General features: G+C 37.6%; 1 protein-coding gene and 1 pseudogene across 6 annotated transcripts; both read left to right on the plus strand.

Annotated features, from left to right (window-relative positions):
* The first annotated feature begins 24,290 nt into the window (after window positions 1-24,290).
* On the plus strand, window positions 24,291-111,329 carry GABRG2 (gamma-aminobutyric acid type A receptor subunit gamma2). 6 transcript variants are annotated; one of them, XM_054717039.1, is made up of 11 exons: window positions 24,291-24,397; window positions 55,335-55,486; window positions 57,033-57,100; window positions 60,691-60,911; window positions 64,024-64,106; window positions 67,161-67,298; window positions 80,283-80,287; window positions 104,293-104,479; window positions 107,200-107,405; window positions 109,641-109,664; window positions 111,054-111,329. In XM_054717039.1, the coding sequence occupies exons 1-11, from the start codon at window positions 24,291-24,293 to the stop codon at window positions 111,327-111,329; spliced, it is 1,467 nt and encodes a 488-aa protein (XP_054573014.1). The 6 variants fall into 6 exon arrangements, with proteins under 6 accessions (XP_054573014.1, XP_008145866.1, XP_054573015.1 ...); XM_008147644.3 differs by lacking the exon at window positions 80,283-80,287 and having other exon boundaries at window positions 104,327-104,479; XM_054717040.1 differs by lacking the exon at window positions 80,283-80,287 and having other exon boundaries at window positions 104,330-104,479.
* LOC103291579 (60S ribosomal protein L23a-like) lies at window positions 34,996-35,477 on the plus strand (annotated as a pseudogene).
* Window positions 111,330-144,179: the final 32,850 nt, after the last annotated feature.

Here is a 144,179-nt window from a genome sequence, read left to right on the forward strand (position 1 = left end):
TTATAGAGAATTGGTAATATTTATATTCCCTAAATTTTAGTAAAATTCACCAGTGAAACCATCTGAGCCTGATACTTTGTTTATTGGAATATTATAGGTATTAACTCAATTTCTTTAATAAATCTGTGGCCATGAATTTGTTTGTAGTATTCCTTTAGTATACTTTTAATGTTCGTGGGATCTGTAATGAGACCCCCCCCTTCACTTGGTTTCATTTATTCTCTCTATTGTTTTCTTGTTTTCATTTATTTTAGCACTATTTTTTAATACCCACTTTCTTCTACTTGCTTTAGGGTTAAATTGATCCTTTCTCTTGATTTCATAAGTAAAGATTATTAATGTCAGATCTTTCTCTTTTCTAATATATGTACTTAAAGCTATAAATTCCCCTCTAAGAATTGTTTTCACTGCATTCTACAAATTGTGATTATTTATATATTTTTCATTTAGTACAAAACATTTTTTAAAATTTACCTTTGAAATTCTTCTTCGATCCATGGGTTATTTAATAGTGTGTTTCTTAATTTCCAAATATTTGGGGATTTTTCCAACTCTTTTTGATAATTTCTAGGTTAATTCCATTTGGGTCTGAGAACATACTTTGTACGATTTCTGCCTTTTAAATGTGTCAATGTGTGTTGTATGGCCTAATGTGTGATATTTGGTGAATATTCCATGTGAGCTAGAGAAAAATGTTACAAAATGTTGTATTCCCTAAATGTCAATTATATCAGCCTGATTGGTAGTGTTGTTCACTTCGTTTATATCTTTACTGATTTTCTGTCTGCTTGATCTATCAATTACTGACAGAGTGGAGGTTGAAGTTTTCAATTATAATAGTGGATTTGTCTATTTCTCTTTTTATTTCTGTCAGTTTTACCTCACGCCGTTTGACATCTGTTGCTAGGTACATACACACTTAGGAATGTTACATATTCTTAGAGAATTTACTCCTTTATCACAATGCCCCTCTTGATTACTTGTTAATTTTTTCCCTCATATACTTTTTTTTAATGTTCACTAGTACAGGAACCCTAATGAAAGTACACCGGATGTTCAATGCCGAGTGTGGGGGCCTGGTCCAGAGTATGCTAGATGCTCAGGGCCAAGTTGCCATACACAGGTGCAAAAGCAAGGACACAGTGATTGTACCGTACGCACTGCACAGGCCTACTTTTCTATAACCCAAATACTGACGTCACCATTTGGCAAGAAGCCTCTTTTTGTCTAAGTTGGTAGAAAGTGTCTTGCTGACCAGCTGGTACAAGGCTGCTTTTATGGGCTGCTGTGTGTGCAATGGCTCCTATGTTTGCTGAAGCTGCTTTGTGTGGCTCCTGCTTTGTAAGCTACTTCGAAGAACTGCTTTGTCTGATGGCTCCTTGTTAGCAATGGCTACTTGGCCTGCAATAAGACCTCCTATAGGCCTATAACTTCTCCTATCTTCTCTTTTTAATGAAGGTCCATGAAGGTCCAGTTCCTGGCAGGGGAACTAAGGCCCCCACAGTTGGCATAGTTGAGCAGGATCAAGGAGGGACTTACTTCAACAATTGGGCATTATGAAAGACACATGGTTAATATATATTAATTATGTTCAAAGAGTATTATAATCTGTCAGGCAGTTAAATTATAAGCATCACGTTGATCACGTCAAACTTTGGTTTTAGCCTTTTTTGGTGCATCTATTTCATGTTTGTTTGTTTGTTTTCCTCAAAACTATAACATGATCCTTATTCCTAGGCTGTGCCTTTATTAGATGTCTCTGGAGCTGGGTTCTGTTTTTAAGTTCTATCACCCAACAATGAGCAAGCAATGACACATCTGCCCAGCTCTCCAGCCTGCAGTCACCTTTCCCTGTGTGTATATCGCTTAGGAGTTGGTACAGAAGCCAAAGTGACCTTTGAAGCTCTCTCCCCAATTCCTTCCCTTTGTGGCCAGGTTTCCCAAATCCCAGCTTTCTGGGCAGTCCACAACTCCAACTCTTCCTGCTCTGCCTGATGTGACCACTACTTCCTACTTGAAATCTATTTCCTGCACCACATTTTAGAATAGGGGTTGAGGAAAATTCTGAATGGAGATGGTGGCTATAGTTTGCTGACTCCTTTTTTACAACATGCTCTCAGATTAGAAATCAAAGTAAAAATGGAGTTCAATTCTGACACATCCCTTCTATCAAAATATTTATATGCCATCCAGAATATGGAAAAGAACAAACAACTGGTATTTTAAAATATCCATTTAGCTTTTAAAGTCTTATTTTGTTTTTACATTGAGATGGTCTGGACAGATCCTCATCTTAGTCAGGACCAGTAATCTTTTCTTCTTATTCTTATTTCCACATGAAGTTTATATTTTAATTATAACAAAAATAAATATCAATTATACTGTAGTGATAAATTTCTGCTTTGATTTCAAAGGCAGATTTGAAGCATAAAGTTTGGAGAAAGAGGTGGAAATGAAGGCAAATGAAAAAAGAAGTGGGGCAATCCCTATAAAAAATTGGTTTTGCTTCAACCACAGAAGTTACATTGTCACTCTGTCCCAAACTGAACATTTATGTGAATAGCAAGTATGTTTGCTTAGAGCTTTCTAATTTGACTTGAGTAATTTCTTATTCAATTCACAACAAATCATAGATATACTCTGATTTGAGAAATATATAAATATCTCAGAGAAATATATAAATAATTTGAAGCTTGCTTGAAGTTTGAAATTCTCCGAAGTATTTCCCATTTCCATTAACATGTATTATTAAGAGGTATTCAATTATTAGAGGCTGGTATAGTCTCTTAATCTTTTTTTCTGCAAGAGTATCTGTATCTAGGAATACATTGAAAAGATGTATTCTGAGAGTGTTCTGTTCTAGGATTTAAATAATAACATTTGAGAATAAAAGTTACTTAATGCAGTTGATTTATTTTATTTTATTAATCCTCACCTGAGCTTATTTTTCCATTTATTTTTAAAGAGAGTGGAAGAGACAGGGAAAGACAGAGAGAAATATCAATATGAGAGAAACACATTGATTGGTTGCCTCCTGCATTCCCCAACCAGGGCCCAGGCCTAGGAGGAGCCTGCAACTGAGGCATGTGACCTTGATTGGAATCAAACCCAGGACCCTTCAGTCCGCAGGCCAACACTCTATCCACTGAGCTAAATCTGCTAGGGCAATTCAGTTAATTTAAAGGTCAAATATTTTAACATAGAACTTATTTTTTCCGAAGAATATTTTCTAACCCCAAAGAAAATAAAATAAGTGATAGTATTTCCTAAGTAGCTCTATAGAAAGTATTGGGGACATAACTCACAAAACTTATAGACAATATTTATGTCTCAAGGTCATGCAGCATTCTGATTCTGACTTAATTCAACTCACATCCTTCTCTCCACTCTAAAGCAGTGTTTGTGAATGTTAAAATAAAGCCAAGTGTTTTGTATTTGCCAGAACTACATTTGTAAAATCACAAACCTATTGCAAGGAAATGTCCTTGATTTATAATTTACTTTCAGTGAGCTCAATCCAATATGAAATAAAGGGTACTCAATTGGCATATACAGACATTCCTTGCTGCAACTGCCTGCAATATATTTATAGAGAAGAAAGCTTTGAAATATTTCCAAAATATAGGTGGATAAATTGCCTCTGAGAAGGAAGTATATAGAATCTCTCTGAGTATAGTGTCAACTCCTTACTTGTCATATAACTGATGTTCCCATTCTAAATATAAACTCTGACATGTAGAATTAAAGATTAAAGGATATAAAGGAATATCCTATTTGACATTTGTTGCAAGTGATAATCTATGGACAGATGAATTCACTGTGTACAGGAGGAGGAGCCCCACAGATTTCCTATTATAAATCCCAAGAGTTACCACTTACTGAATCTTCATACACTGTCAAAAATGTATTATGTCAAACACATAGGTGACTGTTTTAACTTTCCCACTATGTTGTTATAAAGAATTATCTCCATTTTGTAGCAAATTAAACTGATATCCAAGATGGTTAAGTGATTTGTTACAATTCTGGGAGCTAGTCATTGTGCAAGCAATGTTCATCCCAGATCTCTCAGAATCCAAAGCTAAGCATTTCAATGCCTCTGCCATTTTGCCTCTGAGCTAATATAAGAGAAGAGATAGAGGAAGACATAAACAGATGGAAGAACATACCGTGTTCATGGATTGCAGAATCAACATTATCAAAATGTCCATACTACCCAAAGCAATCTATAGATTCAATGCACTCCCCATTAAAATACCAACGACATATTTCACAGACTAGAACGAACTTTCTAAAACTTCATCTGGAATAAAAAAAGACCCCAAATAGCTGCAGCAATCCTGAGAAAGAAGAACAAAGTAGGTGGGATCTCAATACCAGATTTCAAGCTGTATTGCAAAGCCACTATTCTCAAAACAGCCTGGTACTGGCACAAGAACAGACATATAGATCAATGGAATAGAATAGAGGACCCAGAAATCGACCCAAACCACTATGCCCAATTAATATTCGACAAAGAAGGGCATAAATATACAATGGAGTCAAGACAGTCTCTTCAATAAATGGTGTTGGGAAAATTGGAAAGGTACATGCAAAAAAATGAAACTAGACCACCAACTTACACCATACACAAAATAAAATCAAAATGGATACAGGACTTAAACCTAAGACGGGAAACCATAAAATACTAGAGGAATCCACAGGCAGCGAAATCTCAGACATATGCCAAAGCAATTTCTTCACTGATACTGCTCCTAGGGCAAGAGAGACTAAGGAGAAAATAAACAAATGGGACTACATCAAAATAAAAAGCTTTTTCACAACAAAAGAAACCATTAACAAAACAAGAAAGCCCACTGCATGGGAGAACGTATTTGCCAATGTTATCACCGATAAGGGTTTAATCTCCAACATTTACAGGGAACTCAACAACTTAACAAAAGGAAGATAAACAACCCAATGAAAAAACGGGCAATGGACCTAAATAGATACTTTTCAAAAGAAGACAGAAGGAAGGCCAAGAGACATATGAAAACATGCTCAAAGTCACTAATCATCTGAGAGATGCAAATCAAAATGACAATGAGGTACCATCTAACACCTGTCAGAATGGCTATCATCAACAAAGGACAAGTGCTGGCAAGGATGGGGAGAAAAAGGAACCCTTCTTCACTGCTGGTGGGAATGCAGACTGGTACAGCAACTATGGGGAACAGTATGGAGTTTCCTCAAAAAACTAAAAATGGAACTCCCATTTGACCCAGTGATCCCACTTCTAGGACTATATCCCAAGAAACTAGAAACACCAATCAGAAAGGATATATGAACCCCTATGTTCATAGCAGCACAATTCACCATAGCTAAGATTTGGAAACAGCCTAAGTGCCCATCAGCAGATGAGTGGATTAAAAAACTGTGGTACATCTACACAATGGAATACTATGATGTAGTAAAAAAGGAGTTCTTACCATTTGCAGTAGCATGGATGGAACTGGAGAGCATTATGCTAAGTGAAATAAGCCAGTCAGAGAAAGATAAATATCACATGACTTCACTCATTTGTGGAATATAATGAACAACATAAACTGATGAACAAAAACAGATCCAGAGACAGAGAAGCATCGATCAGACTGTCAAACCTCAGAGGGAAGGTAGGGGAGGGTTGGGAGAAGGGGGAGAGCTCAACCAAAGGACTTGTATGCATGTATATAAGCATAACCAATGGACACAGTCAACAAGGGAGTGAGGGCATGAGTGGGGCGTTGGAGGGGTAATGGGGGGATAAGAACACATATGTAATACCTTAATCAGTAAATAAATTTAAAATAGAATAAAAATATGTAACAGCAGGATTATTTAAAATAAAGTACAGTTAGCATACAATATTAAAAAAAAGTTATGCAAACTCAGTTAAACAATTTTTTGACTAGCAATTAAACTGTAAGCTCAGAGAGAGTGAGACTAATTCTAATCTACCTCAAAGTGGTGTTCACTTTTATTATTTTATTCAGTCATTTGTTAATTCATTTAATAAATATTTATTGAGTGCAGATTCCTTGGACATTAGGCATTTAAAACAAGACAGATAAAGTACCTGTTTTCTGGAAATCACATTCTAGTGAGGATGACTGACAATCATAATAAAAGGGTAATATGTAAATTACCATCACTCTGCTACTCCCACGATTGGGCCAGCGGGAGGCGCAGGGGGCGGGACTTGGGGTGGCCGGAGTGGCTGATTGGGCCGGTGGGACGCTGAGCTTGCGTCGCCAGCGGCGGCAAGAGCTCAGCGTCTGCGCCATGGCTGTGCTGCGGCACAGAAGGGGCCTCTGGGGCAGCGAGCCCACGTCCTGCTGCGGACCATCAAAAGCGGAGAGCGAAAGCGGGGAAGCTGGCTGTCTGTCCACTCCGGCACCAGGCCTTTCGAAAGCCTCTGCTGCACAGGAGGCTTTCGAAAGGCCTGGTGCACCAGCAGACAGACAGCTCCCCTGCGATAGGAAGGATGTGTGTCCTCTCCAGCACCAGCGGACCCCCTGCCATCAAAAGTGGAGAGCAGGCTGCTAGCAGTGTCCGCGGAGCATGCTAGGCTTTGCGGGGCAGTGGATATGGCCTGGATGGCAGGTTAGGCCTAGGGGACCCTACACGTGCATGATTTAATCATGCACTGGGCCTCTAGTAAGCATAATAAAGAAAAATAAACTAATAAGATAATTTCCAATAGTGATAAATTTTATGGAAATAATTAAATATAGGGTGTCCCAAAAAATGTATACACACACTTTGAATAGGTAGTGTTTATTAAAAGACATTTCATTTTCAAAATTGAGCTATCAGCTGTTAAAGTGTATATACATTTTTGGGACACTCTTTACAACAGAAATGAAATCTAATTTAATTCTGCAGAAAAGGAGACACGTCTCCTTTTCTGCAAAATTAACATTGGAATTGATAAAATGTGTAACACACTGAACATTTTGAAGCCTGGATTCCATATCTGTCAAGCCTTGAGATTGGTTCATTCAAATTCAAATTTGCTACCTATTTCTCTAATATTGATTCAGAGGGAGTGTCATTGAACTCTTCAGATAGAGATGCATCCTTCTATTGCTAATATTCTTTTTAATCATGGCTATTGCTTTATAGTAAGAACATGTTTTGCAAAGAATAATTGGCTCCTATGATAGTGTAACTTCAAAGAGAATGATACTTGTTCCTTACTTGTTCCTTACCATTTCAAAGGCTCCCTTCTCCCATCATTCATCTCTTTGAACATGGTTCAAACAGTGAGAGTGATCTGCTTAGTGGAAGAGGTGTGTCCATTCATGTCATGGTGGTGAGTTTCTTTTTTACTGATATATTAGGAAAAGTGATAATCAATCATGAAAATGGGGGAGATGTAGTCAGAACACCCAATAGTCATTTGGGCACTATTGTGTAGTTGGTTTTCCCAAATTGAGTAATTGTTCATAGCTTGTATGAACCAAACTCTTCCCTAATGTTTACCTGTAATGCAACAAAAAATAGTATAGGCTAAAATTACAAAAATTAAAGACATCACAAAATTCTTATCACCAAAACAATGCACTGCCAAATTTATTGTCTGCTTACTATATTAAGGTAACCTTTGAGTTCAATTTTTATTTGCAATGTTGCCTGATAGTATCAAATAAAAGCTGTCTGTAGAGGTAGTGAGAAACTTGCCTAACACTGGGGAGAATGGACCACTCATGAGAAAGGCTTTAAGAATATTATTTGTTTGGAGGACAAGATATCCTATTAAAACTCTGAAATAGCATTGCAAATTGTAATTACATATTGTTTTGCTATGGCAAACTATGATTAAAAGAATATTTATATTCTTATTATCAATAAGGTTCAGCACATTTTTCTTTTGCTTCCTATTAATTGAAGTGATGTAATCTCTAAAGGTGCGAGTAGAGCCATCTGCTTTCTTCACTTCATTTAATTATTTTCTGTTAGCTTAGACAAGGTGTTATTGGAGATTTATTGCAAACAATTTCACCTCACTACGGCTTAGGCCTAATTGTGTAAGCATGGCCAAACCTGAACTCTCTATGGTTTCTGTACATCAGTTTGAAATAGCTATATTTCCAAAACAAAGCTCAATATCTAGAAAAGAGACAAGACATGACAGGTGCCATATACAATGCATGATTGCTGAAGGCAGGATTTGCTAACCAAAATTACTTTTTTGTTAACTCCTTTATATCTTGCTTGAATAATCATTCTATCTCCCCAAGTTTTTGTTCCACATATGTTCAGTCCTCTGCTTCTGTTATACCTTCTATGTAAAGTCCATTAGGGATGATTATTTGAAGAATAAATGTTTCCTGTTCCCCCCACCCACACACTTGCTGTCTCTTTGTAATGGTGTTAGATAGTGATACTTTCTTGCCCTAGTCAGTGGGTAGAGTGTCAGCCTGCGGGTTCAATTCCAATCAAGGGTATGTACCTCCATTGCAGGCTCCACCCCAGCCCCAGCCCTGTTTGGGGCGTGTGCAGGAGGCAACCAATTGATGTGTTTCTCTCACATCAATATTTCTCTCTGTCTTTCCCTCTCTCTTCCACTCTCTCTAAAATAATTTAATGGAAAAATATCCTCAGATGAGAATTTAAAAAGAAAGTGAGACTTTCTTCTCCAAGACTCAACCACTGAGCAACACCTGCCAGGTAGAACATATTCTTAACATACATTAATTATAAGGTATACCAGCCATAATTGCATCATTAGTTCATTTAAGAACATATCTATGGCTAAAAGATGTAAGTAAACTTTAAAAATATCATTTTAACCATCATTTTTAATATATTTTAATACAGAAATCTTTAAAGCAGCTACAAAGGAATACTGATTAATTGTGATTTTTCCCATGCTAAATACACATGCTTGCTAACCTTGCATTTTCATTTCTCATTTTGTGTCTTGTGATTTTTTAGGGTATATTTAGTAATCAATAATTAAATATATCTCAATCATTATATATGATACATTCATTAGTTAAATGAACAAAGGTTATACATATACTGTAGGAAGTTAGCTCCATGCACTCACAGAAATTGCTATATGAATATTTTGTGAGGCACTATGTGATGAATGTAAAGGTTTTCTAAATGAGAGGACAAGGATTATGCACGTAATCACTGATTAGAAACGATAAAGATTATGTACTTAATCATGGCTTAGAGACTATAAATGGGTAATCTTAATACCTCTTTAAAATCATAAGTAGATATCAAATGTCAGTGACAGTGTCAAGCTACTAGAATATATATTGCTTGTGGGAGAGTAAATTGATGAAATAACTTTGAAAAATAGTTTAGTACATACCTCATAAAAAGAATATTTACATACTTTTTGAGGCTCAGCACTTCTATTCCTAAGTATATGCCATATACATTCTCAAGAAGACTTTAAAAATGTTTATAAAATAATGATTTGAATAGAAAAAAAAACAACAACAGAACTTTCCAAATAACCACCAATCTCAGAAGAGGTCGATGGTATAGAGTATACTATTTCAATGGACTAATCCACAGCAGAGACAATTGTGTAATAGCTACTTAAAATAACATGGATAAATCACAATATGTAAACTGAGTGAAAAGTAAAGAATATATAGTATTATCCTATTAAGATATATTTCAAATAAAACAGAAAAAATTTAGGGATATACATATAGAACTAAATAGAGAAATTCAACGTACTTTAGTGGCTACTCTGAGGATGTAGACAAGGAGGTGGAAAAGGGATTGGGTGCATAAAGAACTTCAGGCTGATGATAATAATCTTTTAATTAAATTGAATGGTGTGCCCACAGGGAATTACTGTATCTTTATTCTTTATCCTTTACAAATATTCCATAAATATTCTTTTGTATCTACTCAATCTTTAATTTAAAAATCATTTAATGAATAATGATAGAAAATGGTATAATAGTTGTGTTTAAAATAGGTATTTATTTTTAGTAAATAAAAATTCAGAACAAAATCTAAAAAAGAGAGAAAACAAAACAAGCAGTATGTATTGATATTCCTGGCTTTAGCTACTATCATGATTACCTCTTTGCTGCCTGTGATATGGTTGCAGTGAAGACACAACCTTTGCCTATCTCTAGATCTTATTTGTGGCATATATGAGATCTTTAAAAAAGAGAGAACTGTTAAGAATTATAAATGCTATCATTTTGACTCTCACAGAAGCTAGGATTTTAGCCAAGCTTAAGTCTGTATGTTTTTTGGGATAGATTGTGTGTGTGTGTGTATGCATGTACACGTGCACATACTATACACACATGCACACACACCCAAGCAAGCAAGGCACTGAAAACTATAACTGGTTTAACACTTTGATTCATTTGAGAAGCTATTTTTGTTTCAGGAGCTATGAAATATGCTTGACGAATTGAATGAAACCTGAACACTTGATGATCTATCACTGTTATTACATTGTGAATTGTCCCTCCAAAGGGGAGTCAACGATACCAGGCCCCCAGAAAGAGTTGTGGGAAGTAGAAAGTAGTAACATCAACTCACAGAGGTTTTTGTTCCCATATTATATGTGAAATGTGCATGGTCCACCTCACTACTTACTGAACACTCATAGCCAGCTAGTTCTTTACCAAAAAGTTGATTCCATCTAAAACAAGTTCTGCAAAATATGTTTCCATGGGCAAGTAAGGTTGGGAAATACATAGTCAAACAAAGATAGTAAGTTTACCTCAGCACATTTTAGAGGATGTGAAACACTAAACTGCATTTTGATTCTCCTCTAAGTGGGAGACATTGTACACATTGTTCTTCAAATTCATTTGATTTTGATGACTTTTTCCTCCTTGGAGAATCACACTATGGGACTAGTGATTTGTGTAATAGACTTTGAGAAATGCTGCTAAAATTTATTCTATTCTGTTCTCTACCTTTTCCTAAAAAGATATAGTAATTAGAGAACTTAGGCCATGTCAATAGATTTTTAGAACTTATTCAGGATGGCAGAATGAGAAGAGAAGCAAACTAAAATGAACCTGATAATACATATACTCTTATTAGAAAAATCATTTTATAAAAGCATATTTTATATTTTTATCACATAAGGTGCTATTAAAGGTTCTCTTTGTCTTTTTGTAATACTACCTGTTCATCCTATTTTATCTCTCCTCCTCTCCCCACCATCTAGATGCTAAATTAATTGATTAAATTTAATCTGGTCTCTAGAGCTAAAAAAGTAAAAACAGGAATCTTTGAAAAGATTCACCTTCTCTTTAATCAGGCCAAAGGATTTTCACTTTAAATATAGAAATGTGTCTCACTCGTGCTTCTGTACAAATATCATGAGACCCACATCCTACTTGGTTGTTTTTAGATTCTTAGTCCTCATAAAAGGATAAGATCAAGAGGTGAGAAAAGTCAGGTGCATGTTCTGAATGGAATGGAATAAAACATTATTTTACACTCCATGGAACTATGCTTTATTTAAGTGTGAAACTGGGATAAAAATAAGCTATCATGCTTTTATTATGACTTATGGGTTTTCAGAATTTTAAAGTTATTTCATGCCCACCAATTTCCTCCACAAGTTTATTGAGATTATGGATATATAGGATTATTATTTCTACGTAATAACTGGAAATGTGCAAGACAACTAATTTAGATAACCTGAATAAAGTTACAGGGGATAGTATGACATTCATAAAATGAGTGGGTTAAATTAAATTAACATTAAGAGATGAGTTTAGATTTAACACTATTGGATTCTATACTAAAATAATGTTCTTTCTGGTCACACTATATTCCAGTAATATCAAGAAGATACAGCAATAATGAATACAACCAAGACCATATCTCAGGAAGAGTCTTGATAATGGATACTAACCATTTACCACATTGATTAATTTCTAAATCAGCCACTAATCTTTAGACCAAATGTGATGGCATGTGTGGACTTACCTGAGGTTCATTTGTGCCCTACTTGCCTGGGAATGGGTAGGCAGAAATTATAAAGCCTATGTCTATAATAAGTGGAATCCTGCCTGCTACAAGTACACAAAACAAACTAAAATGACATTAAGATATTGGATGGATTAAATACATTAAACAAATATAAAAAATAAGGCAAATAATGGAATGCCTGATTCCATAATTCTTGTCTACTAATTGGATGAGATTTATAGTTTGTGCTATGAAGTCCCCAGAAAATGAAGATTGGTGGAAATGTCAGCTATTGGGTAAACAATTGGCAAGTATATTTGATAATGATTCTTGCAACTTCCACATAGATTGTACACATGAGCAAAATATAGTCAGGTGTTAAAATTATAAGTATTACCCGAAGTGTAGAAAAATAAAGGGGAAGACCTATCTTGTGCTGAGACTACTCTGCCAACTGAGAACTTGAAGCAAATCTCTGGTTGCAACCTGCACCTCTTAAAAAGATTAGGTGGACAGTGGCACTATAGAACTGTAGGAGGGTAAATTCCAATGTTTCCATGTTACTTAAGCCTTTGAAACAATTCTTACAGAATACTCTGATTGTTATTCCCATTATATACAACAGGAAAATATACCTCGGACAGGTTAAGAAAACTAACAGAGATTTCAAAACTGGAAATGGCCAATCCAGAAATCCAATTCAAATGTTTCTCATTCCAGCACTCAAAAGCTTAAGTACTAAGGCATGATGATTCTACAGAAACTAGAAGCACCTAATGTGGAAGAGGTGTTCTGGAACCCTGAAATAATATTGTGATCCCCCCTATGTGGAAAGTGTGGAAAGCCCATTTGTCCCACATTTCTCTCACCATCAGGGACAAATTTTGACATATGTCAATGTGAAATTCAGAATACTAAGATCTGAGGCAGGTCACATCCCTGTTTCAGCACTCAATTTCCCCATTCATATAATAGGAAGATTAGAGCAGATGATCTTTAAGATTCCCTTCAGATTAAACCCTGTTCAAAATTTCATCACAATTTTCCCTTTAAGTCTAAGATTTAAAAACTCTTCTAATGCATGATTCTATTTGAAAATGAGATCATACCATAAATAACTAAATAAATGTATTGACATTAAGACTTTTCAACCTAAACATTATAGTTCTTTCTACCTTATTCATTTTCATCTTTGTATAGTACCCCATAGAACTCGGTGGTATTCCATAATACACCCATCTTATTTAGTTATATATATATATCTCCTATCTAATAAAATAGTAATATGCAAATTGACCATCACTCCAACACACAAGATGGCTGTCCCCATGTGGTCAAACATGGCTGCCCCCATGTGGACACAAGATGGCCACCACAAGATGGCCAGCAGGGGAGGGAAATTGGGAGGGACCAGGTCTGCAAGGGAGGGCAGTTGTGGGCGATCAGGCCAGCAGGGGAGGGCAGTTGGGAAGGACCAGGCCTGCAAGGGAGGGCAGTTGGGGGTGACCAGGCCAGCAGAGGAGGGACGTTGGGGGTGACCGGGTCTGTAGGGAAGGGCAGTGGGGGGGGGCAGACCTGCAGTGGAGAGCAGTTGAGGGGGACCAGGCCTTCAGGGGAGGGCAGTTAAGGGTGACCAGGCCTGCAGGGGACGGCAGTTAGGGGCAAACAGGCTGGCAGGGGAGCAGTTAGGCATCAATCAGGCTGACAGGGGAGTGGTTAGGGGGTGATCAGGCTGGCAGGCAGAAGTGGTTAGGGACAATCAGGAAGGCAGGCAGGTGAGCAGTTGGGAGCCAGCAGTCCTGGGTTGTGAGAGGGATGTCCGACTGCCTGTTTAGGCCCAGTGGGATCGGGCCTAAATGGGCAGTCAGACATCCCTTAAGGGGTCCCAGATTGGACAGGGTGCAGGCTGGGCTGAGGGACACCCACCCCCTTCATGCACGAATTTCATGCACCAGGCATCTAGTATGATTATATAATGCATACCTCCTTCATCCTGTTTACTTATTTAGGAAAATATCACGGACATTTCCTTATCTCTTAATATTAGTGAATAGTCTTAGTGAAACATATATATATATATATATATATATATATATATATATATATTTCCCTGTTTTTAAGGTTATCTTATTTCTCTTATCAAAGTGGATTGTGCTGTTTTTATTTTCTTCTTACTTAAAACCTGTTTCAACAGAAATTAATATTTTAGCTTCTTAAAAATTAAACAGAAAAGCATGGCATTTTACTCAAGAATTATTCATAAAACAAGTCAAATATGGCCCTGAATTTAATTCTGTAATCATAAATTAAGTATAAATTTATAAATACATAATTCATTTAAAACAGTCCCTTTAATTTAATAGCTACATATCACATAGAGTTTGAATTTCCCAGGAATTTTTCATTCATTTAAAACTGAAGCTCAAAGTCTAAAATAAAATGATAAATGACTAAAATGGGTTCTCCTCAGGCAGATGGAGATGACAAAGTTAATATGATCTAAAGAAAAATGAAAAATGTTTGAAAGCATGAATTTTTATTTTTCATTTTTCTTTGCACATACTTTATGCCACCCCAGTTGAAATGAACACATTTTTCTCAAATAGAAATAAAACTTGAAATCACTGCTTACATTTCTGTAGATGTAAGGTACACAGAGTACTTTTTAAAAAGTATCCACAATAAAAGGTTTGGCTGTCAGTTCACTAATTACCTGGGTGGAATCAAGATTCCAAGAAAGAAATAAAATTCTCTGAAGGGAAGAGTAGGAGGTTGAGAATGTCACCAACTCAATGGTTCAAATCAAGTTCTCTCATTAAACTAGACTTTAACCCACCAACACCACCTAACTGAATCCCACCCCCATGCCTCACAATAAGTACTCCCTTCTTCTGCATCCCCAGTATCATAATTGATAACCATCATACTGCTATATCAAATAGTTAAATGTCAGGATTCAAATAAAGAAAATCATCCTTTGAAGACTGGATTAAATAAACAGGAAACAATCTCATATATTGCAGAGTACTGAATAAGAAGAACTGCTCTAGCCAGTATGACGCAGTTGGTTGGAGCATCGTCCTGTACCCAGTACACCAAAAGGTGGTGGGTCAGGGCACACACCCATGTTGTGGGTTCGACCCCTGGTCGGGGCACAAATAGGAGGTAACCAATTGGTGTTTCTCTCTCACACTGATGTTTCTCTCTCTCTCTCTCTCTCTATCTCTTTCTCTCTCTCTCCCTCTCTCTCTCCTTCCTCGCCCCTCATCTCTCTCTCTCAAATCAATAAAAACATATCTTTAGGTGAGGATTTAAAAAGATTAAAAGTAAGAACTAAAATATAAATACTTTACAAGGATAATCTTTATCTTTGTCTTAAACTACAAATTGAAGTTATTTTCATGGGGGTAAATAGTTGGGGCTGGCGGGTGGATATTTGAGGCCTAGCAAACAGAAAATCTGCATTTCTCTTCCTGGCTCTGTCATAAATCAACTCAGTAATTTGGTATCAGTCATTAAATTTCTCTGGACTTAAATTATTTTTTTTTTACAAAAAGAATCATTGGTTAAGTATTTTCTAAAGCCAGTATCAGGTCTAACATAACTCTCACTGAGTAATTAATTTGACATTGATTAATGAAAATGTGAGGGAGAGTAACAAAAGTATGAAAGTATCTAATTTGACCAATATAACATCAACGAACTATGGTGCTTTCAAAAAAGTTTCATTGACATTCTACTCAATATCAAATCCTACAACCAGCCATGAGTAATTTCTTAGAATGCCAACAAATATTTCACCATCTTAATTGTTTTCAAAATGTGTATACAGCGCCTTAAAAGTGAACACCAGACTGTGTGAGGCTTGAGGACAAAAAATCATGCCTTGCTCACTTTCATATCCCCAGTACCTGGCACAGCATATGAAACTGTAATAGAAGATCAGAAGTATTTGTTAAATGAGCGAATGAATGGAATGATAAATTGATTTGATCTGGTTTGCCTAGGTTTCTGAAGATTAAGTGCAAAATGCTATCTATTAGAAATAGGATTCCATCAAGTAGAAATAAACCTTATAAAAAAAGTGAAGTAAGTAGCTGCCTTATTAATATGAATTGAGTTAATGACAAAGGAATTATCTCTCCTATTTATTGTCAAAATGTTGTATAACCATCACCACCATCCAGCTTCAGAACTAATTTCATCTTGTAAAACTGAAAGTCTATACCCATTAATCTTCATTCCCCCGACACCCTGACAATTATGTCACTTCCTGTCTATAATTCTGACTGCTCTAAGTATCTCATGTTTTTGGAATCATGCAGTGTCTGTCTTTTGATGACTGGCTCATTTCACTTAGCATAACAACCTTGTGGTTTCATCCATGTTGTTGCATATGTCAGAACTGCATTCTTTTTAAGGTTGAATAATATTTCATTGTATGCATATACTACAATTTTCTTATCCATTTATTACTTGATGAACACTTGGCTTGCTTCAACTTTTTAGCTGTTGTGAATTCTTCCTCTCATTTTAAGCCACAGATTTGGAGTTCAAGAGAACCACTCAAAGAGAATGATATGTGCCCCTTGGCAAATGTGGAGGACTTGGGGATCTACACATGACTCAGAACTATAATAGTCTAAAGGCAAGAGGCTGTGACTAGAGCTTTCTGGTAACAGAGGAAGAGACTGGATGTATTGGAAACATTCTGCACTTGCAGAGCTTGGCAACAAAATTGTGTGTTCACCATGAGTCAGATGTAACTCCCAGGAAAGGGGGTTGGCTATGGGCCATCTTGATAGAGTCCACATAAAGGACAAAGGTACGGAGATCTACTTAGAGGTGCAGAAACTGAGGGAGATCATCGCTACCACTCAGATGCATTGTCAGCACCAGAAAACTGCTTTCGGTGGCCTTTAGTGGGTATCTCCTAGGAACTGTCAACAGAGCCTCACAAGAGAGAGACAGTAATTGTGTATCTCAGGCCCTGACACCAGATTATAATGTACCAGTCAAGTGGTATCTTTTCTCCTCCTCACCCTTGTTAAAAAGCAGCTATTCGATACGTACGTGTTTGGGTGTGAATGTGGTGGTGGGGCAGAGAGTTCTGAGCTAGCTACAGAATGAGGGAAAGTATGCCAAGAAAGGAATCATTTCTCCCTTCCCTTATCAGGTTTCTTATCCTGAAATAAATCTTTTCAGTGCCACAAGAATGTTTTAAATTGCACAGTGTTAGAGTCTTATGCAAAGTTGAATTGCACATGTTAATACTTGGTAAATAACCTATTTGTCTATTAGCTTGAATAGGAAGAGCTGTGAGATATGCCTGAGATTTCATGTGGGAGAAAGAAGAGCGTCCACAGAGAGACTTGAAACGAATTTTTTGTGAGAAAGATCTTGCAAGAATCTATGTCTTAGATACACTGCGTTAGTTGTTTTGGGAGACTGCTAAGTGAAGGGGTCTACTGGGCAGTTGGATATTTGTTTATGAAACCTGGAAGAGTGTTGGGAAAGGGCTTATTTTGTGTTCCAGTAAAATTGAGAATAATAGAAAATTAAGTCACTGAACTATTATCTATTCAAGGGCAAGAAATATGTTTAAAGAAACTTTAAATGATACTTCAATTAAGACCTGGTAGTAATTAGGTATTAATAAATGTTGCTGATTGTTGTTGAATAATAGAACAATAAGTAATAATAATAGATAATATTTTGAATATTTAATATGAGCCAGAAATTTTATAAGTTGTTTACATATATCAATTCATTTAATCCAGAGAGCTCTGTGAGTTCAGTATTATTAGGATTAGGCTATATGCAGATGAGAGAAATGTAAAAAATCTTTAACAGTTGTGACCTGGGAATGATATTAAAATTTCTGATAAGACTTAAAAAGTGAATCATGCCCTAACCGGTTTGGCTCAGTGGATAGAGCGTCAGCCTGTGGACTGAAGGGTCCCAGTTTCGATTCCGGTCAAGGGCATGTACCTTGGTTGCGGGCACATAGCCAGTAGGGAGTGTACAGGAGGCAGCTGATCAATGTTTCTCTCTCATCAATGTTTCTAACTCTCTATTCCTCTCCCTTCCTCCCTGTAAAAAAAACAATAAAATATACATTTTTAAAAAGTGAAGCAGTTTTCTTGCTTAAAGCTCTCACTTTTTGACAAAGAGAGTAGAATTTTAAAATATATTTTCTGTAAATTTAAAGAACACCTGTTTTCTTTAAAGTATTAATCTGAGATGCTAACATTAGTTTCCTCAATGAAATGGTCTTATGATTTTAAACTGAAAGTCTTCCTATAGTTTGGTAGATCCATATTGTATTTTCTGTTTTCACATTTTTTTTCTGCTTATGCAAACTGTATCAAATAAATGGTAATGGTTGCAATAATGATTTTATATATAGGTGTGTTTTTGTTACCACAATTAAACTTTTAAAAAAATGAAATCAATCATTTAAGAACTGATTCACCTTTCAATGGAACCACAAAAAATATGAAATTATTTTAAAAAACATTCCAGGAATATAATAAATTATTACTGCCATGTTCACATGTCCTTTACTCACAGTTTACAATCCTTCAATATTTGAAGGGATTCTAAAGCCAACAGAGAAGGAAATTCATGTTCCAGTTCCAGGCCGTCTGCTCTACCAGTCCCATCCACTAACAGTGTCACACTAAATGACACTCCTGTGACTCCAAAGTCTAAAAGAAAGTCCCTGGGAGGCATATTATTAGCAGTGAGAGACATTTGCCTGAGTAAAGTCGGTTTTACCATATCATGATTGCCAAGAAATCTAAGAATCATTACAAGATAATTCACAGCCTTGATCAAAGTTCTTACATCATGTATAAATGTTGAAAATGTTTACAATTTTCAAACCACAATTTGACATTTAAAAAATGTATACACACACACACACACACACACACAAACACACATACACATATAATGATTTCAAAAGATTGGTCAACTTAGGATCTTAATATCCATACATTGCTTTCACATGCACAATGATAAACATCTGGAAGATACCTTATAAGATTCAAATTTTAGATTTCAACAGATTTTCAATGAGCACCTACTATGTGCCAGGACCTCTTCTGGGTGCTGAGGAAAGTGCATTAGATATGGCAAGTAAATACCCTGCAGTCATGGAAAACTGATGTTCTTACATGGTGGTAGGATCATTATAAGAGGATGGAAACGGAAGTGGAGATGACTTTGGGCTCAGACTTCAGAACTCACATATCCATACATTCTATTGCACAAAATGAATCATAAGGCCAGCCCCAATTCAAGCTTGGGGAAACAGACCCAACCTCTACATCTGGTTCGTCTAGTATCCTGAGCAACGAAGTATTTTCACGCTCCCATGAGATTTGAGAAGATTAAGACTGAGATAACTAAGCCAAACTTTTCTTTTCAGTTATTTTAATACTGTATACAATAACATGAACATTAACCCTTGTAATATCATGCTGCATTTAAAGAAGCTAACATTTGAAAGAGCTATAGATATCTCTTCCCATGTCACTCACAAGAATATGCTATTCAAGTTATAGTCACTAACTGTTAAAACTGAAAAGTATCACCCATCATTTTATTGATGAGAAAATATGACAGAGAGAAATGAAGTAATTTTCCCAAAGTCACAGAGTTAATGACAAAGCCAAGATTTCTGATTCCGAACTGTATGCTCTTTGTATTATATCATGTTGCCTCTAAAGTTTTATTATAGCTGATGATTAAAGAAGTGAATTAATAGCTATGTTATTTATTACCAGAACCATGTTATTGAGAAATGGTTTACAACCATTCATAAGAGTTCAATTTCTTCCACCGGATTGCCTGGATTTAAAATCTGTTCTGCCATGAACTATATAATGAACTCTAGATTATATTAGGCAACTAACGTAGCCTTTCTAAACTTTAATCTTCCCAGGTGTAAAATGTTGATATTAACAGTACCCACCTTGTAGTTTATTAATGAAGATCCCATAAGGCCTGTCACACAGCACTGTGCCTGATTATGCTTACTGATAAGAATAATATTTATTTTATCAATAGAATTTTTATTAAGGTGAAATTAGCATGTTCAGATTTTAAGTATATCATTTCATAATTTTTATCAGTGTATAACATTGTGTAATTAAGCTATAGAATACTTAATTTACCTCCGAAATTTATCTTGTGCCTCAACTATTATAGGCGCACACTGTTCTTATTTTAATCACATAGAATTCTCTTGCTGCCCTTGAAGACAATATAAATGGCATCATCAGACAGTATGTACTGTTTTTCATCTGACTTCTTTTGCTTAACATAATACTTTTGAAATCTGACCATGTTGTTGAATGTATGTTTGTATGTATATGTATATTACATATTCATATGTGTGCATTTATTTATATGTGTTATTCATAACATTATTGGGGAATAATATGTGTTTTTGTAAAAATACCCTGAAATCTAATTATCTACTTTCCTGTTGATGATATTTGGATTGTTTCAATACTGAATAAATCTTCTACAGAATTCTTGTTCTGTGTTTTGTTTGGGGCACATATTTTTATTTTCTTTGATAAATATCTTGAGAAAGAATCAGTTGGTCATATGGAAAGAGAATGTTTAACATTGTAAGAAACTGCTAAAATATTTTGCAAGTAACTGTAACTGTTTTACATTCTCACCAGAAAATATATGAGTTTTGTTTACTCTGTATCCTCAAATATTTTTGTTAATTTTGTAACTTTTGTTAATTATCAGTTTTGTTAATTTTAGCCATTATAGTGCATATAAAAAGATAGCATTATCATTTTAATTTGCATTTCCTTAATGAAAGCTGATTATTAAAACCTTACCATGTACTTATTAGATACACACATGACTTTTTTTCATAGAGTCTGTTCAAGTATTTTGACCTTTTTATTGTTTTTTTACATGTTCATCATTGAGATTTAGAATTTCTTTATGTATACTAGATATATGTCCTTTGTTAGATATTTTTTTTTTTGAAATATATTTTTATTGATTTTAGAGAGGAAGGGAGAGGGAGAGAGAAATAGAAACATCAATGATGAGAGAAAATCATTGACCGGCTGTCTCCTGCACGCCCCCCACTGGAGAATGAGCCCGCAACCCGGACAGGTGCCCTTGGCTGGAATCGAACCCAGGACCCTTCAGTCCACAGGCCAATGCTCTATCCACTGAGCCAAATCAGCTAGGGCCTTCTGTTAGATATTTTCATTGTGAATATTTTTTCTCCGTATGTGACTTTGTAAGTTATGTAAATGTCTAATGACTATGCTGTACACTTGAAATTAATATAATATTGAATGTCAACTGTAATTTCAAAAATATTAAAAAATAAAAATAAAACCCATGCACAAACTTGTCCTTTTGGGCATTATAAATTTTTGTTCTAGAATTCTCTGTTTTGCTTTTAAAAAATAGTTTTCATATATTTGCTGAGATTCTCTACTGTATACTCATTGATCATATAAACATCGTGACCATTTTTCTTTTAAGTACTTGGACTATTAGAAATAGTTAATTGAATGTCTTTATTTGCTGGTTGCATTTCAGGTTTGGTTGGTTTATAATGACTGCTATTTTTTATATTTTTTATTGATTTCAGAGAGGAAGGGAGAGGGAAAAAGAGATAGCAACATCAATAATGAGTATCATTGATCAGCTGCCTCCTGCTGGCATGTGCCCTGACTGGGAATTGAACCATGATCTCCTGTTTCATAGGTCCACACTCAACTACTGAGCCACACTTACCAGGCTTGGCTGCTATTTTTTAATGTGTCTTTTTATGCTGTACTTTGTATATTTCTTTTTTTTTTACCATGTGTCAAACATGTTATATATTATCATCATTCTGATTTTTAGTACACCTCTGAAGAATGTCAGTATTTGTTCTAACAGGAGTTAAAATATTAACAAATCACCTTAATCTTGTGCAGGATTAGTTTATACTGCTTCCAGATTAATTCCAGTTTTGCCCTTAGGCTTCCAGCAAATTCTTAGTTCTAAAACAGAGAAGGGTTGTGGTACTTCCAGGGTTTTAAAGGAAAGTCTGAAATGCTATTGTTAAGACCCTCTCTCTGGTGGGATTCAAACTCCAATCTCATTATCTCCTGCAATGAGTGGCAGCTGAAATGTTGGCTCAGCTTTTTCAGTATTTTAGTTTTTGCTTTCTTCTGGGATTTTTTGGTGTCTTTTTTCCCTTTTTCCACACCAAAACAAACATTTAAGGACAGTTTGCATGTAATTTTGGAGTTTTATCTCTTGGTTGTTACTTTGTTTCTATGATTTGCCCTCAATTTGAGCCTCTCACTAAAAAAAATAAATATAGAGCCATAAGCCACCTAAGTTTTGTGGGGTTTTTCTGTAAAAAACAAACAAACAAAGCTTAAATATAAAGAGGGCTAAAGTTTCGCACAGTGCAGCAAGGAACAAGGAATGTACAAAGAAAGGGGCTTACATTTGTATTGCCTCCGATTAAATCATTATAGAAAGAAGTAAACTGACTGGGTAGCGAATGTTGTTGCTGCTTTAATTGGATTATTCGCTAATCCCATAAATAACTGTCTAAGGCAGAATTCTAAAGACATGCAGGTGTCCAGGTGTGTCTGTTAGGCCCTTTTTGCTTCCTAGTCAGAATGTGTCTCCTCAGCCTCTTGTCATGAGCAGAAGTCACCAGCAATCATCTCTGCTTTCCTTGGGTATATTTTAGGGTTGGAGATGGAGTGTGGACCTACTCATCTCAGGTTCTATTCCTAAACCTCCTGGACTCCTTATTCATGTCGCCTCCTGGGAAGACTTAGTTCATATTGAAAAGGCACTGGCTTTGATATAACTTCCTGCTATGCTCCAGAAAGGAGTCCAATTGGTTCTCTTCACCTGCATCTCTACATGAACATCTTTGCTCTGGACTGGACTCTACAGGAACCTTGAAACACACCTCTACTTTCTTCTCCGTGGTCAGTGAATGGAGTTCCCTCTGTGATGGATGAACTAGGTTGTCATAGAGGGGTGTCTCCCATGTATCAGTATCCATGGTAACATTCTAGGTAAGAAGGAAACATGCTTGCCACCACTCATTCAGCACAGAAATTTTCAGGATTGTCACAAAGCAGAATGAAGAAAGAAAGTCAATCCTGCACAGCAGAAATCTCTTTATATTGTTAAAATGCCCTCTTGACCTTCTCCCTTTATCCAACTTCCCTTCAAAAAGTCCCCTCCTGTTTTATGGTTTATATTCTTTACCCAGGCAGCTATCCCCATGCAATTACATTATTCAACCTTCAAGTAGTTTGTGTCTTTACATTTTCACTGGGGGGTGGAGAGCAGAAAAGGGAGGAGTGCGTCCTGGGGACACAGAATTTCTTCATGTCTTTCAAATCTTTCAATGTTTGCTTCCTTCAGTCAAACTGAAAATCCATCAAATCTGTTTTCAAACAGGATGGTTTTACAGTGAAACAGCCATTCCTCCCCCACACCCGGCTCTCCCTCCCCCCACAATGTAATCAGGATTTCTAAAACTGCTCGATTTTAAACAAGGATTCTGGGCAGATCCAAGGAGACAAACCTTCTGCCATTGGTGTATAGTTTACGGGTTTGCTAAAGCATCTCCAGGCTTTCATGGGAATGAAAGCCAGCCTTGCATACTTGTGCGTGCAGTGAAGGGTTAAAAAGCACTGGAGAGACGCAAGGCATGTGTTAATTCCTGCTGCAGCAGCAGTATGCATTGCTTCCACTTTGACCTCACAGTTAATCTGCGTGATAGTTGATCACGCAGAGATTCTCGTGATTTTTATGTCTTTTAAACACACACACACACACACACACACACACACACACACACACACACACACACACACACACAGAGCCCTGCCCCCTCTAAAAGAAAAATAAAAGCAAGTAAATAAATAAACCTACAAGGATGGAACTGGAGGAGTATGTGTGAGTGTGAGGGACATAAGAGGGTATGTCTATCAGGGTCCCTGCTTTCTCACCGCCCCCCTTATTTTTCTCTGAGTGTCTTTCCCTGTACCCTCCCCCTACCTCAATTATATTATTCCCCCAGACTTGGAAGCCGCTCCCTGAGCTGACGCTCTGATGGTATCTGCAAGCGTGTGTGCTGATCTTATTTCTGCCCTCTGAATATTAATTCCTGAAGCTGGTAGCAATATATCTCCCCAGTGACGGGACCTACTAGAGGCAGGTGGGGGGAGCCACCACCAGATCATAAGCATAATAATAATACAAAGGGGAGGGATTCTTCTGCAACCGAGAGGCGAGAAGCAGAGGGGGTGGGGGGGGAAGCGATGAGTTCGCCAAATATATGGAGCACAGGAAGCTCAGTCTACTGCACTCCTGTATTTTCACAGAAAATGACGGTGTGGATCCTGCTCCTGCTAACGCTCTACCCAGGGTAAGATGTGCCGTTTTCAGCTTCGTTTTGTTCCGGAGAGGTGGGGGAAGGGTGAGGATGTGGCACTACGGAGACCACCCAGATTTAAGACACTCTTCTAGGATTTGGGGCTTTGTAAATTAGGGGGATGTGAATGTGTGGGGAGGGGAAGGAAGGGGGGGAAGAGGAAGGTCACTTTCGTTTATTTATTAATTTATCGCATTGCTTTGTTTTGTCTTAGAGTGGGAAAGCTAATATATTAAAGACTTTGTGTTTGAGGAGTAGCATGTTGATATTACTGCAAAATGATCTCTAGGTGGGCTGTGCTGATACATGCTGGCATTTGAGGCCATGTTGGAGGAGGCGTTTGGGGTGGGGGTCTAGAGGAGAATACTGCAAATGAGGTACTGGCGTACACCTGGGAGATACACGTTTGGGGGAGGCGTTCTGTTCTTAAACATCAAAGTATTGCTTGCTCCTGCACTTTGGCATTCTTAAGATCAGTTTTCTATGCAGCCCCACTGACCTGGCAGCAGGCTCCGCGACACACAAGCACGGTTCAGCACCAGGGACAGCAGTTCCGCTTACAGCCAAATGGAAAGAGGCTTGTCTAACCCATAGGTCATCCCTAAATTCACACAGGACATCCATATAGTGCAGACAGAAGGCCAACAGAGCCATGGAGCACTAATGACATCCGAGGACCCTACTCTGATTATTACTACCTCCTCCTTGAGATGGGAGGGGTGCTCTGGGGCATGGGCTAAGGAACCTAGTTGATGGATGCATGGAGGAATATAAGTCTGGAAAGAGTTGGCCTCGCTGCAGTATTGAAAACTATGCGGAACCAAGGGAATGTGATGCCAACATTGTGAAGTATGCATTAATGCCCTAGAGCCTTGATTCACTGAACAGAAAAGATGGGAGGGGAATATGGATTCCCCAAAACCATGAGCAGGTGTGTGATCTGAAGTGCTTTCACCTACATTTTTTTTTAACTTCCTTGCACCACAAGTATCAGAGGAATATTCCTCCAACTACAGTTCACCACTGATCTACCCACCTACACATCCAAAACACCCCCCTCAACACATCTCAGGATTTCCAGCAAGGACCAAGTGCAGGTTAGAGATCCACTATTTACAGTACTTGAACTCTCCTGTATTGTCATTTTGAAATAAAACTCTATATTTAGGGTAGTTCTACACCCCTCTAAGAAAAGAAAAAAAAGTAGCTACAGAATATATCAAGCCATTGCCCTAAGATTTTTGTGGGAGTTGACACTCTTATGTAGTAGTTGTAACAAAGTGAGATAAGAAAGATGGAGGTGAAACTGTTATTTGATTTTATTAAAATTAATGAGTTAACTTCTCTGATGCTTCATTTTTTAGGGCAGGTAATGGAAGATGCAGATTTCTGATAAAGAAGAGACTCAGGCAAAACAAGGAGTGAAAGCCTCTCTTGGAGTTTCTAAGCAGAGAGAGGACCTACTTAATTTTTCCAGCATTTTTCTCACTTTCCTCCTGCACTACAAAAATAGAGTGCATTTTCATTAAGAATATAATATTAAGTATATTTCTTAGAAGAGGAGAGGTCCTTTTACTGGAAATAGTTTATGGGCAAATACATTTTAGTGGAATCCTGGAAAAACATTTTCCTATTCAAAATTTGCAGGCAGGTTTTTCTGTCTAATGTTGTGTGTAGCTCTTAATTTGTTTCAGAAATTAGACAGTTGATGGTGGTTTTAGGGTAGAAAATATCATTCTTATATCCCTACCTTTTATGAAACCTGTGGATTAAAATCTACACAAGACAGAGGGAAATAGGTCTTCCCTTCCTATTCACCTTCCATCCATCTTAATAAACATTTTGCAACTAAATAGATAAGGACATCCTTATGTATTTCATCCTAATGGTCTTACTTTAACAAAAATATCTTTAATTTTATAGTTACTCATAATAGTGGCTATTTCTCAGTTACAATTTCCTAGCCATTCCAAGACCGACTTTCCACAGTTTAACTACAAACAGCTATAGTGAAAGGGAGAATACCCAAGATGTCTTACTCTTTTGCAACAGTACCACTTTTTCTTTTCCAATATATAAAACTTAGAAATACATTTCACTTTTCAATTATTGGCAGAGTATTTTAAATAGCCCTAAATAATGGTAGCCACATGCCATGCAAGCTCTCCCATAGGGGGATTTCACATTTCCTCAGTGATGACAGAAACAAGGCATTGCAGGTCGGTGCAGAGAATGAGATCAGAGTTTCAGTTTGCTGCAATCCCATAAAAAAGCCAGTTGCATGGCTGAATCGGGATGGATGGAAATCGAGACTTTGCTCTGAAGCTGCTCCTAAAGAAGGACCATAAGTAACTGGAAAAATGTGGGATCCTAGGAGACAATCTAAAGAAGGCTGTGGGGGTAAATAGTGGCAGTAGAACCACCTGAAAAGTTTAAGGGACATTTTAAAAACATTTAATTGACTTTTTCATTTATATAATTCCAAAGAATGTTTTCCTCCTCATTAAATTGACTAAATTCATTAGTTTGTGTTCACCTAAGGAGGAATAGAAGCGTTGGAGTGAAGATATAAATAGCTAATATCTCTTCTTATGTGTGAAATTGTTAATTTCTAAAACTCAAAATTACCTAAACTGTCATCTTGTATATAGTGCTGTCATTAGCTTCACCTGAAGAACGTGCTAAAATGGAGATTCCTGGACCACATGCTGGAAGATTCTGAACCATTGTGTCCGGGGTGTAGCCTAGGAGTATTCATTTTCAACAAGTACCTTGGACCACCATTGAAGAAAAGTGGTATATGCCTCACTAATCTCCAAAGTTTATTCGCCACCATATTCAATGTTTATAAGGGCTTGGATTATTGCCACTTTTATCATCAGCTGAGCACAATGAGTCAATTTCACCTCAGAATTTTTTGTTTGTATATAAGTCATTGAGTATATTATACAAACTATAACAGGTCAGAAATAGCTATAAAATTTTTAGTAAACCCACCTCATGTATTAAAAAAACATTGGTTGAAAAATAGAGACTTCTCTCATTAAAGGTATGTATGCATGTGTATGTAATTTAATTTTCAAACTATATACACTCTGTTAGGTTCCTATAGTCCTAACACACTCCATATACAAATATTCATACACTTAGGTTTTAAGACAAATTTCCTACTTTTATAACTTTTTTGATGTAACTACATTTCATCTCAGAGTAGAAATACCTTAAGAAGAAGAAAGAAATGGAGATAAAACAGAAAATTATTTAGAGTAAACAGGAGTAAATGCTAGAAATAAAGATGGTTTATTTTTTTCTTAGAATAAAATTAGATTTTATAGTATACTTTGAGTGATAAAGAACTAATTTTAAAGGATAGATTGAGCAGAGGTGAAATTGTTTAAATTTGTGATAATCTAACCCTTACTTGAAGTGCTAGCACTTAATTTTAAAATACACTGAGTTACAATTTTGTAAATGTTTTCTATTGCTTGAACAGAAATACTTCAGGTGACTTTTCTTATGAGCTGCTAAAGCTTTTTATCCCCTAACTAGTTTTTCAATTTTTAACTTTTAACATGCATGTAGGGGAAGACTGTGACTCTTCACTCTAACCCTGTTCATTTACAGCATTAATCTCTGCAGACAAGCTTGTTATTTCCTATTTTTCCTAATGTTCCACTTTGTTTTATTTAGAAAAAAGAAATGTTTCCTCAGCAAATTTAATTGCTTAGTTGTAGACATAATATTGCAAATAATCTACACTGAGGCAAACATCTATGTGAAAAAAAAAAAAAAACACAAAAAAACAACACACACACACAAAAAAAGTGTCACCAATTACTTCCAAAATCCAGCAGCCCACTGCCCTGTAGACAAAACATCTGGATCATAGGCAGGAATTTAAAACTTGGCTTTTAATTTAAATAGTTAGTTACATAAATATCTGCTTGATATGCTAGACTCCATTTAGAAGAGCTAAGAGCTAATCAACTCAAAACATTGAATTATAGAATATTTAATGTTTGAAGCCTCTGTTTGTACATATCTTAAAAATGTGCTTCATGCAAGGATTTCTGCTCAAGTTCAAATGAAGTTAGGACTAACTTTATAGACTTTATCTTTGCTGTAAACATTACATTACTAAGGTTGTGGCTATTTCTCAGTTACAATTTCCTAGCCATTTCAAGACAGACTTTCCACAGTTTAACGACAAATAGCTATAGTGAAAGGGAGACTTTGCCATCCCATAATATGCCTCTTTAGCATAAAAATATTTTAGGCTGATTATTTTTAATAAATAGCAGACCCCGGAGAAGCTCTGAAAGCCAGTAGAAGTTACCCTTTTGGGAAGAGCCATTTATATTTATATGGGAAATCTCCATTTGTAAGAGTGTCTCCTTCCCCAGTACCTGGAAGAGAAGAATGACTAAATCTGTAGGAAATCTTATCAATTGAGAAGGTAGGAATTTAGATCTTCAAAATAACCATGCCTCCAGTTTACTGTGCTTCGCTAGGTAACCTCCTATATCTGCCTTCCCCCTAAAATAATCTTTTGTCTTTAGCTGGAGATGATATGTAAGGTGACAGATTGGGTATTCCAGGGACCTACTCATTTTTCCTGGATACCTCCCATCCATACAGGAGGTTATACATGTTACCAAAATTCTGTTTAACCCACCTTTTAATTACAGCCAAGAACCTATACAGTTAGAAAGAAAATTGTTTTTCCTCCCCTGCATGTTTCTCCGAAGTACTTCTGCTAAATTTACAGATCACAGAAAATTGGTTAAAAGTTATAATTAGCACAGTTCCAAAATTGTTTGACCACCGTGGGTGTCAGCACAATTTATGTGCTTAAATTTCAGTATTTCAATTGGGATGAGCATTCCAGATATGATAACTTATTCAGACAGATATAAAGAGAGGAATTCATCCTTCTACTACTAGGTTATATCTATGTGATATCTTCAAAGTTAGTGTGTTTAATGAAGAAATTTTCCTCTACTCTCCTAGGTTTTCAGCTGGTCTAATAATTAAATCTACATGAGACAAATGAAGAAGAGAAAATAACCAAATTTAATGACATATGTACCCATGACAACCCCACATACCTGAGAGGGTCAAAGACCCCACATACACGAGAGCTTCGGAGACAGAAAGGGAAAATGTGGTATATATGATATTCTGAACTAAGGATGAGATAAGGCCCCTTGGGACTTCAGAGGGTCATTGTCAGGCAACAAGAAGAGTAGATGTTCAGTAACTGATCGTTTGCCCTGCTCTATGATAGATCACAAAAGCTTATCTCTGGTAATTTCTTATTATGGGAAAGGCCTCTAATTCAAATTTTTCTAGGTATCTAGGGAAAGGGAAGGAGTAGAAATTTCTGTTGAGCCCAGAAGGTCTCAGTTTCCTTTAGCTCAAAGTAATCCACATACCACAGAAGCACATATTGGGGTGATTTGTTCTGAATACCTACATAAGAAAGTAAATAGTCACAACATAATATCAATTTCAGACATTCAAAGCTACTCATGTCATGCACACATACACACTGAACCAAAATTTTACATATAAATATTAATATAGAATGTATATTTTAATTAATGTATATATAAATAATATATTTAACATATGAAATATTTTAATGAATTAATATACGATTAATATCTATTATATATACTTAATTTTTACTAACATCTGTGAAGTAGTTATTGTCAACCACATTTAACAAATTAGGAAATCAAGATTACAGAGAGATTAAATGACCTGCTTAAAAGCAACAGATAATTAGAAGTATAAAACACTTATTTTATAAAGTAATAAAATGGTAAAGTAGTATATTTGTGGATAGAGATAGATGTAGATGCCTAATGATAAAGACATATACACGTATAAGTATATATGTGTGCCTGTGTGTGTGTGTGTGTGTGTGTGTGTGTGTGTGTGTGTATCCCATCCTAGGCATCCAGTTCCCTGTCCTTAGTGGGTGCCTTCCAGAAACCAGGGAGCTGCTCTCACTCCAGTCAGCAGCACTAATGGGGTCCCCTAAAAAATTACCAGCAAGGTCACTGTGAATCCCTCCCCTGACCTATCAACAGTGCTGATCAAACTGAAGTTTCTCCTTCCTGTGGGCCCTATCATTCACTCACTCACACAGAACTTCTCACCGTTTTATCCAGACCCCTTCATTCTCCAGCAGGGCCTCAGAAGGCCTACCACCTCTTTGTTTTATCTCTCGGGCCACAGCCACTCTTTCTCAGTGTATCCTTTTCTAAATATGCCTTTTTTTGTATAAGTAAAAGATGATTTGGAGTCACTATATATTTTTTTTTCCAAGTGATCATGAGAATGGGTTACATTTTAGATTTGTCACTAATTATTTTCTATACTTTTTGACCAGTTTTACCCTATCAATACTCTTTTCTCACAAGGGTATTTAACTAGTTTAGATTATCTATATTTATCAGCATTAATTTTTATAATTATTTGATTCTATCTTTAGACAATAGAATTCAGAACAGATACCTTACTTCCAATGAACCCACTGAAGAAATTAAAATAATCTATATAGTAGCATGTTTTGAGATCCTCAGTCTCCATCAAGTATACCATTCTTAAATTTATCTTATTTTTATTGAAAGCTCTAAGCAGAAATGCTTAGGAATAATCCACTATTTGTTTTTTAATATGTTTAAAAACATGTTAAATGGCATTATTTAGATCCCAAACCAATATTATACTTAGAAAGTACATTTTCTTAATGGTTAAGTCTGTGTATATAAAGCATAGTTTAATCTGCAATTCAGTCATTTAGCTTCTGCATGTCACCCCATTTTCAAAGAAGAGATCTTGCCCCTCCATTGAGTAAATTTAAGGATAATTTGTTTCAGTTTTCCTACAAAAAATCATTTGAAAAGTGAAAGACAAAATCAAGGCAACTATACTGAATATTAAAATAGAAATAATATTACTACTTTAACAACTGGATATTTGTACCTTCGATATGTAGATATTTTTTTTTAATGAATCTTTATTGTTCAGATTACAATTGTTTCTCCTTTTTCCCCACATGTCTCCCCACCACCCAGTTCCCACCCCCCCTCTGCCCTTACCTCCCCCCCCCCCGCTGTCCTTATCCATAGGTGTATGATTTTTGTCCAGTCTCTTCCCATACTCCCCACACAGACACCCCTTTCCCCCTGAGAATTATCAATCCACTCCCATTCTATGCCTCTGATTCTAATAAGTTTATCAGTTTATTCTGTTCCTCAGATTTTTAATTCACTTGACTTTTAGATTCACTTGTTGATAGATATGTATTTGTTGTTCATAATTTTTATCTTTCTTCTTCTTTTTCCTCTTTTTAAGGAATACCTTTCAGCATTTCATATAATGCTGGTTTGGTGGTGATGAACTCCTTTAGCTTTTTCTTATCTGTGAAGGTCTTTATCTGCCCTTCAATTCTGAATGATAACTTTGCTGGGTAGAGTAGTCTTGGTTGTAGGTTCCTGCTATTCATCACTTTGAATATTTCTTGCCACTCCCGTCTGGCCTGCATGGTTTCTGTTGAGAAATTAGCTGATAATCGTATGGGAGCTCCCTTGTAGGTAACTAACTGTTTTTCTCTTGCTGCTTGTAAGATTCTCTCTTTGTCTTTTGCTCTTGGCATTTTAATTATGATGTGTCTTGGTGTAGTCCTCTTTGGATTCCTTTTGTTTGGGGTTCTGTGCGCTTCCTGGACTTGTAAATCTATTTCTTTCATCAGGTGGGGGAAGTTTTCATTCATTATTTCTTCAAATATGTTTTCAGCATCTTACTCTCTCTCTTCTTCTGGTACCCCCATAATTCTGATGTTGGTTCGCTTGAAGTTGTCCCAGAGGCTTCTTACACTATCTTCAACTTTCTGAATTCTCTTCTCTTCATGCTTCTCTGGAGGAGTGTCCTTGGCCTCTTTGTATTCCAAATCTTTGAGTTGATTCTTGCAATCCTCTAGTCTGCTTTTGGGTCTCTGTATAATATTTTTTATCTCAGTCAGTGTATGTTTAATTTCTAGTAGGTCCTCATGGAATTTATTGGCCTTTTCCATGAAATTCTTGAAAAACCTTATAACTGTGGTTTTGAACTCTATGTCCAATCGCTTGTTTTCTTCCATTTCTTTGGTTTGTGATCTGTTTCCTTGCCTTCTCATATTCTCTGCTTCCCTGAGTTGGTAGGGTAGTTTTGTGTACTAGGTGTCCTATTGGTTCAACGGGTCAGCCTCCCAGTTACTTGAGGTGGACACTCTTGGTGTACCCTTGTGTACTGTGTGTTCCCCAGCAGGAGCTACAGCAAGGGCTAGTTTTCTCCTCCTTTGCTTGGGCGGTTTTGGAGCAGTCTGACTGGAGCTGCAGTTGGTTAAGCTGCCACAGAACAGGCCATTTATATGCAAAAGCCGCTGTGTGGAGCCTGGGCGGGTTTGTAGAATGTGCGGGGCGGGGCCTCAGGGCGGGGCCTCAGGGCGGGGCGGGGTCTCAGGGCGTCACTAGGCTGGGGCGTGGCCAACAGCGATGGCTGCCGTCAGCCGTCTCTGCCTTTCCCGTTTCCAAGTCCCTGCGCCCCACGCTCCAGCGCAGTAAACAATGATTGCTGGGCGCACCACTGCAAAAAAGTCACTCTCACTTTCCGACCCGATGGCCGAGAGTCCAGCTTCTCCCCGTAGGTGCCTGGGTCCCCCGAGTGTCCCCAGAAACTGGATTTCAGAGTGATCGGGAGCTTGTCTCCCTGCGGGTTGAAGAAAAGCCGCGCACCCAGCCGCCCGCCGCAGGCCCGATTCGCGTGCCTCCGTACCTCAGCTTTTCAGCGATTGTGCTCCTTTCTGTTCTTAGTTGTCAGTCTTCCACTCAGCCAGCTTTCCCGTGGTTCTGGGTGGTAGACATTTTTGTCTTTTAGTTGTGTTTTTGAAATTGTTGTCCGATATGTAGATATTTAAGGTTGATGTTTTTAATCACCTCAATTATACATGCAACTGCTTTGATAACTTGGCATGTGATAATTTAATATCAAGCTTAATTTCTAGAGGAATAAGAAGATATAATTTCTAGAAACTGGGACTTTATTTTTTCTGAGAATGTTTACATGCATGTTCTTATTCTCTCTATAGCTTATGAGTTAGATAAAGAAGATGATGGCTATAAAATATGAGACACAAAGAGCCTAAGGGACTGTCCACAGCTCCTTGAATATTATCTGTAAAGCAGATTTTAGCTTCCCCAGTTTCACTTTAGTCTATGTGCCATATCATACAAGTATAGTCAGCCCTTTTCTTTCTAAAAGTAAGGAAATAGTTGGATTGTCTTGAGATATAAAAGGCCTCTTCAGTTTGCATTAGTGGAATGTTATTTGCTATGCATGTTTTTATTATTATAGAGAATAAATATCCTTTAAGAGGAAATAAAAAGTTCTTTTAAGTTACACATTAGGGTAACATAAAATGTAACTTCAAATCATATTAATTTGTATACTTTTATGATATGGGTACAAAATATGGTAATAATCTATATCATTATGAAACTCATTGTATAACTCTTACAGATAAAGTGCTATGTAAATGCTAAATAAGTAGTGCTGATATTACACTCTCCACCCATTCATAAAGAAAACTGTATGAATCCCAAATAACATAGTAAGAAAAACAAGGAAGTCTTTTAAAGCAAAGATCTCTGTAATTACGGAAACCCTGCCACAAACTCAAGTTTAGTTGTACAACCAAAATGTGCTTAGTCAGACAAATACATACTGAGTTCTGTAATTTATTTGGAAGTATTTAAATAAAATGGCTGAAACAAACTGAATATAACTTGCCAATGTAGTCTTGATAGAAAACTAAGTGCATGACTCTTATTTATGTTATATTTGGAAGGTTATCAGTCCTTTTTTATAAGCTGCTTTTGAGGTACATTTGAAATACATTTGAGGAGAGCCACTCTAGATACAAAATGTAGTTAGGTTTAGTGTTTCAGCTAGGTCTGTGCTAGGAACTGGATGTATAATTATGAGGCAGCAGAAGCCATGATTTCTTCCATCATGGAGTTTGAATCTCAGGAGATAGCAATGATCAAAGAGGTGTACAAATAATTATTAAATTTTAACTCAGGTAAATACCACATGAGAAAGTCACATGGTGCTATAACAGCTCTCTAGCATAGTGAAAGCAAAGGACAGAGAAACGAAGATCCACAATCCTGCTGAAACTGACCTACAATCATCTAATTGGTTGATTTTTAATAGTCCATCACTTTTCTTGGTCATAATAGGTTTTGCATCATCTACATAATAAACAAAGACCATATTTAAAACATTTAAATAAAGCAATATGGTCATATATGACACTACTTTAACATAGGCTAAATTTACAAATCAATTCCAGGTGATGGATTTTTGCTCCATTTACTCCCTATCTTATAGGTATTCAAGTTACATGCATAAAAATGATCTATTCCCCATTACCTGCAACTGATTCACCTTCTCTGTGTCACTGTCAATCTAAGTAGTCAAATATAGTCAAACAGAGGGGTAAACAACACAGACATAACCACCTTGCGCTTTTTACAAAGATGGTACCAAAAGCTAAGAAGGAAGCCCCTTCCTCTCCTAAAGCTACAGCCAAAGCAAAGGCTTTGAAGACAAAGAAAGCAGTGCTGAAAGGCATCTGCAGCCACACAAAAAAGATCTGCACATCACCCACCTTCTGATGGCCAAAGACACTAAGCCTCCCAAGGCAGCCCAAATATCCTCAGAAGAGCGCACCGAGGAGAAACAAGCTTGACCACTATGCCATCATCAAGTTCCCCCTGAAGAAGATAGAAGAAAACAATACACTTGTGTTCATTGTGGATGTCAAGACCAACAAGCACGAGGTCAAATATGCTGTGAAGAAGGTCTATGACATTGATGGGGCCAAGGTCAACACCCTGATCAGGCCTGATAGAGAGAAGAAGGCATATGTTTGACTGGCTCCTGACTATGATGCTTTGGATGTTGCCAACAAAATTGAGATCATCTAAACTGAGTCCAGCTGCCTAATTCTAAATATAAAAATTTTTAACTATAAAACAAAACAAAAAAACAGAACCACATTAAATATACATACCAGTTGTGAGCTTCAATTAATTTCAGAAATATTAGGGCTTGAAAACTTAGATGTAATAGGATAAAGAAACACAGTGAACATTTTGAAGCTTTTTAAAATTAAGTGCAAAATACATTGCATATGGCTATTAAAATACATACAAAACAAGATTTTAGTGCCTCAGTAATTTTTCAGTATTGATACATTATAATCTTTGGTAGAAGTATAGATCAGAGTAATTATCTATATATATGAAAGCCTAAGCAACCCTTGACTGGTGACGCTCACTGACCACCAGGGACAGATGCTCAATGCACAGTCATGGAAACATGGAGCAGACTGATGAATCTTCGAGGGAAGGGAGAAGGAGGGAGGGCAGGAAGAGATTAACCAAAGATCTTGTATGCATACTAGAGGCCCGGTGTGCACTGGTGGGGTCCCTTGGCCTAGCCTGCAGGATCGGGCCAAAACCTGCAGTCCAACATACCTCAAGGGTCCTGGATTACGAGAGGGCACAGGCCAGGCCAAGGGACCCCACCAGTGCATGAATCCAGGCTCCGGGCCTATAGTATACTAATAAATTGCCAGCTAATTTTTTAAAATAGTTTTAACTTTTTTTTTTACTATCCCCCTTCATCATCTTATTCAATTAGAATAAGCAAGGGAGCATTTAGGTCCTTTCAAATAATCAGCATTCTAAAAGCAAGGTGTCCTGTCCTTATGCACACACATGCAAATCTGTCACCTTTTGATGTTTCATTAAAAGCTCTAGAGTCTTTTGCATTTTAGCCATTATTGTGGGGCTAAAGTTGTATCTATTAGGTTTTGGGTTTTATTTTATTATATTTTATTTTATTATGACTTGAAGAAGTACTTTAAGGATTTTACTTAAAAATCCATGGCAGATATCTCTAGTGAAAATATTTTTCCCATTTTGGGGTTGATTATTTATTTATTTATTTATTTACTTATTAGAAAGTAAAAATTTGTCGTTATTTTAATAATGGTGAGTTTTCTTTTTCTGTATTCTCTAAGAAATTTTCCCTCCCCTAAGTATGCAAAGATATTATCATATTTTTTTGGAAGCAATGTAGTTACAGGTTTTTCATGTAGCTCTATGGTCCATCTCAAATTATTATTTTTATATAATACATGTTAGAAGTTGATATTCATTCTTCCCCATGCTTTTATCCAATTGTTCCAGCCCTATTTTTTTAATGGTTTTATTTTTTCCATTGACATTCCACAGTAACTTTGCCAAAATGTTATTAGCATATATGTCTAGGTCTCCTTCTGGAATCCGTATTCCATTTTATTGATCTACTTGTCTATGCTTATGTCAGCACGGTATAACTTTGATCATTGTAGCTTTATAGTAAATCTTAAAATCAGGTAAGAAACATGCAACATATTCACGTGTTCTTTTTCAAGACCAATTTGTCTATTTTAAATCTTTTATATCCTTATATGTTTTAGAAAATTTGCCAATTTATACCAGAACAAAACATCTTTGTTGAAATGGTACTGAATAAACAGATCAGTTTAGAAAATATAAAAATTTTTGACAATTTTAAGTCTTTCAATCTATAAACATAATTTATCTCTCCATTTGTTTTTATATTTTTTTCATTTTTCTCACTAACTTACTGTATTTTTCAGTGTCAAAATTTTGCACATTTTTCTCAAGTTTATTCTTAAGTATCTTGTGTGTTTTATTCTATTTTAATATTTATTTTCCAAATGTTTATCATTATTATACAGAAAAGCAATTTATTTTGTATGTTAATGCATATCCTGTGGTATTAGTTCTAGTAATTAATTCTAATAGTTTTTGTAGAGTCTGTGATTTTTATATATAACTAGAGGCCTGGTGCACAGATTCATGCACAGGTTGGATCCCTCGGCCTGGCCGGTGATCTAGGCAATCAGGCGGGCTGCGGGGAGGGACTGCCTCAGGAGGTTGGCTGTGGGAGCACACTTACCACCAGGTGGCAGCTCCTGCATTGAGCGTCTTCCCCCTGGTGGTCAGTGGGCATCATAGCTACCAGCCAGTCATCCGGTCATCCAGTTGTCCAGTCTTAACTGTCACTTGGACTTTTATATATATAGATAGTGTCATCTGCAAATAAAGACAATTTCACTTCAGAATGACTTCTTAAAACATAAATATGGTCATGTTATATTGTTGTATTAGAGCTTTGCAATAACTCCCATTTCTTCCTAAGATCCAATTGTCTTATCTAGAGTTGTAGGCAATATGACCATATATTTATTGTGCAAAAATGGAGAACTTTTTTAGTGAAAGAGAACATCATTATGAATAATTATGTCAGAACCACAGGTGCCAACTGGAACTTTCCCAGGCAAACTGGGCATATGATCACTCAATATGGTCCTTCATGATCTGATCCCTGACAACCTCTCCAGCATCAGCTCCTGCCCTCTCTCAGACACAAGTCAACTGTCACCTCACTGTATTTCATTAGATTCCTATAAATATCAGCATTATTTTCCAAACTTCTTTCCAGCTACCCTAAGAGCTTCTAACCCTTCTTCCATTTTGTTTTAAACTTTTTAGTCTTTAATACAGAATTTTTATCTGAGAGATGCTTTAGGAACTGTGAGATTTTTATTATAAATATTTTCTGTTTGTGGTTAAAAAGGAGAGATCACAGTAAGTTAAACTAAGCTAATATTTTTGAGAGCATGAAAAATATTCAACAGGAAAAGTGACTCTGAATAGATTAAAATTTTTTTCCACTCATATCATATGTCACTTGACAAAAAATCCTTTATATATTAAGATAAACAGGAAATAAAGTCATCTCAGTGCCATAAAACCAAGGATATCTTGGCACTCAAATACTGCTAGAAATATCCATCACAATGACTAGGTTTTTCCAGGTACCCTTGTGGGCAATAGGCCCTGAACAGAATTTCCAAGGTCCATGCCAGGAGCATCTTTTTGTAGACCTGCTGCCATTTGGATTTTTGCAGATCAATTTCCCTGATGACTGAGAATCAAAGTAAACTCAGCAGAGAATCACAGGGGGAAGGAGAGATTTCCTCATTCAATTTTATTCTCCTTGACTTCAGACTTTAAGTATAATCTCTCAAACATATTCTTAATAGATGATTAAGTATCAATTCAATTGATCAGAAAATTGCAGATGAATATAAAGCAGAAAATTGGAGATAGAGAGGTTGCACACTCTGATTTAGGTGATCTAAATAGTGATCTGTTTAATTCCTATTTTGTGAATCACATTTGGTTTAATCCGCATCCACTGTGTTCCTGGAACTATACCTGATACAGAAAAGTGCATTGAACAAGGCAAAAATAGTCCTTGTTTCTGTGGAATTTGTAATCTAGAATAAAGACATGGTTTTAAAAAATATACACTATATTATATTAATAATAGAGGCCTGGTATATGAAATCATGCAAGAGTAGGCCTTCCTTCCCCTGCTGCCAGTACCGGCTTCCCTCCGGCACCCGGTTCCTGGGCTTCCCTCCAGCTGCCAGCAGGCACCTGGGACCTGGGCTTCCCTCACAGCCCCAGCTTCGTCCGGAGGGATGTCAGGTCTAATTAGCATAATATGCTTTTATTATTATAGATAGTTAAATATTTTATATATCGTAACCATACTTTTACTTATCAGCAGTGTTCTACCTTTATATCGATTTGTTTCACTTATTATCTCTGATTTAAGTAAGTTGTGTAATCAGATACACATTTTATATTCAACCATTTTTAACCCACAAATTTATGTGATTCTGTCCTTTTCCTCTATTAAATGGGCTAACATGGGATATCATTTGACTCTTGTTGAGTTATGTTAAATGTGAAATAAAAATCAATGCAAAGTGGACAAATTTCTTTCTTTATGCTTCTGGCCTTCTTGCCATAAATAGTTATTGAATTCCTAATACTTGTTTTGCACTGTACTGGAGATAAAACAGTGAGAAAAACAGACATCTTCTTAATCCCCTTAGACCTTGCAGTTTGAAGACAGGCAGACTGTAAACAAACTTCTAAATATGATCGATGCTGAAGAAATCACCAAAAAAGTGGGGTGTCATGGAGAAAAATTAATAAAAATGTACTTTAGATAGATGATCATGAAAGACTCTTGAATAATGGATAAGAAGTTGAGATTATAAGGAGATGAAAAAATCAGCCAGGAAAAAACTGAGGGGAAGAACTTTGTCATCATTGATAACAGTAGGTTGCAAGGACCCGGAAAGGAGTAAAAGCCTGGTTTGATTAAGGAACTAAAAGATGTCCCAGATGGCTGGAAGACAATGATTAAGAATGAAGACGTCAGGATATAGGCTTTGGGGGACAAAAAGCTGCTTCCTATTGCACAGCCTTGCGGCCATAGTGAAGAATTTGAATTATATTCCAGTAAGAGATTTGAATCATGAGAAATACTTCAGTTTCCTGTTTGAGGAAGAAGTGTGCCTTGATAATCAGGGAACTGGTGAGGGTTGCAATTTATCTGTCTATATTCAATTGCTTGGTAATTAACTTAATGGTTGACTTTTAGCTTCCTTAGAGTTATATATAGTATTACATATATATGGTTTTATATAGTTATATATGATTTTATACATATATATACATATATATACATAGTCACAAAATTTTATCAAGATCAAGAATTAGTTATTTGAAGCATAGTAATTATTTTATGCAATTGTTATGAAATTATTGCACTACATGTAAGTAATGTATTTAAACTGGTATATTTTTATGAACATAAATACTTTGCATCTATGAAATGGCAAAGAAGGTTCCTAAATTCCAAATTAATCAATATGATTTGGGAGCAATTGTTTGAATGACTAATTTTAAAATTTTAACAAATTCTCAGAGAATTAACAAAAGCACACTTATTTCTTGTCCACAGCATACATTGTTGGAGTTAATTTGTGTACAGCAGAACGAGGGAGGGTAATATCCTATATAAGTCTGAAAAAGACACAAAAATCTATGTACCAAATTGAAAAGAAACCCCAATACCATTTTCTTTCTCACCAGGATATTTTTAAATTTTTACTCAATTACCTCATACTTTAGTATCAGGGAATTTCATCAAAATCTCATGTCAAAGACTATTTTAAAATTCACTGATTCACTTTACAACATGATAGCTTTGTTTTTCTTATTTATTTATTAAATATACTTTTATTGATTTTAAAGAGGAAGGGAAAGAGATCAAACATCAATGTAGAGAGAATCATGGATTGGCTGCCTCCTGCACCCCCACAGTGGGGATCGAGCCCACAACCAGGCATGTATGTGCCCTGACTGAATCGAACCATGACCTCCTGGTTCATAGGTCAACACTCACCCACTGAGCCACACTGACTGGGCTTTTATTTTTCAGTTTGTATAGAGCAAGGTTGACCTTTATTGGTATACAGTTTTGTGAATTTTAACACACATATAAATTCTTGTAGTTCAGTATCCCAAGTCAAGATACTAAATAGTTCTAGCACCCCTCCCCACAAATAGTTCCCTCTGCCACCTGTTTGTAGTCACATTCTCTCCCACACTTCTGGCAACAACCGGCGTGTTATTTCTCACTGTAGTTGTTTTTCTTATCAAGAATGTTATATAAGTAGAATCATATAGTTCACTCAGAATAGTGCTTTTAAATTCATCTAAATTACTGAGGTGTTAATAAGCACATTAAAAGATGCTCAACATTAATAGCATTAGGTAAATGCAAATTAAAACCTTAGTATGATAACATTATATACCTATCAGAATGAGCAAAGTAAAAACAATTTTGGCAAGACCAAGTGTTGGTAAGGATGAAGGGCAACTGGAACTTTCATACATTGCGAGTGGAAATTTAAAAATGGAGAAAAAGCTTGCAATTTTGTTTAAGATTAAACACGTACCTATTATTCATTTTTAACATATGCTTAATATATTTGAATTTGATACAGGTAAATATACATCTAAATATATGTAGATACTTCATGCAATAGAATCAGCCTTCATTTTTATTCCACGGCTCTCAGTGACCTTTAAACTATTCTAAATCTGGGATAGTTTCACCTTTTGTTCATGGACCATGAGAAAGTGCAGAGATTCTGCTATCCACCTGTGACCTCCCTATAATTAAGTGAACTATTTTAAATGTTTATATGTATTATATTACCTTCTATTTTCTAGAAGAGGGAATAAGAACTTTTAGCAGTTCCCCAAAATGTTTTGTTGTTTGTTTGTTGCCAGGCTAAGGAGTTTTATTTATTTATTTATTTATTTATTTATTTATTTATTTTTTTAATTTAATAAATCTTTATTGTTCAGATTATTACAATTATTCCTCTTTTTTCCCCCCATAGCTCCCCTCCACCCAGTCCCCACTTCACCCTTTGCCCTTACCTCCCCCCCACTGTCCTCATCCATAGGTGTACGATTTTTGTCCAGTCTCTTCCCACACCCCTTTCCCCTGAGAATTGTCAGTTCACTCCCTTTCTATGCCCCTGATTCTATTATATTCACCAGTTTATTCTGTGCATAAGATTTTTTATTCACTTGATTTTTAGATTCACTTGTTGATAGACATATATTTGTTGTTCATAATTTTTATCTTTACCTTTTTCTTCTTCTTCCTCTTTTTAGAGAATACCTTTCAGCATTTCATATAATACTGGTTTGGTGGTGATGACTCCTTTAGCTTTTTCTTATCTGTGAAGCTCTTTATCTGACCTTTAATTCTGAATGATAGCTTTGCTGGGTAGAGTAATCTTGGTTATAGGTTCTTGCTATTCATCACTTTGAATATTTCTTGCCACTCCCGTCTGGCCTGCATAGTTCCTGTTGAGAAATCAGCTGACAGTCGTATGGGTGCTCCCTTGTAGGTAATTAACTGTTTTTCTCTTGCTGCTTGTAATATTCTCTCTTTGTCTTTTGCTCTTGGCATTTTAATTATGATGTGTCTTGGTGTGGTCCTCTTTGGATTCCTTTTGTTTGGGGTTCTGTGCACTTCCTGGACTTGTAAGTCTATTTCTTTCACCAGGTGGGGGAAGTTTTAGGTCATTATTTCTTCAAATAGATTTTCAGTATCTTGCTCTCTCTCTGCTTCTGGCACCCCATTAATTCAGATGTTGGTACACTTGAAGTTGTCCCAGAGTCTCCTTACACTATCTTCAAATTTTTGGATTCTTTTTTCTTTTTGCTTTTCTGGTTGAGTGTTTTTTGCTTCTTTGTATTTCAAATCTTTGACTTGATTCTTGCGGTCCTCTTTATCGATGAGAGTATGGGTTATTTTTAAAGATTCAGTGTTGGTGAAAATTAACTTGATAAAACTCACTCTTTTATCTGCTGTTAGATAAAACAGTCTGCTGTTAGATCTCTGTATAATATTTTTTATTTCAGTCAGTGTATGTTGAATTTCTAGTTGGTCCTTTTTCATATCCTCGAAGGTCTTGCTAAATTTATTGGCCTTTTCTAGGAAATTCTTGAAAAACCTTATAACCGTGGTTTTGAACTCTATATCCAGTCATTTGCTTTCCTCCATTTGTGATCTGTTTCTTTGTCTCCACATTTTTGCTGCTTCCCTGAGTTGGTAGAGTAGCTTTGTGTGCTAGGTGTCCTATATGGCCCAGTGGCTCAGCCTTCCCAGTTACCTGAGGTGGACACTCTTGGTGCACCCCTTTGTGGACTGTGTGCACAGCCTTGTTGTAGTTAAGTCTTGATTGGTGTTGGTATCACTGGGAGGAATTGACCTCCAGGCCAATTGGCTGTGAGGACCAGCTGTGTCTACACTGGGAGAACTTCTGTGCTGGAGACACCCTTATGAGACAAGACTTGCAAAATTGCAAAAGCCTCTGTGCTCAACTTGGATGGGGCAGAGTCTCAGGGTAGAGCAGAGAGCCTTGGCTTCCCGTCAGCCCTGCCCTATGAGGGCCCTGGGTCTCAGTGTCCCTCAGTAATCGCTGCAAGGACCTCTGAGAGAAAACTGCCCTCGAGTTTCGCCCGCTGCCAGACAGTCCAGTTTCTCCCGGAATGAGTCTGGGTTCCCAGAAACTCGCCCAGAACTGGAGTCCAGCGCAGTTGGGAGGTTCTGTCTCCCTCCCAATTGAGAAAGCCAGCCTCACACTCAGCCACCTGTGCACTCAGCAGTCAGTCCTCTCTACGCGCACGCACCTCTGGACCTCTGTTTTCCGCAGCTCCCCTGAGTTTCAGTGTGCTTTCTCTTTTCCTGACAGTCCAGATTCCCCCGAATGAGTTTGGGTTCCCAGAGTTTCGTCCAGGACTGGAGTTCAGCACAGTCGGTCTCCCTCCTGCTTTAGAAAGCCAGCCGCTCACTCAGCCGCCTGTGCATTCAGCCGACCGTCCTCTCCGTGCACGAGTGTCTCTGTACCTCAGCCTTTTGCAGCTCCTCTGAGTCTCAATGTGCTTTCCTCTTTCCTTCTAGCTGTAGAATTTCCACTCAGCCAGCTTTTCTGTGGTTCTGGATGGTGTCCGTTTTGTCTTTTAGTTGTAGTTTTGATATTGTTGTGCGAGGCAGCAGTTTAGGTGTTTACCTATGCCGCCATCTTGGTTTCTCCCCCTCAAAATGTTTTATGTTCTAGAAAAAAAATTCCTCTTACCTCATAAATTGAAATTTGGAAGTGAATACAGAGTCACACTGATAGAAATAACCTTAATAGCAAGTTGGAGATGCTGGTAGACAGAGATTAGTCATAGTCTCCCCTATGACAATGTTTTTTCTATTATTGCCTTATATATTATGTGTGTTGCATTTTTCTAGCTGTTAGGGTATTTGTCTCCTCAAATAGATGAGAGGTGTTTTGATACCAATATTGCAGTTTGCACTTCTTCCCATCTGTGACTTGCATCTTGCACAAAAGAGTCTAAAGTACACGCTGATTAATGGAAGGATGAAGACATCTAAATCTATAAGGGGTTGTTACCCAAGTTTGGCCACTTCCACAGTTTTACTTTTTATAACAGAAGACAACCACAAAGTAAATACAATGAAACCAGAATAATGTGATCATGTTGTAATTATATATTGTTTTCTATAAGAAGTGCTGAGCTTTATTTGGCTATCATTAGAAATTAGGTTAGCAAATTGGAAAATGTGGTTAAAGGCAAACTGCAAATATAATGAGACTCTGTCCTTAATATAATTAGAGGTGCTGAAAAAAACTAAAAAGGGAACATTTTTCTAATTATGTGTTTTCATGTCTTTTAATGCTATGCCTATGTGACATTTAAAATTGTCTTGGGAATCAGGGGCAGGTACATTCAACTTTGGAAAAGATTAATATGGGGTAAGCTTAATAGGACATAAATATTGATGGCAATCACATGATGGCATGTTATATAGGCAGCTCATTTCAATATTAGCTGCAACTCTTAAGATATGTATATTTGTAAAGAGTGAGTTTTATCAAGTTAATTTTCACCAACACTGAATCTTTAAAAATAACCCATACTCTCATCGATTCATTTAATACTCTGAAAATCATTCCGTTGCCGTCTTATCAAGTGCCAGGCACTTGCAAAGGTTTGGAAAAGATGTTGTTGAAGACAGAAACACTTCTTGCCCTCAGGGACCTAATAATGTTCTACTGTTAACTCTCACACCTAAACCTATTTTTAAATGCTTTTGTTGTTTTTAATGTGAGGTAACATGTGTAAAAATTCATAATACATAAATATGGCTTCATGAATTATCACAAATTGAAATAAAAACCCATATAATCACCAACCACATCTGAAAATAAAATATTGCCAATATCCCAGCAAACACCCTGAGGCCCATCTCAATTCCTTGCCTATTTCTCTTCCTTCAAAGGGATCTTTGTTCTGACTTTCAGCTCTATGGTTGAATTTTGCTCATTATTAAATTGTACAAAAACAGAAACATATTGTGTATGTGTTCATATGTATGTGTAGCATCTTTTGCTCAAATTTTTAGTTTTCAGATTCATTTTGCTGCATGTTGCAGTAGTTCATTAATTTGTATTGTCATATAATATTTCAGTGTGTGAATATACCATAATTTATTTGTCCATTCTTCTCTTGATTTGGATTCCAGTCATTTATATTACCAATAATGCAACTGTGAGCATTCTTATGCATGTTTTTGAGTAGACATATGCATGCATTTCTTTTAGAAACCTAGGGATGGCCTTTCTTGGTGATTACCTGCATGCTCATTATTAGAAAATAATGCCAAAAGGTTGTCCCTCCAATAGCGTTGGAGTCCTAGCTGCTCCACATTCTCCCACTTTTATTTAAGAAGGCTAAAACAAACAAGAAATAGTAACAAAGCTACAAAAAGGGGGCTAACCCAGAGAAAATGGACTTCAGTGATAATCCTAGAACATGACCTGATATTGATGGTCTTTTCTTGTTTATACCTCTTGCTCCCAGTGAATGTTGTATGCCTTCTCCACACTTTCCCTCCTTATCTTCTTAATTATCCCAATTTTCATTTGGTATTTGTGAAACCCATATGCTTTTTGAGAAGGTGATTCCATCTTTGATACCAGTGGTGGGAAACAAAATTAGGCTAAATAATTAATATAGTCCAAAACTGTAAACAAACATATTAGTTTCAAAGTATTCAGGCTAATGATACTCAAAATGAGATAGGCTTTGTAATTATATATGCCAGTGCCTCCCAATTTAGTTTGGATGTCCTAATTCTTGCAATAAAGTTCATCTTAGCTAATAAAATCATACACATTTATTTTATATGGGCCATTCGTGATTGCTAGTAAAATACACAGCTTGCACATATTGGAAATATACAGTTCTGATAATGGACTGAGTCAAATAAACACACTTGGCAACAGCTGTTATTCTACCATTAAAAAAAAATGACCTAGGCATGAGCTAAGGAAATAATTATAAGTAGGATAAGTCAGTATCAGAATTGATACTTAGGGATTTACTTCCCTGCCCTAACTCTACTGTATTTGCATAATGATCACCTGTGCATTGAGCACCTTCCCAAGAGGTTCTGTGCAGTATATGCATGTTCTTCCTGGGAGGTATAGAATCCCAAAGGCTACTAAAGGCCCTGTATGGAAGTGCCATGGGTGCCCCAATGCTCCTATTCATTGAACACCACCACAATGTCCCTCAAAAGCTCCCAGTCCTCCAGAGTCCAGAGCGTACTGACAGAGGCCCCTCCTCCCATGATCAGACTCTGAGACCTATGACCTCTGATGATATCTACTCACCTTACTAGTACATACCTGTTCCTATACTTTCTACTAAAATCCACCTTTTGCAGTGGCTGGAGGAACCCTATGAAATGACCTCACTTACATGTATGCTTTGCCCCTGCAGTGTTCATTGCTTTCTAAGCCCAGAAATTGTTTTAGTGAGGCATCTTATCACATCCATTAAGTGTAAATTGTGAGCTCTGCTTTTATTCCTCAGCGTGGGGAAATCAAATCATTGCTATCTGCAATGGCAAGCTTATGAAATTCGAATGTTATTAACTTTGTGCTGAGGGTGCCATACTTTTATTGAGCTCAGGCATAAACTAATTTATTACCCTAAGGGAAAATTAGCTTAAGCAACCATTCATTTTGGTTGATCCTATTTTTTTGATGAATGTCCAGTGGCAGATTCTCTGGCCCCAAATCCTGTTTCAAAGCCTTGAGGCATAATGGTATGACATTGTGGTTTTGGCAACCTAAAGTGACTATTGGCAAATATCATTGTTTTCCTTCAAATCTAATGGTGTTGGGCATCATGAAGACAGAATACATGTATTTCTCTGACACAGGTATGTAAATAGGGATAATAATAGAAATATCAGTGTTTTAAGGATTAAGTGGAAAAATGTATGTGAATCCACAACTTATTCTTAGAACACAGTGAATATTTACCAGTAGTTAGTGTTGGTTTTATTATTTACCTTAGGAAAACTAGTTAGTAAAGTAGCTCAGTTGGTTGGAGTGTCATCCAATATGCCAAGGCTGTGGGTTCGACCTCAGGCCAGGCACATACAAGAATCAACCAATGAATGCATAAATAAGTGGAACAACAAATTAATTTCTCTCTCTCTCTCTCTAAAAATCAATTTAAAATGATTCTTCCCACAAATCTTAATTAAGCATGTACTCATGGAATATATAATCTCGTAACAGAGACAGACAATAGGTAAGCCAATCAAAAATACACATTATGAGAGCATTATGCTAAGCGAAATAAGCCAGTCGGAGAAAGATAAATATCACATGATCTCACTCATATGTGGGATATAATGATCAACATAATTTGATGAACAAGAATAGATCCAGAAAAAAAAAAAAAAAAAAAAAAAAAAAAAAAAAAAAAAAAAAAAAAGAATAGATCCAGAGACAAATGACAGGGGAAGTGGGGGGATAGAGAGCAACCAAAGGACTTGTATGCATGCATATTAGCATAACCAATGGACACAGACACTGGGGCGGTGGGGGCTTGCCCAGGGTGGGAATGGCTTGGGGGGAAGGGGTGTCAATCAGGGAAAAAGGAGACATATGTAAAACTTCAGACAATAAAAAACACACATTATGACAAATGCTAAGAAGCAAATAAGAGATTGGATAGAACATACAAAGGTGGAACAGTTGACACGGGTCATTAAAGAGTAACAGATGGCCTCCATGAGAAGGTGATGCTTGTGTTGAAAATTGAAAGGGGAGAAGGAATAAGCCATGCCAAGTATTGTCTTAGAAGATGGAGAGAAGGAAAGATTATCAGTAGAAAGGACAATATATGCAAAGGTACAGGAGTTTGGCCAGGTTTCTGGAATTCCACAAACTCTCAGGTAACACTCTGATGTAAGGAACAACACATTCTCCTGTTACTGATGCTTTAGGACTGTGAGAATCACAACAGGATCTTATAGCCTGATGAGAATTTAGGGTAGCAGGGGATCCCTGTGGTTTTAGTAAAAGGAAAGAATGGATTTTATGTTATATAGTAGAGATACACAATACAGTAGGTCCTCAGGTTACATCGGAGATTCATTTCTACGGCGCAACGTAATGCGATTTTTGCCGTAAGTTGGAACCCACCTACCTAAGCAAGCATCTAAGTCACTCACATGGAGCACATGCACAGCAGTAATGAAGTGAAACAGTAAAAAAAAATTAAAAGACAGATAACAATTCCTGACCTTTACTTGTGGTAAATAAATAACAAAAAACATAAAGCACATATGTACACACGTCGAAATGACAGAACTTTTTTTTTTAATAAATACTGTAAATGGGAGATGGCGATGTAACCACGAAACGACCTATGTCGAGTCTGACATAACCCGAGGACTGCCTACAGGTAACATTGACAGAACAGAAAGTCCAGTGCACAGGAATTTTTAATATAAAATTTTCAAAAGGTTTCATTTTGCTGACATACTAGTATATGTATTGGGAGATTTATGTTGACATCTAAAATATTATGCTTTTGACTCATTGCACCAATAAAATGAAAGTAATCCAAAAATTGTACCAATAAATAATATTAATGGCTCAAAGGAATCAAATACTAATCATTTAAAAACATTTCAAGTATAAAAATAAATGAGTTTTTGTTTATTCAACTATTTACCTACTTGTGTCAGAGAATATCTATATCTATATATACAGGGTGTCTCAAAAATGTATACACACTTTAACAGCTGATAGCTCAATTCTGAAAGTGAAATGTATTTTAATAAACACTGCCTTTATAATTATTCACAAGATGTGTATAAATTTGGAGGAATATATATGTATTCTGTCTTTATGAAGCCAAACTATAGATTTAAAGGTACCTAAATGAAATGTTTTTATATTCATCCAACTGTTTGCTGTTGTACTGCCTCGGGAGAGTACAATGACTAGATTTTTCCCTCACAAAACTTAGGGCTTTTTTTAATCTACGGTAATCTGAAATACCTGAAATTGAAAATTTCATTAACTGCATTATTAATGTTCACAGTGGCAAATATCCAGAAAATGTAACAAAATTCAAATATTTAGAATTGTCTACATTAATGAGATCAATCTCTCATTATACTATGTCTATTCAGTATTTGGTTTATTTTTATAAGCCACTTGTCCTAAATAAAATCATTTTTTGTTTCTAATTATAAACATGAACTCATTACATGTCAGTATTCATGCATAAATTTAAATCATGCATAAAACTGTAAATGTTAAAATAAAAATTAATAATCTAACTTATAACATGGTGATCAAGAGTCATATCTAAGGTATGAACCTGGGAATCTATATTTTTAAAAGAGCTCACCCCAGCACATGCACACACACACACACACACACACACACACACACACACACACACACACACACCCCAGAGTGAAAACCACTTATTGAAACATTCTACTATTGGGATTCTCAAATTTTAATACTTGAAGATGTTGTTAAAACAAAGGTTCTGATTCAGGAATCTTTGTGGGGCTCGGGGTTCTGAATTCCTAGCAATTTTCCAGGAGATGCTCATTTTGCTGTCCAAAGTGCTGGGTCAGATGACTTTCTAACAATTTTTTGAAAGCTTTCATAAGTGAAAGCTTTACAACATTTTCTGTCACTGTCTTTCAGAAATTATCACTCAAGAGGACCTACGTGTAATCACTTCTAGAGGCTATTTAAATAGGTGCCTTCAGCTAGAAGTTTGAATTTGTGTTTGCTCTTAGCCCTCTCAAGTGTTAAGTGGATTTTCTTGAATCTTTATCATTCAACTAGAGGCCCAGTGCATGAAATTTGTGCAGGGAGGGGGGTGTCCCTCAACCTGGCCTGTACCCTCTCCAATCTGGGACCCCTCTCACAATCCTGTACTGCTGGCTCCTAACCACTTGCCTACCTGCCTGCCTGACTGTCCCTTACCACCTCTGCCTGCCTGCCTGACTGCCCCTCACCACCTCTGCCTGCCTACCTGACTGCCCCTAACCACCTCTGCCTGACTACCTGATTGCCCCTAAACACCTCTGCCTGCCTGCCTGATAACCCCTAACTGCCTCTGCCTGCTGGCCTGATTGCCCCCTAACTGCTTCTGCCTGTTGGCCTGATTGCTCCCAACTGCCCTCCCCTGCTGGCCTGATCACCCCCTAACTGCTCTCCCTTGCCGGCCTGATCGTACCCTTAACTGTTTGCTCCCCTTTGCCAGCCTGATTGCCCCCTAACTGCTCTCCCCTGCTGGCCTGATCATTCCTAACTGCTTGCTCCCCCACACTGGCCTGATCTCGCCCCTAACTGCTTGCTCCCCTGCCAACCTAACTGCCCCTAACTGCTTGCTTCCCTGCCAGCTGATCGCCCCTAACTGCCTCTGCCTCAGCCCCCACCACCGCGGCTTTGTCCGGAAGGAAGTCGAACATCCAGAAGATGTCTGGTCAACCCGGTCTAATTAGCATATTACCCTTTTATTAGAACAGATTCCTACCCTGAAATTCTCATGAGGTTCACAATTCTATAGAATGCCTTCTTGAATGGTCAGACTTCATTACCTGCTTAGACTGTTCACCTGTAAATGTAGACGTTTTTGACTCCAAAGAATGATAAAGAAACAGGCAACATTGAATGAGAGAGGTTCTTTTTTCTTTTTTAAAGACAAATCTGGACACAATCCCAGGTTATTTATCAGCCCTATTAATTTATAACTCAGCGGGGAAAACTCTAGAGAATAGTAACTCCATTTATTTATAATGGAGGGGCTCATTATTTTTCTTCCTGTAAAACATCTGTTTTTATAGTCCTTCTCAGGCCATATTAGTTAAAAGGCAGCATCTGTAGAATTAGGTTTTAGTTACATGGGTGGAGCTATTACTATAAACCTAGTAAGGGTCTCTTTATCCTATCTAATAAAAGAGCAATATGCAAATTGACCATCACTCCAACACACAAGATGGCTGCCCCAATGTGGTCAAAGATGGCTGCCCCAATGTGGTCAAAGATGGCTGCCCCCATGTGAACACAAGATGGCCACTACAATATGGCCAGCAGGGGAGGGACCAGGCCTGCAAGGGAGGGCAGTTGGGGGCGATCAAGCCTGCAGGGGAGGGCAGGTAGGGGTGACCAGGCCGGCAGAGGAAGGAAGTTGGGGATGACCGGGCCTGCAGGGAAGGGCATTTGTGGGGGGACCCAGGCCTGCAGGGCAGAGCAGTTGGGGGGGACCAGGCCTGCAGGGGAGGGCAGTTAGGGGTGACCAGGCCTGTAGGGAAGGGCAGTTAGGGGCAAACAGGCTGGCAGGGGAGCAGTTAGGCATCAATCAGGCTGACAGGGGAGTGGTTAGGGGGTGATCAGGCTGGCAGGCAGAAGTGGTTAGGGGAAATCAGGAAGACAGGCAGGCAAGCAGTTGGGAGCCAGCAGTCCTGGATTGTGAGAGGGATGTCCGACTGCCCGTTTAGGCCCGATCCTAGGATTGGGCCTAAACGGGCAGTCGGAGATCCCTCGAGGGGTCCCAGATTGGAGAGGGTGCAGGCTGGGCTGAGGGACACACCCCTCTCCATGCATGAATTTCGTGCACTGAGCCTCTAGTAATAATAATAATGATAATACACCTGTTTTCAAAACTATGTGTCAAGCATCATGCTAAGCATTAATAACCTTATACCAAAATTCAATATAAACTCTAGTATTAACGTTATTTTCAAATGAGAATGTTTCATCCTAGCTGGTTTGGCTCAGTGGATAGAATGTTGGCCTGCAGACCAAAGGGCCCTGGGTTCGATTCAGGTCAAAGACAGGTACCTTGGTTGCAGATTCCTCTCCAGCCCAGTTCCTGGTCAGGGCTCATGCGGAGGCAACCAATTGATGTGTTTCTCTCACATCAATGTTTCTCTCTGTCTTTCCCTCTCTCTTTTACTCTCCCTAAAAATCACTGGAAAAAATATCCTCAGTTGAAGATTAACAAAAAAATAAATTAAATTAAATAAAACGAGAAGGCTTGTTTAGCTAGGTTAAATAATTTGCCCAATGGCATAAAAATAGTGACAGAGGCAAGACATGAATCCTATAAACAGACCTGGTAATTTCTCAATCCCAAGTATATGTCCTTAGTTTCTCCACTCTGTTTAACCACTCTGTGGCTAAGTTGGTTTCCTGAAGTCTGAAAAAAAAATCCCATCACTGACACTTTTAAATGCAATCAATTTAAGTATTGTTCTGGCATCCAATAGGTGATAATATTAAGAGAATTACTGGTGCAATTCTGGAAAGTTGCATTCCTTCTAAGCAAGTATCCCTTATCTTTTCTTTTGATGTATTTTTCCTCCTAGTTGACCTGATAATAGCAATGTCAGTAAAACAGCACGTTGAGACTTAGATCATTTCTTAGTATGAAGCAGTGTTATAAACAAGCAAACCATACTATATATGTCACCTTCCCTTGGAGAAACTTTAATAGGGTGTATTTATCAGAGAGAGAGAGAGAGAGAGAGAGAGAGAGAGAGAGAGAGAGAGAGAGAGAGAGAGACAAAGAATGAGGGATAATTTATTAAAGGCCCTATTGCATGACCAAATCAAACAGGAGTAAAATTCCATTATAATGACATCTAATGGGACAAATATATTCTTTTCCCCGGTGATTTATTGAAAGGATTTAAAATTTTCTTAGACAGTTTTTTTCTTATTAAACTAGTAAGATTTAGGTCATAGGATTAGAGTTCCATTAGGCAGAGTTCACAGTCCTCTGGAGAAATGATGAATTGAGGCCCAAGAGGGATTTTCCTGGCAAGAGAACTGGTCTCTGCTAGTTGGAGCTTGTCCAGACCTTCATATCCTCTATAGGTATGCTATGAAATTCACATTTTGTTTAAAGTTCCTAAGCTACTAAAGTGCAAGATGTAAAATACAGGCTATGTTAGGTGTTATGCAGATGTGTGACTCAGATTGTTTCCTTTTCATAAAGCTTTAAAAGAATATAAAAAGAGATCACTTGCTTACTAGGTTGATTTATGCCAGTTATTACTCTTAAAACATCATCTCCCTGTCCTGGCTGGTGTGGCTCAGTTGGTTGAGCATCTTCCCATACATCAAACGGTCACGGGTTCAATTCCCAGTCAGGGCACATACCCAGGTTGTGGGTTTGATCCCTGGTCAGGAGGCAACCAATTGACGTTTCTCTCTCATATCAATGTTTCTCTCTTTTTCTCCCTCTCCCTTCTCTCTCTAAAATCAATAAAGATGTATTTAAAAATAATAAAAACTTCATCTCCCTTACTCATTCTCAAACCACATTAATTACTTATCAGCTTTCTTCTACCATATTCAATCATCTATCTATCCACCCATCTACTTATCTCCAAGCTACATATATAAAACACAGCCATATATATGACTATGACTTGAAGAAAGGTGATAAATATGGTTTGAAAAAATATATATATATATACACACACAAACTGAGTGGCCAGATTATGATGATCTCTGAACACATAATAATCTGGCCACTCAGTATATATATATTAGAGTCCCGTTGCATGAATTCATGCATGGGTGGGGTCCGGCCAGCCTGGCCAGGGGGAGGGGACATGGGTGGTTGGCCAGCCTGCCTGCTGGTCGAACTCCTGGTTAAGGGGACAATTTGCATATTAGCCTTTTATTATATAGGATATACACTGAGTGGCCAGATTATTATGCTTTCAGAGATCATAATAATCTGGCCACTCATATATATATATATATATCTTTTTCATTCATAGTAATGTGGCAGTGATTTATTTTCTAACAAGATCCAATCTATACCATAAATATTTGGGGGGGAAAAACTGATGATGGGGTGGGAAATTTTATATTTTACATTTGTAATTTTTTTCACAATAAATCATAGGAAGTACCTATATTCACTGAGTGCTGATAAAAATGAAAATGGCAGCTTTTGCAAGGTTTTGCATTGCCCCTAGATCTGGAAAATACAATTATCTTGTGTGTGTGGGGGGGGGGGGGCACGGTGAGGGGAAATGGAACTTGGAGCAGTGGAGAGACAAGCTTAGAAATTCCTCTCCAAAGTCAGCCTTAGCTTCTGGCCTAATCGTGGGGCATTTTGGGGGCATAGAAAACTGAGTCAGGATATTATGTGGCTTTCTGATCACTCAAAATAGGTAATTTCATATCTACAATTATAGTACAATAAGCAATAGTATGAGTTTCCAGCTAAGGAACTTTTGCTGTAGTAAAAGATGGTTTAAAGTCTGCGACTACATTTTCTTTCATAGTCCCAGGTTCTTAACAATCAAAGATAAATGAACCGCCCTTGCCTTCAGTGCAAGTGAGGAGAAAAAATGCACATACACACACCCTGGGGGAGGAAAAGGCAGCAAGCCTGAGCTCTCCTTGGTAGTTCAATTGAGGAGCGAGAGGCTCATCTGGCGGTTTGTGGGAGTGAATCTAATTATCAGTCTCTTACTTTCATTAATAGGTTGAAGCAAGTTAACTTCTCAAAGGAAAAAGAAGTAGACATTATGCCTGAATTCTTAGACTACATTATGATTGTTTAAGCATCACTTTCACAAAAATTGTGTGTGGGGTTTTATCCATCCTTCATAAGGCTGGGCAGGTGGGCTAAAAGAACCACTATGGAAAAGGCAAAAACTGGTAAACATAGTCTACTACTTAGAGATGGGAGGGCAGAGCATTCTGCAAAATGAAAGAGTTCACTTTTATAAATTATAATGTACATCTGTGCAGTTCAATTATCTAGGTGAATCCTCAGGTGAAAATTTTCACTCTAATCCATTTTAATGTATTCCTATAACCTAGCATCATTTCTCTTTTTCCACCAAAGGTAAAAGTTAATTTGGGTATAGTCTATATGTTTTTAACCAATATTTTTTGTTTTCTTAGCCTTACTAGCCAAAAATCTGATGATGACTATGAAGATTATGCTTCTAACAAAACATGGGTCTTGACACCAAAAGTTCCTGAGGGTGATGTCACTATTATCTTAAACAACCTCCTAGAAGGATATGACAATAAACTCCGACCTGATATAGGAGGTATGTTGAAGTCTTTTTTTACCGTGGTGTGGATAGAAACTCATAAATATGCCTACCACATTAGAAGACAACACCGGCATATTTCAATAACCAGAATTATTTAAATGAAACCTTCACATGTTATAAAAATAGATTATAGATAGATAGATAGATAGATAGATAGATAGATAGATAGATAGATAGATAGATAGCATTCTGGCTTGAGTATAGAATGGGCATTGATAAGTTCAAATGAGGAAAGATGATTTTCAAGTGAGACTTGAGAGCTAGAAATTCAATTTTTGCTAGATATCCTAGACAAAGGCTGTTGAAGAAAAGTGACAAGTTCTTTATGAAGAGACATCAGAAAAACAAAAACAACAAGAATATTGTGATAAAGGAAGGATATACTTGTTACCTATTGCTGTGTAACAAACAACCACAAATTCTCAATAGCAAATTACAATAGGCATTTTCTCAGCACCTGTTAGGGGTGGTGATTGAATGTAAGCCAACTGGGGCTGTTCATTAAGGAAATCTGTACTCTCTCTTATTTTACTCCTGGAACCAGCACACTAGCTAGGAGTATTCTTCTCATGATAATAGCAAGAGCAAGAGAGAAAGTAGAAGCTCATAGGGCTTAAATGCTTGTGGTTAGAACTAGCACACCCACTGTTGTCTATATATTGTTAGCCAAACCAAATCAGATAGTCAAGCCCAAAGTTTGGAGGAGAGAAGTAGCCTCAATGAGTTGACAGCAAGGTTGTAGATACAGGGACTAGCAAAGAATTCAATCCACCACTGAGAATTAGGGCACACTTTCAAGGAAAGTGGATAAAAATGAGACACATGTTGAATTGAGGCCAGGAATGATAATATGAATCCTTGTTCATTAAATGTGAAATGAAAATGGGGCATATGCATTTGCATTTAGTCATAAATGTAACACTTCATAATTTTTAATATCAGTCTTCTTTGACAAATAGGTGTGTATTGGGTTTCCATATGGTTTCCTCATATTATTTGATGAGTCACAGAATCCATGAAGTCACTGCAGAAGATTGATTTAGTGTTGGCTAGAGGCATATTTGGATAAAGCAGTCATAAATGGAACCAACAGGTTCAATTATTCCAAAACAATTCACAATACTTGTTGCTCTTTATATTTACTTCATGTTTCTCATGCATATTTTTCTAGGTCACTAAGTAGTTATTTTTATCTATATGGGGCAAATCAGGTAATAATGCCCAAAGAGAGCTTGAAGGGAAAATGGTAAAATTCAGGATATCTGAAGGGAAAAAAAAGAAAATCTGAGGAGTTTTCCTTATTTGTTCATCTTTACATAGACTTGAAAGGATAACCAGTTTTGAAACTCTACTATGCTTAGTTATAGCATTTACATGCTAAATGGAGATATTTAGTTGAAAACAGAGTCATTTAAAAGAAGAGAATTAGTCACTGGCACCAAATTAGTTGTAAATAAATCACTTCTAAAATGGCAAAGTAAATGTATTTCTAGAATAGCACAGATTAAAATACTGTACTTCTCTGTGGTTTTCTTTACAGTGAAGCCAACATTAATTCACACAGACATGTATGTGAATAGCATCGGTCCAGTGAATGCTATCAATATGGTAAGTTTCTAATAGTTTGTCTGTATTATTAGCATACTAAAGGGCCCATGTGGTATGATGAAAATAGCAATAAATATGCCAACAAAAAAATTCAGAAGGGGGAATCTTTCAATTTTTATCTTTTTCAACATAAGAATAATTTTAATAATTTGTTATGATAATTAAATGTAATCATAGGTATAAAATTAATTTGTGTAAAATCTTATATTTAAAATTCAGTAATTGTTTACTTGGTAAGTACTGCTTACTACAAAATACAATATAGGGCTCCACTATTTTTTAGAATAGTGTTGGTGTGGAGAAGGCATAGTTTGCTTCAAATAAGAACTATTTCTCAGAGGAAATAATTGATTAGATGTAACAATAAATGTAAGTTATTATTATATAACACTTTCTATCCATATCTGAAATGAGAAACTAAATTGGAGTCTATAGTATAACAACATTATATAATCCTATCTAATAAAAGAGTAATATGCAAATTGACTGTCACACCAAGACACAAGATGGCCATGCCCATGTGGACAAAGATGGCTGCCCCCATATGGACACAAGATGGCCGCCACAAGATGGCCGCCACAAGATGGCCTGCAGGGGAGGGCAGTTGTGAAAAGTTAGGGGAGACCAGGCCAGCAGAGGAGGGCAGTTGGGGGAGACCAGGTCAGCAAGGAAGGGCAGTTGGGGGGGACCCAGGCCTGCAGGGGAGGGCAGTTGGAGGGGACCCCGGCCTGAAGGGGAGGGCAGTTAGGGGGGACCAGACCTGCAGGGGAGGGGAGTTGGGGGGGACCAGACCTGCAGGGGAGGGGAGTTGGGGGGGACCATGCCTGCAGGGGAATGCAGTTGTGGGCGATCAGGCAAGCAGGGAGGGCAGTTAGGGGTGACGGGGCCAGCAGAAGAGGGCAGTTGGGAGAGACCAGGTCAGCATGGGAGGGCAGTTGGGTGGGACCAGGACTGCAGGAGAGGGCAATTGGGGGGGCAGGCCTGCAAGGGAGAACAGTTGGGGGGAACCAGGCCTGCAGGGGAGAGCAGTTGGGGGAGACCAGATCAGCATGGGAGGGAAGTTAGGTGGAACCAGGACTGCAGGAGAGGGAAATTGGGGGGGGGGGGCAAGCCTGCAGGGGAGAGCAGGGGAGGACAGTTGGGTGGGACCCAGGCCTGCAGGGGAGGGCAGTTCGGGTGGACCTGCCCTCCCCTGCAGGCCTGGGGGGGACCAAGACTACAGGAGAGGGAAATTGGGGGGGGGGTGCAAGCCTGCAGGGGAGAGCAGGGGAGGACAGTTGGGTGGGACCCAGGCCTGCAGGGGAGGGCAGTTGTGGGCAATCAGGCCAGCAGGGAGGGCAGTTGGGGGGGACCAGGCCTGCAGGGAAGGGCAGTTGGTGGAGACCAGGCCTGCAGGGGAGGGCAGTTCGGCGGGACCAGGCCAGCAGGGGAGGGCAGTTGTGGGCGATCAGGCCAGCAGGGAGGACAGTTGGGGGGGACCAGGCCTGCAGGGTAGGGCAGTTTGGGGGACCAGGCCTGCAGGGGAGGGCAGTTCGGCAGGACCAGGCCTGCAGGGAGGGCAGTTGTGGGCAATCATGCCAGCAGGGAGAGCAGTTGGGGGGGACCAGGCCTGCAGGGGAGGCCAGTTGGGGGGGACCAGGCCAGCCGGGGAGGGCAGTTCGGGGGGGACCAGGCCAGCTGGAGGGCAGTTGGGGGGGACCAGGCCTGCATGGGAGGGTAGTTGTGGGTGACCAGGCCAGCAGGGGAGGGCAGTTGGTGGAGACCAGGCCTGCAAGGGAGGGCAGTTCGGGTGGACCAGGCCAGCAGGGGAGGGCAGTTGGGGGGGACTAGGCCTGCTGGATAGGGCAGTTGGGGGGACCAGGCCTGCAGGGCAGGGCAGTTGGCAGCCAGCAGTCCTGGATTGTGGGATCGGGCCTAAATGGATGGTTGGACATCCCTCAAGGTGTCCCAGATTGGAGAGGGTGCAGGCAGGGCTGGGGGACACCCCTCACCCCGTGCACAAATTTCGTGCACCGGGCCTCTAGTATAACATAACATCATATACTAAGACCTTAAAATAGTGTTACCAAGCTAGCAATTAGTACACTCTATTGAGTCAGAGATATGAGAAACTTTCATTGCTCTCATAATTCACAAAAATAAGCTTACTTATTTAACCATTAGACAAATTCCAACATATTTCTTCTTTCCAACTAAAAATCATAGAATATTTAGCATTTTGATGCAAACTAAAAATCTAAGAAGAAGAAGAAGAAGGCATAGAACTTTTACTTTCCAGAATACTAGTCCCCAGAGCTACTGGTTTGAATAATCTTAAAGCTCTTATTTTTAATTTTCCTTATTTATTTTATATGTGTTTTGCCAAAGTGTACATCAGAAATTGTTTAATTACTCTACTTACTGGCACATCATTAATTCGTTGACAAAGAATTTTACTAGCAAGGTTCCCTTCTCATTATGTGTAGACTGCAAATATGGAATTAAGTGGAGAACCAAGTGGCATGTCTTAGCCCAGTGGAAATGTAGTCAAGTGCAATGAGGTGTGGCAGCAGGAGGTACTAGGAAATAATACAGAACAGTATGGATGAGGCAAAGTAATGATAGTCAAACTAGAATTTGGGTGTTCTGATGCTAGGCCTCATTCATGGTCTGAATTCACATCATATTTAATTCTCTTTGATTACAGTCAATCACTTGCCACTTTGGTGGTATGCCCTTGAGGGTAATCATTGTGGACTAATTAATCACCACAGCAATTTGGCATTTTGAGAATATGCTTTGTGATAGAGATTAGTAAAGTGTTAAAAATTATTTGGAATTGGTTCATTTCTTCTTGTTTGGGGGAAAAGACAACAACTATAATAGTTTTGTGTTTGGTTTTTTTAAAGGTTGCCTTGTACATTGTATTGGTGTTTGCTACCTGCCAGACACACTGTAAAGCACTCAATGTGTGCTCTCTTTTTCTGTCCTCACACTACCTAGCAAGATAGATTCTTTAGGGTCCCCATATTATGATGATGTGACCGAGGCTCCACAGCTCCAGTTTAGGACTGTTTTAAGTATTCTTCACTTTCACACTACAGCAGTGGTTCTCAACCCAGGCTATTGTCTTCACTGAGACATTTAGCAATGTCTAGAGGTTTGTGTTTTTTGTTTTGTTGTTACAAGTTGGTGGGTGAGGTTTGTGTTGGTGCTACTGGCATCTAGTGAGTAGAGGCGAGGTATGCTACTATCTTAAAATACACAAGACAGCCCCCACAACAAAAAAAATAGATAGCCTGAATAACATGAGAAACTCTGCTCTATCAACACCAAATGCAAACAAACGTACCAGAGCTCTGATCTTTTGCCAGAATTCATTTAGACCAGTCTTTATTTATTTATTTATTTATTTTTCATAAAAATATCAACTTTTCTACAAAAGATAGTGAGTCTCCTTAGCAAAGTCTTTGCTTTCTTTTGGACTATTCAAAGCCAAAGTGTAGCTCAAAATAGTAATGAGAACAAAGATGGCAAATAACAAAAAAATGCTCTACAATATAACCCTACTGTATTACAAATATTGTGTTTCATCTTTTTCTTTGTAACAGGAATATACAATTGATATATTTTTTGCCCAAACATGGTATGACAGACGTTTGAAATTTAACAGCACCATTAAAGTTCTCCGATTGAATAGCAACATGGTGGGGAAAATCTGGATTCCAGACACTTTCTTCAGAAATTCAAAAAAGGCTGATGCACATTGGATAACCACCCCCAACAGGATGCTGAGAATTTGGAATGATGGTCGAGTGCTCTACACCTTAAGGTATTCTTTAAAAAAGGAGTAATTGCTGAGAATAAAACAAAGATCAACCACACTCTCCTTGAGACCAAACACACACACACACACACACACACACACACACACACACACAAAACATCAAGCCAACATCAGAGTTGCCATGTTTGAACAAAATAGTATTTGGCAGTACAAAATTAGTTTTCTTTCTGTTGTCAGTAAGCTTTTTCAAAGGACTAGGAATGGGTGAAACTTATTTTCTCTGACTGATGTGAGAACTCTTTTTTTCCTCACAAGCACATGCAATTTTCCTTGCCTTTGTAAGATCACCTGATTTTTGCATCAATCTTGGCTTTTGTGTGTGTGTCCTGCTACTTTAAAATATGGAAACTAAAACATAGTCATCCTTGGGACTACCAGTTGTTATGCTTGGAAATGTCTCCGTTTCCAAGGAAACTGTTGCAAAAGAAGATTTATTTTTTTTTATGCAGAAGTCTCCTGTATGTCTTTCTCTTTTTAGCTACACAATGGCAAGTACCTAGAATGAATTCCATCTCCCAGCACCAACTCCCCACTACACTGGTAGGCTGTTTGAATTAATTTACTGGCTATTTTGAAAGACATCTTTAGGGAAAACTTGGAGCTTTTTTTATTTTCTGAAGTTAAACATTAAGTAAAATTTGGGAGGTTTTCTATGCCATTATCTTAGCATATTATACTTAGATGTATTTAAAATAATTCTATTCATATTTTTTTTCATTGGTGAGCATATATTACAAAACAATATAATTGAGAAGTACATAGGCTTAAAAATTAGAAAAACCTGGCTTCAGTTCCTAGCTCTATAGCATACTATCTATATGTACTAGGGCAACTCTTCAGAATTTCTATGTATAGGACTTGGTGGCAGCAATCTGTAGCATGTGTCTTAGTGCTAAATAGAAGATATGTCTCAAAGCCTTATTTGTACAGTAAGTTTGATGCTTTTAGTTGGTTACATTTTTATTTAGAGTATTTAGGTAGGAAATAATGGGGATTATTGGGAAAGAAGGCATAACCACCCTACAACACACTACCCATCCAACTGAGCAAACTCTTACATTTAATTTCTTTGATTTCTATAAAATAGAGCCAATGATTCTGATCTTATGGAGTTGTTAGAAGGACTAAATGGGGTGATAAGGAAAGTGCTTAGACTCTGATATATAGTAAGCACAGCAGATACTAAATTTATTCATAAATATTTTTAGTAAAAGATATAAATATGATTCTTCTAGGTCTTAGTATCCTAGAACTTTTAGCTTCCAAATGATTCATGTTAAATGCCCTTGTGACATATACGTAATGCCTTACATAATAGTCAACATACAAAATAAAATACTTTAAAATGGCCTCAAACCTTTTATATCAGTTATATCAGTTTAACAGAGTTGATCACTAGGAAAAAATGGCTACAAGTATAGAAGAAAGTCATCATATATATTTTGAATTCATCATGAGTTTTATTAAATTAGAGATACAACAATGACTGTAATTAGAATCTAGTGAAAATCAAAGTTTGATAAATAAGGGTTTGGTCTAGCTTTTGAAGTATTAAGTGACACTATCTCAACTTCCTTTATATTCTCATAACAGTAGAATCATTTTTCTTACTTCCCTTGATTTGCAAAATCAATATACAATTTTTAATTATGGAAACCATCACTCATAAAATTCAAAGTTTGAATGAGTTGCCAATCTATGCTGATATGATTTTATTCTTGTTCTTATCTATAATGTGTTATGAATGTGTGTGTGCATAGATATATGTGTATGTATTTATCTTTGTTTCTGCAAATGATCTATATTGTTTTCAATTTTAATAATTCTAGTTTAATTTGGAGACATTATACTAAATATATCAAATTTAATTAAAGTTTTACATATGACTAAAACTAATCTTTTCTTTGAAAGAGCATATAATTATTGAGTGACAATTATTAAAACCTCTAGCTTTGGAGACACATCATAATCTTGGGTTCAGATCTCAACTGCGCCACTAGCTTTGTGACTTCAGGCAAGTTCAAAGAAAATAAAGCTATAATAATGCTTATTAAATGATAGAACAATTCACCTTTACCCCATGCCATATAAACAATTAATGGCTCAATGATTATCAGTTATATTTCAAGATCAGTAATTGCTCTATTATACTATAGAAAAATAAAATCTCACAAATTAAAAAGCATGCTAAACTGCAAAATCTTTTAAATTAACAAATGATCATAAAATAACATTTTTATTACTTCAAGGTTGATATCATTTTAAGAAATATAGCTAACAAATGTGAAATTTAAAATATCAATCCATCACTAGTACAATTTTAGAATATGTTCATACTTTCTCCTAAAGTGATCAAAACATCTGAACACCTTTAAATTTTCTCCCTCCTAAAGTTCCAGCCCATTGAGATCTACTATATGTTTAATAAGTATTCCCAGATGTAAACTATTTGAAACTCATTGGCAGACATATTTCTTGTATGTCTGTGTATATTTATTCAACATTGCCTTTTTACCATTAGACATTTTTCTACTTTATAAAACCCTAGTTAATGGCGTCATGGTGTCCCATTGTAAAATGCGTAATACCCTACTGTGAAACAGGTATTTTAAAACTCACATGTAGTAATTTAATGCTAACAGCTAACAAGCACTTACAAACAGAAGGTTCTGCTTTAATTAGCAGATAAGATCTGAGAATTATCAGCATTCATTTATATGCAAACAGTAAATGAACTTAAGTTCTTAAAACATTTTGTTCTGTTAAATTAAATATAGTCACTGAACAATTTCATGTGTGCAATTAATTTGCCAAAAAAAAAATATTGTGATATTAGGGTTTGAAAAAAATGGAGGTGGGGTCAATGAGAACCTACTGTTCAGTTTGTGAAAATGAAGGGATCACATTAAGTCTTAAATGCTATTCAGCTGGACTCGGTGGATTTCTTCATTGAGAATCATCTTGTGTTATCCATAAGAATGTGAGATATACTCCCCAGGAATAAAGATGAAGAATGGTAATTAGAAACTGTGCTAAAGTACATTTTTAAAACTATGTCTAAAATATTTTTAGTTATCTTTCATGTATTTCTGTTTAGGTTGACGATTGATGCTGAGTGCCAATTACAGTTGCACAATTTTCCAATGGATGAACACTCCTGCCCCTTGGAGTTCTCCAGTTGTAAGTAACACTCATTCTGTAGTCTGTATCTCCTCTCACCAATAGTCTAATTGCATTGTCAATTAATTGGGAGATTTACAGAAAATACAAAATTGTGTCAAGCGATGTTGTTTTCTCTGAAGATTTTGACAGTTTCTTTCATCATAATACCAGCTTGGTCCTATTAGTGTGATTCTTGCAGAAAAGGGTCTAATTTATCAGGAGTTACAAATAAGTTTCATTGATTTATAAACTTTTAATAAGTTGGCAGTGGTTAATAGGATTTCTTAGTTGAGAAGAATTGTAAAACCAGGCCTATGCTGAATAGAAAGGGGTAATGGTGGATTATGCATCTCCCTCCCTCCATGGGCCCAGGAGAAGAGTAGCAGCACATTTGTTACTTATTTTCTCCCTTACCTGTCAGGATGCAGAGATCCAACAGTGTGGTTTGCACATTCCAATTCTGTATACCTGTTAAAGACAACAAAATTAATAATTACCTCCCCCTCCTGGAGTTGTAGTAATACCTAGAACTAGGTATCCACCAGTGAGTAAAAGACTGATTATGGTCATTCCATAGGTCCAGTTCAAATTCCAACTCTATCACCATAGACTTGAGCAAATTATTAAATCTCTCAGTCAGTGAGTCCACATTCCCAGGTACCCAACAGAGATTATAAGACCTGCCCAGCACAATACTCTTTTGTTTGTAAAATGCTTGGTATGCTATCTCAATACACAAGATTCAATAAAAAGCTCTATTATTTTTCTTAATTATTATTACCATAATCAGATAGTAGACTATAGTAAAAAGATCCACGATGATTCTAGCACAAATTACATTAAGCTTTAGTAACCTTCACATATTTCCTGCCTGAATTAAAAACAAATATTTGTCTCACCACTTGTTCAGCAAATGTGTTAGGTTGTTCACTTCCTCCTTTTATTGATCTGCCAACTGTACATATAAAGCAATGAAAACTGATTATGAATTTTAATTTTTTATTTTCATAAATATAATTTCCCAGCCAGGGATTGAAGGAGACTCCTAAGAGCCAATTAAATCATAATAACCATCATTTTAAAAAATCAGTGATGAGAGAACCCATCATTAGTTTATCATTACATCAATTCCAGATGGAAGTAAAGGAAAAATATCACTGTATCTTATATAATAAAAGCCTAATATGCTAAGTGTCCAGTCGTCCAGTTGTCCATTCAACCAATCAAAGAGTAATATGCTAATGAAATGCTAAGGCCGCTCAACCACTCGCTATGATGTGCACTGACCACCAGGGGGCAGACAGTCGACCAGTCGCTATAACGTGCACTGACCACCAGGAGGCAGACGCTCCGACTGGTAGGTTAGCTTGCTGCTGGGGTCCAGCAGATCAGGACTGAGCGAGATGGGCTGGACATGCACTGGAGCACTCCCGTGGTCCCTCCCGAGTTGGCCAACCTCCCACATCACTCCCCGGCCCCAATCGTGCACCTGTGGGGTCCCTCAGCCTGGCATGCATCCTCTCACAATCTGGGACCCCTCAGTGGATATCAGAGAGCCGGTTTTGGCCCAATCCCGCAGGCCAGGCCAAGAGTGCACGAATTCATGCACCGGGCCTCTAGTATCATATAAACAGGGTTGTGCAAAAATATATTTATAGTTGTTCATATAAAAATACAATAATTAATAAATAAGAATATAAGAATAACCTCTGCCTTTTGATACTCACAACTGTAAACCCACTTTTGTCCCACACTATATTTAGAAAAGGTTTCATTATAAAACTTATTTCATATATTTTACTTCATCCAAGAATGGAATATTTTTAAGTGAAAGCTTCCCCAAGCTTTAGGAGATTAGATTTATTTTCCTTTGATCTTTCAACTGGGATTACTCCTGAATCAGCTAAAGCTTAAGAACTGGTGATTTCTGTGCCATTACGTCACCAATTGTCAACCGTCTTCTGAACCCAAACACAACTTAATATTACTTATTGCTGTCAAAAATTAAATCATAATTACATTCTCCAGAGGAAGTTCCCTAATATCCTCATTATTTTCCTCAGTTTCCAGCACATCCTGCCTCCCACCCCTGCTCCATCAGGGGATACTGCTTTCTCTTTTCCTTCTTCTTAATTAATAAATACACAACAGTCACAGAGTTGGACCAAAAGAAAAGAAAATGAAGAAAAGGAAGACACAAAGAATTTTATGCTAAGTAGTGAATCAGCCTCCATAATCAAGACTCATCTTTCCATAGCATTATTAGTAGACAAATAGTTGAGGTGCTTTCTAATATTTTAAATCTCTCTCTATGTAACTAATTTTTACTTGAAAGAGTTTACTGTATCATTTACTTAATAGTAATGTTTATCCATTAAATATACATTGATAATCAATTTCATGAAATAAGTATTATCAAAACCACCATAAGGAAGCAAATGATTTGGAAAAAAAATTAAGAAACTTGTCTAGGGTATTGGGCAAGGAAATGGTACTGATAGTCATTGCATTATCATTATAGATTTCTGTGTATATTAAAATGAAATCCCCCCAAAAATGAGAGAGAGAATAATTAATGTAAATGTTGAGGTTATTTTTCCCCACCACCTTCTACTAAGGGTGCATGCTCTGGAGAGGAACTTAAGGCTGCTCTTCTCTCAATATTTTCTGTTTCTGCATGACTCTCAAAATTTTGCCCTGGTTGAGTCCCCTTCATGCTGAAACAATATCTTACATATGTACTATCTATTTGTACTGCTCACTTATTACATCTTACCCCAATGTAGACTGCACATATAGTATATATTAAACCATGTATAGTATATCTGCTATGCAATTTAAGTGACTTTCAGGGAAGATTTTAACCTCATAATTTTTAAATCTAACTTCCCATTAGGATAGGATGTCATTGTATTTATTTTCTCTACGGTGAGGCTCTTTAGTCCAGGGTTCTCATTAAGTCATAATTTTATCTCTCTCAGCACATTCCTTGGTGTCTTGTTCCTGGAAGGTGGTTGCTACATATGTTCATTTATAATCATTTTAAACATGTGCTTTCCCACCTCTTGGCAGACGGCTATCCACGGGAAGAAATTGTCTATCAATGGAAGCGTAACTCTGTTGAAGTGGGTGACACAAGATCTTGGAGGCTTTATCAATTTTCATTTGTTGGACTGAGAAATACCACAGACGTAGTGAAGACAACTTCTGGTAAGATGCATTTACACAGAATTCTAAATGACCCTTTAAGAGCTAAAATTCTTTTGTATATGATCCAGAAGGCTTTTCAGTAGCTGTCTACAGGTGATATTCAGAAAATTAAAATCTTTTAATTTACTAGAGAAAATTATAATTGGTATTCTTGTATAATAGAATATATACATATAAATGGATTATTTCAATCCAAAGCAAATTGAATTCAAATTGGATTAGTAAATTATTTGCTTACTTTATTTAAGCAAGAATAAGCAGCGATTATTTTAAAAATATATTTATTAGGTACAGATATAATGCTTCTTTTAAGAAATGTTTCATAACAGATTGAAATAGAAGCATCTAAAGTAATTGCACAGAAAGAAATCAATTGTGCAAAAATGTAGAAAAGTGACCATGGAGAATATGGACTAATTCTCCATTCAATAAGTTAATCTTTTGAACTGACTCCATCATTGGTGCATCAAATAGGTCTGTGTTCAAACCCCAACTCCATCATTTACCAGCTGTTGATATTGAGAAAATTATTGAAATTCTCAGGGCATCAGTTTTCCCAGATAACCAATGTGAACAAAAAGAGCTGTACCACAGGCTTACTATGTGTAGGAGGAAAATAGTAAAATGCTTCCAATTTCATATATAAACCTTGTGTTCCCAGATTAACATTTATTAAGACATGTCTTTCCATAAGTTGAGCTGTTTTCTGTTGATTTACTCACATATACCTGATTTCCCCCCCCCAACACCCAACCTGGAATTTGTAAGACACAGTGACACAGTTTTGTGCCGACTTATGGGGAATAAGGCCTTGGTCTTTTGTACAGAAGCAAATTTAAGGCCTATACAAAAATGGAAATTTAAGATTCTACCTTCATAAAAACCAACCTCAAATTCAAAGAGCTATCTGGCCCTCACATTGTTATTGGCATTTTCAGACTTTTCCTAAATACTCTTTTATTTTGAAAAAGAACCTGAATGAGGGTTAAAGAAATGCTCAAATACGTATTTTTAAAAGGGGCCTTCTACTCCATTATTCACTAAAAACCCTGACCATCAAGTACTAGAACAGTGTTTCATTTGGTGCCAAAAAAAGATTCAGGATTGCCTTGGAAGTAAAATATTCCATCTGTGGAAGGAAGAACATGTGTAAAAATAATCTCCAAGTCTGCACACTTCCAGAATGTGAAATTGAACATCAAGTTCTGTTGTATATTCATATCTATAGTTATTTCAGCACCCTAAAACAGAACCCGCAAAGTCATGACTAGCCAATCTTTTGTTCAGTCATTTGAGCTCAGGGTTGCATTAAAACCAGAAGGTGATGAGGAAGGGGTTGGCTTATATCACAGGGCCTAACATCATCTCCTTCCCACTGTCTCATATTGAGGACGATCTAGAGTATTTACTGTCTCTTAAGAGATGCTGCCAGAAGAAAGTGATCCACTTACTGAAAGCAGAGCAAGAAACATCATCCAGGTGTCACAAAGCTATTAATCTTCCTAGGAAAATCAAAGCAAAACTGCATTCATATCAGATTTGATACTGAGTAGCATCGTCTAATTGATCACTTCTACTCAATGCAAATTTTAATATGGTAGTTAGCCTTTGCATTGGTCTTCTTGTCCATTCCCTGCTCTTACTGGTTTGTATTTTGTGGGCAGTCCTATTACAGTTGCCTCTGTGAAGAGGGCTGAACTGAAACTGAACACCAATGTTGAGAGGCAGCCCGATTCTTGTGATGGTTGATTTTGTAATGACTGGAATTTTCCACATGCTCTTTTGATGCCTGATGTCATTCCTGTCTTCAAGCGTAGCTCCATAATTAGTTAACATCTACAAAGTTATGTTAACAACTTTCTTGGAATATCAGATTTCTAGTTCTAGTCCTTTTTCATCTTAGCCATTATTGCAATATGGTTTTCAACTAGACTTATATGAGATGTTTTCCTATAAGCGCCTCTGTGGAAATATTGCTTAAACTGGTACTTAGCTTACTGTAGGGGATTTCTAACCTTCAGTCATTCAAGCCTACCTTTCATGATTTTGTTAAGCCAAGTGACTCTACTGCTGGTTCCTTAGTATTTTTTTTTAAATGGATTCATTGTTTTTAGTTATAAGATTTTTAAAGAAAAGTTCATATTAGGGCCATAATTATAAACTAGAAGCATTTTATGTAAATAGAAATTTGTATCAAAATTTCATAAAAAACAAATGTTTTTATATTATTTAAAATGTTCTTAAATGTTAAGTGCATATATATTTGTGTTCCCCAGACTCTGAATATGTTGAAAAAGAAACAGAAAGAGAGGTATTAGAAAAAAACAGGAAAATGCAGCTACTATGAAAGTAAAAACATACTTGATGTAAACAGGACAGAGAGAGCATTTCATAGGAAATAACTTTCTCACCATGGAGACAACCCATGCACCCACCACCCAGATCATCTCCTACCACCAGCTGATCTGTATCACACTTGATTAAAACATTGCCTTGGTGACAGTATGATAAAACTTGAAGAATACCTTTAATCCACAGTCAATACATCAAAACAGATTCTGGGTCCATAATTTCTTCTCCAAATCATCATGTCTTCCTGGTTAGTCTATATCTGGAAATAGTGAGCCAGGCACGAACACTAAAAGAGTCATGTCTCTGCCTCCCACACCTAATGAATCATGAAGGCACTTATGAAATATCTTGTGTAACTGTCCTCTTTTTAGTTGCCATCGCCACTGTCTTAGTTCACGATGTCGTCTGTTATCATCTGGACTGCGTTGGTAGCCTATTAGGTCCGTCCCTGTTTTCAGTCTCTTCTACAAGCTATTGTTTACTCATTAACCATAAAAGCTAGCACGTACTGAGTACTAACGACATGCATCATAGCAAGCATTTTACATAAATGACTTACTTTAATTCTCATAATTACAGTCATAGTTACTATCAACACTGAGAGTAACACTGTGGGTGAGGAAACTGAGATGTCTAGGGGTTCAATGAGCAGGGATCATTATGAAAGATAGGATATAAATTCAAGAGGCTTATTGGCAGACTCAGGCTCTTAATCCCTACACTATGTTACCTCCCACCATGGCCCAGGTCGTCTGAAGCACAACTTGCATCTTGTCTCAAGAATTCAGTACATTCCATGAAGCACAAGCTATTGTTCATAATATGTGAGCACCTGATCTCAAGAACTTCCCAGCTTTGTTTTCTATAATTTGCCAGCATGTGATAAAACTAATCTGTTATGTTTTCTTGAATATAACTAGCCAATCTCACTGAATCTCAGCCTCCTTTCTCTTTCAAATGGTTTCTCCACTCATCCCCTTCTTCTTTGTGACTTTAAGGTTTAAATAAGCAGCACCTCCTCAGTGAGGCCTTCACTGACGCTATCACCAAAACAAAGTAAAACAATTTTTAAGAATGTGCACCCTTGAAGTCAGGCAGCTCACGTTTGAATAATGGCTTGTATACATGATTTAATATAATTTAGTTCAATAATATTGCTGGGTTGCTCTGAGGATTAAGTAAGGTACTCCATTAAAATGCTGAAAACTCTGTCTAGCACATACAACTGACTCAGTATATGAAAGGCATTATCATCATCATCATTATCCCATTAATTCCCCTCACAGCATTTTCACCCACCATATGAAATCACAATTTCTGCTTAATGTTGCTGGGCATTCATTTTTCTCCTTTTCTACCTCCTCACTCCAATAAATTGCAAACTTCAATACAGAAGCCTTTCAATAATTACCTTGGTATTTATGATGCTTTTAGCATGGTAGCTTGCCTAGAGTTGTTAATTAGTAGGTAAATAGAACTGATTGTTTATGATAACTATATGGATAAAACTACATTTTCCCTCAATTTAATAAACAAGGCAGGATCCTAGTCTGTATTTTTCTATCACTCAATGATTATTCTAAAGTAGAAGACTGTTCTTTTTGGTCATTCTCCCATTTCCAGTTCACTAAATTATCTAACCCAATTTTTAGTATCAAGCAGAACTTTGTTCCTTCATGTTTTCAATGTGAAATGTGGGCTAGAAAAGAGGGAAAATTAGTTTCATAGGAGAATCTATCTATGTTCTTGGGATCCAAATGCCATAACACTGATTTAAAAATAATATATCCCAGTCTTCCTATATTAAATAATATATCCCAGTCTCTCATCTTACCTAATAATCTTACCTAATAATAGACAAATGTGTAAACTGACCGTACCTCCGCTACCCCACCAGCCAATCAGGAGTGATATGCAAATTAAACCAACAAAGATGGTGGTTAATTTGCATATAGAGGCGGTGAGTGACTGGGGGCGGGCAGGATGCTTGCATCATTGCCATGGCGACGACGCAGGCATTCTGCCCCACCCCTGGTCTTTCAGGGCCTCTGGGCAGTGTGGGAAGGTGGGGTCAGAGCAGAAAGAGGCCTCCAGGACTGGGCCAGAGTGGAAAGGTGGTGCTGGCAGCCAGGGAAAGGAAGGTCCATTCTAGCACGAATCTTTGTGCATTGGGCTTCTAGTATTAAATAATATATCCCAGTCTTCCCATATAAAAATGCCATTAAAACTTCCATATTGTGGCCCTGGTCAGGTAGTTCAGTTGGTTAGAGCATCATCCTCATAAGCCAAGGTTGTGGGTTCAGTCTCCAGTCAGGGAACATACAAGAATCAACCAATGAATTCATAAATAAGTAGAATGACAAATCTCTCTCTCTCTCTCTCTCTCCCATCCTTCCTCTCTCTCTAAAAGTCAATGAATAAAATTTAAAACTCCCATACTGTCTTTAGCAATGCAAACATCAGTATTTCATGAAATATCTTCATAATTTTTTTTGACAAACCCATGTATATTAACTATTATTTACTTCCTTTTTGTCTTTAACATCTTTTTTACTTAGATTCCATGTCCTAGTTATATTTTCCTGGTTTCCAATGCAAGAAATGCATAAATGTTAAAAAGTTCACATACCACTAAGTTAATCTTACTTTCCAACAGTAACATGTTGGAAACCACAATTTTAGAAAAGTCAGCTCCATGGATAAGTACCTGTTCACTCCTTGATTCCTAACCTTTCCTACTATATTCCCACCTTCCTTCCCTTTTCTATGTAAGTTGTACTCCAGGGCTTTGTGCCCAGTTTGCCTTATTTAATACCAAGCTCAAGTCCAAACTTCTCTGTATACTGGTCAAATAATTCAAATAACTCTCCAAATAGGAAAAAATTAAAAAGCTCCCATCTTCCAGGCTGTATTTTTTTTTAAGAATTAAGAGGCTTATAGCCTCTTTTTAAAAATGTTTATTGGTTGTTGTTTTTTTTTAGAGAGAGAGGAAGAAAGATAGAAACATCAATAATGAGAGAGACTCACTGATTGGTTGCCTCCTGTACACCCCACACTAAGGATCGAGCCCGCAACATGGGATATGCCTGACCAGGAATTGAACGGTGACCTCCAAGTTCATAGGTCGACACTCAACCATTGAGCCATGCCAGCCAGGCCAGGCTGTATTTTAATTAAGATGATTTTTACTCATTATTGAAGTGAACTAGTTAGAGGCAAGAAAAATGAAATTTTTAAAAAAGATACACGTTAATGGTAATTTTTTCACTGAAGATGTTGAAAGAAAATTAATTAGGAAACTAAATGATAGAGATAAGTAAATAACTACAGCGTCAATCCTAGAGTCTCCAGCACTTCTGAGTCACAGTAAGTTGTGAGACCATTTTAGTCAATAGTAAACTTTTCAAACTACTTGAAGCAGCATACTATCTTAAAATAAATCAGTGGAAGACTGCATAATAATAGAGTTTTATTTTCTTTAATTTAGAAAAACGAGTATGGTTTCAGGAGAGGAAAATGTATAAATTATATAAAGAGAGTTGGGCCTCTAACAGCCATGGGAAGAAGCTTAGGATGAAAGTTTATTTTCTTAAAATATATTTTTATTTATTTCAGAGAGGAAGGGAGAGGGAGATAAAAATAGAAACATCAATGTTGAGAGAGAATCATTGATTGGCTGCTCCTTTATGCCCCCCACTGGGGAGGGAGCCTACAACCCAGGAATCAAGCTATGACCTCCTGGTTCATAGGTCAATGCTCAACCACTGAGCCATGCCAGCTGGGTGAAATTTTCTTATTTTTAAAATAAATGCATTTGACTAGATGCTCCTTTAAAGTCTTTGTCCTTAGAGCTATCCATAACCTCTGATGCAACCAAGGTCACACAATACATGTATAATGTAGGAGCGACTTTCTTTATAAATTAATGTTCTCCTGAAATGTTTTCCTTCATTAACTTTTCAACATGTTTTTAAAGCAAGTCTAATGCAAAACTCCATTAAGTTTTTAATTTAGGGGGAATGGCACCCTTTTCTCTCTCCCTCTCTCTCTCTCTCTCTCTCTCCATATATATAGCCAAACATTTTTGTTATTTTCTTTCAGTTGCAATATTCATATATGACATTTAAGAATCTCACAATAAAATTTTTAAGTTCCAAGGTTGCTCTGACATTACCCACTGGGGAGATAGGACTTGGAAGATAGAGAGAGGTTGCATAGAGAAGTCCTATTAAAATCGGGAAAATGTTTGGTGCAGAGGTGACCCATTTCATTTCTGCTTACATTCCATTGGCAAGAACTAGCTGCATGTTCCCATGAGATAAAATGGGGCTGGAACGTGTAGCTCATTTGTGTGCTAGGAAGGGACAATAGGTTTTATAACTTCCTAACATCTGTGAAACATGCATGATATCATTTTTATTTCTCTCAACAAATTTCTGAGAAAGATACTATTTTTCCATTTGACAGATGAAGCAATTTAAGTTGAGAGGGGCTAAGTAATTTGTTCAAGGATATTCAATAAAGCAGAGTTATTTATCCATATCCCAAATTAGGTAAAAAGATTAATTAATTAAAAGTTATGTCTAAGCTTTATAAGAGCTAATTTTACAGAGGCAAATGAAATGAAATAACAGCACTTAATATGACAAATGCATGCAGGCATCAACTAAATGTTAACCTATAGGAATAGCAATTATATTTACACATAGCAATAAGATCAAGTGAGAAATAATTAAGCAATGATATTCTTTCATTTTTCCAAAACATGTTTACTGCATATGAGATGTTATCATTCACTTGCTAAGTAGACCTATGGGTTACCACCCAAATCTGGACTTAATGAACTGTTGGATCCACCGTATTTGTATAAAAATTTTTCTTCAAAGAGAAATCTCATCAGAAATAAAACACAATAAAATGTTTGCATGACTGTATTTACATAGTAGTTTTGAGGGTTAATATCTTATTTTCACAGTCTATCAAAACCAACCAGATCAAAACAACATTAATTTTTATCCAAGTTTTTGGTGTTTCCTAACTCAATTAAAAATCCCATTTTGCAGTGTTCAAAAGACACATTCATCAGTGTGATTGATATAACTAATAGAGCCCTCCTGTCCAGCTGCTACCCCAAAATAAACGTAAAACAGTATTTTTTTAAAAATATAGAAATGTGAGTGAAATGATGGAGACCGAATCTACAGACACCATGCTGTGTATTCAACTCATTCCTTTTACTCTATTTGACACAATTGAATAATTTCTTCATCTTATTTTTGCATTTTCAGAAAATAATGCTCTCCAGCATTGAGATATGTAAATTTAAGCATGTCAGAGACTGCAATGGGCAGTGAATAGTAATAAGGAACATAATTTTCATTTTTTTTTAATTTAACTTCCTTCAAAGGGAAGCTATTATGAGGATCATAGCATACAGCAGTCTTTTACAGCCCAGGAAAGAATTTACTGGGCATACAAACTGGGACTGACCAGAATTTGTTTACCACTCTCATATGCCACTCCCATAATCTATTGCCTTTGGAAAATCAATTAGTACATTCAATAAGGCAGAAAAGTTCAAGGAAAAGAGATTGACAAATATGTTAAACATGACTTAGTATAATATTTTTTGTTTACTTTTATGTATGTGGGTGTTTTTGCTGTTCAAAAATTGACAATGCTTCACATTTAACATATAAATCACATCATAAATGCATAATTATTCACATTTATCTTCCTATTTATCCACCCCAAATTAACTGCTCCTGCTATAAACCATCTTTCAGAATTATGACAAAAAGAAATCCTAACAAGTAGTGTTTTTCTCCTATCCCCACCACAAACCTAATTGTTTTACCCATAAGTGCTTTTCTATCAGCAATATATCTTTATTTATGAATACTGAAGTACAATAAGTGACATTGCTGATAATATGAAAGCTGCAAATTAAAAAACTGAGTTCACTGGAATAATTTCTAAACACAATTTTTAATCTGCCTACACTCATATTACTTACAGTATCACACACCTTGTTTTCCATCATTCTATCTATTATTTATTGCTAAGTGGTGAAGAGCTATGTAATATAAAAGGAAATGTGTAATTCATGAGCTGTGTAAGAGCTACTTGTTAAAGAGATAAGAGATAATGCAATTATGGACAGAAATTGTAACAACCTAATAATTACTTTTTCTTAGTTGGTGGTTTCTTGTTACCAGGATTAGTGACAGAGACTAAAATTAGACTGATAGAAAAATAAAAATTAGGGCTAAATCTTTAAGATCAAGCCCAATTTTAATTTTACTTATAATGAAATTACTCCAAAGAGGCAAAGTTGATTGTAGTAAATTGTCTAACTCTAGCCTAGATCACCGATCATTAGACAAGGACAGAGTTAAATTTTATTTATTTTAGTCAACATTGAACAATTGAGAAATTTTACATGGGAATTTTAAACATCTTTCCATTGTCAACATTGGGGTCTTCACTGGCATTTGAAAAATGATTGGGCAGAGCTGAATTGTCACCTGTCCCAATAGGTAAGGCACAATCTCGGGTTTACCAGAGTCCCTACAACTTCCTGTTGTATTTTCAGGGCTATATGTCTTTCTTCTTAAATAACTATTTCCTTATTTTAGAAAATTATGTGCCTCTATATCTCCACCTAACAATAGGGAAAATGAAACATAATGAGATCAAATGGGAAAACATATGTGTCTGTGAAAATAAATATTTTTATCTTTGATAGGTAAAGGGAGTTTCTATCATGAAACAATTCTCTAAGAGATGAATGTGATATGTATTGCCCAACCAAGGCTTGCCTGAGAATATACTGTGAGTTACAGAGAAGTGCCAGAACTTGGCTGACCTAGGTCTCACTTGATTTTTACATTCCAAAACTGCATTTATTTATCATAACTGTATAGTATATAATATTCAAATTGATTTTAAGTTCATTCTCTTTAGCTATGCGATCCATTTTCATGGAAGATGGACTTAAAGTAAATATAAAATTCTGAAGTTTCCTATACAAACATCTGTGCATCTAGCCTTCTCTGTGTTTTGCTTCTTTAGCCCACATCCAAGCAACCAAAAGCTTTGTTGCAATTTTCCTGCACATTACTGATTAGCAGTTTTGCATAGCCAATTAACACTTTTTCCCATTGTACTTTTTTGAAGATGAATACTAGCACAGTTATCGTTCTGTAATAAAGCCCTTTTCTCCATTTTCTTTGATAAAATGAGATAGCTGGACATAAAGCAAAAGACTATGACTGCAATTTAAGAGTGGCCTTTGAGGTTGTGCTACCATATAGGTGAATGACCTTGAACTAGTGATTTTTCTCTCTTGCCCTTTAATTTCTTCATCTCAAAATAAAACACCGGACTAGATTTAAATTGAAGGTTCTTTTTGTCCCTGAAATGTTGTGTTGTATTTCCTTATATTTAGCAGCTCTGTGAAAAGCAAACTTCTGGTGGGTATTTAGGTTTTCTATATCCCCATGAGTTCCTAACAGAAATTTCCTCTGGTTTTCTGATTCTGTGAAACTCATAAATTAACAGATCGATTTTATCTATCATGTATAGAGAACTTTGGTGGCAACTGTGGGGGCAAGAGGCCCAGGGTGTTGCCATAGAGATGGTTGATAAGTTAGTTAAGATCTGAAAAATGAATTTGGCACAGGAAAAATAGGCCTACTGTGGGTGTGAGGAGCAAGAGTGGATGTCAAGTGAATTTACTGTGAATGAGAAATTGAGAGAGGGTCAGGATAGGACAATGATTATGACAATGCTTTCGAAAGGAGAAAGGACAGTAATTGACCTTAAATAGAGAGAATACTTGTAATCAGCAGTGATTAGCATAACCTTAATTTATTATTTTATTTTGAAAAGCTTAATTACATAAATTTGACTGAAGTATATATGCTGTGAATTGGCAGTCCACTAAAGTAGTACTGATGCTATCCTAGCTGGTTTGGCTCAATGGATAGAGCATCAGCCTTCAGACCAAAGGGACCCAGGTTGGATTCTGGTCAAGGGCAAGTACCTTGGCTGCAAGCTCCTTCCCGGCTGGGGATGGGCTCATGTAGGAGGCAACCAATGGCTGTGTCTCTCTCACATTGATATGTTTCTCTCTGTCTTTCCCTCTCTCTTCTACTCTCCCTAAAATTCAATGGAAAAGTATCCTGGGGTGAGGATTAACAAACAAAACAAAACAAAACAAAACAAAACAAACAAACAAAACAAAACAAAACAAAACAAAAACAGTACTGATGTAACCCTTCTACAATAATAAGACAGACATGATGTGACAGCATTGGTAAGCCCTTTGTATAAACACTAGAAGCCCAGCTCGTGAAATCGCATGGCCCCGCCCACCTGTGCACGCCTCACCCACACACTGCCTCCTGGTGACCAGTCTTTGGTTGTTATGGCATCACGACCACTGGGTTTTTATTATATAGATCACCTCATTAACTTTGCACAGTAATTCTATAATATGATGCAGGTGAGATTTTCCAGGTGAGATTATCATATACAACCAATCTTGCAGACATGTACCCATAGACAGTAAGGACCTTGTTCAAAACCAGAGAGCAAGTTACTAAACAGACACCCATTTTCCTGACTGACAGGTTGATTTTCCAATTCAGTGATGACATGAAAGCTAGAGCTGTTTCTGAATTTGTATTTGCAGAAAGGCTTGCCTTTGGCCATTTATCTTTATCTGGTATGTAATTTGTTTTCTTTGTATTGTTATGGCATCTATTTGTCCATCTGTCTGTCTGTATATCTTTCTTTCTATCATCCGTCTATCCAAAGCTGGTTGTATACAAATAAGGCAAAATTAGATAGTACTGGCCAGTTTAAGCAAATAGCCCTCAAATCTCAGTAGTTTAAAACTAATATGTAATGTATTGCTCTTCCCCATTTCTTTTCATTCTGTGGCTTGTCATTCTCATTGTCAAAGGGAGAAATAATTTTTAAAAATGATTCTTGAAATATCTGCTATGATAGGCATGTGTCACTTGACACGCATTCTATTTGCGAAAGCAAGTCACAGGGGCAAGCAAAGGGCCACCAGGAAAGGCCTCTGTAGGTATGAACGTGGTAGAAAAAGATAGCAAATAGTTTGAACTACAAAATTATAACCAAAATTTACCATTAGAATAATCCTTTATGCTACACATGGCCCACCTACCTGGCCACGTTAAGTAAGTGTAGCTCAAGATCAGATGTCAGGATGTCATCCCAGCCATTTAAAGGAATGACTACCTGTCAAAGAAAATAGAGCCCAGGCATAACATGTCTCTCACTCTGAGAATTATCCTCTTAAAAAAAGACTGTTTGGGGTTAAGCCTGCTTCACTTTGTCAATGACCTAGAGCCATGATTTCATATTTATGTAAAACTGGCTTCAGAAGAAGAGGTGAGAAGACACAATATTAACATGAAAATGACTGTGGGGTGATAGGAACTGTCAGGTTTTATAAACATGGGCAAGGTTTCCTCTGCTGTACTGCTGGGACAGCTTATTAATTACAACACAAAACAAGCCCATAAATATTGGTCCTGTACTAAATTCAATTTTACAGATATTAGGCAGTGGTGACTTCTAGGAAACAATAAACCAGAATCATCCTCATGTCAGTAGGAGAAAGTAATTGAACACGATTTAATAAAGAATGGCCATAAAGTAATGCAAGGTCAGTCTGTCCTGATTGCTATTACTTTTTGCATGGAAAAAAATCCTGAATGTCTCTAACAGCCCTAAGAAAGAGGAAAGAGTGCAGGTAGAGTAGCTGCAAGTAAAATTTATGTTTTATTTTATTTAATCATAACTATGAGCTAAAATTTTAACCCTACCTCTATGAAACATTCTTTAAATTAATTATTTCTCTATTGATAGAAGTATTTCATCTATCAATAATTTAAAACATTTTCTTTTGTCCAATTAGTAAAACTAGAATTAAACAATATCATCTAAGTCCCCAAGCCCCTGTCTCCTTGTCATTATGTAAGACTAATCCTATATAATAAAAGGGTAATATGCAAATCCACCAAACGGGGGAACGACCGTTCGCTATGATGTGCACTGACCACAAGGGGGCAGACACTCAATGCAGGAGCTGCCTCCTGGTGGTCAGTGTGCTCCCACAGGGGGAGCACTGCTCAGCCACAAGCTGGGCTGACAGCTGACAAGCGCAGAAGCGGTGGCAGGGAGCCTTTCCGGCCTCTGTGGCAGCACTAAGGATGTCCAATTGTGGCTTAGGCTCACTCCCTGCAGGGACATCCCCTGAGGATTCCTGGACTGCAAGAGGGTGCAGGCTGGGCTGAGGGAATCCCATCCTCCAGTGCACGAATTTTGTGCACCAAGCCTCTAGTCTAATTTAAAAAAAGGACTTCCATTTCACTGGCTGCCAATGGATAAGTAAGTAGTAGGAGATATTTTGGTCCTAAAAATCTGCTACTATTAATTATTAATCTATACACTGATAAGTCTTGTTGATAATGACTTGAGGTTGATAATGTAGATGTTAAAGCCAGCTTTTATTGAGCATGTCACATCTATGTGAGGCACTGTGCTAGGTGCTTTTCAAGATTCATGTAAACATGCAGCAGAGTTAAAAAGATGACGTATGTCTACTTCTATGCTTTCTGGAAAACCTTGGCATTTGATGCTTTCTGTAGGATAAATTGCAAGTGCTTTAGTACTTTCCATAGTAGCTTGGAAATTTAAGTCATTAGTTACAATATCATGGAGTGGTGAAAGAAAAGTTTTAGTATTTCTTAAAATCCAGTTTCACTCCCAGGCCTGCCTCTAACTTACTGGCATCACCTTGATCAAATTATTTTCATCCCTGGTGCATCAGTTTCTTGTCAGTAAGGTATACATGACGTTAGCAGGCGTCTTTTCTCGGTCAGGTGTAGAGAGAGCCAAATGAGACAATGGATGTGAAAATGCTTTATAACAAAGCATCATCATCATCATTGCTTTACTAATTATCTATAAGGCCCCTGGAAATCTGATGTCTAAAGCCTTGGAGTTGAGACTTAAGATATATCTATACTAATAAAAGGGTAATATGCTAATTAGACCAGGAGACCTTCTAGGACACCTTCTGGACAGCCTTCTGGACAAAGCCATGGTGGCAGGGCTGAGGCAGAGGCGGTTAGGGGTAATCAGGCCGGTAAGGGGGGGGCAGTTGGGGGTGAGCAGGCTGGCAGGGGGGCATTTGGACCTCAGGCTGCGCCCCTTGCCCTGTGGGGCTTGACGGGGGACTTCAGGCCATGCCCCTGACCTGGCAGGGTTTGACGGAGGACCTCAGGCAATGTCTCCCGCCCAGTGGGGCTTGAAGGGGACCTCAGGCTGTGCCCCCCGCCTGGCAGAGTTTGACAAGGGACTCAGGCCGCACCCTGCACCCCAGTGCAAGGCTGGGAGACCTCATGCAGTGCCCCCCACCTGGCGGGGGTGGACGGGGAACCTGAGACTGCGCCCCCTGCCCGGCACTGGGCTGGGGGACCTGAGGCTGCACCCCCCGCTGGAGGGGCCTGATGGGGATGGGGCTGGCCGGGTCTGGGTCTCACCTAATGGGGGTAGGGCCAGCCAGGTCTGGGTCTCTGCGTTTTCAAAGCATGTGTGGATGGTGGGTGGGGACTTGATTCTAGATCCTGTGGCATGCCCCAGACTCTGACAGGAAGGAGATTTTCATATACATTTTATTAATTTTCTTTCATCTCTGACATTTCTATTATAGAGAAAGGGCAAATAGCAATATTAAAATATTTCCTCTAATTCCCTTTTAATGTGCATGAATTTCGTGCACTGGGCCACTAGTGTGAGTGAAATCACACAGCACTTCCCACCCATCCGCCGCCCTGCCTTAACACCTGAACCTCTCCACGCAGAGCTCCAGCATGCCTGGTCCAGCCCCCAAATGCTCTGGCCTTCTCTGGCTGCTTCAAGCCCCACCCTCAGTCCCTCAATTCGCCTCGGGCTGGTGGGCTGGTCCCGCCTTCTCCAGGCACCTCTCTGCTTCTGCCCTGTCTCCTGAGCAAAGTGGCGGCTCCGCTGTGTCATGGTGCTAGAGGAGAGCATGGAAGCCTCCCGCTTGCTGCACTGTGCTCCTTCAACTGGCAGATGGGCAGTGGGGCGCTCTGAGTGCGAGTGGTGGGTGGTGAAGGACTGGTGAAGGGGGCGCTACGGGCTCTCACCCCCACCCTCCCTGGTTTGGGATGGTCCCACCTCCTCCGGGCGCCTCCCCACTTCTGCCCCGTCTCTGGAGCAACACCCCAACACCCCACAGCTCACGCAGGCAGCCTCCTGTTGATAGGAGCTAATAAAGAGCTAATACTCTAATGGTCCGGTCGTTACACGTTACGGTGTCCTGACCATTAGCATATTAGCTCTTTATTAGTGTATGTAGTGTACTGACACAAATATTATTAGTGTATGTAGTGTACTGACACACACACACACACACACACACACACACACACACTAATATTTGTGTCAGTAAGGAAATGAAGACATGAAAAAAAAAATGAATCACTTATTCCAGCTCCAGAAGGAGCAAGCCTGGGAGTGTGACGCAGGTTCTGCTTCTCACTCTTGGGTTCCGTGATCAGATTTTGTCATTAGCACTTCATGAGAATAACAATTTGATAACAATCAGAGGAATTATTAAAGCAACACAAAAGGTAAACTTCTGATATTTTTTTGCTATTCTTGGGCGAGGGGATTGCTATTTTTTAAAAAATCAAGGCTAAATTTGGAAATGAAAGGATAAATAAAGTTACATACAGAGGGAGACGGAAGAATGGATTCTGCAGGTCCCTAGGACTAATGCATTGTCATCTAATACCAAGAAGGAACCTGTAGCATTTGACAGCTTTGAAGTCCCTAGGGGTTTGCAAGAGAGCTGAGCAGGGCTAATCTCAGTCCTTTAACTTTTCTGGGACTGAAACGTTAAATCTTTACATGAGGAATGTAGAGTTTTAGAAACACATTTTAAGAGAAGTATGCTTTCATTTTGACACATTGAGTGCAGTCTCTTGCCTCTAAGAGGGGATGCAAGAAGCATTACCAAACTTTGCATGAGTGCTAGGCTCTGTTCTAGTTGGGATGAGAGAAGCAAATGCTTAGTTCTTTAAAACTGATGGCCTCATTGAACATTTCTCTCGGGATAATTGCTGTTTATTTTAAGGTAATACTGTTAGTCAATGAAATAATGAATACATGATTTATTTATTGAAAGCAAATTGCAGAACAAACTGCACATGGCAATTTCTATAAAGTAATCTCTTAATCCACATAAAAACCTCCAAGTAGATATGATTATTACCTTCTTTGAGAGAGAAGAAACTCAAAGGAAATTAGGTACCTAGTCCAAGCCCTGACATTCAGTCAGAGAAATAGAGGGTCCGAAATCAGAGCAAACCAGGTTCTTAAACATTCTGCTCTGTAAGTTTCCTTTATGAGGATGCCTTGAGTGAGGGGGAGGGGTGAAGAGATGGGGGGAGGGGGGATAAATGATTCTGCAGTTATGATGTACTTTAAAACCACTGTAATCCGAGACCAGCAAGCCTAAAAGGCACATGCCAAAATGCTACTAGTGTTTGCCCAAGGCAGGTTCAAAAGTGCTGCTCCAGTTTCAATCTCTTCCTTCACCATATGTTAATTAATGAAAAGAAACATGTTAAAGGTCGCCTCAGAGGCACCTGAATGTGTCAGTTTCCTTTTGTTTTAGAGGCTTACTGTTGAATTTCAGCAACTCTCAGAATAGTCAGAGACTCAGTACAGAATGCATGCAAATTAGTGGGCAAACCCACACAAAGCATACTGGACAGAAAAAAAAAATGGTTTCTTCATTGTTTTCTTTTAACTGGCTCAGGATTTTTATTGCTCTAAAGAAAATGTACCTCACTTCATTAAAAAAAAAAATTAAAGATATTTTTTGCTATTGAAATAGTAAATAGTGTCAATGTTATTTAACTCTCTCAATGACCCCATGCAACGGGTGTTAATACAGCCCATTTAACAAATGAAAAAAATAGAGGCTCAGAAAGGAGGTGTAAGTTGCCCAAGGTCACAGGTCTAATGAGTGGGTCATCCTCAGTTCAGATTGCAAAGCCTGCCTGTATACATCTGTGCACCGTGGCTCCGCTCTACCGAGAGTGGTCCAAAGCCTTGGCTAGCTCCTCTCTTTGATATCAGCTAAGTTCATTTCATTGTGATTCATTCAGGACCTCCTATGTTTCAGCACCATTAATAGGGTCCAAGACGATAAATTAGACATGGTTCTTGCCCTTGAGCAGCTGACAGTCTAATGGGATGACAATGAGCTGTATCTAAGTGAATTTTAAATAATTTTACATGAATCTCTGTGACAAGCCTAATGAAGCATTATGCACAGAAATCCATACTTTTTACTGCACCAGAGCACATCAATGCATACATGCTTCAATAGTACAGTATGTCATCCTCACTCTTTTTTCTTCCTGAATGAAGAAACTATTATCTTAAAAATATCTCAAATTTTTTAAATACCTTAGTATACCTTTGGAATATAATTGGAGAGTATCTGTATAGTCATTAACCGGTTTAAGAGCTATTGTAGTTCTTAATTGTGACTGCTCCAGGGGCTTATGTTTGTGAGGTGCCTACCTCCACCCACCCCTCTTTCTGACAGTAGGGATGCTCGCCCCCATGCCTGCAATGCCTAGTGCCTCCCAGACAGAAGCTGGTGGGAGAGAGGTGTCTGCAGAGACCAGCTGCCAGTCACACTCTGAGAAATGGAGTTTGCTTGGGGAGCCTTCACTAAAAACTCAGCCAAAGTGATGTTTCTGTAGCTGTGTCAGCATAAGGCCCAGTGAGTGAGATGCTGTAAAGTTTCTGCTTGTCGTCCCCTGCTTTTTGCATTTCTCTCCCATGGAAGTGCCAGGAATGAGCTTTGCATCCAGACAATTCTGATCTCTAGATATGATAGTCTTTTGATGCTACAGGCAACCTTTGATCCACCATCAGTTCCACAGTAGTTTCTCATTGTGGCCTGGGAGAATATAATAGGGCATAGTCAAAGAGAGTATTGATATTGAGCTCTTCTTGAGATCTATCACTCTAGGATTGAAATCCCATGCCTGACATGAAACCATACCTGCTAGAATTCTCTGTACAATGGTGACATTAGGAAGTTGCAATCAGCACTCCAGTACTATAGCGTTTACTCGAAGGATGCATCTTTCTAGCTAAAGAGGGAGACCTGGGAGAATTCTGGACGAGGAGACAGATACCCAGAGTTCTGATGCCATCTCTGCAAACTACATGGACTAGGGTACGTTTCTGAGCTAGTTTCCATGCTTATAAATAAGAACTAAAATATTCTATTTAGAATCTTTATAATAATTAAATGAGATTAAAGTATGTGAAAATGGCTTTGTAATTGCAAAGCATTATACATAACTCTATAGGATCATTTATACAGCATTATACAGCAAGGAAGCTTGCCAATTTACATTAAGAATTCCTATTAAATATGGTATAAAATCTAATGTTTCTCTCATTAACCAAGGTGTTCTTCAGTTAGTTACTTTGTTCATCATTCGTTTAGTACTTCCTGATCACATATGATAAATAAAACACTGTCAGGAGATAACAGGTTAAAAGTAATATGAGGCATGCATCTCACTTTTAGGAAGTGTAAGGACTACTTATTTTAGTTAGTTATTAAAATAATTATAAAACTGTAGAAGCGCTCTTTACTCCCTTTATTTAATTCACTTCAAACTAATCTACGCAGCTACCCTCTCTATTTCCTCTGCGGCAAGTACTGACTGATGTCCAAGGCAATTTGAATACTTGAGGCTTATGGGTTACTATATTACATGTTCTTAAAATTCTTTGAATTTAGTATTTAGCCAGTCTGCTGAATTTCTAACCAGATCTGTTTATAAAAGTTAAACTATTTTAATAATATATTAAATACTACAAAGAGGCATATATTTAGTTGTGGGCTAATTATAAATTATTATAAAATAAACATATTTTTTAAATATTACACTGGATATTTTTAAACTGGATGAATCCATATGTGATTCATGTATGAAACGTGAAACTTTGATAACAAATTGGCAGGTTCTTATTCAAAGAAAAAAAGCCTTGGATCTGTTTTTTTTTTCAATGATGGATAAAGTGTATATTTTTTAGGTTAAAATGCATTTTAAAACATTGTACAAATAATATTTATTAATACCTGATAAAAGACCACTTCTAATTAACTGACCTGCAGACTCTTTTATTTGATGACAGGGCTTCTCCTTTATAAGCCTGAGTGCAGATGAAATGCAATGAAAGCCCAACTTTATGGTCATCTCCCTGGCAGCCAGCTCAAGACCTGGCACATAGTAGGTGTTCTATGACCATCTGCTGTAGAATTAAAGGAAGGGAGCTAAAACAAAGACTTGTGGATATACAAGCATTTGACTGAATCTTGAAAACAGGGAGAAACTAGGTTGCATAGAGATGTGGACAGAGCAGAAAGCACATCAATGTGATCTCTCTAGACTAGAGCAAGGGAGTATTGCTTAATGTAATTATTTGTAGGCTTATCGCAGAAAACTATTTCAAAATTCCAGGCTTGCACTTCTTCTCACCAGTATTGGCTTCAACAGAGAGTGAGAAGATGACATCAGGAAAATTAATTCCTGTTTGTGCTGAAAGATCTTAGTTTGGCATTTAAATGTCTGTGCTTGTAAAATGTGGAAGAGTTGCAATCAAAGGGTCAGATAGAACTATGCAGAGATGAATAAATTAATGCTTTCACTGGCTTTGTAATGTCTTAGTGTTACTGAGGGAAAAAGTCGGGTTTTAAAAAGTTCTTAACTTTAAATTATACAAAGAAGCATAATAGAATTTGTGGAATTGAGTGAGATGAATTTCATATATATCTTTATTCCACTAGCCTAGAGCTTGAAATATTTTGCTGACATATTAAGGAACACACACACACACACACACACACACACACAACACACACACACACACACACACACACACATACATTTATTTTAAAATCAGACAAAAAATGTACTTACATATTTTGAAGTAATTTTGATTTATGCAAAGCTAAAAAAAGTTACATTGATCAAAATTAAGCAGGGAGTTGAATATTTAAATGCAATTCACAGAGTTAGATCTCTACTGCAACGTTGTGCCTATTAAAACCAAATCAAACCAAAGCAAAACTAAACCAACTCTTTTATAAAATAGAATTAATATTGTCTACATCACAGGATTATCCTGAGATGCCAAGGGATACACTGTAGGGAATGGGCCTTGTCCCATAGCTGACTGAGTGAATGATAGGGTAGTGCGTTGGTTTCTCCATTACCATCCACTACAATTCTATTCCCCCTCCTTAAAATACTCAGCTCCTTTCTTTGTGGTCAAATCATGCACAGCCTTTCAAAAGCCAAGATCTAGTGGTACTGTGTGCATGACATCTTCCCTGACTCTTGTTTCTTACACAGCTGTTTTCAAGGTGTTTATTATACTGATAGTCACTACCATGCAGCTAAGCACTTTGTGTTTCCTTAATTATTGCATATATGTTTCTTGCCTCTCCAAATAGATTATAAATTCACTGACAACAGATGCATTAAGTGATCCCCCTGCTTGTGGCACAACTTTGAGTGAATACGTAAGGGAAGCTCAGTGCACTCTTGGGGAAGTTCTAAAGCCTAGTTGGTCACTGGTTCCACTCAAGAAAGAACGGTCCACGTATTCCAAGTTATTTAAAGATAGTCACATTCCCTTTGTCTCAAAGTACTCTAAGCAAAATTTACTTTGAGCATCAAGATATGTGACAGATAGGAGGATTATTTAAGTCAGATTCAGTTACTCAAAAAAATGTTACCGAAGATCTGACTTCTGTCTTTGTCTTTCCTCTTCTATCCATGGTTTGGCTCCATTCTCAGACTCTAGTCTGTGGATGATCCACCATGGAGATCCAACTTCTCACTTAGTAGTAGTAAAATGACCCAATGAGACCAGACGTCATATCTTCCCACCACACTAACAAGAGAACCTCCCCTTATAGCTTCTGATATGTCTCTTTACTGGCTCTGAATTTGTTCTGGTTCACATCCTTGAATCACTCTAGCCATAGGGGTAGGATCTGCATTTTAATCCTGACCCGAATCTGGAGTGAGGATCTGGATTGAGATGCTTACACAAATTCAATGGCTGAGAAAGGAGAAAAGTAAATTCCTAAAGGGAAATTAGGATATTTTGGTCAAAGAGAAAGGAAGGAATAAGATATTGAGTAAATGAACTGCAAACCACCACCAAAATGGTGCTCCTTTTCTTAAATCTAGAAAAGATTAGAATGAATCTCACTAATATGAAGAAAAACAAATAATAAAAATCAGTATAAAAATAGTTTATCATCAAATTTACATTGTCTTAATATTTAAAAGTAAGCCTAGAGGTTTGGAGCAATCTTTGGTATCAGACCAAAAATATATCAGAATATATTTTTACTAGAGGCCCAATGCACAAAGATTCGTGCAAGAATGGGCCTTCCTTCCCTAGCTCCCACCACTGCCTTTGCTCTGGCTGGAGCCACCTTTCGCTCTGGCCCGGAGCCGCCTTTCTGCCTTCCCACGCTGCACAGAGGCCTGGAGTGGCTGGGGCGGTGCGGAACACCTGCGTCATCGCCATGGCGACGACGCAAGTGTCCCGCCCTGCCCTCGGCCGCTTGGCACCTGTGTATGCAAATTAACCCACCATCTTTGTTGGGTTACTTTGCATACTCACTCCTGATTGGCTGGTGGGCATCACGAAGGTATGGTCAATTTGCATCTTACTCTTTTATTAGTGTAGATATTGTTGGTGGAAATGGCCCAGGGTAGGAAACAGTGGTAATGTCAACAGCAAAATTAATACACAACATTATTAATTGACTAGAGGCCTGATGCATGAAATTCGTGCATAGATAGGGTCCCTAGGCCTGGCCGGTGATCAGGGCCGATCTGTGGGGCCATCAGGGGGAACCCCCACACACACACTGACACCAGCCCTGGCTGGCCTGGGCCTGTGTGCTGGGGATAGCTCCTGCTGTTGAGCATCTGCCCCCTGGTGGTCAGTGCACATAATAGTGACTGGTAGTTCCACTGGTTGTTCTGCCATTTAGTCGATTTGCATATTAGGATTTTATTATATAGGATGCTTACTTTGGTCATTTTAGAGATTAGGAATGGAAACTGAAGTTAATAATATAGATGCAAGGCAGTAAAACCGAGTAACAGCAGATTAGTGAGTGCTGTAACAATCAGGATTAGGCTACCTTAGCAACCACATGGCCACACCAAACTCCAATCGCGATAAAGGAGTGGTTTATTACTATGATCCAGAATACAAGGAGAAAGCGAATATTTGTGAGCTGCACTAAAGAACTACATGAATGCATACAAGCAAAACATTTTAGGAATTCATATAAAGAAATTTTAAAGTTGCATTTATATTGCCATTGAAGTGCAGTTTTTCTTTCTTAATTTAGTACTGAATGAGACAATTTTGGAGCCAGGCAGTATAGCACAGTTTAAAGGATCTCATCATCCTTGTAGTCAGATCAGCCACGTTCTTATTCTGCTCTGCCCCTCCCTAGCCTGTCATTGAGAAATCATTTAACCCTCTGGGCATCAGTTTCCTCACTTTTATAATGAGGTGAGAGCAATAAGCCATTTTCCCCCAGAGGAATATTGTGAAAACAACAACTGATCATGTGTGAAACACAATAAAATGCCGGGCAAATATTAAGTATTTAATAAACTGTTGCTATTAAAAGTCTATAGTGTCTTATCCACAGTATTCAATCTCAAGTGACAGCATTAATCTGAAAATTAAATCTTCTATTTCATTGCCATTAAACCAAACTGATCCCAACGCATTTGGCAGAAAGAACTGACCTGAAAGGACACAAAGCTTGTTATAGACTTTATCTCTCAGTTAGTATGAATATTCATACATTTTCCTGCAGGAGCATTGGCATGTCTGAGTATGGCTACTGTCCCAGACTCTTCTGAATTGTGAACAAGACATAACCCATGTCACATGCCTAGTGTTACCATTTTAAAATCATTTTTAAAATGCTTCAAAAACACATCTATCCCCAAGAGGTGTGGAATAAAGGATTTTATGTCTTTACTTAAAGCTCTGCAATTGATCCAGATGACTGTGTTATCCACTCCTGTTGGTCATTAAAATGACTTAGGGGGACAACTGATTCTCTTCCCCTTTAGAGCAATGATGGGGCTTTGAAAGAAAAAGAGGTAGCTTTGGAATCCCTCAGCTGTTGCTTCGTTCCTAACCTTTGTTAACTGGTCCTCTACCCCTCTGGTTTTCTTTTTACTTTAGTTTTAATGTTTACACTATTACAGAGGTGCCCATTTCCCCCTCTGACTTTTTTAGAGCATGATTTCTCACAGGACGGTATGAGTACTTCAACATCATTCCTGTTCCTTATTCAAAGTGCAGATTTCCAGACCCCACCTCAATCTGTGGAATTAGAATCTCCAGAAGTGTAGCCTTAGAATCAGCATTTAAACAGGACCCAGGGTGATTCTTAGGCACCATAAAGTTTGAGAAGTGCTGCCTCAGATATTAAGGATACACTGGCCTCATTATTTCCTCTTACACAAGTGATTCCGTCTCACCACAACAAATTTCTGCAGGTATGACACTGTGGATGTATTCTGTATTCCTATTCCCAGGAGTATCACTGGAAGTCTACTGCATTTGATATGCTACTTAGTTCCTGGCATACTTATCTGGACCTTTCTTATTGCCAATGCTTGCCACCTGGGCTTAGTTTACAAGTAGAGGTCTTGAAACAGCACCTTGCAGAAGGAAAAGGCATAAGCTTCTTCAGAAAATTAATCCAGAGAAAGCAAGGGATACTAAGGAAACTCTTATTCTCTTTTTAGCAATGGCAGGAATGTGACAAAAGGTGTGCTTTCTTTCTTAGTTATTAAGAGGCATGTGGTGAAGAAGTGGTCTCTAGAGTCAAATAATACTATGGAGCTTCAAATATTTCCAAGGGAAGCCTCTAAATAGATATTAATTTGTTACCTTAGAGTCATTAACTTCAAACAGGCCCTGGTTCTTCAAACAAGAATGAGAAAAAAATGGCTCAGTAGTTGGAAAAACTGAGGTTTAAACCACAAACTCACAATGGAGCAGTTTAGTGAGTCATTCATTTTATCTGTTTTTAACAGACATTCCTTTATCTATAAAATGGAGAAAATATGTACCTTGAAGTTTACTTGGATTAAATAAGTGGAGGCAAAATACAGTACTTGACATTTTATATTTTATTTAACAGAAGACTGTCTTCAACCCACTCTAGATTTGGATTACTTTTTTAGAAAAATATCAGATTAGAAAACCAAAATGCACTGGCTCCTCTTAAAAATCCCCAGTAGCAATGAAGTAGAACTGAAATAAATACTTCTCTGCAAAATGGCTCAGGAGAGCTTATAAGTCACCTAGAAAGGGCGTTTCATAAACATAAGTACAGTCTTGAAATCAGGAACAGTCTGTTCCTTTTGCAGTGGAGGAATAGGAGTGTGTATTTACACTAAGCATATGAAAAACTGTGTGCAAGACAAGGTTCCACAAAGCACCTTAGATCGTGCTTTTTTTTTTTTTTTTTTACTATACCTCATTGTGTTCAATAGTTCGAATAAATAAAGCTGAAAAGATAAGACCTTGGGATAAATATGCTGTATCCTGAGATGTCAGAGACTTGCACTTTTTGGTGGAGAAACAACTACAAGAACCTATTGCCTCTAATTTTTTTTCTTCTAATTCCTAAAATGTGCATCTATTTGCTTCAGGTTGAATCTCTGGGCCAGCTATATTTGGTGCTGGAGTTCTATTTAATCCTTTGGATATTCAATGTTATCTTGCTGACTTACGTATCCTTTCTGCCTTAAAGTTTTATAAATCATTTTAGATTTTCTTTTCTTTTTTTTTCTTATGAAGGTTGGGACACTGGTCTACAGGGTCCCAACAAGCCTTATAGTGCAGCTGTTCTGTGCGTTTGCACTAAGGGCTCTTCAGTGTCTGTGTCACCCACAATGTTGGCGGGAAATGGCTTGGTCACTAGAACCCAGATGCCCACTGATTATTTTCATAAGAAAAATATGTTAATGAATCGTAATGTAAATATCGTAATGTAAATATTGGAAAACACAGATATTTACATTACGATTCATAACAGTAGCAAAATTGCAGTTATGAAGTAGCAACAAAATTAATTTTATGGTTGGGGGTCACCACATGAGGAACTATATTAAAGGGTCGCGGCATTAGAAAGGTTGAGAACCACTGCTGCAGACCATTTTGCAAAGTTAGGATTCCCAGATTTCTAGATACTATCTGCTGATTGCCTCCAAGTTACTACGGCAAGAGGGTGGCTGGACTGCCTAAGGAACAGCAAGATGGTCAGCTCTGCCTGGAAGTCTGGGATCACCAAGGAGGCCAAACCAGAGGGAGGGAATGTGACACAGAGGAGAAATGAGTGTAGGTATGAGGGAACTGATATTCCAAGGAGCTCAGTAACTTCCCTAACGTGATATACACAGTAAGAACTAGAGTCAGGGTGCACACCAGATTTGCTCTCAAAGCCTACACTGTTTTCATTGCATTAACACGAGTTGAGCACAGAGCATTGCCTTGGGCAAGAAGAGGCCATGTGTGAAGTTAGGCAGGGGCAGGAAAGGAGGTGGTGGGTCACATAGGACAGAGCACAGCAAGAGGCAAGAGAAGAGAGCAGAGAAAGGGGAACCATGAGATAGAAATTCAGCTTTTATTATGCTTTTGCTTAGATCCACAGAATTAACCAGAAAAGGGGAAAACCTCATTTTCTTATAACTGCCGGTCCAGTTTCCTGAATGCCCTTCCTTTCCTGGTGATTAAAGAACGTGGCTCCATGCCAAGCCAAGATTTGCTCCTCTGCTGAGCTATCCCAAGTGCTCTTCCTTGGCTGAGACCCAATGAGGAGGTGCATTGATTTCAGCTCAGATTTTCATCAGGGTCATTCAACCTACACTCAGCAAGTGGCGTGCTTTTTACTCCTAGAGGCAGAGGAGGCAGGGACACTGTCAGTCTCTCCCCAGAGGGCAGCTGAGTCAGTGTGGCGAGCCTGTTTGTTGGCATCCCTTTCCTTGTCTGGGTTTGTTTTACATAACAACATGCCACAGCTCTTCAAAGAGCAATGCTAGAAACTGCCCTGGCTTTCCTTCTCCTGACACATAGCAAGGAAACCTCGGCACTGGCAAATGCTGTTACTCCAAGCTCAGTTCCCAGCAGGCAGATCATCAATTTTCCCCAATGCCAAGCTCCTCTCTCTCTTCGACTCTCCAGACTCTGCCACATTACACATGGCAACCTGACAAGGACACTGACACCTCTGGGTTCTCTAGGAGGAGTGGTGGGGAGGGTGGGGAGGGAGCAGCTTCTCTTTGGACTCAGTTTCCTCATTTCCAAGATGAAAGAATTGAACAAGTTGATAACTAACATTGCGTATCTCTATGATTATGTTAGCGTGTTATTATTTCAGTGGCATGCCATGCTTTTAATGGAAAATCACTATGAGAAAATTTCAAATTCCAAAAAATTTTTTTAAAAGAACCAAGCTACTGGAATTTTATATTTTGTATCTCCTAGTAATTAATGGTGTGACCCTGAGTATATAATTTTAACTCTGAGTTTTAGTTACAGCTGGGTTAAGTGATTTTGGAGATCCCCTTTAATTCTACATTGTTTAAACTATATGCTTTCTCTTTTCTTATTAGCATATACTTTATTTACTTTTAAGTGATAGTGGTTAAAGGAATGATTTTAGAACTGCAACAAAGCAGTCTGTTTACAGTCTATTCTGTATTTATCCGTGTCTTTCTTTAGTATGAACAAGGGCCAAACACTAAAGGAGGGAAATGAGAGCTTATGGGGAATGTTTACGTTACTAGAATTTTCTTTGCTGCTCTATGAAAGACGGGCTACACATAAGCTTGGTGAATTTGTCATCGGGGTATATGACAGATTGTTCACTAAAGCTGACACATGGCAAACATGGAAAGGAGGATCTTCTCCTTTTTCAGAACACAGTCTGAAAACATCACCAAAGGTATCCTCCATTAAAAAACTGAAGATACTAATATTTAACCTAAAGCAGCCTTATTCTGTTCTATAATGTCCTAAAGCCTGCAAGCCGGTTTTTACAAATATTTCCCATTAGTAGTTCCATGCCACCAAATCCAATAGGTTGTTAAGAAATTGGTTGGGGTGGAAGACCTATACATTAGTGTTAATATATTCTACAAAGTACACATCCTATGGAAACTGCTTGAAAAGAGAGTGAGATATGTTTCCCCTTTAAGGAAGACTAGGAAGGGGAAGAAAAAAACTTCAGTTTTCTCACTACTTAAACAGATTTGAAGCAGGTTACATTTTTATTAGTGCCAATATCAAATCTTCCTTGAGAAATCTCTCCTGGCCAGCTGGCTGAGAAGTTGTCTCGCTGCTGGGAGAACAATAGTACTTTAGCAAATAATACAGATTTTACAATTAAGCATTATCATTACTTTTCCAGCTTATTCTTTGCAAATCATAGAGCAGTTTACTCCCTAGCAAGGGTTGTTTAACTTTGGAGTATACTCAGGAACTCAAGCATGAGAAAGGAGAGAGAGAATCTAATTAAATATTTAATGCATAAACCACAGTTCAACTTTACAGCTCAAAGTTTAGTATTTAAATGATAGTGTTAATGGAAATAATAAAGCACTCAGTGGGCAACTGAGAGACCCAGCTTCTGGTGCAGGTGTTATGGGTGAACAGTGACCTTCAGCAAGCTCCTGTGCTCCTCAGAGTTCTCCTTTCTTGCCTGTAAAGCAAAGACACTGGCCTTATCGACATTCCCTTTCAGCTCTGACACCCAGAATCAAAATCCCAATTCTAATTCATTAATAGAAGCACTGAAAACTCCCTGTATAATGAGTCAATTTTGGTGAGTAGAGTGTTACACCATTGTTCTTGATGGAATACCATCTGTGAAAATAAGGCAAATGCCAACTCAAGAAAAAAAGGGGGTGGGGATTTGGAGGGGTTCCTGATAATCTCCTATCAATCTGGCAATAGCAGAAGCCAGATGTGAGGCAGATACCACATACATTGGCTTACATGATCCTTCACTCAAAGCATTTGCTCCCAGAGGCCCATTTTACTCAAAAAAATAAAACACAGTCCTTATCCTTCTTGTGGACAGAGAGTGCTGGACATCAACCTCCTGATCTAGACTGACCTTTATAAAATGTAAGAGACACAACACACCATCAGGCAAACAGGCTGATGCTAGAATCCATTCTTTCACATATACATTGAAAACTCAAAGAGCCTTGAGGTTTGAATCCCAAATGTAACCAGAAAATGGATGTAGTTGTCTGCTTTCCTCAAGATCCATTATCTAATTGAATTAGTTATATCTTGTAAAAAAGAAATAAAGAGAAGCAGAAAGGAGAAGGGATTTACTCAAGATCACACAAGATCATAGCCAGGCAGGAATCAGAACTAGGTCTACTGACTTGAGTCTAGTCCTTTCCCCATCAACAGAGAAAGTGTCTTCATTCAGGGAAGTTGAGCCTTTTGAGAACCAACTTTATGTAGTATGATGTGATTTACAAATATTTTTTTTACAATAGTAATTATTTTTGACAGACATCTTAAAAGTCACCTTGAATATCACAAAATGAAAGACTTTCTGGGTGAGGGAATTCCAACAGGGAAAAACAACAAAAAACATATATATAAATAAATTTTTAAAAAATACTTTGAAATCAAGTGCTTGGGCATAGATCAAAGAGCCAGTGAGGTCAAGTTTTTAAGCCTATAATTTTGCAGAGTATCCCCAGCAGTGGCTTCACATCTCGGGGAACATTTTGTGATCTGACCTTTTGCAACCATTGCCTGCAGTTGACTGAATTTAAACGTTCTCTTTCCAGCTGCTTTCAAAGCCATTTTAGAAAGCATGGTATTCTGATAACATTAAGTTTCTCAAGCTCTGTGGATTCTTTTCTTTAAGAAAATGTCAATGCCTGGCTTAGATTAACCAGGTCTCGCTTCAAACACAAAGCTATGCCAAGCCCATTGAAAGAGTGAAAATAAGAAGAAAATGAAGTATTTCTATTAACATGCTTCTTTCTCCAGAAGAGGTTTCTGAGTTTTGACTTAGAATCATTAACAACATTTCTATTTTTGTCTTCTTATTTTTGGAACTATTTATAAGATACATTCATAAATTAAACATTCATACATTAATAATTTAAATACCATCTTCATTCCTAGTAGTATTGGTTTGGAAGATAAGTCTATTGTCACAGATGGGATTCTTACTCTTCATCATCCAAATCTAATCTTTGGTATTAATATACAAAGGACAGGTGAGTGTGCAAGACCGACATACTTGCTAAGAATAGCTCACTGGCATCTATTGCGTTCCTAAAGAGAGGACTGAGGAAGACAAACTTTTAGATTAGCTTTTAGAAATGAACCCAGGCCTTGACTCAGAAGAGCTTACCAAATGTATAACAGATCTGCTGGTGTCACAATAATACTCTAAGCAGAGATTAACCACACATAAAAGGACATTCTGTTGCCTTTAAGTACCATGTTCATATGTAATTCTTCTATGCTTCAGAGTTCAAGTTGAACAGAAAAGAATATATAATTTTTGTGACCCAGCCTATGAATTATAGTTAAATGATGGTATTAATAGTGTTCATGGATACATTTATGTTCATATAAACAAGAACAAAATTGACTGCTTTACTATTATTCTTGACAGTTCCAGGTAGCCTTTTAACAAGGGCTGAAAACAAACAAACAAATAAAACAAAAACACACCAACAGGCATCTTACCTACCGGTACTAATGTCATGGAAGCACTTTTACAAACTATGGCGTGCCGGCACGGCCATGGCATACTCAGCCCCAGGGCGACTTATGTGCGCCAGCTCAGCCAGGTTCTGTGAGCCTGAGAGGAGGCGGTGAAGGATTGAGAAAGACAGACAAGAGAATAAAAGCTGGGTCTGGGTAGGACGCTGTCTTCTCTGGTGGAGAGATAGCCTGTAAGCAGAGCCACAGCCTGTAAGCTGTCTCTTTATTTTATAGCCAGATTCCACGAGGCAAAGTAAGGGCGTGGTTGCAACGTTCTCATGGGTTTTGAATCTCCTCAATTACATGCACCTGAATTCTATCAAGCCCACATCACTCAGGCACGTGGTACCACGTGTTTTGACCATAGGTTCAAGCTTACAATTATAGCTTCTAGCTATAATTGTGCTGGAAGGGCTCTGCCCTCCAAGCTGGGACTTGCACGTGGCAATGAGAGGACTGTGCCCTTTCATTAGTCCGAGGCTTGAACCTGTCCAAACACTGTAGCCGCTCTCCACAACAAACAACTCTCCTGAGGAAGCTACAAGTACCACCTCATCTATACATTGTCTCTGAAAGATTACAAAACACTTTCCCAACCATTAGCAAATGTGGTTTTCACAAGAGCCTTAGCAATAGGTATGATATCCCTATTTACTGGAAGAATATAACTTACCCAAGCCTTTGCATTTTGTTAATGTCACTAGTATTTGAATCCCAGGTCTGAATCCTGTACATTTTCTGCAACCATGAACTACTCTGCCCTTAGGTAAAAACATGTTTTGGTATCTAGTCCGATGTTTGCAGGAGTCAGATTTAATTATGCTGGGAAATAGCGTTCCCTTTGGATGGATCAAAGTGGCAAATGCATTCATTTGTAGCTTCGACTTTAGACTTCCGAGCCCAAGTTGTTTTATTACTATAAATCCCAAGGTGAGTTTATTCGTTGTATTGCTGGAATTTTATGATGGGCTCACAATAATGAATTGTATTACAAAAGGCCACACTGAGCTAATAATCTGATGGCTTTTTCATAGGGCACGGAAGAGAAGCTATTACACTAATAAACTTCTCTAGTAAAAGCGTAGAGAACTGAGATATTAGCCAATAGGTTCACTGTGTGAACCTAGAGAAAACCACTAATCTCTGGGGGCTGTAAATATTGAGCTTCCTTCCGTCTAAAGCTATTCTCTGAGAGAAAATCTCTAGCATGGTTTGTTGAGTCAGACAGTCTGGTATTCCAGACAAATGAGTTTTCATCCTCCTAAAAGCACTACATTTGTTACATAAGGTTCAGGAAGAAATGAAAGGAATTTTTCTCTGTGTGGTTGGGGTGCCCAGTTATCCAAACCAGCCTTGTGTATTATCCACATTCAATAATGACCCGTCTTTGTTTTACATCTATGATCCTGATCACTGGATCAGAATGAACAGGCTGTTGACTCCAGAAGCAGTACTGGTTTGGGCAGCAGGGTTCTTGGGTCTGAATGTTTCATCTCCTAAGATAAAACATGCATCATCTTCCATGAATTTCAATGGCTTCCTTTATATAACCTTACACTAGTTTGTAATAACTGACATGCATGGACCTTTTACTGAGTCAGGAATTATACTAAGGAATTATACTAAGAGTGTTAACTCTTCTTATGTTCACAATAACCCTGAGTTCTAGCAAAGAAGTTGAGACACAGAACGTTAAGGAACGTACCCCAAGTCACACAACCAGGTAGTGAAGGACTAGGATTTTTTTTAACCCTGGGAGCTGCAGAGGTTGGCCTCTACCAGCCTGCTACTGACTTCTTCTCTGAAGAATTGCCTCTGGCCACCACAGAACCATCTCCTCCAGCCTACAGAATACAAATGACTGCTTCTTCTGCCTCAAGGTGGGACTAACTGTGGTGCAGTTTGTTCCAGAACCTCCTGGAAGCCCTACTGCATAGGCCTAAATAAATCATGCTTAGCTTTTCCCACTGATCTTTCCTGCTTCCTTCATTCCCTTTTCGTGACAGATCAACGCCCTACAAGTCAGCCTTGAAAGATCTCTGGACTCCAGCTCTGCCTCTAACCTGAAGTGGCCCCTGCTTTTCATCACCATCCTATGCTCTCTTTCCTCACTGGGGATAGATTTAGCCTGGAAATTATGATATTTTATACTTTAATTTTCCATTGTATTTCCCCAATTGTTATTTTGTTCTTTTTTTCACATAGGAGCTTAAACAAGCAACAGATGAAATAAAAATGGTGCAGTGCTGAGATGGAAACATACCTATTAGGCTTGATGTGGCAGACTGATGGTTCTGTTTCAGCAGCCAAGCCCTTTGTTCTCGTCTGGCACTAATTGGATCTGGCTGAGAAGCTGAAATCGCCAATCGATTCTTTAATAAGCATAATGTAGCCACTCTAATGTAGCTGATTTCCTTTCCCTCTTTTCTCCTTGGCAAGCAGTTAATATAGCTAACAGGTCTCTCTGACCTTATATGTACATCTGCAGGCTTCAGCAAAGTATCTAGTAAAGTTATTTCCAGAAGCAATAATTTCTAAAGTAAAAGTTTAATATTTTAGAAGTCTGTGTTGATCTCTGCCTTGATTTTAATTGCTTTTGGTATATAATTTACCCAGAATTTTCTTCAAGGCCCTTTTAGCTAAATTTGCTCATCTATATACATAAAAGCCTAAGCAACCAAATGACTGGTCAACCAGTCGCTATGACACACACTGACCACCAGGGGGAAGATGCTCAATGCAGGAGCTGCCCCCTGGTGGTCAGTGCACTCCCACAGCCAACCTCCTGTGGTCCCTCCCCCAGCCGTCCTGCCCTGATTGGCCCTAATCAGGACTGGGCGAGATGACCCAGATCGACCCTGATCGCTGGCCAGCGATCCCCACCTGTGCATGAATTTGTGTACTGGGCCTCTAGTTCAAAAAAATAGTTGTTGAATTCCTTCTATATATCAGGCATGTACTAGATGTTGAGAGTAAAATCAGTGAGCAAAGAAGATACAGCTACTTTGCTCATGGAGCTCATGGACTAATTATAAACTAGAGCATATTCCAACATGCAAACCAGTCATATACCTTCAGGTATAATCAGCTCTAATGTGTCATAGATGGTGCTGTGAGATCTTACTAAGGACATCTGATCTAATAAGTATTGCTAATGTTGAGATAAATTAATTGACATCTGAGAAAGAATAGTCAGTTAAGATGGAGGTATTAGAGTTTGCACCAAGGAAATCATCCTGTGAAAAGACTCTAAGGCAAGAGGCAGCAGGGGGCATTGGAGGAACTAGGAGAACTACAGATGGAGTGTGAAGAAATACTATTTAAGATTAGGCTGGAGATGTGGTCAGGGAAATGACCATACAGAGAGTTATGGGACAAGTTAAAGAATTTTAGTGTGTACTGACATCAACTGGCAATTATATGACGGTTTAAAGGTGTGCATATGTGTGTGATATGATTAGAGGAGCACAGAGTAGAGTAGAAATTCAAGGTACCATGATGGACAAACAAATGAGCAGGTCCCCTTGGGACAGCAGGAAGTAAATACGGTTGGGTGGTCATAAAATGGGGATGGTCATAAGTGATGTCAGACACAGATGGGATGGTGCAGTATGGATCAGGGCAAAATGGACTACAATCATATGCTAAGCAGTGTGGATTCTATACTCAGAAACTTGAAGGAAATGAGCAGAAATTCATTCCAGAAAAATTAGTTTAGACCAGCACTGTCCAACAGAGCTGTCCACAATGAAGTAACTTTTCTATAATCTGTGATACCACAATATAGTAGTCACTAGACACGTGTAACTATGGAGCACATAAAATGTAGCTTGATCAACTGAGGAAATAAAGTTTTAACTTTTATTTAATCTTAGCACAGGTTTGGTCACAGTAGAGAGTACATATGTCTGTTGGTTGAAGGGAAGTGTTGGAAGGTTGGAATGAGGAAAAGGAATGAGGAGATGAGTTAGGGATCTAGGTGAGATATGATTCCAGGACAGATAAAGACAGAAAAAATATAGAAGCATGCAATAAAAATATTTAATTTTCCATGTGCAGTATTTAAATTCACAGTTAAATTTGGGTCATTGGTCCATCCATTTTAAATTTATTTCTGTGTGTTAGGTATGGTATAGATCTAATTTCAGAAATTTCCCCAAATGAAAATGCAACCAACTATCCTACTTGCTAGTGGTCAAATGAACCTCAAGGAATTATGCCTCAGATTCAAGAGTTTAACAAGAAAGACTAAAGGTAGATATAATGCATTGTCTCAGCATAGCACTCTATCTAAGTTGTAGTCAGAGATAAAATACTTTTGTTCCCATTTAATCCATTTAATTTAAAATTAGTTGTGCAATTCCTTTGGTGCTAACCTCCACACTACCTAAAATAAGTGTTCTATGTATAGCAGAGATTAAAAATATTTTTTGATTTAAATAAAGATGAGACTAGAGAAAGGAGTGTAAAAAAGAGTACAATCGTAATTATGTCTTTAAAGTTAACCTGGTGGAATAAAATATACTCTATTCACTATAGTTAATCGGAGGAAGAATCATGAGAGTAACAAAATAAAGTCTTTATTATTATTATTTGACAAAGTGATTAGAATGTTTAGAGATAATATATGCACATCATTCAGCCCAGTGTCTGCACATAGTAGGGCTACATTACTGGTAACTAGAAAGAAATTAGTTTTTTCTGATTGTAGGTGTTCAACAGAGGGGCATATTTCTCTATCATGGAATCTTCAAATTTTTAAGAGGTAGTTTCATGTACAAAATAGAGCCTAAATGCTCTAGTAAATTGGAATTTTAAAACTTTCATATGGTTTATTTCACTCCAAAGAAATAATAACTGGAGTTCATTGTTCACTGATGTTGACAGTCTCTTCCTGAGACTAGACATAAGAAGCTTACGAAAAATAAAGAATAGACATTAATGGGTGTTTTTCAAATTCTATGTCTTCTCTCCTCAATCATAGCTTGCCTATTATGTCCTAACTTGGGACAAAAACAGGGAACACAATAATTTATAATATGCTATGACTTTAAATGTTTATGTTAGAATAATTCAATAAAAAGAATAAATTGGCAGTGGCTGAAACAACCACCTTAGACTGGGTTGACACTGAACACTTTGCCTTGGTGAATCACTGATGCAGCACCCTCAGGGGATTTGATTTTATAGGCTCCTGGGCCCAAGAGTTTTTAAAAATACAAAAAGTGATAAGGCCTTAGAGATAAGACAGGCATCAGGCTATCACTGGGAAGCTGCTTTATTTTTTTTTTTAAATGGCCCATTCCCAAATTTGAATCTGTACTCTAGTGGTAAAAAAGCTTTGGATTTGCTGGTAAGGATGAAAGATGCTCAGAAGCTATTATCTTAAAATAGAAATCGATGGATTAAAAAGCTATGGAAGTTTAGAAGCTGGCCTAAAGGGAAGAGGAGAATTGAATTGAGATAATTATCTTGTTACTTGAGGAAAAATTAAAGTTCACCTTTCAGAGAGTCAGGCCAAAGTGTAAATTCTCTTTCATGATAAAGAGTAAAAAGAAGTTACTAAAATTGTCCAGATTTATTTAAAATAGTATAACTTGTAAAGTGTCATTTAACACATTCAAAATATGCAGAAAACTCTCAAGGACTTGGAAAATACTCTTTCGCAAGGGGAGAAAAAGTATCTCCTGAATGTTATTATTTTAAAAGAAACTTTTTTTTTTTCTTTCCAATCTTGCATTTGCCTCTGGTATTCAGATAAAAGAAACAGAGTGGGGAAAAGATAGCCATTAGTAGGGATCATCCCAAATGTCTTTAATCCTCAATCAGAGCCTGTGTATATTATATTCTAAATTAAAACAAAAGCGAGGCCCAAACTAATTTATAAAATGTTTGACTTTAAATAGTTTAAGTCCAGATAAATCAATACAGAGAAGCATAATCTCAGGGAACTAATCAAAATCTAGTTGACATCAATAAGAAATTTGTACCTTTGCCCCTTCGCCCTAGCTGGTTTGGCTCAGTGGATAGAGTTTCGGCCTGTGGGCTGAAGGTTGCCAGGTTCAATTCCAGTAAAGGGCAAGAACCTCAGTTGCAGGCTCATTGTCACTGCCTTCGCCAGGCCTGACTCAGACAAGTAATAGTACATTAATCCACCAAAGGCAGGGTTAGCAGCTACTCTTAACTCCACTTAGAAAGGGAGAGTCTTTACTTCCTTGAAAAGGAGCCAATGAGGGCTTTCTGTCTCAGCAGCTTGGAAGGGTGTGGCATTGAGCTTGAGAGTGGGAGGAGGAACTGGGCTGGGCAGTAATATCTCATCCTGCTAAATCAGTCTTGTCTGCATGAGGCTTCTAAAGTATCTTATTTTCAAATCAGATCTAAATCAGCCAAGTAAGCAGGGAAACGTGGGCATGAAGCCAAATAATTAAAATGAAACACATAATTTGGATTTCATTCTCCCTGCATTTTAGGACAAATTATACTTTGGTAAAGAGAAAAGAAGCAATATTTGAAAACCGGTCTTTCATGTGTTCATTTCCCATTGCAAGAGCAGATACAGTCTTTAAAACTGATGTTGTCTAAGCATATAAAGAAAACATAAATCTGTGATAACTGAGATATATTCCCATAGTACATTTTCAAAACTTAAAAATCAAAATTCCCTAAAATTTCACTTAGAACCATGCAAAATGCAGGGCGTGGACTTTTAAAAGCAATGCATGACTCCTGATTGTATAAAATCAGAGACCTCAAATCGTGTCCCATTAAATTGTTCTCATGCATAGCTATATGGTTATTCCTTGATTCCTTTATGACTCTATTCTGGATTATTTACATAAACTCCTTTTTAAAATACAAATGTTCAAAAATACAGCCTCTGGATATCTTGTTTTTTTTTTTTTCTTTGCTTTATGCTTACATTTTTAAGTGTGTTCATTTATTTGATCATTTATTCAACAAATGCTATGAAATACCTATTTAGAATCAAGCAGGATGCTAATTACTAGTAGTGTAATGATGGGCTAAAATAGGCACTTTTTGGACTCAAGCTGTTAAAGTCTAATAGTGGAGACACGCATTACAAAAACAACTACACAAATAAATTAGAAATTACCAATTGAAGTAACTGCTATGAAGCAAAACCATATGATTCAATGAAAGTATGAGAAAAAATATGTCTCAGCATAGGAATTTCATTGTGAACTAGTCATTTACTAGTTTTAAGCACCAGCATATTACCCTCTGGTTTGTATGAAGATAGGTCCTGAAACAAGAGAAAATCGTTACAAATCTTAGGATTCATTTTAGGCAAGTATAAAAGCTCTGCTCCATCTCTCCCTACCAAACAAACAAACAAACAAAATAACTATGTATATTATGTGTATTATGTAGGCAGAAAAGGCACCATAAAAAATCACCTGAAAGAAGAAAATATGATGAATATGCTCAAAAATGCTTCCTTCTTTCTAGTAGTCACATTGCTTCTAGAAGGATCAGACTTCAGTTTCATTTGGATTTTACTTTTTTTTTTTTTTAACCCAAGTTGGTAGAAGATGGTTTTCAACATACCCCTGTATGGAACTCTCATTTTAAAAGTGAGAGATTTGAACATATGCTCATTTTTAAATGCTTTTCAGTTTTTGATAAGGGGTTGCATGGTGCTATCTTTGTTCTGTTCCCAGGAGATTATGTGGTCATGTGTGTCTACTTTGACCTGAGCAGAAGAATGGGATACTTCACCATCCAGACCTACATCCCCTGCACACTCATTGTTGTCCTATCCTGGGTGTCTTTCTGGATCAATAAGGATGCTGTGCCAGCCAGAACTTCTCTAGGTAAGACACAGTTCTTCGTGTTATAGCACTTAGCCAAGGTAAGTACCCAAAACTCAATCTTTTTCACCCTTTCCAAATTGATTTGCTTTTAATCCAGTCAGCAATTACATAGAAATGTTCTTTGTTTCATTTTAAAGAAAACTACTATATTAAAAAGGCAAAAAAAATGTTTAAGTTTTCTTAATTCTGTTTTTCTTAACAAATTTAATATGCTTTTCCCCCCAGAAAATTATCTTAATAAATTTAAGTTAGCTAAAAACAAACAGACAAACAAACAAACAAACAAAGAACCCTTCTAATTTCAATAGACTTTTCGTTTTGGTCTCTGGGCAGTTCTGTATGCCAGAGCCACTGACACCAACTCATGAGAGCTAATCATTTGTCCTTTCCCAATAGTGTGTCTAGCGATGTCACACTGGCAGCTTGCCATCAGCCAAGGTGGAAGTAGTAATACCATCAAAATAGGCAAACACTAAAAATCAAGGCATTCATTTCTTCTAGAGTAATTTGTTACACCTTTACTAGAACACCATGGGCTGTTAATTAATTCCAACATCCATGATCATGATGACATTAGAGGACATACATACATGTTAATTGGCTACTTACGAGCCACTAGGAAGATTATTTTTGGGAGGACACAATTACCTGTGAAATTTTGAGAACCCATCTCCCCACTTTCAAGATTATATACAGTTTGCTTAATCTATTGTATAATGGTGATATGTGTCTCAGGTTTTCACATATTTTTTCTCACATGAGGAAGGAGGTGCACAGAGATTATAAGAAAGCCACAGAATCACAGGAACATTGGAGTCTAGGTCCATGAATAAAAATTTTATACTACATAAAATTCCCTAAAGATTTAACTAAGAATAAAGCTATTGAAAGATGAATTATTAAACCATAATCCCTTTCATCAGCTATGAGAAAATTAGAACCACATCTCTTGCTCAGTCTTTTCTAGGAAGGCAGTATCATGCAATAGTTAAGAGCTGGGGCTTTGATATCTAACAAATCTGAATTGCAACTCACAATTATAGTATGGACTTGGAAATATCCTTTAATCTCTATTCATTACAGTTTCCTCACATGTAAAAATATATAATTTCCTTTACCTAACTTATGGTGTTTTATTAGGTTAAGTAAGTTATTCCATGCAAAGAATACAAACCATAGTAAGACCTAGGAATGTTAGCAACTGTGGTCATTTTCTGACAAAATGATCTGTCCCAGGCAACTAAACCTAAGGGCAGAGTGATTACTGGGGAAATTTTTTTTAAATATATCATTTGCATATTTGTGCTCTGCCAAATCTAATTTAGTCTCCCATCTGTTTCAAAATAAAGTTATTTTGATTTTTCCCGTTATATGTGGTACTTTATGTTACAAGTACTATTCAACAATAGTGTCTAATGCTACATGCTAAAACAAACCCAAAATAGTGTGAGCCTATTACTTTAGGATGATTAATTGTCACTGTGAGTAGAATGTTGTATAACATGCTATGTCTGTCTCTCACATCAGCATGCAAATATCTTTTATCCCCAGTATAGTGCATGGCACATAGCTGGTAGCACAATGATTATTTTTGAGTAATGTGCACTTATGAATAAACTAGAGGCCCAGTGCACAAATTCGTGCACAGGTGGGGTCCCTCTGGGTGGCCTGCAGGGATCAGGCCAAAACCCGAAGTCCAATGCCACCTGCAGCTCCTACCTGCCACTTCCACTCATCCCGGCCCCATTGTGCCTGCCGCTGGCTTGCGCCCAATCAGTCCTGATCAGGAGAGGCTTGCACTGCCAGAATGCAAGACGGTGCAAGCCAGGCTGAGGGACCTCACTTGTGCACGATCGGACCAGGGAGGGACCATGGGAGGGCTTCAGGGTGTGTCGGCCCATCTCGCTCAGTCCCAATCAGCAGCACCCCAGCAGCAAGCTAACCTACCAGTCGGAGTATCTGCCCCCTGCTGGTCAGTGCACTTCATAGCGACTGGTCAATCAGTCAACTGTCTGTCCCCTTGTGGTCAGTGCACGTCACTGCGAGTGGCTGAGCAGTCTTAGCATATCATTAGCATATTACACTTAGATTGGTTGTTCGGTTGTTCTGCAGTTTGGTCTATTTGCATATTACCCTTCTATTATATAGAATGGAACAAATAGTTTGCTGCATTCCAATTTATCCATCCCACAAATATTTTAAGGAAAAGATTTCAAATCAATTTTCTCTCTTGAAGTACACACTTCTGCTGATCAAAATCCCTCTTATGGCCACTCTGCTAGCTCATTTAACTACTCATTAAATGAGTGCTCACTGGCAAAAGACCATGGTGGGAGAAGGGAGCAAGAATGAGTGAGAGAACCCTGAGCAAAAAGCAGGTCATTGACTACAAGTTGATCATTGAGGACAAATCAGGCATATTCAATATGGTCCCCTTGCCTGTTCTACTCTTCATAACTAAAGCATGTAGAATTCGTTGTAATGATTACAAAAATTATCACATTTTTTTAGAGCTAAGAAAGCAGAGGTGCTGCAAAGTTAAATGGCATTTAAGAGGCAACAAATATTTGTGGGTATAGTCTATGATTCTAATTGTACTTCCTTTCCCATTACTGAGGTTGCTTATCAGAAGCCACAAAACAGGTTTAGCTTCCATCGTGACTGAGTCACCCAACTTGCTGATGTGGTCACATGACCTTTTCTACTGTGCCTCTCTTCAGGTATCACAACTGTCCTGACAATGACAACCCTCAGCACCATCGCCCGGAAGTCACTGCCCAAGGTCTCCTATGTCACAGCAATGGATCTCTTTGTATCTGTCTGCTTCATATTTGTCTTCTCTGCTTTGGTGGAGTATGGCACCCTACACTATTTTGTCAGCAATCGGAAACCAAGCAAGGATAAAGACAAAAAGAAGAAAAATCCTGTATGTATCATTTCCCACTGGGACCACTGAAATTTTTATGCAGAAAGACCACCTGGTTTGTTTTGGTTTTGTCTTGTTTAGTCTATCTGCAGGTTATGCCTCAACACTTTGGGCTCCAAGATGAAAACTGAATGTGTGACTTTGACTGGAACATAAGGATTCTTTATGGTTATTAGTTAAGAGAGACCTGATTCACTAAGGCAGACTCTTGCTCTCTTCATTTCATGGGGACTATAACCATTGCTGAGAGATGCGTCTCTCTTCTAACTGCTATTATTCCAGCTTTTATTGATTTTCACCTTTCTGCCCCCTTACTATAATATTTTAAAATTATTGATATTTTAAATTAAGATTTTTCTATCCAAAGCTTTCTACCAGGAAGCCATAAGAATCTTTAAATTTCAAGAATCACCATACTTTTGCAACTAATGTCTCTGTGTGGTGTGTGTGTGTGTGTGTGTGTGTGTGTGTGTGTGTGTGTGTGTGTATTGCCACCAGAGGACTTCTATTGGTTTCATACTCTGTGCACCTGTTTATTTTAAAATAAATATATCATCTATTGTTTGGACAAGTTACTTAGCCTTCCTATGTTTTTATATTGTCATATATAACAGAATATTGTAAAATATGTTATAGGGCTGCTGTGAGAAATAAATGTAACAGTGGTAAAAAAGCATTACATAGTACCTTACACATGAAAGTTCTTATTATTTACTAGTTGACGATGATGGTTGATGTGGATAATTATATAAGTACTAACCTGGATTGATTTCAGTGATTTGGAACCAGAGAGAATGACTTCACCTTGACACCAAACTTAAAATAGAGATGATGAAGCACAAACTTGAATGCCGAAAGCAATTGTCTTTTATTATTAATGTTGAAGAGAGCATATAGCTACCCATTTATCCACCTAAACACAATATCTGGCTCATAGGAGGCCCATGAAAGTTAAAGTCCAGTCCCTTCCAAGGCAGGGGCCAAGGAATTCACCTCATTGATAGCCTTTCCTGATCTTCTGCTCTAAGGGCCATGAGAGATATGATAGTGGCTAACTGTCTGACCCATAAACTTTGGGAGACTGAATTATGAGGAAGTCTGGCTGATTCTAGGTTGTATCCCGATGCATCTCCAAGAACACCAATGAAATTCTCTACATGGTATATGTTTATTTGAATATAAGAATTTATAACAGGTAAAGAAAGAAGCATCATTTTTTATGATTAATAAAAAAATAAATGCTTATCTCTAATTCCCCAAATACTCATTATGCTTTATGCAGTCCTTCTCTTCCCTGTCTGTTCTGCCTCTCTTTGCCTTCACATCTTCTCTCCCCTTATTTTCGTTTCCTAATTGTGTTTTTGTTTTCTCCCTCTCCTTCACTTTCCATTTCATCCCTCCACTCCCCCCCAAGAAGATGGTTCTATTGATACTTAGCATTATTAACTGCCAGCAATTACAAGAACACGAGAGAACTGGCTTTCAAACAAATCTGAAGAGTCCTTTCTCTCTCTCTCTCTCTCTCTCTCTCTCTCTCTCTCTCTCTCTCTCTCTCTCTCTCTCCCTCTCCCTTCCTCCCTCGCTCTCTTTTTCTGAGTCCTTGGGAAAAAGCCCTTTGCCCCTCTCTAACAGCTAGGTCACTGCAGAGTTCATTTTGTTTCAGAAATAGAAACATGTGGATTCCTTAATCCATGGTCATGAAGATGACAGAAGAAAACAAGGCAGAAGAGAAAGAAGATGAAAGAAACTGAGAAAATAAAGTTACCTGAGAATTTCAAGCATTTCCCCCTTTTAAGTCAATTAGATGCTTTATCAGAGCAGGCAAGAACATAAGGTACGAAAGAGAGGCTGAATTTAATTTGCCCATTTAATATGTGCTTTGATTCATTATGTCAGGATTCACTTAATAAAACCTTCTTAGTGATAATTAGAAAATAAAATAATAAAAAGATTCCTCACAAATGAACAACCCTGGCCTTTGTAGTTAGATAATTGGGGGTTAATTTATGGAAGATTTCACTAGCAATCACCAAATTCTCTTTTTCAACGTTAGGCATATATTTTGTTCCATGTTCAAAATTGTCCTTCTGTGCTTATAATTTTAGTTTATTTCACCTACTATGTTTTCAAAATGCATTTTTAATTTATCTTATTTTGTCTCTTTTTTCTTTCTTTTTTCTTCCTCTTCTTTTAATGAAATGAAATGCATTCTCTTTTCTGTCTACAAACCCAAAGCTTCTTCGGATGTTTTCCTTCAAGGTATAATGTTTTTGGAATGGAAATTCACTGCATGCAACGGCTGAATTTAAGTATTAACGCTTACATGGTGTTTGTTTGTTTTTTATGAATAGACATTTAAGCATTCTCCTAAAGATAAAACATTTAAAATGAGAAAGTTCTGTTTATTTCTAGAGTTGATTCAGCAACCCTATGCTAATTCACAGAGGTTTTGACCTTACATGAAGCTAAAAAGCTATAAGCACTAGGAGATGTCCTTAGTGAAGAGGGCTTCTGTAAACATCAAAGCCAAAACTTACCCTTTCTTCGCAGATGAAAATGAAATCCAGTGTCACTGCCTGCATCTGCCATATACCACATATAACCTATGTGCCCTTAAATTTTCGTTCTGTAAATCCTAATGCAAAAATAATCTCCTTTGGCCTAAGCTTTACCTGTCAGTTCTGTAAAAATAATACTCTCTTTAAAATGCTTTAGTTAAAACACCCATCCCTTCCTTCTAGGATGACCCAGGAGCCTTTTGGCTCTACCTTGCAATATTACAAGATTTATTCCCAGTTGAATTCTGACAGCTGATTCGGAAACACTAGGGTTTGTATTTATATTATCGTAAAACTAAATCATCCAAATTAACATCAAATAGACCACTGAGTCTTAAAGCAATTTTATAATTCACCCCAAAGCAAAAGTTAGATTAGGATTCAGCTGATTAGTACTAATGTTTTCTCAAATGCTAAATAATGTTTGACAGGCAGTAGCATATTTTTCTGAATCTCACTCACTAGCAGGTAAATCTTGCTGACATTCTGAAGCTTCTAGATGGTGAATATTACACAAAGTACCATATTCCTCTAAAACATAAGCCATACTCTTGTGGTATAAACTCAGGAAACTTCTATATTATACATATTTTTAACATTTTATATTAAAAGCATCTAATAAATTTGCTCAGTATAATGGGGTTTACTGTTTGCCGATAGGTAAGCATGACACAAAATTTGATTTCAAAATTGATACATTTTTTTATTTCTCTGTTCTACTCACATGCAAAACCATTAAATGCCTTCATGTAACCCAGCTTGCATCTAATATTTACTAGAATAAGATTCCATGTAGCTGTTTGATTTAAATCTTTAAACTTTGCGTTCTTTTGGTGTTTAATCTTCTTGCTCCAGCTATTAGCTTGATGGTATTATTTTCAGCTGCACTGCTTAAACTCAAAATTCAAAATCTGCAAATGTGCTATCCTTCTGAGTTCAATTTCACCATTGTAGATCACGATGTCATAGCAATTTCCTGAATACTCATTTTCAGATTCATCATTCACATTGGTAACATTGTGGAGAAATAGCCCAGGATTTATCAAGTGGAATTAACTCTGATCCCTCTTTGTCCCTCCCCTTGTCTCAGGCCCCTACTATTGATATTCGCCCAAGATCAGCAACCATTCAAATGAACAATGCCACGCACCTTCAAGAGAGAGATGAAGAATATGGGTATGAGTGTCTGGACGGCAAGGACTGTGCCAGCTTTTTCTGCTGTTTTGAAGATTGCCGAACAGGAGCTTGGAGACACGGGAGGATACATATCCGTATTGCCAAAATGGACTCATATGCACGGATCTTCTTCCCCACGGCCTTCTGCTTGTTCAATTTGGTTTATTGGGTCTCCTACCTCTACCTGTAAAGAGGCAGAGGTCTTATTGTTCTAAGGGTCTTATTTACTAAATCTCATGGAGAGAAGATGTCATTTCGAAGTCCACTTAAATAATCCTCTGTGCGGTTTATAATGATCTGAATTTGTTTCTTTGTTCTAACCTGGTAAATTGTATTAATGTCATATTGTTTGCACCCAACTCGCCTTTGATAAGTGTAATTTAAACTATAATGTTTCTGTGTTGCAAACCTGCAGGGCAAGTTGAAATTAGAGCAAGAACATTGAAATCAAACAAGATATTTCCAGCTACAGAACTGAAATAGGAAAAGCAATGAGTATTTGCAGTGGTGGTGTCCTCATCCCATTCAAAATACAGTTAGATGCAAAATATCCCAAACTGTTCCCTAAGACCATCTGGGGTCAAGTTGTAGTAAACTGATCCCAACAGAATATCTCCCACATTTGAGACAAATCACAACTCATTTTAAATATAAGAACCTAGACAAGAAACCTATTATACCTCGATCCCAAGATAGAAAGAAAATTTCCTTCATATCACATGTACAATGATGTAAATATTTCAATAACATAGAATGCTTCAAGTTTAATGCATGCATCTCTTTAGAGCCAAAATAAATGGATTGAAGTTAACATCATAAAGCATTGTCTTTTACTCTTTGTGTCTTTGGGCTACAAAAAAAATCATGAATGCAATTATAAAGATTTGGGATTGGAATTGGAGGGGAAATTTTTCACTACCTTTTCCCTCATGCATAAAGATTGAAATAGCTTATTGAAATAGCTTATACTTCCTTGTATGACATATTAAACACTCTAAGTAAAATATAGACTGAATATAGACATTTTCCATCTCTAAGTATGCCCAATTTCATAGAGTATAAAGTGATTGTATGTGCTTGCTGCTATTTTTTCTTCCTTTTAGGATTATAGATCTTAACAGAACTTACTCTCCATCGCAAGATCTGCTTGTAGTGATTGTGAGTGCCTTGGGGGCAGTGTCCTTTTCATGTCCTCTTTGGGTCCTCAGCACCTTGCACAGTGCTTGGCACACAGTTGGTGCTCAACAAGTATGGTTTAGAGTGAACTGGACCCATATCTTGCCAGTGCACCTCTCTGTGCTGGCCTGGAACCAGTGACTCATCTTTGCATGTTGGCATTGTCAAGTGATATTTAACTTTGTAGAGATAAACAGAAGGATCCAAAGAACTTAGGCTATTTATATTCATTTTCAAAAGTTTATTTTAGCTAATGTCTATATTCCTTTAAAACAATACTTATGTCCTCTATTTGTATACAAAAATTAGTCTGCTAGAGAATAATTAAAAGTTCTATATTATTTCTTCATGTTTAGAAGTGAGTCAACCTTGACCTATGACAATTGTCCTTGAGGACACATGACAGGCATTATAAATACTCATACCTGACTAGTATTTAGAATATAGTATTCTATACTCTGTGAAAAAATTAATGTACTGAAGATTAAATTTAAAAAATGAAATAACAAATGAATGACTTACAAGGAGGCTGAGCCTATGCAATCATTCAAGTAGACTGTAATCACATAAAGTGGTTGTCACAGACTTCAAAACATCATGAGTAGAGCTTCATCTTTGTGGATTCATCCTGAATCCTTATTTTTCTAAGTTAGCATCCTTTGTCAGTTCTTCTTTATGGCAATCATTGCTCTAAGTCAGAATTCAATCATAGCTAGTAAAGCTTTATAGATAACCTAAAAAAGAGTAGAAAAAAAGAGACAGTGACTTTGTTAATATAAATCCTTGTAAAGTCATCATCAAGTCATCTGGATGAATCTTGAAACACATTTAGCTGCCAATTTTACAAATGTTTAATATACCAGTGCTCTAGTATGTAACCTCAAACACATGTAAATAGAATCAATTATTTTCTTGTTTTGGATTGTTAACATATTAAATGTTGACTCCTTGGGAGAGTTGTTGGCAAATTTTCAATGGTGAGACACATGTTATTATTGTCAACTTGAAATGTATTCCATAATGGGGATACTCAGAAAAGCTGGCTTTCCAATGTGTGCATAGTATTGGGAATATGAATATATATTATACATACCCTAAATCTTAATTATCAACTGCTCCCTGTCTATGTATTTGAAAACCTTTTCGCCTAATATGTGGACTTTTACAATAAAAATGCTGCATTCTCATCCATGGTGGCATCCCAGTGGCCTGGTTGGACGTGTATGTCTTAAAGATTGTGACCCTTTCTTCCTGGCTCATTCCCCAACACTGCCTTCCCTTCCAATGAGATTCATTTATGAGCAGTGTGATCATCTTTTGCATCACGATGCCCCTCACTTCACAAGAATTAAGAGATGCATTTGGGGTGTGACGTTAGGGACAGAGGTAGAAAGGTCATGATGTAATAAAGCTCAGGCCTTCTGTACCTCAAAACTTGTGGTGTGGTTAAGAATATGGACACAATGTCAGACATAGTTGGAGTCCCAACTCTACATTTTTTAAAATATATTTTATGAATTTTACAAAGAGGAAGGGAGAGGAATAGAGAGTTAGAAACATCCATGAAAGAGAAACATTGACCAGTTGCCTCCATCACGCCCCCGACTGGGGATCAAGCCTGCCCGCAACCAAGGTACATGCCATTGATCAGAATCAAACCCAGGACCCTTCAATTCATGGGCTGACACTCTATCCACTGAACCGAACCGATTAGTGCCCAACTCTACATTTACTAGTTATTTGACAATTGTCAATTCAGCCTTAATGAGGCTCCATTTTACCTGCTATAAATTAGGTACAATAATGCCAACTAATGTAGTGTCCCTCAACAAAGGGGCAAAAGTCCCTTCCCTCACTTCTAGTGCCTATAGTGCTCGGCTAAATATGCACCCCGTTGGGTCAGCTCTCCTAAAGGAACCCAACCTTAATGTGACTCTATGTCACAATGTTTGATCTTTAAAGAGTACGCATTGCGAACGTTCTTTAAAAATCTAGGTTGAAAATCTAAGTCTACTGTTGAAAAAAAAAATACCCTCACACATTAGATTAGTTATTTTTGAGGCCAAAGAGCCCTTCTCTGTATCCCTGAAACTTAGAAACATAGGGAGCTATCCTCCAGAACCCCATTTTCTTGAAGTCCTTTGAAATTTTCAAAAGAAAGTAGCATCATTTTTACAAACACAGCTGCTCTAACCTTCCTCTGCCTGTCATTATCCTGGCCCCTCATGGCTTCCTGCATCCAATTTAAACATCTATTTCTCACCTCTCAGGCATGTAAAGAAAAAGTTTTTACCTAGGTCTTGTCTGTTCCCTAGCTAATGACCTTATCTTAAGCTGAGTGGATATTCATGGTATGGCCTTTACACACACACACATACACACACACACACACACACACACACACACACACACACTGTTTTAAAGTAGCAACATTATTCTGACAAGCAGCAACAATTTTTATATGGTGAAGGTCAAATTACATTAACCAAATGAAGTGGCCTTTAGGGATTTTGTCAAAAATTGCTCTCTCTATGCTTTGTCACTATGGTTTTTTGTCAAACATGTAGAAGAAAGGGAGACTGACCTAGGCCAAGAGCTCTGCTATATTTTCTTAGTACACATTAGATTTCCAAAGGTCACACAACCAGTTAATGGCAAACATGGAAAAGCCACCTGGGCATTGCTCTTTCTACTGAACCTCATAATGTCTCGGGACTGGGAAGTAAAATTCTGAAACACTTTATCCTTCTACCTTTAGGATTTGCCAAACTTGAGGATGGCTTCTTTCTCTGATCTTGACCTTACTTTCATTATTTTAATTTCAATAAGACCAATTTTAAAATACCTAGCAGCAGAAATGAGTTAATAGATTTTGCATTTCATTTCTTCTCTAATATAATAACTAGTAAATATTTAATGTACCCACAGTTTTCAAAATTCTGCTTGAAAGACGGATCTACAGTGGTATAAAAAATTGCAGAGTAAGAGTTGGCCTTTGTGCCTCAGGGATTGGGACATTAGACAACCATGCAGTTTCCTTTGGCTGGTCCATAGGCTCATTCTTTCTACTATAACAGGAAAGTTGTGTGAGTGATCTAAACCATTCATTCTGACACTAGAAATTATAGGCTACTTACAAAATCCAATTGTCACTTACTTTTGCTATAATCCTATATAATAAAACTCTAATATGCAAATCGACTTAACAACTGGTGGAATGACTGGTCACTATGATACGCACTGATCATGAGGGGGCAGATGCTCAACACAGGAGCTGCCCCCTGGTGGTCAGTGCACTCCCACAGGGGGAGCGCAGCTCAGCCAGAAACTGGGCTCATGGCTGGCGAGTGCAGTGGTGGTGGCAGAAGCCTTTCTTGCCTCTGCAGCAGCACTAAGGAGCAGCTGTGAACCGAACAGTAAGGAGAAGCAAGCAGAGCAGGTGGGCGGTAAGGAGCGAGGGGTCCCAGACTTAGAGAGGGATCTTGGATTGCAAGAGGGATGTCCCAGACTCTGAGAGGGCACACACCAGGCCGAGGGACCCCACACCCCCAGTGCACAAATTTCATGCACCTGGCCTCTAGTTAGGATAATAAAAGTCTTCCCCTATTATTGCTTGTATAACAAAATGAAAAAGCAGAGGCTTTTGCCCTAGATTACCTGGGTTCAAATCCTGACACTGTTCAAACCTAGTGTCCAACTTTATTTTGCCTCAGTTTCTTCATCTGAAAAATGGGGATAATGATGGTTCATAGTTTTATTGTAAGGGATAACTGTGTTACTACTAAAGGATGATTGAATGTTAGTAATTTTCCTCAGCACAGATATGAAGTGTCAGAAATAAAAGGGCACAAGAATTATAGTCTACCTTGTTTAAGAATAATTATTATTTATAAAGTTAACTACTACAGATTTCTACTATGTATGAATCCTACCTAATAAAATGATAATATGTAAATTACCATCACTCTGCTACGCCCACGATTGGGCCAGCGGGAGGTGCAGGAGGCGGGACTCTGGGTGGCCGGGGTAGCTGATTGGGCCAGCAGGACACTGAGCTTGTGTCGCCAGTGGCGGCGAGAGCTCAGCATCTGCGCCATGGCTGTGCTGCGAAACAGAAGGGGCCCCTGGGGCAGCAAGCTCACGTCCCACCGCGGACCATCAAAAGCGGGGGAGCTGGGTGCCTGTCTGCTCCGGCACCAGGCCTTTCAGAAGCCTCCGCCGAGCTAGAGGCTTCGGAAAGGCCTGGTGCACCAGAGGATAGGCACCCAGCTCCCCCGCGATCGAAAGCGAAAGCGTGTAGGGGACCCTACACGTGCATGATTCAATCATGCACTGGGCCTCTAGTGTATTTAAATAAACATCTTTACTGACATCATGCCATACTTGGGAAATTCATGTACATAAAGAAAATCATAGAGCTAAGTAACTATTTCCAAGTGGAACTGTGTATCATTTAAATTACTGTATGTGATATATAAGAAGATACAAAAGTAGATATTTTTAAAAAGTAAACATTATGACTTCCCTTAAAAATACAGAAATGCCTAATTGAATTACTAAATAAATAAATAACGCTAAAAATAGATGTGTAGTGCCATTTTAATGTAGTGTTTTTTGGAATATAACTACGTCAATACATTATTTTGTAGCTAAGTTTGCAAAATCCTTAATGAAATGAACATGAGGATGCTTAATCATTATTGAGGAAATCTTTCCATAAATAATAATAATAACAATAGGACTAGAGGTAGATAATTCAAGTCACACCTGGGATTTTCCTAAATATCCCTATCTCAAGAGACTCAGTCTCATCTATAAATGAGGATATTTAGTCATTTCTCCTTCTGACATATCTTTATTTTTCTTTTAATTGAATTTGTTGGGGTGATATTGGTTAAAATTATATAGGTTTAAAGTATACAATTCTACAATATATCATCTGTATATTGTATTGTGTGTTTACCACCCCAAGTCAAGTCTCCTTCCATCACCATTTATCTCTCCTTTATATTCTTCTATCTCCAAATTCTTCTGACATATCTTAACTCTATCTCTCCTCTGCTGCTTTATTATGGTATGATGTTATTAATTATCATCTAATATTCAGACTCTCCTAAACTCTTTCATATCTTCACACTGCTATCTTCACTCATTGGTCCTATTTTCTCCAAAAGAGTGCCATATTCCTAGAATGCCTCTCTCTGCTCAACAGGCAGAACAGTCACTAATTAAAGATTCTACCTGGTCCATAAACTTTCCAATTTCACTAAAGTACAATAGGCTATTTTCTTTTCTCTTTCCCAGTACTTGATGTGATTTTTGAGTAGCCTAATCCCAACGTTTACCTCTGCTAAGTACTTGCATTCATCTAATCCTCTCAGTAAACATATTTTAAATGAACAATTCTGTGACAAGAATATGATATAAATAATTCACTATTCATTTGCATCTTAAGAATCTTCTGTGTATTTCCTATAAATTTGCCTCATAATTCCTTCTGTTACTTGCGATTTTATGGATATGGAAATAAGTTTCAATTAAGAATCTATAAATTCAATTCAGTATAAAGCTTTCTGTAAACACATACTGCAACTCTCACATACCTGCACTATGAGTGCATGACAAAATAAAATGTAGGGCATTCTCTGCTGTAAGATGCCCATAATTTGATAGAGGAGTAAGATAAGAATACAAGTATTCCTAATGGGGCTGCATAAAAAATAGTTATAGGTAAAAGAAATAATTATTCTAATTGTGAGTGAAACCATAAAATATTTTTTTCTGTCACACAAAGCATTCCACCATATGTGAAGAGTTCCCATTCCTGCTTTAAAACTTCCATTTGTAAGACTATAAATGAAAACCTTATAGAACATTTTAAAGAGAAAACACATCATCTTTCATCTACTAGCAGAAGTTAACCACTAAGCACATCATTTATCTCCCCAAAAATTAGCACATACAGTGCATGACAGAGCCTTTTTATTTGCATGGTAGTCATAATAACTCTGATGATAAAGGTAAATTTTAGGTCTTTTAATTGATTCCTATTTCATGAAAAAAAAGCAGTCTTTAACAGTAATCACATTGGAATACTAGAGATTTATATAGGTTATACGATGCATTCTGTTCAACATGAACGACTTTCCAATTGGTTTTATAACAGTCAAGCAAATGCCTCCAGAAAACTGCTTTCTGGGAGTTAATGTGGGTTAATAGCCATGGCCCTCTGGTGAGCACCATGCAAGGGTGCCAAGTCAGTCAGTGATTTGCCTGGAGCTGTTTTAACAAAGGGTGGACTTTCTGAGCCAATACTTCTCATCTGCTCAGTTTTAAAAGAGACAGAGCTTCTGAGTCAGTGGGAACCCAAGGGTACAATTCTATATTGGGTTTAAGGCTAAAAATAGCAATATCAGGAGTCCTGGTTTTGTAAACAATATGACTACAGGGACAATTAAAACTTAACTGGTACAACTTAACCTAAAGTGACTATAGCTGGACCAGATCAGCTCAGTAGACACTCTGAACCCAGTGTACAACAGAATGCAAGACTATGACGTCTTCATTGACTAGCCTCCACTCCCATAGAAGATGGAGGAACTAGTCCTCTTTAGGACCCGATTTAACTCTGTTGAACAGGAGAATAGAGAAATTTTACTTGGTACTTAAATTTAGTTCCTTTCTTTTTCTAAGGCTCTAGTTAATCTGTCTCTACCCTTTCACTTATTTTTTTCAAAAAAATAAAGGTAATTGATGCCTTTGCAAAGTAATGAAGATGTGATTCCATTCAATTAAGTATATTGAGCACCTACCATAGGCCTAGCAATGCAGTAAGCTTTAGAAATATTGTGGTAAAAACTATTGGTACAGGCCTATCCTTACAGAGTTTACAATATAATGACAAAAAAGTCTTAAATTTTAAATTCAGTAGGTGGTGAGAATTATTACTGCATAAGTAAAGATGTGATCACAAAATAGTTATCCCCCCAATACTATAAATATGGGAAAGTTGCCTTAAACTGGGCTTCTGTCATTAATTTTATATATTTACTAGAGGCCCGGTGGACGAAATTCATGCACAAAGGGGGGTTGTCCATCAGCCCTGCCTGTACCCTATCTAATATGAGACCCCTCGAGGGATGTCCGGCAGCCATTTCTGTTGGGGTTATAATTGAAACTTTGTTGCCTTAAGCGGGTGGGCCCGGCCAGGGTGTGAGGAAAGCTTTGCTTCCCCTGTTGCCGGCGGCAACCCTGGCCTGCTCTCTCAAGCTCCATCCTGCCGCCATTTGTTTGCATTTGTTTACTTTCTATAATTGAAACTTTGTAGCTTGAGTGGAGGCTTAGGCCTGGCAAGGGCAGGCGGAAAGCTTGGCTTCCTCTATTACCTAGGAAACCTTGCTCTCTGTGGCTGTAGCCATCTTGGTTTGGGTTAATTTGCATGCTCGCTCTGATTGGATGGTGGGCGTGGCTTGTGGGCGTGGCTTGATGGTGTGTCGGAGGTATGGTCAATTTGCATATTTGTCTATTATTAGGTAGGGTATCTTACAAATAAAAAAGAAGCTTAAAAGTGATGGGTTATAGGGTTTCCCTAAACTAGAATTATTCGTTTTCTTATTTTAAAAAATCACTTGTTAAAGACATTAAGTAAAACTTTATTCAGTACTGCACTGGGGGTTTGTAGTAGGGGAGAGAGATTGGACTCAACTTCAAATATAGGACAAATGGAGACTTATAGCAAAGAGCACAGTGGGGATCAGTGGATAAAAACATATAAAGGGAAACAGCAAGGCTAGCAGGATTTTTCCTAAACGGACTCAACAGGGCTGTTGCTGAAACTGGGCAAAGCAAAGATGACTACAGATGTCCAAAGCTTGATCCTAGTGGATCAAAGGGTTGAGAAGAGTCTGATTACAGTTTGGTCAAGGAGAGAATCTTTGTCAATATATAACATTTCCTTCAAAAATGTCTTCTGGAATATAGATGAAGCTATACAGCCAATGTGCATTTCTTTTGGTTTTCAGGCATTGTGATTTTTACTTAGGAAATAAGCAATAGAAATTCTTGAAGTGCTCTGAAAAGTGTTTTATATTAAGTTTCTGACCTCCCCCATTTGGCAATGGAGAATTGGTAGCAATTATTAAAGTAAAAAAACAACAACAAAAAAACATGGTGTTACCATGACAGCTGGGGCTCTCAAGTTAGTATTTTTTAAAAGAGTAAATAGTGTATAATTCTATTTATTTATCTTTAATATATTTTTATTGATTTTAGAGAGGAAGGAAGAGGTAGAGAGAGATAGAAACATCAGATGAGAGAGAATCATTGATTGGTTGCCTCCTGCACACTCCCTACTGTGGATCAAGCCCACAATTGGGACATAGGAATAAAACTGTGACCTCCTAGTTCATAGGTCAACACTCAACCACTGAGCAACACCAGCTGGGCTCAAGTTTGAATTGACCTATGGTAAGAAATCATTTTATGTTACAACTAATACACAAGCACTACATACCATATAATGGCAAAAAAGTATTAGGTTTTAAATTCAATTGGTAGTGAGAATTATTAAATCAGAAGAAAAAATCTGATCACAAAATCCTTATTGCTCTTCACCAAATTTGCAAAACGAATACATGATGTGTATCATGCATACACATAATTTCTTATCAACCTTCTCTATGTAAAGCTTCCTTATAAAGCTTCTTATGGCATTCATGTAAAGCTGTAAGATCCTTAAGAGTGGGTGTTATAGTTTTCACCTCTGAATCTTTAATGTCTAGCAAAGTCCTATTTCATAATAGGCACTTGAGAGATGAAGGAGAGTTTTCAAAACAAAATCTATAAAATGAATGCTACTTACTATTTTTTGTGACATTTCCACTTAAAATACTAGTGAAATTTTTTATTCTTGAAACAGGTTACTCAGAATAAATATATATACATATATTTAATATATATAATAAATATATTTACAAATATGTATATTTATTCATGTATTTATCCTATATAATAAAAGGCTAAGATGCAAATTGTCCCCACAGGCGGGAGTTCGACCAAGCGGGAGTTAGACATTCGCTGACCACCAGGGGGCGGTGCAGAACATGGCAGGTGCTGGCAATGTGGCAATGGTAGGAGGCAGCAGTGGAGGCACTGCCAGCCCCGATGGGCCCCAACAAGAGCCAGACTGTGGCAGGATGGTAGAGCAGGTGAGCAGGTGGTGCCAGGCCAAGGCGTGTGCCAGTGGGGACCCTGATCGCCCTGCCGGTCCCCCCACAGATGGCAACCGTGGCGGGGGGGGTAGGGCCAGCAAGTGGGTGGTTCCAGGACAAGGCAGGTGCAAGCAGGGGCCCCCGATTGCCCAGCGGGTCGCCCCACAGATTGGCACTGATAGCTGGCCATGCAAGAATTTCGTGCACCAGGCCTCTAGTATTTACATAATTCCACAATCTTCCAAGGCACCCCTCCCACAACCCATCCCTCAGAAGAGTACACTAACTTGAACAACATCAAAAGTAATCTTCTGCCCCAGCCAGTTTGGCTCAGTGTATAGAGCATCGGCCCGCAGACTAAAGGGTCCTGGGTTCAATTTTGGACAAGGGCACATACCTTGGTTGCAGGCTCTTCCCTGGTCCGGGCCCTGACCCATGCATTAGGCAACAAATCAATGTGTTTCTCTCACATTAGTATTTCTCTCTGTCTTTCCCCTCTCGTTTCTAAAAAACAGTGAGAAAATAATCCTTTGATGAGGATTAAAGAAAAACCACATGGAATCTTCAAAGTTTAATCTAAAACCAACACCAAAACCAATATCAAGCAACAGAAACAATAAGATTTCCTAAAATATAATGTGTTTTTTTTTTATTTACTAATTATCCATCAATGACAACCAATAGACTGTATTAGTTTTGGGGGGAAATTAAAAAAATGTATATATATATATACACAAAAATATTTCCTTAAATTAAATTTTGCCAGGAAGAGTCTGTCCAAAAAAGGGCAAAACTAGAAATGCTTTTCTTCCTTATAAGTTATCTATTCTTTATGATTTTCTTAATTAACTTTTTTAAGTGATTATAAAACCAATTTCATATGCTTCTTATTTTTCATACCTGATGTTCTAATATCTAATCAGAAGTAGGAAAATAAAAAATGACTATTTAATGATTATTTTGTATAACTTCTATATCAAATAATTATTTTGACTACATCATACAGTTTGTATGAAATATAAGAAGTAGGTCACCTTTATGTCTTCTGAGTGAGTGACAGTAAGAACAAGACCAATAACAAGTTATAGAGATGAAGGATGGGGGAAGGATAAAGATATTTATACTTTCCTGACAATCAATCCATTAATGTGGGGAGCAATCTAACTAGAATTCTAAATGTAATAATTCTGTCACATGTGATTTGATTTTTTGTTATTAAAATTTACATATTACCACTTGTAATAATTTAAGCACTTATATTTATATACTTAATAGAAAATATTTCACAATTTTTCAAAATGTTCTGTTATTTATGACATAAAGCTTATTCACAGTATGCTGCTCAAAGATGTTACTCAATAAATGCCTGCTTTAGTGACAATTGATAATGACAAAAGTTGACACATATTTCTATATTTCAGATGTGTTGCTATATTTTGATACACATCATTTTTATACAGTTTACTTCACAGACATTGATATTTTAGATCTTTGCACATTCCCAAAATATTCTATTTTTCTCCTAACAAATTATCCCGTGTAGAGTTTTGTGTTATGTAATTCAGACAAAAATTTTAAATACTTAAAGGTCTTAAAGGAAGAAAAGATGTCTTAGTTAAGATTAAAGAAAAAAGGTGCTAACCATAATATAAACAGTGATGAAATGAATTATATTAAGAACTTTTTTTCTAAAGACAAATTTAAGAAAGCAACCTATAGAGAAACTAGAAATTGTTTGAAATACATAACTATGACAAGGGACCCATTCAAATTCTAAAAAGAGGTCATATAAGTCAATAAGAAAACAACAACCCAATAGAAAAATGGGCAAAAAGTGAACAGGCTCTCTTCACAAATGAGGATACTCAAATAATTTTATATAGTCCTCACTGGTGTGTAAAGTAAAACTACAACTCCACGTAACTAAACAACTACTGGAACTGATTTTAAAAAAGAAAAGAAAGAAAATGTCAAGCATTGGCTAGTATGGAGCAACACAAACTCCCACACTCTGCTTGTAGATGTGTAAATTGCACAGCACTTTGGAAAACTGTTTAAAGAATCTCCTAAAGATAAACTATTCATAACCAAATGACCCAGCAATTCCGCTCCTAAAAGCATTTTGTTCCCTAAGACAAAAATGGTTACAAGAATATTCATCATGCCACTATTTTTAATAGCTTTACTTAAATATCTATCAACTGCAGAACAGATAAAAAAGCTGTGATATATTCTCACATAGCACATTCTACATAGTAGAATTCACAACAATTAGATAAAATACAAGCAACAATATGGATGAATCTACATCTGTGATTTAGAGCCAAATGACAAACTCAAAGGAAAGCACCTGTAAGATTCAATGTATATAAAATTAAAAAAAAAATCCAAACTAATCTGTGGGCAGAAGTACTAGTAGGGAGTATTCTTATGAGTGTTGTGTGTGTGTGTGTGTGTGTGTGTGTGTGTGTATCTGTGGGGTTGGGGGGTGTATGAGGGTGGGAGGAGAGACTTCCTGGGCACAAGAGAGGCTTCTGGGATACTGTTAATACTGTTTCATTATATGGATGCTGGGTACATAGATAGATCATTGTGTGAAAATTATTTATCAGTGTACTTTTCAATATATATACTAAAATATATACTTTTAGTACATACTTTTAAATATTTAAAGGGATATGTTTATACATATTCATATTCCATATTCATTCTTATCTATCTAAAACATTATTAATCCTTTGGCTGTGAAGTCATGGGGACAATAGAAATAATGTTAATAGAAAATCAAATAAATTTTAGTCTAGCTCTGTTTTTGCAACTAACTGGCATTGTGACATCAGGGGGATCAGAATGTTCTCATGAGGGTTTTGGACCACATTAACTTGTAATTTATTTATTATCTACACTAATAAAAGAGAAACATGCAAATTAACCATCACTCCACTACACCCACAAGCCACACCCACCAGTCAATCAGGAGTGAGTATGCAAATTAACCCAACCAAGATGGTGGCCAGCCATGGAGCTGGAGCAAGCAGGAGGCTTGGGTTGCCCCGGCAATGGAGGAAGCCAAGCTTCCACCCCCGCTGGCCGGCCCTGGCCTCTGCTCAAGGCTACAAAGTTTCAATTATAGAAGATAAATAAATCCTAGATACTTGCTTCCAGCCAGCCCTGGCCTCCGCTCAAGGAGGTGCTGAAAAAAAAAAATAAAGAAAAAGAAGAAAAGGAGGGCCTGGGAACTTGGGTCGCCAGGGGGTGATCAGGCCAAGATGAGATGGCAGGGGCTGTTGGGGGTAAGCAGACCATCAGGGGGGCTAGTTGGGGGTGATCAGGACAGTGGGGGGGGCAGTTTGGAGTGAGCAGGCCAGCAGGGGGGCAGGTGGGGGTGAGCAGGCCAGTGGGGAGGGAAGGTGGGGGTGAGCAGGCCAGGACAGGGGGGCAGTTGGGGGTGAGTAGGCTGGCACGGGGGGCAGTTGGGGTGATCTGGATGGTGGGCGGGGGGCAGTTGGGGGCGAGCAGGCCAGCAGGCAGAGTGGTTAGGGGCAATCAGGCAGGCAGGCAGGTGAGCAGCTAGAGCCAGCAGTCCCAGATTGTGAGAGGGATGTCCGACTGCTGGTTTAGGCCCGATCCCTGTAAACCAGCAGTAGCACATCCTTCGAGGGGTCCCAGATTGGAGAGGGTGCAGGCCAGGCTGAGGAACACCTCCCCCCATGCACGAATTTCATGCACCAGGCCACTAGTATCTTATATAAGCATTTGAAAAAGAATGGAGAATATATATGGTTTGTTGAGTATTAGTAGAGCCGTTATTATGTTTATTTAGGTCCCCTGTCCAGAGTCTCATGGCCCTCTAGCTGTGCCTAGATCTCAGCTGCTTTGAAAGCCAGCTCTCAAAGAGAGCTCTCCAATGAGAACCTAAAGTCTTTTGCCACCTGTCTGAGAACGGGCTACAAAAGTCATGCATGTGTGAAGCAAATCATGACCTGCAATCTCTCTGCGTTTCTAACCCTGGGCTCCCCAGAGTAAATTTTAACTATGCCACCTAGCATATTTTAAATCAGAAAATCATAAAGATAGCTTCCAAATTTGGTATATAGATTAGATAAATGGATGAAAAGATGATAGAAAGATATAGATAGTCAGATATAGATAGATAGATGATAGATAGGTAGATAGAGAGATAGACAATAGAGAGATAGATATGAGGGGTGGGGGAAAGCTAAATATATTTATGCTGTTTGGAGCATTAGAGATTATTGGTGCTTTTCTTTCAAAAATCCTCAACTATTTTCTAAAATCCTCAATTATGCAGATGAATTAATTTAGTAATCAGAAAAGGAATATGCTATTAAATTAGAAAATTGCTATTATAAATATCTGGATTTAAAAAAATACATTATATGTGGTCAGTATATGAAAGCTTAGAGAACAAGAAATTCTACCTAAAAAATTACTATCAGCAATGCGGGCCTCAGTGGTACATATACACCATACACAATACACACACACACACACACACACACACACACACACACACAAACATTTTTATTTTTATTTCATGGAGCTACTTGAAGATTTAGCCCATCTTACACCCACACCTTCACTTTCAATTCCTTTTATTTTATTTTTTTTAAACAGAAGATGTTCATGGGGAGTGTCAGAACAATGGATCTTTACATTTCTGTCATTAGTGGAGCTCAGGAGGCAATAGTCAGTCTATGTTGCTCCATCCCACAGTGTGGTTTTAAATGTTTCTCAAGTGACAGGGCTCCAAAACTGGGTCATGGTGGCCCTCCTCCAATTAGTCAGAGCTACTCTGCTGTGAGAGTGGTGAAAAAACATTGCAGCATTCTTCTTCCCTAAGGTTAAGGATGATTCAGTAGTGTGCTTTGCTCTCCACAGTGCCCACACAAGACTATAAAGTGACATGTTTCAAGAGGACACTATGCAAGGTGCACATTGATTTTTTTATTATAAAATCTCACAGCTTACAACAAGAACATAAAGATCATCTACTTCATTCAGAGAGAACTCGATTCAATTATTCATTCATTCAAAATATTTACTAAGCTTACTAAGTGTTACAAACTGGGGATTCAACCACAAACAAGTCAACAAAACTTTCTCCATTCTTTTTTAGAAAAAAAAATCACTTATTTAATAAATATTTGTGAGTACCTACTATATACCAGACACTGTGAGGTGTTAAGTCTAGAACCATAAACCAGGGTGTAGCAAATGCTATGGATTCAACCTTCAGCTGCCAGCTCTTAAATTTCTTTATTTGGGGCCTTTGTGTTATTGGAGTTAATTGTGCTTCCTACATAGCAGGCTAGAAGTGTCAGAGAATCAATACCCTCTTCTCCACTTACCTGCTCTCCCCTTAGCTGCCTTCAACCAGTAATTGATAATCGCTGGTGGTAGGGTGATTAACTTCCCTGGTTTGTTCAGGACAGGGGTTACTCTGGGCCAGTGGTCAGCAAACTCATTAGTAACAGAGCCAAATATCAACAGTACAACGATTGAAATTTCTTTTGAGAGCCAAATTTTTTAAACTTAAAACTTCTTCTAATGCCACATCTTCAAAATAGACTCGCCCAGGCCGTGGTATTTTGTGGAAGAGCCACACTCAAGGGGCCAAAGAGCTGCATGTGGCTCGAGAGCCACAGTTTGCCGAACATGGCTCTGGGCTAAAACTATAATTGTCAGTGGAACCAGGATAGTGTGTGAAAATGCTAACTCTCTCATGTGGGGTATCTCTGAGGCGCAGATTTTATTAACACTGGGACCCAGAGTGCCTCAGCATATTAAGCTCCACTCACCCACACTGGTAATGGACTTGAGCTCCTCATGGACTATCTTTCCTTCCCCGCCTCACTTCTTTACTCTGCCTCCCGTGTTTACTGAGATCACCTCCAAAATTATTTATAATTGAACCATTCCCTCAGACTCTGCTTGTGGAGAAAACAAAAATAAAGTCATGATGGCTACTCTTGAAGGGGCATAATAAAGTGTAGTGACAGTCAGGCAAACAAATGGGTAATGATGATGCCTAAGCTCACTATGCCTAAGTGCCATGGGAGAACATAGGGGGATCTTGGATAATTTTTTAAAATCTTAGAATCAAAATAAAAGCAAAGCCTGCTCACAGATCTGTTCATAATTGGAACTTAGAGTGACGTGAATAGTTTGGATAGAAGATGCCATGGATTTGGAGAGGCTCCGTCACAAATGACCTTGCATGCCCTGAGTTTGGACTTTATCCTGAGAGCAGACCAATGGCACTGACAGGCTTTAAGCCAGCAAGGAAATGACATGAACAGATTTGACTTCAGAAAAACATTCAGCCTGCATTGTGAGAAATGGATGGGAGGGGCCATGACCTGCAGCAGGGACACCAGTCAGAAAGCTGCTACGTTGATTCAGGGGAAGACTCTGGTGCTCTGACCAGTGGGGATTGGTAGAAAGTGCTGCATTTTCAGGTACTAAGGAAGTAGAAGTAGAAGCTATTTGTAATAAATAGCAAAAAATTGTGATTTATTAATTATGGTCTATAAAACAAAAAGTCCAGTTTCTTCATTGTGTAAATTGATTCAGAGTTTGAAAATCATTGGGTTAATAAGTCAAATGAAAGAGTTCAGTTTAGGGCCTGCTGGATTTGAATGTCTGTGGAGAATGCCTTGCATATATATGAGTCAAAGTGGTATAAAAAAATGGTTAACCACATGAGATTAGGAATCAAGCACATCTGGGATTCTAATTGCATGCATTAAGTAATTTATTAGATATCTCTAAGCCTCAGTTTACTCATCTTAAAATGGGAACAATATTTGAAGTTTGTTTTTTTTAACTTTGAGATAATTCATGTAATGGATTTAGCAAAGAGGCTGGTCCACAGGTATTTCTCAATTATTATGATCCTTACATTTAATAGCAGTATTATGATCCATGTTGTGATATGCATTAGATACTTGGCTACTTAGAGTGGGGCCAAAGAAAAATATAAATTGAAAATATCCTCTACAGTATATTGATATAAGGAATGTCCAAACCTGTAAATTATTTTTATAAGATTTTATTTTAGCTAAACTGACAATAATTCCTGGAAGCAAGATCTCAAATGCTTCTGAGAATAAAAGTTTTGCAGTTTCCATTATGCATTTGAAATTAAGGAGGGGCCTTAAGAAAAATTATAAGAAGTTTCCAGGAGAAAACAAGGCAGGGACTGGATTACAGGAGAGTTAACAAGATTATGTGCTCTCTTGAGGATGGTTTATTTCAGAGGTGTGTTAGCACAGATGCACAAAAACAATGGACAAGGATATGCTTAAGCCAAAGATAAACCTTTTACTAAAGAAGTTATATGCCTGGGGCATGACCACCCACAATGACCTGCCCAGTTAGGAATTTATGATCAAACAGATTCAGAAGAGAGAATCTGTTTGATCATAAATTCCTAACTGAGATAACTTTCTGTAGAACCTATTTTTCATACAGGATTATCTATACTAGGGGCCCAGTGCATGAAATTCATGCACTGGGGAGGGGTCCCTCAGCCCAGCCTGCCCCTGTGGGCATGTTAGTGGAGTTGGTAGAAATCAGAGTGTAGTGGTCTGAAGCACAAATGGAAAGTGAACAAATGGAGACAATAATTGTAGACATCTCTTTTAAGACACTTGGTACTGAAGGGAAAGAAGAGAGATAAGAAAATAGCTCCAGGGGGTCTAAAAGAGGTGAATGGAAATATTTATCTTTTAAAAATGGGAGAGAATTTCACAGGTTTAAGTGCTGTTGGGAAGAAGAAAGAGAAAAAACAATGGTTGAAGATAAAGAAAATCTTATCACTAAGATCCAAACTCTTAAGAATACTGCAAAGGGATCCTGTGTGCAGGGGAAGGAAAAACACCTTTCATATCATAACTCAAGGAGGAGTAAAAAAAAAAAAATAGGTGCAGATGTGATGAAATATGAAGGTGGTTTGTCAAGAAGATAATAATATAACTGATGGATCTCGGAAGGAGAGTGTTTTACTTTTTAATTAACATTTTAGAGAGCTTTCAGTCAACAAATTTACCAACTCATATCAATATCAAGACTGTTAATATTATTGTCAGTGTCTTAGTCTGTTTGGGATGCTATAACAAAATACCTAGACTAGGTGGCTTATAAACAATATAAATTTGTCTCTCCCAGTGTTAGAGCCTGGAAAATCCAAGACTAAGGGCCCAGTAGAGTTGTTGTCTGGTGAGACCCCTCTTCTTATTCATGGCTGGCCATCTTTTCACTGCATCGTCATATGGCTGAAGGGGCAAGGGAGTTCTCTGGGACCCCTGTTATAAAGGCATTAATCCCATTCATGAGGGTTCCATCCTCATGACCTAATCACCACCCCAATGGTCCATCTTCAAATACTACCACATTGAGATGTTTAATTTCTCTGAGGCTCATTCTCCTCTTCTGCAAAGAGAGAGAAGGCTTCCTAGGGTGGATGTAAGAAATATATGAAATAATGTATGTAGAACAAATCAAATGTTTGAGCCATAATACACATTCAAAAAATGAGAACTGCTAATAGTATGATCATGACAACCGTTTTCATGGAACACCAATTAAGCAAATTATTCAGTAATGTTTTTCTCTAATCTTTAGTCTTTGGTATGCTAAATAGGGTTAGAAGATTAACTTTACATATAATTGTTAACATAGCACTTAAAATTGCATTTTAAGGTGTTTTGTAAACTCCAAATAACCAACTGGGAGAATGTAATTTATTCCTTTGGATAAATCAGATTCAGTGTGAAAATCAAAAAGTTCAGGATTCAATTCCCTGTGAGTACTACATCTTTTTATGCTACTTCGCATTGACTTTCCCCCTTCTACTAAATAAATTGTGTTTGTCTCTATAATATGTCTTCTCACACTATCCATAGAGAAATGGAAAATAGTGATATTTTTAATGTAGGCTTTTTTTGCTCCCCAGAAATTGAGCTAAAAGAAGGTGAGAATCTATCAGAGTTGCCAAAAGAGAAATGTTTGGTGATAAATTATCTATCTGAGCATGTACAACGGACATACAAGATATTCTAAAACTGTCAAATTGAATGTGAGCATGATTAGAATAAAGTTGCTCTGTGTCAGGGTCTTGCTTAAATAAAAGTGACAAGTTCTGACAGAATTTCTGCCTGGTGTGAATGATTGACTGAGCAAACAGCATTGAGATGATCTCTGAAATAGCTTTTTTTTTTGGTCAAGGAAACATTAAAAAGTCAAAGTGTTTTTTTTGCTCTATACCATCTGAAGACAACACTTTGGAAATAAAAAGCATATTTTCCCAGAAGCCACACTTTTCACTGATTGCAATTGTGTGGTCTTTCCCCCCTTTGTCACTTTCAGCTGGACCTCGTCCTTGATCAGCTGTAGGTAAAATGACACTATGGTTTCCAAAGTTACATGGGCAAGCTACATGAGTTAGATTACACAGCTTTAATCTATCACACATGGATTGAATACTGGGAGGGTGGAAAGTCAGGGTCATAGTTTTACCTCTGGCGGTAACTAACTGACCCCTATTCCTCCCTTTGCCAGGCCAGGATGAGCTGTATCCTGACTCAGTTAATGCTGTTGAAATATATGTCCCAATACCCAATGGCCAAGTATGCCTCTACGCAGGCCCTGTGTGTACTGAGATGAATTTCAGAGTCCTCAAAGATCAGTTTTCATTTTCTTAAATGGCTTCACTAACACTCACACAATATAAAAATATGATTAGATTGTTTGCCAGTTCTTTATTTGTTCATTCTGGCCTATCCAACTGGTGTTTTTTGAATGCCCCAGAGGAAACTGATATTGTGCCCAGAAAGAAACAGAAACCAGAGACATTTTTTTTCCAATTAAATATTTGTTATAGCTTTAGCTCCTGTTTTCACAGCCAGAGGGGAAACTAAATTTATTAAATAAGAAAAGGATCCCCACCCCCTCTCTTTTGCAATATGTTATTCTCTTAATATGTGAAAACATTCAAAGTAGAAAGTTATTTCAATGAGGTCTCCTTACAACTATGACACATGGATTGATCCAGCAAAATTGTGCCTTCTGGGAGCTATTGATGAGTACTATTACCATGGACTAGTACTTGATTTTCCTAAACATAACTGTCTTAGCACATGTTTAGATACAATAGGGCCTACCTCATGTGATTGTTTTTTTTTTTAAAGTAATATAAATAAAGAGATTAATAGAATGTGCAACATGGGTAACTGTAGGGGTCAACAAATGTTAAAGGGATGGAGGTAGAGGAGGAGGAATAGGAGGAAGAGGGAGAGGAGGAATAAAAGGAGGAGGGGGAGGAGGAACAGTTACATTCAGTGGAGAACAGAATCCAGAATAATTAAATACCTTGTAAGCTATTCATGAGCAAGGGGTGGTGAGGGAGGGACAGAAACATATTCCATTGCTGAACATTATGACATTATTAATGGATGGGTCCTTAATGATATTAGCAATCAAGCTCACTAAAGGTAAGAAATGGAATTATCCAATCCATTCCAGTATTGTGATATATCAGATATTTTAATCATATATTCCATCATTAAATAAACATTGTCAATACTATGTGCTGAACATTCTGTCATGCTTCAAAGAGAGAACAATTAAAAATATTCTTTTGTTTTTATTGTGTTCTCAGGAAGAAGGAGAACATCTTCAAATTTAATAATTATTGACCTTAAAATTTGCTCAAAAGATAAACTTAATGTTAAGAATCTATGTAAGTTATGATCAATATGTATTCATTTGGCACTTAAACAGGCAATATCTAATAAAATTAAATCAGTGTTTATATTAACTATTACCACTATCAAGTTATATCAACCACACTGTTAACACTGTTTTCCTACCTACAATTTTGTTGACACAACTCCCACTGCATTATCATCCATCCTATGTCCATTGCAAGAGAAAGTCCCAGCCAGCAGGCATGCCTCTTAAATATATTTAGCTTTTACTGCTGGTTCTTATTAGTGCTAACTCCTGCTAGGCAAACAACCAAAGATTCCTAAATCAAGTCCTAGCCAGATGCACCCAGGATTGCCTCAAACATCATGCATATTTAGGACGTTTGGGCTCCTTTTATTCAAATGTGATTGCAATATTCTGTCTTTTAACCCATGTAGCTGCTTTCAGCAAAAAGCTTATTTGTAAAGATATATGTACCCCTATGTTCATTGCAGTATTATTCACAATAGCCAAGACATGGGAACAACCTAAGTTTCCTTTGACAGTTGATTGGATAAAGAAGATGTTGTACGTATATACAATGGAATACACTCAGCCATAAAAAAACAACGTAATGTTGAGAATTATAAAATGTAATCTTGAAATTAGCATGCTTAATGAAACAAGTCAGATGGAAAAGGACAAGAACCACATGATTTCACTCATATGTAGGATATAAAACAGAAAGCAACAACCAAACCAAACAAACAAAACCCCACAAACACAGACAATAGTATGCTAGATACCAGAGGAGAAGGGGATGGAGGGAAAAGAAAGAGGTTAAAGGCAGTCACATATGTGGTAATGGAAAGAGACTAGACTTTGAGTGGTGAACACACAATGCAATGTATAGAAGATGTATTATAGAACTGTATACCTGAAACTTATGTTATTAACCAATGTCACCCCAATAAATTTAATTTTAAAAGTTGTATCTTAGCAAAATAAAACAGGTGCAAAAAAAAGTTTGATAACAGCCTCTTCTGTAGATTTGCCAGCTACATAGTATCATCTTGGGGCCTAACAGAGACCCTTTCTTCTGACTGCCACTCATCTCCCACCCTATTGCCACGGGAACTGCACTGGGGCATCACCCACCTCAATGGCTTCTTGCATTACTCTGTATTATGAAAGGAAGATACTTTTCTGCTAAAATAAGTGAGGACACATTAAAATTAATGTCAACTTGAAGCCCCAATCTCCTGTGCTGTACTCAGCTAGAAGAGTATGGTAGCATTGATCATTGTCATTAGTTCTATTTTTATAACTGTGATCAAGCTTAATTCTCATCAGCGACCCTAATATCCTGACCATAGTAAGATAGTGAGAGGCAATTAGCTGGTTTTCATCATTATTCTTGTTTTTAACCCTCTGAGTCCTGACCTCTCATTACGGTACGCTAAACTGATAAATAGCAGGAAATCTGTCCTTTCAATAACAATTGTGTATCTATTGTTTGGTTAGGCAGAATGAACTGTTGAGCTATTAAAAGAAGAACTCACATTAAGGATTAAATATATTTTAATATTTATGCAGGAACTGAAAATAAAATATGTTCCCCATGAAATAATGGTATAGGAAAAGTATAGGAATTCTTCTAATTCTTTCAGAAAATTTGGAACAGTAACAGAATTAACATCCTATAAAAACAATCATCCAATCATTATACTTTCCCCATTTCTTCAACACTAGCTCAATGAACTATATTCATGATATTTGCCTAGAACCCCCAACACATAGGTGTCACACTTTTTAATATTTCAAAATTATATAAGGCATGGGGAGTGTGAGAGATTACTTAATAAGAGTTGGGGTGTTCTATAATCTCCATTGTGTCTTCTCAAGTTAAGGGAAATAATTTGGGTTGTAGTATAATTCTAGTTAAACCCAATTCAAATTTATTATGTTCAGGACTCCATCCCACAATATTGAGTGACTACTGTGTCAGGCACTAGGGTAGATATAATGGATGCACGTATAAGTAAGATAGGGTTCTTGTCTTCAAGGGTCTCATTATATATCTGGATAGAACTAGTAATTAAATAGATAATTTCAATATTTTTAAATACATTCTATATTAGAGTAAACATAACGTATTAAAAAAGCACAGGAAAGTTGCACAGATTCCAATATTATGCTATCTGTCGTGGTTTTTCTTTTTTACTTTATTATAGTGAGACTGGTTAACAAAATCTGGTATGGTTTTTCATAGGTGGAACATTGAAACCAATTCTAAAGGAGGAAGAGAAAGAAGTAAAATTGTGAAGGTTGGTGTTTGGGGCCTGTGGATGGTATAAGAAGGCATGAAGTAGGCTATTCAATTCTTTTTCATTTCAAAAAGAGTACTTTTAGAAACCTTGTAACACCAAAATAAAGGGACCAGGATGTTAGTATGCAACTAGCAAAGCAAGTAGACCCTTGCTGTACTAGCTGTGACTTGTGAAATACAAGGCACCTCTTACAGTTAGTCTATGAATTATTTAAACAAAGCTATTCAACCTTACTTTTGGAGAGATGAATACATACATTCATTTACAAAGTATTTTTCTCTCCCAGAAAATAATGCATATTAACTTACCCTTTATTTTTTATTCCTTAACATATAACTTCATTAAAGACAGCTTTTTTAAAACTTTTTATTATAAAAATTCTCTTCTTGAAAATATTTTATTGAATTTATTAGAGTGACATTGTTAATAAAATTACATACGTTTCAGATGTACAATCCTATAATATATCATCTGTATATTGTATTGTGTGTTCACCTCCCCAAGTCGTTTCCTTCCATCATCATTTCTTCCCCCTTTACCTTCTTCTATCCCCACTCCCCCTTTCCCTCTGGTAATCGCCACACTGTTGTCTGTGTCTATGAGGTATTTTTATTTGTTTTGTTTTGTTTGTTTTGCTTAATCCCTTCACCTTTTTCACCCAGAAGCTACCTAGTGTCACTGATTTTTTAGATCTGGAAATAGTCAGGGTGCCAGCAAGAAACAGATGGCACATTCAAATTAGGATAACTCAAGGAGTTTACCAAAGGGACTATTTACAAAGATGTGATCAGGTCAACAGCAGGGCTGTTTGCACCCCTGAAGGGGGGAGTAGGCAGAACATTCATAGATATTCTTAAAGAGAACCATGTGGAGAGGGCCACCTGGGGAGGAGATCTGACCTTTAGTTAAGGGATGCAATCTGGCCAATGAGAAACCATACAGCTGGGAGAATAGATACCCTGAATGATCTCTCTCTCTCTCTCTCTCTCTCTCTCTCTCTCTCTCTCTCTCTCTCTCTCTCTCTCTCTCTCCAGTTGTCAATCCAATGGAAGAGACAAAATGATCCATAAAGGCCAGCCTTTGGAGGCAGAGAGCAGGGCAATAGGGAATGAATGATCTAAGAGCATAAGAAAGCTACCCAGCACAGTGTAACTCATGAATCAGAAAGGGGACCAATTCACATGCATCCACTTAATTATTTTCTAACCCTTCATGCTGCACTGCTTATGAAATTCTTTACAAAAAGGTCTTATGACGGAATTGCAATTATTAAAGAATTCTCCTGTGTGCGTGTATGGGGGCAGGGGCGGTGAGGGGGGTTCAATTATGCCTTTCTAATTCTTCTGAGTCTGTATTACAGGCCTCTTAGCTGATCTATTCATCTTCACCAGGGAAATCATTGGATGGGCTGAGTCAATTTTAATCTCCTCTTCTGTAAGATTACCATGTTTTAGAAAAAATACTATAGACCTCACCAAACAATAAAATTAATCACCAGGAAATGTTTTATAGTCCTATAAAACTGATCTAGCACAGCTAGTATTGTTGCTAGATATTACATATTCACCATCTATGTTTGAGGATGAAAGCCATGCAGTATTAAATGGAGACATTCCATGGCTGAAGAATAATAGATGCCAAGAAAAATACTAGGACTAGAGCCAGAAACAATTTTTCTATTGGATAACTCTGAGGTTCTAAATTTGATCTTCATCTATTGCTTCCTAGATTAATTTCAAGGTATACAGAGCCAGTCCTACATTAAAGAGACACTGATAGATTTCAACAAAGAGGTCAGATGCTCTCCCTTTGGTTCTAGGCAATACTAACCATAGAAAGTGACTTTGGAGGGATAGTCTGGCTATTATAACAGAAGGTGGCCAACATTTCCCATTGTCCAGACTGAGGAGTTACTTTCTACTCAGACCATAAGCTAAGTTCAGTGTATTATCAATGACATATAATAAATACAAAATAAAGTCTTTATTATTATCATAGAGCAGGTTTTAAACTTGCCCCTCTTTGCATATATCCTGTTCATATTCTATTCTTACATCCTTACCATATCTTGTCTTCTTTCTACTACTATAAAGTAAGTAAAGTTTATCCCAGGGAAGAGGTATTCTCTTTATTTTGTTGGGGAGTCTTTTGGATTCCTGATCACTAAACCCCAATGTTGGAGGAAGGTTACACCCCCCCCGCCGAGGAGTTCAACTCAACTCAGACACTATCTACCCAGAGAGAGCATCAGATTCCACAGGTTAAGGGTTCAGTCTTACAAGATTGCAACCCTCCTCGCCTCTTCCCAGTTCAGCTGCCAATTGCAAGCCCAGTCTGTTACTTGTGCTTCTGACCAATCAGCTACCAGATGTACCGGTTAATAATGTGGATTTTTTTTCAATAGATGGGGTTACACATATGTTGATATATATGTGATTTGATATGTATGCTATTTTGTTGTGTTGACAGCAAGTTTCAACACTTCATATGTCAAATTTTCTAAAGGTGTTAACATCATAGATATTTTTACACTTAAAAATGTTGAATTTTGTACCAAAAAGAGGAGCATTTGTGGGAAATTTTAATTCATTACTTTATTTTGAAGAAAAGTGCTGCTGAACATTATCGTATATTTCAGGAAGTTTATGGTGAACATGCTCCATCTCAAGATACTTGTGAATGCTGGTTTAAACACTTTAAAAGTGATGGTTTTGATGTACAAGACAAAAAATGTCCAGGTCAACCAAAAAGTTTGAAGACCAACAATTATAAGCATTATTGGATGAAGATGTGTGTCAAACTCAAAAACAACTTGCAGAAAGATTAAACATTGCTTAACAAACAATTTCCGATCATTTACAAGCAATGGGAAAGATTTTAAAGGAAGGAAAATGGGTGTCATATCAACTGAACAAAAGACAAATGGAAAACTGAAAAGTCACCAGTAAAATGTTGCTTCAACGGCACGAAAGAAAGTCTTTTTTGCATTGAATTGTGACTGGCGATGAAAAGTGGATTTATTTTGAGAATCCCAAATGCACAAAATCATGGGTTGATCCAGGTCAACCATCAACATCGACTGCAAGGCCAAATCGCTTCGGAAAGAAGACAATGCTCTGCGTTTGGTGGGATCAGGAAGATGTGGTGTATTATGAGCTTCTAAAACCAGGTGAAACCATTAATACTGGTGGCTACTGACAACAAATAATCAATTTGAACCATGCTTTGATCATAAAATGACCAGAATGTGCCAGAAGACACGGCAAAGTAATTTTGCTTCATGATAATGCACCATCACACACTTCAAAACCAGTTAAAGACACGTTAAAAGATCTTGCCTGGGAAGTATTAATCCACCTGCTGTATTCACCAGACCTTGCTCCTTCAGATTACCACTTGTTCGGATCAATGGCACATGCACTTTCTGAGCAGCACTTTAAAATGTATGAAGAAGTGGAAAATTGGGTCTCTGAATGGTTTGCCTCAAAACAAGAAAAATTCTATTGGGACCGTATCTACAAATTACCTGAAAGATGGGGTAAATGTGTAGCTAGTGATGGACTTTGAATAAAGCACTTTTGATGTTTCTCTTGAAATTACTATGTTTTCTTTGATTACAAAATCCGCATTATTAACCGGTACACCAGGTATACCAGTAAATCAGAGGTCTCCACTATTCTCTTCTCTCGGATTTGATTAATTTGCTTGAGCAGCTCACACAACTCAGAGAAACATTTTACTTACTAGATTACACGTTTGTAATAAAAGGATATAACTCAGGAACAGCCAGACATTAAGAGATGCCTGGGTCAAGGTGTGGTGAAAGGGCTTTTGTGCCCTCTCCAGGTGCACACTCTCCCCAAATCTCGACGTCTTCAGCAACCCAGAAGCTCTCCAACCCATGCCTTTGGTTTTCCTGGAGCTTCATTACATTGCACATTTCATTAAATCATTGGCCACTGGCAACTGAACTCAATCTCCAGCTCTTCTCCCCTTCTCAGAGTTGGGGGACAGGGGGTGGTAGGGACTGAATGTTTTAACTCTCTAATCACATGGGTGGTTCTCCTGGCCACCAGCTCCCATCCTTAGGTGCTTTGCAAAAGTTACCTCATTAACACACACACACACACACACACACTCTCTCTCTCTCTCTCTCTCTCTCTCTCTCTCTCTCTCTATCTATCTATCTATCTCAAAGGCTGAAGGTCAACAACATCATTCACTACATCATATACTTATACATGATACACCAACATTGCCAATGAGTTTAGTGTTTCCCAGGTGCAATTAAATCTAGAAAATGCTAAGAAACATCATTGGAAAGCTATCATCTTCTTGTTTATGAGAAGACTTATGAAGATTCTCAGGATTGCTTTTAAAACTAACAAGATTAATTACATGAAGTGAAGTATAGTTATCCTCCATTCATATTTTTCAGTGTATTCTGTTATAGTCAATTTTAGTTTTCATAGTGTTAAACAAAACCCAGCTTTAAAATATTTCCTTTGGATTTTGACCAGAAACCTTGCAGTAATTGCCTTCTCAGGATTCTGAAATTAGTATACATCTCCTTATTTATTTAGCTTTTTTAAAAGAACCAGAAATTCTTAACACAACCAAGGGAGACAGAATTCTCACACTCTGTAGCCTGGTATGATGTCACCATGAATGCAAAACATTCAGGAAAGTTATTGGGCTAAGTTTTATAACAAATGTCCCTGATAAGAAGTATACAGTGAACAAGCTCTTTTTCATAGCAATCTCTTACTTTAAATAAATGCTTAAAGCCCTTTTCTATACAGTACTCGCGTGGCTAATTATCTTTTCACAGAGCTCCCAGAGGGGGGTCAATGCAGCATTTTCAGTCCCCTATGAACCAAAAGTGTCCTTTCTCATGGCAAGACCCCTAGAGTTTCAGAGAAACTGAAAAGGCTACATTTTAAAAATGCACGATTTAGGTGTGTTCTCCCTCCTAGGAGCACTACTGTGCTTTTCCCTTCCCTTTTTTCTTCCTCCATAGGCATGCATCTTCGAAACTCTAAAGGACCCCATGGGACGTGCAGCTCGGGGAGCAGTGGGCAGCAGCAGCTCATCCTGGGCTAACCCCCTGCACCTGTCCCCAAGGCCCCCTTTCTCTGACTTCCCAGTGAGCCAAAGCAGCCCCGCCTAGGCTCATTTCTTTCCTACAACATCTCTAGAGAGCTGAAGCAGCCCTGCTTAGTCTCTCTCCTGCTGCTGCTTCTACCTAGGCCCTTGTTACACTGTCCCCAGCTTTAATTAACATGCTCTCAAAAATGCATAATTTAAAGCTCTAATTTAAAAATGCTGTTTTTTTTTTCTTAATATTGAAAGTGATATGGAGAGGGGTTTGATTCAATAGTGACAGTGTACTTATATTTCCAAGAGAACGGTCCCATATCAACTGCATGCTTGCAGTTAAGGAGGGCAACACTCAATCCTTCTGCTCCCTGGAATTGTTAAATTAGGAGAGAGTATATTCAAAGATGAATATGAAAATGAGAAATAGAATTCCACTTTATTACTTTAGAACAGTACTCTCTAGCTCACTAAACAAGGGGGTTCTGAATGTTGGACAAGGTGGCTTAAGTTGGAAATTGAAATGAGGCTTCCTTCCCCATTCCCCTATTGAATTTAAAACAGTTGTATCCAGAGAAGATTCAGATTTACATCATTACACTTGAAATAACTGGCTTTGTTGAGCATCATCAATTATTTTAAACTGTCACTTACCTAATATTGAATATTTAAATTCATTTTTAAAGACAGCTGTATATGCATGTGTGTGTATTTCCATTGTAAAGGATTTAAAGCAGATATAAGGATTTTCTTTACTTGTTTATTCCTAAGATTTCTGCAAATAAACACACAGATGCTTTACATATTGCGTGCATGCGCACGCGTGCGCGCGCACAAACACACACACACACACACACACACAGACACATATATATATATATATATATATATAATGTTGGCATATAGATGACAACTTAAATCAGTGTTGACTCCTTGAGTCACAATTCTTTTTTTCCTCAAAACTGTCAACATCATTGCATTGCCTTCCGGTGTTTCATACTATAGAGGAAAAGTATAAGAGAGCTATTTTCCCTACATATAAGCTTTTTTTCCCCTTTGTTGATATATAAAGGTTATATTTTCTTTATTCTTGAATGTAATATTTAGGTCTGAATATTTTTAACTTTGTGGACTCTTTTTTATCTACATTCAAATGTTTCAGGATAAACTTAATTATTATTCATATTATTAATTATTATTTCACTGAGTATTTCACCTTCTCTGTCCATTCTTTTCAACACTACCCCTACCCCAAATCTAGTAATCCCCACATAGAAACCAGAAGTCCTGTATCTATTAATGTATTTCTTTTGTAAAAAAAATATTTTTATTGATTTTTAGAGAAGGAGAAAGGGGTAAGGAGAGAGAAACTTCAACATGAGAGGGAAACACTGATTGGCTGCCTCCTGCACACCCTTTTCTGGGGATCAGCTCACAACGCAGGCATGTGCCCTGATCAGGAATGGAACCAGCAACCTTTCAGTGCATGGAATGACACCCAATCAACAGCCTCACCAGCCAGGCAACACCTTTTAACTATTATATCACTACTAGAGGCCTGATGCATGAAATTCGTGCATGGGGCTTGGCCCTCGCAGCCCTGGCTTGGTTCACAGGTCATCTAGAAGGGTATCTGGTCTATTTAGCATATTACACTTGTATTATTATAGATTCTTATCTTGTGGATTTCAGTAAATACCTCAATTTTGTCTTCTATACTTGCTTAACTTTATCTTTATTTGTAATTTAGTAATTATGTTGCTCATCAAATATAGTTTTCTGAATTTTACATTTCCCCCCACTTCACATCTGCTTGCTTTAATTCCAAAGATTAGACATCATTTATAATCCCTTTTTATTTTAGAACAAAATCACTTTCAGATAAAAGTTTTCCTCTGATTCTTTAGGATTTTTCCCTTTTGTGGGCTGTAATAAATATTTTGCAAAGGCCCACACTTTCCTTCTGTAGGAAGAATTTGACAGGAAGTTCTACTCAGTAATATTGAACTTATTGTGAACAAACTAGCTATTGAGGCCTATTTGGAACAGGTTTTCTGTTTGTTGCAGCACCTGCTTTGAGACAAAGCACTGCCATTTTATTCATTCAATTCATGCAGTCAATAATAATTGCATATCTAGTAGGGCCTAGATGTTGGCAATGGAAATATAATGGAGAACCAAGTAAGATGTTTTGTTTGAGTATATGCCCCAGAAGAGGGGGGGTGCGAGAGAGAGAGAGAGAGAGAGAGAGAGAGAGAGAGAGAGAGAGAGGATCAAAGGACTAAAACATCTCATAATATGTAATAATGCCATTATTATTAGCATTGAAAGTTCTCTCTCTGTCAGGCTGGCTGTGATCCTCTTTAAAAAGGCAAAGTAGCCCAGGTGGTGTGGCTCAGTGGTTGAGAATCAATCTATGAACCAGAAAGTCAAGGTTTGATTCCCGGTCAGGGCGCATGCTTGGGGTACTGGCTCAATCCCAGGTGTGGAGCATGCAGGAGGCGGATGATCAATGATTCTCTGTCATCATTGATGTTTCTGTTTCTCTCACTCTCCCTTCTGCTCTGAAATCAAAATATTAAAAAAAAACACAAACAGTAAAGTAGAGGAAACAAGGGATCAGCTATCCTTTCCACCCACACAGTGACATGCAGTTTTATTTCTGGCAATATTTTTATTGCTATTGTAACCCTTTATTATTGCTTTCTAGACTCTGGTCCTTGCCAGAGTCTTTCCTGAAATTGAAGTATATTAAATGGTACAAGTTGAGAGGGGACAGAGGATACTTGTAGTTCTGATTCCTTTACCTTTATTCTATTTAGAGTCCTACCTGTGTGTTCTGTTGAGGATAGGAAAATGAGACCATCACTACACAAACCCAAAAGGCAGAAGAAGGATTTTCAGATCGTTGTTAACTCTGTCAGCTCTAATGTGTAGGCCTCATTACCCAATGAACTTATTTATAAATCATGAAGTTTGCTCTGATTACAGTCTGTAATAATTTATCTAATTAGTCATTTTCTGTTTTAGTGTTTCACTCCCAAAATAGAAATGCTTTGTATTTCATTCCTTTCTTTCTCTTTCACCCACTTCTTACTCACATTTATAACTTTTTTCTGAGGGACTTTCTGACACATGCAATTTCTTGTAGATGGTAATTTGGGAAATTCAGCCTCCAGCCTCAATAGGAACCGATTGGTTTGCTCTTCACACTTGTACAGCAAGTCCTTGAATAAAGTTTCATTCAAGTTGTTTTGTCATAAAGTTAATGAGATGCCATAGGAACTTAACTCTTATTTATATCAATTAGCCTATGGTAAAATTGGTTTCATTATACATCTTTTTGCTTAAAGTGGCAAAAAATTGAGGACTTACTGTACTTTGTCTCATTTTCCCTCTCTTCCTTCTTTCAATGTCATTCCCCAGCATTGCTTGGCCTCTTATACTCAGGAATAAAATATATTCTTATATTCAGGAATGGAGTAAATCATTCATTCAGCCAAGAAATACTACTGATTGTCTATTATGTACAGGCAATACACTGGGCATTGGAAATCCACGGAGACACATAATCAGAGACTTTAAAATCTAAATTTTTAATACATTAAATTAAAATAGCTAGTGTTTATTGTATATTTAGTGTATGTCAACACCATATTAAGCATTTTCATGCCTTATTTATATTCACACTTGTAAAAAACTTCATGAATTTAATATTGTTATCTTAATTTTACAGATGAATAATCTGATGCTTAAAATAGTTAGAAACATCTTTATCTCACAGCTAGTAAGCAGAAGGTTTATAAACTAAATCTAAGATCATCTAAGGTCAAAACCCACTAACTCCCAACCAGAATATAGTAAACATATTGCATTATTTGGTATATCATTTCAGCAGTCATAGCTACTTCTTTTTCTTAGCCTCTGGTTAGTTTTAATATGTTTTCAATTCTTTGATTCCATTTAAGGCAAAAGCACATTGTATTTTAGGGAAATGTAGTTTATCCTGCATTAAATACCTTAGCAAGCACTAGAGGTGGCTGTCTAGTTCACTAACCAGCTAAGGACAGGGGTATTTGTCACTGTTGCAGGTGGTCTGCTGATTTGAAGTTGTTTAGAACAGACTTTGAATTTAATTGAACAAATAATGCACCACTTCATAAAGCATTGAAGATCGTCACAAGTATTCACAAGCACAATTGAGTGGAATACAACAGCAGTTTAAAAAACTATACAAAGTAATAATAATAAATAAATAAAAGACTATACAAAGTAGAAACAACACTACTATGTTCCATCTCTAAAACGAATATGCTGGGGGAATTGATTTGGTAATTGGTGCTGTACCTGCTGAAACAGAAGAGTGTTGTGCACAAAGCAATGCAATGCAGTGTATTACTATTGTGTGTGTGTGTTGTGTGTGTGTGTGTGTGTGTGATCCTCTAAATGCAAGGTAATTGCAGAAATTGTTCTTCAAAGGGTTGAAAGTAAATGTTTCAAGGGGCACCAAAGAAA

This window comes from Eptesicus fuscus, chromosome 6, assembly GCF_027574615.1.
Source record: "Eptesicus fuscus isolate TK198812 chromosome 6, DD_ASM_mEF_20220401, whole genome shotgun sequence".
In the NCBI taxonomy this organism is placed as follows: Eukaryota; Metazoa; Chordata; class Mammalia; order Chiroptera; family Vespertilionidae; genus Eptesicus; species Eptesicus fuscus.

Coding starts and splice junctions, on each gene's coding strand:
- GABRG2 (XM_054717039.1), top strand. CDS start 24,291: ATGAGTTCGCCAAATATATGGAGCACAGGAAGCTCAGTCTACTGCACT. Junction 55,487..57,032: donor ACTCCGACCTGATATAGGAG/GTATGTTGAAGT, acceptor TTTTCTTTACAG/TGAAGCCAACATTAATTCAC. Junction 57,101..60,690: donor CAGTGAATGCTATCAATATG/GTAAGTTTCTAA, acceptor TCTTTGTAACAG/GAATATACAATTGATATATT.